This window comes from Vicugna pacos, chromosome X (genome assembly GCF_048564905.1).
Source record: "Vicugna pacos chromosome X, VicPac4, whole genome shotgun sequence".
NCBI lineage: Eukaryota > Metazoa > Chordata > Mammalia > Artiodactyla > Camelidae > Vicugna > Vicugna pacos.
In genome coordinates, this window is record NC_133023.1 from 66,520,458 (window position 1) to 66,664,636 (window position 144,179).

At 35.9% G+C, this 144,179-nt stretch overlaps 1 protein-coding gene across 2 annotated transcripts; it reads left to right on the top strand.

Moving 5' to 3' along the window:
* Positions 1-23,504: 23,504 nt before the first annotated feature.
* On the top strand, positions 23,505-107,037 carry KLHL4 (kelch like family member 4). Of its 2 annotated transcripts, none has more exons than XM_006219462.4 (11): positions 23,505-24,064; positions 72,440-72,607; positions 72,962-73,098; positions 76,007-76,203; positions 78,669-78,881; positions 83,647-83,833; positions 92,593-92,817; positions 94,727-94,889; positions 96,893-97,105; positions 101,527-101,698; positions 103,182-104,626. In XM_006219462.4, exons 1-11 carry the CDS (start codon positions 23,643-23,645, stop codon positions 103,239-103,241), a joined length of 2,157 nt encoding a protein of 718 aa, XP_006219524.1. In that variant the 5' UTR covers positions 23,505-23,642; the 3' UTR covers positions 103,242-104,626. The 2 variants fall into 2 exon arrangements, with proteins under 2 accessions (XP_006219524.1, XP_072811943.1); XM_072955842.1 differs by lacking the exon at positions 103,182-104,626 and adding an exon at positions 106,972-107,037 and having other exon boundaries at positions 23,514-24,064.
* Positions 107,038-144,179: the final 37,142 nt, after the last annotated feature.

Below are 144,179 nucleotides of genomic sequence, written 5' to 3' on the forward strand. Positions count from 1 at the left end.
TAAGACTTCTTTATCCTTTAATGCCCAGACCACCTCCATGCAGATTTCCTGGATGACTTCAGTCCCCAGTAACTTCTCTTTTTAAGGGAAGTCCCCTCTCCCCTTCTACTTCTAGTCTGCACTAAATTACTCAACACATAGTTATATTCTGTCTCTTGTCTTCTCTAATCATTTCTTGTGTGAGTATTGTATTGTATTGTATCACTAACTTTTTTCATGACACTGAGTTGACTAGCCTTGCATTCCAAATTATTATCTCACAACTATATATATAACTATATATATATATATATATATATATATATATATATATATATATCTTTGGAAATTAATTTATGGTGGGTCAGGACCACTTAAATCTTAAGTCATGTAGTTTTGACATTAAGAGCATGGGCACTATCTGGGTTTAAATCTTGGCTCTTCCACATACTTCTTGTGTGAACTTAGGAGTGATTATCCTCTCTGTGCTTTAGTTTCTTCATCTGTAAAAAAGAAATAAAAATAGCACCAACCTTCTGGGTTATTTTTAATTGGAATATTTAACAATTGACTCTAAAGTAATTCTTGTTATGGTTGAATTTGGACCTGCAAATTTATCATTTGCTTTTTTTTTTCTTTTCTCCATCTTTTTTCATCTTTCAGTCTCTACTCCCTTCTTTGGGATTAATTGATTTTTTTTAGAAATTCATTTTAATATGTTTATTAGATTTTTAATTATATTTTTGCATTTTATATCAGTTTATTTAGGCAATATAATATACATTCTTACCTTTTTACCACCTAGTTAGTGTTAATATTGTCACTTCAAGTAAAATGTAAGAACTCTGCAACTATGTATATCAATTTACCAATCCCTTCCTTTGACAGTAATTGTCACATGTCTTACAACTACGTACATTATAAATTTCATAGTAGAATGTTACATACATTTTTGGCTTTACTAGTCATACATAACTTAAAGATACTAAATTTATATTGACCGAGACATTTTTTTTTTGGTAGCACAGTTCCATTAGTCATGAATTCTCTTTATTTTTCTGTAAATGTGTATATCTAACCTTCATTCTGTTAGACTATTTCCTCTAAATACAGACTTCTATGTTGACTTTTCTTTCTTTCAGCATTTTAAAGATGATGCTACACTGTCTTTGGCCTTCATTTTTTTCCCAGTGATAACTCAGTGGTCAGGATTTCCTCTCTCTGTTTCTCTCTCTGTTTTCAGCAAGTTAATTGTGTTATGCCTAAGTGTGATTGTCTTTGTACTTATTCTTCCTAAGATTTGCTGATCTTCTTGAATCTGTAGCTTAACGTCTTTCTTCAAATTTAAGAAATTTTTGACTATTGTTTCTTCAAATATGTTTGTTGTCTCACTCATTCTCTTCTACCCTTCTGGGATTTCATTTACACATATATAAGACATTTTCATATTGCACACATCAATGTAGCTCTTTTAAATTCTTTTTACTCTCTGTTCTGCAGATTGGATACTTCCTAGATTTCTGTCTTCAGATTCTCTCTTTCTTCTGTTATCCTTTTATGCTATTCAGCCAATCCAGAGAATTTTGAATTTCAGATATTGTATGTTTTTTCAGCTCCGTACTTTCTGTTTGATTCTATCTTATGACTCCATTTCTCTGCTGTTCCCCACTTTTATTTTCATCCTTGAATATAGTTTATAGTTTCTGCTTTAAAATTCTTATCTGCTAATGCAAACATTTGGTTCAGGTCTGCGCTGATCTCCATTGGTTGCCTTTTCTCTTGAGTTTTGGTCACACTTGTTTTCTCATGTTTAGTACACTGGACATTGTGATTATACATCTGTATAGATTCTGAATTGTTACATTCTTTCAAAGAGTACCAACTGTTTCCTAATTTTAGTAATCACTTATTTTTGCTAAAATTAAAATTCAAACTCTGTCTCATTTGCAATGGTAAAGATGTTAAATCTTTATTCAGTTCTTTTAGCCTTAGCTGGGCTGCTGGAATCAACCAGCTCACATGCATAGTTCAGCAAAAACTTTGGGTAGGGTTTATACTCAGAATTTGTAGAACCATCTCTGTCCCTCTCTTGATGGAACTTTTCTCCCTTCCTATCCATCTTTTGTGGTTACCCTGAACTATATTCCCTGCTTCTTGAAGACGGTAAAACCATAAGTTTATATCCAAGTGATAGCTACCCTGAAGATGTCTAAGTATGTCTTGCCCTCAGATTCAAATACATGAAAAGAAAAACTTATCCTGTGCTGTTCCCTTTTCCAACTGTAGACTCCTCTCCAGTTTCTGATTGTTTTTTCTCACTCTTTAGCAACCTTAAAGTACTTTTTTAAAAATCTTTTGTCCAGAGTCAGAGCTATTGGAGAATTGGTCAAATAAGAACTATTCTACCATTATTAGAAGTGGAACTACTCCATAGAGTAAATGATAAAATTCTTGGATAGTGTTTAGAAAAGTAATTTGCACAAAGTTAGGTACCAGCAAATGTATGTATTATTAATATTTAAATGTGAAATCAATCTAAGTACTGTCCACATCGTCCAGTAATTATTCTGTCTACCAGGTTCTTGAGTGCAGGTCATGCTTCCAGCATGACAGGTGATAGACTAGCAACTAGAAGAAAAATACATACTTGGTCCAAAATGATTCTTATTAAATGAAAATTTAGAAATATTCTCTCAAGATTTTATTTCATCACACTTAAGCCAAACTGGTAAAACAATTCAGCAATATATTTAATTCATTTTATAGTAGATACTTTGTAAAAGAGATGATTGCTACAACACTTATTTGTGTTTTATTTTTTTCATTAATTTAATTTAGTTTTATAGTAATAAGATGACTTAACATGAGACCTACCCTTTTAACAAATTTTTAAGTGTACAATACATTATTGTTGACTATAGGTACAATGTTGTGCAGCAGATCTCTAGAGCTTATGCAACTTATTTGCCTGAAACTTCATGCCCATTGATTAATAACTCCCCAATTCCCTCTCTCCCTAGTTCCTGGCAAGCATCATTGCATTCTTTGAGTCCATTAATTTGACTATTTTATTGTGTTGTATTTTCTAAGTGGCTTCCTAATGCAGACATAAATCCAGTTATTCTATATTTTAGTGGTAATATTTTCCCCTTAATTTAATAAATTGAACACTTTTTTGTAGATTTAGATGCTATTATTATAAATAATACAGAGATTCTGTATACTCTTTGCTCAGTTTTTCCGTTGGTGCTCTCTTGCAAAACTATAGTGTATCATAACAACCAGGATGTTGTCATGGATACAGACAAGATTTAAAAACAGTTCTTTAACCACATGGAACCCTTGTGATGCCCTTTTATAGCCAAATCCACCCTGCTCTTGTCCTTAACCACTGGCAATCACTAATCCGTTCTCCATATATATAATTTTCTCCTTTCAGTAAACTTATATGAATAAAATCATACAATATGTAACCTTTTGCGAGTGGATTTTTTCAGTCACCATAATTCTTTCAAGATTCTTCCAAGTTGTTATGTGTGTCAATAATTCACTGTCTTAATTGTTGAGTAGCATTCTATGGTTTGAATATACTATGTCTGTTAAAATACATCTGCATTATTTTCAGTTGGGATGTTACAAATAAAGCTGACAAAAACAAAAACAAACAAGCAAACAAAAACAAACGTAAATACAGGACAGAAATAGACTCACAGACAGAGAATACAGACTTGTGGTTACCAGTGGGGTGGAGGGTGGGAAGGGATAGACTGGGATTTCAAAATTGTAGAATAGATAAACAAGATTACACTGTATAGCACAGGGAAATATACACAAAATGTTATGATAACTCACAGAGAAAAAAATGTGACAATGAGTATGTATATGTCCATGAATGACTGAAAAATTGTGCTGAACACTGGAATTTGACACAACATTGTAAAATGATTATAAATCAATAAAAAATGTTTAAAAAAATAAATAAAGCTGCTCTAAACATTTGTGTACAGTTTTTCTGTGAAAAGAAGTTTTATTTTCCCTGAAAAAAATACCCACTATTGCAATTGCTGGGTAGTTGTACTATGGTGGTCACTCATTTAGTTTTATACAGAGCTGTCAAGGCCGTCAGACTTTCTCAGAATGGCTACACCATTTTACATTCTCACCAGCAATATAGGAGTGATCTGCTTTCTCCACATCCTCAACGACACTAGCTACTGTTACAATTTCTTATTTTAGTCATTTTGATAGATGTGTTGTCAGTTCTCATTGTGATATAAATTTGCATTTTCCCAGTGGTTAATGATGCTGAACATCTTTTTCATGTATTTATTTGACACGTTTATATCCATTTTAGTGAAATGTCTGATCATGTCTTTTGCTCATTTTTAATTGGATTTTTTGTCTTTATATTGTTGAGTTCTTCATATATTCTAGGTTCTAATCCTTTATCAGACATGTGGTTTCAAATATTTTCTCTGTAACTTGTCTTTTCATCCTCTTAACGGGTTCTTTCACAGAGCAAAACTGTATAACTTTGACCATGTCCAGTTCATCAGATTTTCCCCTCTTGGATCATGCTTTCGGTGTCAAGTTTACAAACTCTTTGTCTACCACTAAATCCCAAAGACTTTCTCCTATTTTCTTTTTTAAACTTCTGTGGTTCTATGGTTTTTTAAAAATTTAAGTCCATTATTCATTTTGAGTTGCTTTGTGTCTAAGGTGTGAAATTTAGGTCAAGATTCATTTTTTTTTTGACTGTGGTGTCCTGTTTCTCTGGCACTACTTGTTGAAAGGATAATCTTCATTTAATATTTTTTCCAACTTTGTCAAAAATCAGTTGAGAACGTTTTTGTGTGTCTATTTCTGGGTTCTCTGTCTTGTTCCACTGATCTATGTGTAGTTCTCTCTGCCATTATCACACAATCTTAATTATTGTAGCTATATAGAAGGCTTTACTATTAAGTATTTGGTAGTATGATATTTTCTGAAGAGTATTTTAGCTATTGTCCTAGTCTGCGTAGCTGCTATAACAAAATACCACAAACTAGGGGGCTTAAAATACACACATGTACTTATCACAGTTCAGGAGGTTGGGAAGTCCAAGACCAGGTTGCCAGCATTATCAGGTTCTGGTGTCAGCCCTCTTCCTGGCATGCAGATAGCCTCCTTCTTACTATATCCTCACATGGTTAAGAAGAGAGCACACTGATATCTCCTCTTATTCATATAAGGGCAATAATAACATCATACAGAATCCACCTTCCTGACCTCATCTACACCTACTTATCTCCCAAAGGCCTCACTTCTTAATACCATCACATTGGAGATTAGGCTTTAACATATGAATTTGAGGGGACACATTTAGTTCATAAAAGGTATTATAGGGACTGTACCTTTTCTTATAAACTTTAAAAGAAATATGTCTGTGTCTACAAAAGCATATGACTAGTTTGCTAGAGTTTATAAGAATTTTATTAAATCTGTAGTCAGACCTCTGTATCTGTAGGTTCTGTATCCATAGAGTCAACCAAAAGTGAATCAAAAATATTCAACAAAAATTCCAGAAAATTCTGAAAAGCAAAACTTGAATAGGGTGCATGGTAGCAACTACTTACCTAAATTTATATTGTATTTACAACTATCTACACAGCTTTTACATTGTATTAGATATTGTAAGTAACCTAGAGATGATTTAAAGTATACAGGAAGGGGTGTGGCCAAAATGGCACAGTACAAAGACTCTGAGCTTACCTCCTCCCATAGGCACACCAACATTGCAACTATTTATGGAGCAACTATCTAAGAGAAAGACCTGAAGACTAGCAGAAAATATTTTCCACTACTAAAGATATAAAGAAGGAAACACAAGACAGATAAGAGAGGCAGAGACATGGTATAGTCAAGACCCACATTCCTGGGTAGGCAACCTATAAATGGGAAATTAATCACAATTGCAGAGTTTCTTCCCAAGGAGAAAGGGGTCTGAGCTCCACATCAGGCTCCCCAGCCCAGGGATCCTGCACTGTAAAAATGAGTCCCCAGAACACTGGCTTTGAAGGTCAGTGGAGCTTCCACATGGGAGAGCCAGAGGGCTATAGGAAATAGAGACTCCATTCTTAAATAGTAGACGTGAAATCCCACATGTTCTGAGTCCCAAGACAGGCAATAATTCAAAAGGAGCCTGGATCCTAACCATTTGCTTATCTTGGAAAGCCTCCCACAGAGGCAGGAAGCAACTGGGACTTCCCCTGTGGTTATAGACACTGGTGCTGCCATTTTGGGGACCATGTTCTACCACAAGAACACTGGTGCTAGCAAGAGCCCTTTTGGAATCCTCCTTCTAGCCTACTAGCACTAGGGGTTTACCCACCCACCAGTGAACCAGCACTAGCCCCAGGCCCGTGCAGACCATGCAGCCAGCTGTGCCAGGATACAGCCCTGCAGACCAGAGGATCAGCACAGTCACAGGGTACCCCAGGCCCCACAACCAGCAGCATCAGGACCCAGCCCTGCCCACCAGTGGGCCAGCATCCACCTCAAGATGCAGGGCCTGGCAGCCAACCTGGCTTGGGGCCAGACCCATCTACTAGTGCAGCCACAGTAGTTGGCCCTGTAGCAACAAAAGAGCCCATGCAGCTCACATAGGGGGCACCCCTAGAGCATATAACTTTGGTGAGCAGAGGAAAGTGTGTTGCTAGACCCTATAGGACTTTTCCTACATAAGGCCATTTCTCCAAGATCAGGAAATGTAATCAACCTACCTAACACATAGAAATAAACACAGAAATTAGGAAAAATGTGTAGACAGAGGACTATGTTTCAAATGAATGAGCAAGACAAAACCTCAGAAAATGAACTAAATAAAGTGGAAAAGAGCGATCAATCTAATAAAGAGACCTCAGGGACAGCATCAAGCAACCTAACATTCACATTCTAAGAGTGTGTATATGTCCATGAATGACTGAAAAATTGTGCTGAACACTGGAATTTGACACAACACTGTAAAATGATTATGAATCAATAAAAAATGTAAAAAAAAATTTTTTAATTAGAAAAAAAAAAGATAAAAACATTCTAAGGGTGCCAGAGGAGAAGAGAGAGAAAAGGGCAGAGAGTTTATTTGAAAAATAATAGCCGAAAAATTTCATATCCTGGGAAAGAAAAACAGACATCCAGGTCCAAGAAGCATGGGGAGTCTCAAACAACATGAACCCAAAGAGGTCCACAACAAGACACATCATAGTTAAAATAAAAATAAATAAATAAAAATAAAAAGAGAATCTTAAAAGCAACAAGAGAAAAGCAACTAGTTACGTACAAAGACACTCCCATAGGACTGTCAGCTGACTTTTCAGCAGAAACTTTGCAGGCCAGAAAGGAGTGCCATTATATATTCAAAGTAAAGAAAGAAAAAGACCTATAACCAAGCATACTTTACCTGGCAAGGCTATCATTCAGATTTGAAGGAGAGATAAAAAGTTTACAGAAAAGCAAAAACTAAAAGAGGTTAGCACAACTAAACTGGCTTTACAAGTAATGTTAAAAAAAGTTTTCTAATCAGAAAAGAAAAGACTATAACTAGAAATATGAAAGTTATGAAATAAATCTCATTGGGAAAGGCAAAAATATAGTAAAAGTAGTAGATCAACCACTTATAAAACTAGTAGGAAAGTTAAAAGACAAAGCTAGTAAAATTATCTATATTCAATAAGTAGTTAAGGGATACACAAAACAAAAAAAAAAGTGAAATATGGTGGCAAAAACACTAAATGTGGGGAATGGTGTTAAAACATAGGGTTTTTATAATGCTTTCAAACTAAGAGATCATCAACTTAAAATTTTTTTCTATAGATTATTATATATGAAACTCATGGTAACCACAAACCAAAAACCTATAATAGAGACACCACAAAAAAAGAGAAAGGAATCCAACATAACACCAAAGATGGCCATCAAATTAAAAGAGGAAAGAGCAAAAAGAGGAGAAACAAACAAAAAAGTACAAAAACGACCCAACAGCAGTTAACAAAGTGGCAATAAGAATGTACATATCAATAATAATTACTTCAAATTTAAATGAAATAAATGTTCCAACCAAGAGATATACAGTGACTGAATGGATAAAAGAACAAAACCTATATATGTGATACCTACAAGACACTCACTTCACATCTAAAGATACACAGAGACTGAAAGTTAGGGGATATAAAAGCTATTTCATGCAAATTGAAGCAAAAGAAATCTGGAGTAGCAATACTTAGATAAATACACTTTAAAACAAAGACTGTAACAAGAGACAATGGCATTATGTAACAATAAAGGGATCAATCCTATAAGAAGTTATAACAATTGTAAATACATATATATGCACCCCACATACAGATGGCCAACAGACACATGAAAAGATCAGTAATCATCAGGGAAATGCAAATCAGAACCATAATGAGATACCACTTCATGCCTGTCAGAATGGCTATCACCAAAAAGACAACAAATAACAACATGCCTGTTGGAAAGGATATAGAGAAAAGATAATGCACTTACACTGTTGGTGAGTTTGTAATTTGGTGCAGCTTCTGTGGAAAATGGTATGGAAGGTCCTCAAGAAATTAAAAATTGAACTGCCAGATGATCCAGCAACTTCATTTCTGGATATTTACCTGAAGAAAACAAAAACACCCAATTCAAGATATATTCACTCCAGTGTTCATTGCAGAACCATGGCCAAGGTACAGAAATAACCTAAGTGCCCATCAATGGATGAATAGATAAAGAAGATGTGTTATGCATACATACATATATATGCCTACATACAATGGAATATTGCTCACCCATAAAAATGAAATCTTTCCATTTGTGACAAAGTGGGTGGATCTAGAGGGCATTATCCTAAGTGAAATAAGTCAGCCAGTGAAAGATAAATGTAGCATGATCTCACTTAGACGTGGAATCTAACAAATAAAATGAACAAACAAAAATGAAAACAGACTCATAGATACAGAGAACAAACAGATGATTGCAAGAAGGAAGGATATGTGTGGGGTGGATGAATTAGTAGAAGAAAGTTAAGAGGTAGCAGCTTCCAGTTATATAATAAATAAGTCCAGGAGATGTAGTATACAGCATAAGGAATATGTCAGTAATACTGTAATAACTTTGTATGGGGACAGATGGTTATTTGACTTATCATGGTAATCATTTCATAATGTATGCAAATATCAAATAATTATGCAGTACACCTGAAATTAACATAATATTGTACTTCAACTATATTTCAATAAAAATTAATTAATTGAGTCAAATATATGGCAGGATAGGCATAGGTTATATACAAAATACTATGATATTTTATATGAGGGACTTGAACATCCTCGGATGTTGATACCTGTGGGGAGTCCTGGAATCAATTCCCTATGAATACCAAGGGATACATACATTCCCCCACACACACACGTGAATTCTTTCTCCTTAATACAGCTTTGTAGTAAGTCTTCACATTTTACCTTCATTATCTCACTGTGCTGCTTTGTTCTTTCATCCACACTCTCAAATACCCTTCCAGACTACAGACACTGTGCTACCATAAAGGAAAAATCCTGAGTATTATTTTTGTACACACTTTATTGTATATAAGCAAGTTATTCTACTATTCTACTTGCCCTTATGATTTTAAAATTTATCTTCAGGATTGGTTTATCTCTAGTTTGTTTATTTTCCCTTTTGTGTATAGTTTTATTTTATAACTGTATCAAAACTTATTTTTGTTGCCAAATCCATTGGCATTTGGTTTTTGTTCTAGTTTTGTTCTGTTGCAAACAGTTCCACAATGAGCAGTTTGGTACATGTCTTCTCATGCATAGGTATGAGAGATTCTCTTGGTCACACGTTTGGGAGAGGAATCCCTGGGTTATTAACTATGTGTATCTTCAACTTTCTTAAATGTTAGAGAAATGAAATTACTAATCATTTAAATGTAACCCTTATTACATAACCTCACATACTAGTCAATTCTTGGTATGTTAAGGCTTTTTAAATTTGTGCCAATTTGATGGGCATGAAATATGATTTCACTTTTAGTTTTCATTTGCATTTTTACTGATCATACATGATTCTGAGCTTTTCTTCACATTTTGGTGAAACTTTCAGGTTTTCTTCTCTTGCAGGTTGTCTGCTTATATACTTTGCCCTCCTTTCATACTTTTTGGCTAAATTTAATATATTTTTATGAAGGAGTTGCAGACAGTACCAATTTCCCATGTAGGAAACTGTGAGTGTAGGGGTGTGTGTGTGTGTGTGTGTGTACAGACAGCAGTTTTATGAGAACATAGTTTACATACGAAAGCAAAATTTAGTTAAAGGTTTTGGACGTACAGTTTTTTTGTGTGTTTTAAACTAATAGTTTTAAAAATCAAGAGTAAAATGTTAGCTTTCTTATATTTTGTACTGAAAGAGGCTAGCTTTTTTTTTTCTCCTCTCTTCTTGGACAGCACAAATAGTGTGCTTTTCCACATTTCCTTATTACTTTGCTTTGATCATTCTAAACTGACAGGCATGCTTATGAGCTTACTTAGAAGAGATAAATGGCATCATTTGGTGAACTGTTAACTCCAAGAATATTTAATTTACCTTCTTTATAACATAATAGTAACTCCGTTTAACTCTCACAACTCTCAACCACCCTTCCAATCATTCAAATATGTTCTGCCCATACCATTAGCTAGCAATTTACTCAGTATTGAGGGCTATGAATTCTTGTGACTTTTCATGGTATTCCGTAGGACATAGGGATGTGCCTAAAGAAATTTTTTCCAGCAACAAAATCCCCTGAAAAAATGGTTTTATAATGAGAAATTGTATTTTTACCTTGCCTATTACTAGACGACTATAAACACCTTACAGATTAAATTGCTTTTCTTATCTTTACAATATCTTCACAAGCTAGGGAGAGGGCATATTGTTCTTAACTCTCTTTTACAAAAACAGCCTGAGGCACAAGGCAGATTTTATGATTTTGCTCACACAACAGGTAAGTAAGGGAACTGAGACTAGAATCAGCTCAAAGATTTCTTTCTAGATGACTATGTGACTTCCATTTTGTATCTTTATTTAATCCAGGGATGACCTTGAAGCCACATGCTCTGATAAACCTAGGAAATTCTTTACAAGTGGCATTTTGTTCGGAACATTTTGATTATAAGCTAGCTATAAGCCTTTCATGGAGCTCATCATTTCTGTATCACCAAGGAAGCATTAATCAGATTTTAAAGAAATGAAACTGTTCAGTAGAGCTCTTAAATTATTATTAACTTCAATATATACATGATTGTTCAGCCTTGATATTAATTGAGATTTCCAATTGCCTTTGGAAAGCTTCAGGGAAGATTTTAACATTTGTGTACACAGTTTCATCTGTCTTCACAATTCATATTTCCAAGGCAGCTAGAATTGTGGTTTACAGAATCTATGTCTTGTGAATTTCTTCAGCCTGCACCTTGGCATTCTAACAGATATTTAATATAAAAAATGACTCATGAAATGTGCTCTACTGTTGGTGTTTAGGTGAAACATTGTTATATCTAAGCAGCTACCAGGCACAGTTATCCTTAAAACCTCTGACCTTGTAACGATGAGCTCGTCTCCTGTCCTATATAATAATATAATTTAAAACTGTATTAATATTACTCTGAGTCTTGCCTATTATGCCTAGTTCATTTGGATTTCAGTGTAACAATTTTAATCTATGTTCTAATTCTGTATTTCTTTAGAGTGTTGAGAACCTTGGGCTCTCACTAAAAACATTTCTTAAATTTTTTCCTCTTTGTCCCTCCTTTTTCCTCTCCCCTTCACCCTCACAAACATCTCTGTGTGAATTGGTCTACTCATAAGCTTTGAATTATTAACTCTTAGGTTGAAAATTCCCAAATCCTCATCTCCACTCTTGCGTCTTTGTATTGAGCTCCAGATCCAAATTTCTAAAAACTAACTGAACAGATCCATGCCAGTATCTCACTGGGAGATCAGACTCAACCCACATCATTTTGCATCCTTGTCCTCTCACATTCCACCTAAGAAGTTGTTCCTATTTACTCTTGTATTTCCTGTTTCATCATCAGCATCTCAGTTATGATGGGCAGAAATCAAATAATTATTTGTGATTCATGTCTTTATATCATCACCCATCTGTAATTAGTCATCAGATGCTGTTGATTTCTCTATGATTTTCTCCTACTTCCCATTTCCATCATTCTGATTCAGGCTCCTATAATCGCTTATCTATGCTATTGCAGCAGGCTCCTGATTTTCAGTTTCCCTCTCTTTATTCTGTAATCCATCCTTCACACTTTTGCTATATTTATCTTCCTAAAATTCTGATTTTTTTTTTCTGGGCTGTAAATATCTCCCATTACCTAGCAATGCTTTGTTCATAATAAGTAGTTGGTAAATGCTGCCTGAATTGAATAATCTGTGCAATCCTGAATATATGTACTTACTTCTCATAATCCATTGAATACAAGTATCTGCAGAGACGGTGAATATATTTATACCACGAATTTATACTCAGTAATTTTCTGGAGATATTTATAGTTAATTTTTATACTTCAACTGTCAATTCTAAACCAGGTCTTGATAATCAAAATACAGAGTAACTACTTGTGAAAGACATTACCAAAGTGAAGTGGCATATATTAATGTAAATTTCTTTTCTATGTAATGACTGTGGGAATGTACATAATACATATGCATATATGTATAACTATTGTTTTGATTGAATTTCTTAAAGCCAAAATATGTTGCTAAACAGGTAACCGTGATTTTATAGGTTTGACTTGCATGTTCATACAATTGAGTTAGAATTTAGTAGATATTAAACTTCTTTATTTTCTTAAATTTCTAACTACCTGAAATCAATGTGTATGTTTGTGTGTGCTTATATGTTTGCTTATCAGCATATAAATACATCTGTGTGCCTTTGCCAGAGTCTGTGTGCTTATTTGTGTACTTGTGTAGTGATGGGAAAAAAAAAATTCTGTCATTGACCATTTGACATAGAATTTACTGCTTGAAGTTTGTTTTTCTTTTTAAATCTACGGGACATGATTTGGTTCATGTGATGTGTATGTCTGTCTATTTCTCTGTCTATGTTTTTACAAACATACATACACATCACATGAGCCTGCATTGTGGGATTTGTATTTATGAAATATTATTCTGTTCCATACCCAGAAATTTTGGGGGTTTTGTTATGTTGACATTTCTAAATTTTCTTTCAATTTTCTCTCAGTAGCTCTTTTCTCATTTTACAAAATGTTTGGAAAATAAATTTAATTAAAATCCTTGTGGAATTTAGATTTTGACCTTTCATCTGTAACTGTGGACATACTAATACAAACTATTACAGATAATTCAAATTCTGCCTTTGCTTGCTTCAGTTGTATCATGTGTTTTTTCTTCATTTTATATGAGGTATCTGGCATGAGGCTTCTAAAAAGGCTAAAACTAGCCTCCAAAGTAAAAGTCTCTGTTGAAAATAGTACACCACACACACACACACACATACACATACATGCAGAAAAAAAACAAAACCTAAAACACTGTTCTGCCATTGTGTGCTGCTACTTTTTTCTTATCAAAGTTCCTTTCTGAAATTAAGAAACAAACTTGTTTAAAATTGTCCTGGAGAGAGAAGCAAGGTGGCGGAGTAGAAGGACACTTGTAACTCACCCTCTCCCACAAATACACCAAAATTCACATCTACAGACCTACTCAGCCAACCAGACCACCTGCCAAACTCCGACAGAACATCGCCCTCTTCAAAAGACAAAGAAGCCAAAAACCTGGTAGGAGAAAAGGAAAAAAAAAGAAGAAAAGGCAAAACAGTGCGGAACCGATCCTGTGGGGAGGGAGCAGCAGAGGAGGAATAGTGCTCATTCGCTGGATCTCCCCTATCCAACAGAGAGGCCAGTGGGATGGAAAGGGAGCCTCCAAGGCTCAGATCTGTCCCGAGCACCCCTTGATGGACAGAACTGAGTTAAATGGGCACAAAGGGTCCCTGTGACACCCAGCCCGAGAAGTCAGCAGGCAGCTGGGGCTGAGACAGGCCACCCAAGCTGGGCGGAGGACTGCGGTGGCTGCACTGAGGCAGCCCTGGGGGACTGCAGGGTGCTGCATGCCGTGGCTGGGAGGGGCTATGGAGCAGAACCACCTCGGTCCCCCATAAATTGTGAAAAAAGCAAAGCAACACAGTTGATATGCCCTGGGGGGAGGGGCGCCATAGCCTTTGTCTCCTCAGACCTGCACCGCCATTACTGGCGCTTCTCATGAGAAGAGAGGCAGGGCTTAGCAACAGCTGCCATATCCTCCTGTGCACAGCACCTGGGTGGGCGTGGAGCCGAGACCTGAATCTGCACCCAGGGGCTCTGCAACCTCCTAGGCAGGACTGAGACTTACAGCCTGAGGCAGACAGGATCTTTCTGCCTTGGCACCTCAGAGAACTCACACCGCCAAGACAAACAAGGAGCTGAGATTTGGCATGGAGCAGGGGTGGGGCCATTCCATGGTCTTCCCCGAGTCTGCCTTCAGAGCACTGACCCGAGGCAGAGTGGGCAGCTGCACAGAGCAGTGGAGCGTCCAGCACCCGGAGCGGGTGGGCGGCCACCCGCCTTCCTGGCAGGAATGCAGCACCTGACTGTGGTGCTGGGAGGGGGCGCAATCCGTCCACCTGCCTTGCCCCAGCGCAGCATCTGACTGTGGCATCAGGAGGGGGAGTGACCCGCCCGTCCACCACGTAAGAGGTCAGCACCTGACCCAGTGTTGGGAGGGAGCACAATCTGCTAGCCGACAGCCACTGGGAGCAGCACAGACAAGGGCACCAACAGAGGGCCTCTGGACACAGCAAGCTGAGTTCGTGAAACAGGGCGGAGACACAAAGACCTCTTGATAAAATCATTAAGAGCACCCCATCTCCAGGAGAACTAGATAACTGATAGTCCTTAAGCCACAGTGCCAGAGAGCTATGAGCAAGATGAAGAAGCAGAGGAACCACTCCCAATTAAAATATCAAAAGAAATCACCTGAAAGCACAATCAAGGAAATAGACATTGATGGCCTAAGAGATCAAGATGTCAAAAAAGGAGTGATCAAAGTACTGAAGGAACTAAAGGAAATCATGTTTAGAGATATAAAATATGTCAAAAATGAAATAGAAGCTATAAAGAAGAACTGAGTCGACTTAGTAAACTCATTTGCTGAGATGAGAGCTGACCTAAAGGCTGTACAAAGCAGGCTAGATAATGCAGAGGAACGAATAAGTGACCTAGAAGACAGGACAACAGAAAGCACCCAATCAGAACAGCTGAGAGAAAAACAAATAAAAAACAATGAAAAGAATATAAGGGACCTATGGGATAATATAAAGTGTGCCAATCTACACATAATAGGGGTTCCAGAAGGGGAAGAAAGACTAAAGGGGATTGAAAAGGTAGTTGAAGAAATCATGACTGAAAACTTCCCAAACCTAAAGAAGGAATCAGATATCCAAGCACAGGAAGTTCAGAGGGTCCAAAACAGGAAGAACCCAAACAGACCCACACCAAGACATATCCTAATCAAGATGGCCAGAGTCAAGGATAAAGAAATGATCCAAAAGGCAGCAAGAGAAAAACAAAGAGTAAGTTACAAGGGAACCCCCATAAGGCTTTCAGCAGATTTCTCTACACAAACACTACAGGCCAGAAGGGAGTGGCAAGATATATTCAAAGTCCTGAATGAAAAACAGATGCAGCCTAGGATACTCTATCCAGCAAGGCTATCCTTTAGAATAGAAGGAGAGAGAAAGAACTTCACAGACAAGCAAAAAGTAAAAGAAATTAGCAACACTAAACCCATGCTAAAAGAAATATTGATAGGTCTACTCTAAATAGAAAAGAAGCAGGATGCTACAAAAATGAGAAACTCATAACTGGAAAGGAGATAACTGCCATGAATTACAAAAAGAATAAACACAAAATTGTAAAAGAAGACATCTAAATCATTAAGAGTGGGAGAGGGAAGCAAGGAAAGCCACTGTGTAAAACAGTATGGAGATTCCTCAAAAGACTAGGAATAGACTTACTATACGATCCAGGAATCCTGCCCCTGAGCATATATCCAGATGGAACTCTACTTCAAAATGTCACCTGCACCCCAATGTTCATAGCAGCACTATTTACAATAGCCAAGACATGGAAACAGCCTAAATGTCCATCAACAGATGACTGAATGAAGAAGCTGTGGTATATTTATATGATGGAATACAATTCAGCGACAAAAACCGACAACATAATGCCATTTACAGCAACATGGATGGCCCTGGAGAATGTTATTCTAAGTGAAGTAAACCAGAAAGAGAAAGAAAAATACCATATGAGGTCACTTATATGAGGAATCTAAGGGAAAAAAAACATAAATACAAAACAGAAACAGACTCATAGACATAGAATACAAACTTGTGGTTGCCAAGGGGGCAGAGGGTAGAAGGGACAGACTGGGATTTTAAAATGCAGAATAGATAAACAAGATTATACTGTATAGCACAGGGGAATATGTACAAGATTTTGTGGTAGCTCATAGTGGAAAAAAATGTGACAATAAATATATATATATGTTCATGTATAACTGAAAAATTGTGCTGTACACTAGAATTTGACACAACATTTTAAAATAACTATTACTCAATAAAAAATGTAAAAAAAAATAAAATGGTCCTATTTTTTACTTATGATTAAGTATAATGTGTACAATTAGTTTTTTAATGGATTCCATCATGATGGTAAGCAATTTGGGGTAACTTAGATATTCTTTCCTCAATAGTATGTTTGGTAGTCCAGTATTTCTAGATTATATTCTCAATTTTCCATGTCACATGGTCTTGGAAGTGGATCTAAATCATTGTAATATGAAATTTTATGATTTTGATTTGTCTTGGCAAATCATAGTTTCATTTTGTTTCTTTATGACTAAAGGTAGACAATGAATAGGAATGAATACTTGTTATCCTTTTGATAAAAATTAAGCATTTGGAAGTTAGAAGTAAAGGATTTTATTTTACAAGATATTAAAATAGGTTATGACTACATCTAAAAATATGTGTGATATTGAAAATGTATTTATTTATGGTAGCTAACATTGAAATATATCACAATTTCATGTAATAAAAGGCCAGTGTCCATGTTTGTATTTACAATCAGGTTCACATTGCTGAAGGCCATGATGATTTTTAAAAATTCTCTTTTCAAGTAAAATTTTGATTCTCAAGCACTGAAACCACTTCTGTTTAATCCAAAGTCAGTAAAATTTTAAATCATGTTGACAGCCCTATGAAATAAATGATATTCCTTTTTCTCTCATACACTGTTACCTCAGCATACAGATTCTTGTGAGTTCATAGTCATGAAATAAACACATTTTTATATAGTAGGATCCTGTAGGCAGCTAGAGGACTGGAACTAAAATATAAAATGATAGTATGCCTTAAAAGAAAGATTTAGGAATCAGTGACATAGTGATCATAGCTCAAATCTGGGGGTGAATACACTTTATAAGACAGTTAATGTAAATAAGTAAAAGCAGTGATACAAGACTGAAACTTAGGACTTGCTCATTGGCAGATAGCAGGTGAAGGGGAAAGAGTAATGAAAACCAGGGCACAGAGGGTAGGGGAAAGATAGAAATATTAAGAAAGATGAGGGAAGGTAATAGCTCAGTGGTAGAGCGGCATGCTTGGCATGCACAAGGTCCTGGATTCATTCCCCAGTACCTACATTTTTTTAAAAAGCCTTTAAAAAATAAGGAGAAAAGATTTCAAAAGAGATGTGAAAAAAGTGCAAAAGGTAAACTCTCGTGAGCAAGAACAATGGAATCATATTTGCATCCTCAAAGCCTGACATATTAAGCAGTCAGTAAGTTGTTGGATGAATGAATGAATGAATAAAGGCATAAATGAAAAAAAGACCTATAAAGGAAATAAGCAATGAGAAGAAATAGTTGTATTCAACTAGGGACATACCATTGGTTACTTTTTTTTTTTGCCACCTTTTTATGGATAGCATAAAAGAAACGGGAACTGAGATAGGAGATGGCATACCTAGCAATCCAAGATGCAAATAATGCACGTCTTCCCAGAGCAGGGATGCCCTTCCACTGAGTAATTAATCAGGCATTAATTCAGTGTTTGGTGGGGTCCTCAATGCCTATATGCCTATTATCTCCCATGCGCTCTGGCTGCCCTCTCGTGATCCCAGCCAAGCTTTATCCCTAGACTTCAGCTGTCAACCTCCTCCAATTTGAATGTTCCTCAAGACTGCTTCTCAACTTCTTGTTTCTCCATCACTTGTTTGTTGAATGAATGAACAAATGAATAAGAGTTAATCTGTTTGCTCATGATCACAGTACTACCAAGTGACAGAACCCTCTTGTGTCTCTGTTCAGCACTCTGTTACTTACTCAGGGAATAGAGGAGAAACATGAAATATATTTGTCTCCTTTACCCTATTACCTATCTGGATCCAAGTCAATTCTAGCTATTTGCCTGGAAAATTGTCATGTGTATATTCCCACAGATATGTATATACCACTATTTATAGGTGACAACTTAATTACTGTTGATTTGTTAACTCAGCAGTGAGTGATTTTAGCTTCCAGTACAAAATGTTAAAAAGAGAAAATATTTGTACATAGTGATGTACATCTTTAGGCAGTAAACTGAGGCCCTAAATGAATAAAAAATGTTCCAAGTATATGAGTTGTTATGGTGAACAAAGGTGGTACTTGGATTGTGATCAAAGCACAAGTTAATTTTTACCTCTCACTGTTCTTTGAACATTATTTAATGAGAATAATCGTTCTTGTCTTCCAGCTCCCACTGATGAACTTAAAAGACCATTTCTTAGATTGTGGCCAGTGGGCCATCCACAAAGGCAATCACCTAGAGTGATTGTTGAAAAGGCAGATTTCTGTATCCTACCTGAAAACTACTTAATCAGAATCTTCAGTTTTAAGAAGTAATACATGTAAAGTCTTGGTTCACTAAAATCTGAGAACAGTTGCATTGGATGAACAGTTTCAATACAGAGATAGGGACAGCAGTCAAATTTCAGGGGAATGAAGTGGGAGATAAATAGAATTTGTAGAAAGCTACTGTAGAACACCCCTAATTAACTTACCTGTGAAATGGAACAAAAAGGGGATTAAAATCAAGTTATGACCTTTCAAAATTCAGTTAGCTTTCAGCAAATGTTAGCCTTCAGCAAAATGTTGTCTTCATTTTTGCTCCATATAATCCCTACAAAAAGTTTGAAAAACATTGCATAGCCATATATATTACAAAGATCACATTTAAAATATCATACCTTTAAATAGTTGCAAAGGGTGTAATTTCCAACATATTTGTAAATAATGGTATTTCAGAATAGATCTTTTAAATCATCCTTTCAAATGTATCCAATGGAATCTAGATATGGTGGTGATTTGCTACCTCTATCATTCATTTAATAATACATGGGAATACATGGGAATGTCTTTGGCAGCAGACATTTTAAATAGTTTATTTTCACCTTGAACCTATATTTTCATTTCACTTTCCTAAAATAATTATTTCCTAGCATAATATATTTTTGCTTAAAAGTATTTTATTGATTACCTTATAATTCCTGCAACAAAAATACATACATAAATTGAATTTTATTTTTTAAATTTCCTTTGACTCTAAGTATAATTTTTTATTGAAAGAGCATTATAATTATCAGTGTAATAATTAAAACAACATACATGCATATTTGTAAAAGATATTAAACAAATATTAAAATGCTATTGGGAATTCATTGTTAGTACAGACAGATGAGAGTCTACTTTTGTGCTCAGTTCGAGTATCAACAATGGATATTACTTTTTGCTGAAATGAGACAGGTGTTAGCAAAATTTATTTTTGTTTGTTTTTACAGATGTGAGCACTGAAAAAAGTTAGTTCACCTAAATAAGTGGATGTAAATGGAGGCAGTTTTGTTATGGCAATATCATCCAATTCTTTGATCTCCTTTTGCAGGGTCAGGAAATTGACAGGGGCTATGAGTCAGTGTTTTTTAACCTCCTTCAACATTTTATAGTGATTTTGGGTACACTGACTTAGGACAGGATTGGTTTAAAGTCATGTGTTTAGCATCCAAGCTTTCCAAATCAGACATTGCTTTTTGTTTTGCCATAGTCCTGCCTGATGTGGTTTGTGCCAAGTGAATAGTTCCACATCAGGACCACAATAGATTGTTGATGTGCAGCCTTTAATACACAGAAGGGTCTATGACTATGTTATTTTTCTTTAAGTTGTATAATCAGATAATTATAGGAAAGACATAAAACTAAGTATTCCCAAGTACATTTGAATAATGTTAACTTCAAAAGTGTCCTAGTAGCTGGGAAATTTAGTTTTCTGGCCAAGATTTTGTTCAGAATGCAACATCAAGAGAGAATATAGCTGCTAAGTTGCTGCGAGATTTCAACTGGTCTTCAGGCTTGTTTCTACAATATATAATCATTATTTAGAAGAGTGTTTTAGCCCATGATCATTTTTGCAGTTTCATTTTAAAATTCCAGCACTTTTTGAGACAGTAAATTCGTGAGGTAATAAAATCATTTAGAATTTGTCATTCATTCATTCTACATTGATTAAATAGTTACTAGATAACAAGTAGATACTAAGGCAATGGGTAGGAAATGATGAATAAAATATGATTCCTATCCTCACAGATATCTTCTTTATTTTGGTTTGAATATGCATAAATCTTTCCTTTATGATCAGAAATTTAAAAGGAACCCTCATGCTTCATGAAATATTCTTTTGAATTACTTTCCAGAAAATCTATCTACTTTCTTAGTCATTCTACAATTCTGTGTCCGAGATTTAGGAAAATGGCTATAATCTGCATATTTTTAAAAAGCACATTCTCAAAGGAATCATAGAGTATTGTACGATCAATGTTTAGATTTTGACAGGTATTAGTTACAATTCATCTTATTAGAAAAGGCACACAGGGAAATAGGTAATTATATTTGAATCATTAACAAGCTCAGGGAACATATGAGAAGAATAAAGCTGTAATTCCAAGTATCCAAAAAGGTATTATTTAGAACTACTTATTAGATGGCAAATTTAGTAATTCTTCTCTAGCCTACCACATGTTATTTGTACTTCTATTATAATATTTTATTCATTCTGCATGGTATTTACAGTTTGCTTAACTCTATGTCCAACATTGTGTTTTAGGCACTGTGGGGAATACAAAGGCCTAAATCACAGATCTTGACACTAGAAGTTTCCTTGGAATGTTGTCTACCCAGATAACAGTAAGGCAATTCTTGCTTAGTTGCCAGTGTTTACTGTGCCTGGGGCTCATCAGAAGAACTATTTAAGATTTTCTTCAGTTATTTATATGCTAAGTACCAACAACAGACAACACACTCACCAATGAAAGATGATGATAGATGCTAACATTGATGTTTAAGGAGCCTATTGGAAAATAAGTTGGAAAGTTAGAAAAGGGAGTCACCTGTTTGTAACTGGTATAAAAATCAACTATATATCTATCTGTGTATGTTTATTAATTTCTTAGTATTAGAAAAAATAGATAGATAGATAGATAGATAGATAGGTAGATAGATAGATAGATAGATAGATACTGATCTATTATAAGGAATTAGCTTACATGATTATAGAGGTTGACAAGCTCTGTAGTCAGTAAGTTGGAAACCCAGGAGAGCTGATGTTATAGTGCTAGTCCAAAGGCCAGTAGGCTTAAGACCCAGGAAGAGCCAATATTTCAATTTGAGTCTGTGAGGGAAAAAAAAAAATGTCCCATCCTGAAGACAGTCAGGCAGGAGAAATTTCCCTCTTCTTCGAGGAAGGGTAAGCCTTCTGCTTATTTAGGCCTTCAACTGATTAGATGAGGCCCAACCACACTAGGGAGGACAATCTACTTAGTCTATTGATTTAAACTCACCCAAAAATAGTCTCACAGAAATACCCTAAATAATATTTGACCAAATAGCTGGGCACCCTATAGCCTATTCAAGTTGACTCGATTTACCATTACACCTTCAAAAATAAGAAGGGAAAGAGAAAGGTATAACTAGATTTATAGAAAACTGCAGGTAAAATATCTACAAAACTTAGAAAAAGATAATCATTTCATTCTCTATTTCTAAGTTTTTTAAATCCCTTTTAAGTAGACACTCATAAATTTGTTCAGCCTCCCCATGTTATGTAGGAAGAAACCATGTTGCAAAGAAATAAATTGTCTGGTCCAAGATCATGCAGCTCATTAACCATCAAGCCAGAACTAAAATCAAAACCTTATAATTTCTATATTCTTTCTAGGGATACACTGGTACAGTTCCCCCATTATCGTGTGTATGCATAACATGGAAGCTGTAAAGTTCAAACGCAATTTCAAACTGGCATCGGTGACTATGCTCCTGATGCATGACTGCTGTAGAAATATTTACCTCTGTACAAAGTAGTGATTCTGATTCAGATCTCAAAGTACTTTCTGCACAGTTATGACTGAATTATGTGACGATTTGGAGTTACTTCAAAACAAGCCCTTTGCATCCTCTCATAAGGACTTTTGAACAAAGAAAACAGACCTTTAACACTGCCTGTGAAAGTAAAGAACATGATAAGGAAGTGTTTATACAGGCATGTAGCCAGAGTGGACTATTCGTTTTCAAGCTTTGATTCCTAAGAGAAGACATCTCTTCTAACCTAACCAGCTTAGAAAAACACTGCTCTCTTCCTTCAGGTGTAGACTTAAAATACCGTTAATACATCCCCTAGTGGAGTGTGTGTGTGTATGTGTGTGTGTGTGTGTGTGTGTGTGTGTGTGTGTGTGTTTAGTCCTGAGTACCCTACACTTCCTTCTGTTTCTGAAATTGTTCAAGTGTTCAAGCAAATGTTTATGTAAAGACACTCACATTTTCAGATATTTTGTAAAAAATAACTACAAAAGTCCACGAGGGGACTGATGACAAGATGCTTTCCATAATGAACCACCTTCAAAATTTTCATAAGAACCTCAAAATAGATCATAATGAATTCCCTGTTACAAATTCTCCTAGGACAAAGTGCCACATTTTTAGAAGTGGGCTGCCAGGAAACAAAATCTGGCAGGCAGAGGGGGTGGGGTGAGTGGAGGGAATCTAGAAGGAATTGAGTTTCAACACTTTGCTTTTGCTCACTTGCCTGGGTTTAAAAGCGGAAGCTACTGTACTTCAGTGAGGAAGGAGCTGGGTTTGATATTTGCAAGTCCAGGCGGGAGGGCTGCGAGCATGCAAATCTAGCAGCTGGAGTGTGTTGTGGTAGCTGCTTTCCTGTGCTAAGCTGATTTACTTGTTTAAGGTCTGACCTCATCATCCTGTCAGTATGGGTTCCCACCTACACTGTTAGCGGCAGCTCTCTGCATCAGCTGGAAAGCTAGAAGTGTTCACAGTGTACCACAGACAGCGGGGGAGGGGGGCGCAAGAAAGACAGCTCTGGCACTTGTGCTTTTGTTAGTCCTACAGAAGAGGCAGAGAAACAAGAGATAACAAAGGCTGTTTCCTTTCTGTGAGAGAAGGCTTTTGTCTTTCCTCCCGCAACGATGTCAGTGTCTGGCAAGAAAGAGTTTGATGTGAAACAGATCCTAAGGCTACGCTGGAGGTGGTTTAGTCATCCTTCTCAAGGTTCGCCCAACACTGGAAACTGCCTTCAGCAGGAAGGATATGAGCATAGAGGGACCCCGGTTCAGGGCAGGTTGAAGAACCACTCTCGGGACAGAAATGGACTGAAGAAAAGCAACAGTCCTGTCCACCACAACATACTGACACCAGTGCCAGGACCGGCCCCTGCCCATCAAAGAGCCCTTCAGAATTGGCACCCACAAAACCTGATAGAACATCTTCGAGCAAATGAAGATACTCCTAAAGCAGTTCCAGAGAAGACTTTGTTCCAAGAAGCTTGTGAGAAACACTCACAAGATTTGGAGATGATGGCTGATGACAATACAGAAGATTCTACAGCAAGGTAGGAGTTTTCCATCACATAACTGAAAGTCATAGCCTAGGTTAACTTATCCTCTAAAACTCTCATTTAGTGTTGAAATAAAACTCTGAATTTGTAAACAGCCAATCAGGGTCTCCGAGTAACCCCCTCCTCTAAGTATATAAAGGAAAATAGTAATAAAACAGACGTTTTGATAATTAATAGGAAATACGTTTTCGGGTTGTGAGTTTACTTTTCCTGTTCCATTCTGATTCCATTAAGACTTCTGTTTCAGTTCTAAGAGATGTTTATTATAATTGCTAATTTTCTGAAAATATCCTCTGTGGCTTGAATGTTTGAATAGTTGTGATTCTTTGTGAAAGTGTGATGAACCACACAGAACTCTTTCAGACTTTGTCAGTTAGGCCAACTCTGACAAAATAAAAGCTCTGACTGCTCAGCACATCCTTATCTGTTCCTTAGTACACAGCTGCTATATTGACGCTTGATAAATGTTATCTTTACGTGAGAATACGGAACGGCTTCCGTCAGCATTTGAGATTTATTGCAAGTTGTGTTAGTTTCCTAGCTAGTTCGCAATCATGAAACTATTTTGCATAAAGCAGGTAATAAAATCCTGCTTACAGCAGTGAGATCTTAAAGTAGGGAATGGAACATGTTGGCTATTTCAAGACATTAAAATGGAATGTGAAGTGATAATAAAGTATAGTTTAAGTATAGTTTATAAAGTATTTGACTTCATCTTTATTTTCATGTCCACCAGAATTGAGTGGGAGAAAATTATATTCCGTCCTCAAATATTGTCTAATATAACTTCACCTAATAGATCTTTACTTTTTTTTTCTTTTTTCCTTATCAGATTTTATTTCCCCAATATGTTGTAGACACAGTTAATGACCTTGGTAGTGTAATTAAAGTGTAAAAGGGCTATAGAAAAAGAAATATTTTTGAAACTACTTCTTCATTAAGCTATGCTAATTTATTTAGAAATCTGAATATTTGGTATACTGTATCTCTATATAACTATAGAGGAAGACTGGTAAATCTGCTTCTGGATATAAGTTTTTCCAATATATCTATCTGACAGTTCCTTGCTTCCATAAATTCAAAACATAACATCAGTAGAAAAAGCAACATAACAACATTATGGCAAAAGACAAATCAGCTTTGAAAAATGATGCCTTTATAGGAATTCAGTCTTTCTGATGAAATGCAAACATGGGAAGATTTTATAAAATGACTTTAACTATAATAATAGATTGTTTGAGATACAGATGTCTTAAGAAACAAAATGTGTATGTATGAATTTTCCTAAATATTTTTGTGATTACTCCAGAAAATGCTATAAAACTATTGGTACTGAAGATTGTATTTAGCACAAATATAATATACAAGTATAATACAATCTATACTTTTAGATTTCAGATTATCTCTCCTCTCTATGAACAACAATTTTAAAAACCTCCTGAATTTGGAGCTTAATATTAAGCACATTTGACTCTGTTGTAGAGAAGTTTAAGTTATGCACTGTGACTTCCTGACAGAATTCTTTGAGGATCTCTGAATTGATTTTTCCAGCAATGAGAATATATTTACAATAAATTAGTTGCTAAATGAAAAATGCCAGATAAAATGTCAAATATAAAATAGCATCACCAAGTAATATTTTAAAAATATGTTTCTCTATTTTATTCTTGATAGTGTTCATGTTCTAAAACTTGTTCTGTTAAATATCCTATGGTTACAGTAGAAAGTTAATATTTTCTTAAAATAAATATAGGAAGTGGTTTTATAGCTGTGCCAAGGATATTTTAAGCAGAAGAGAAAGGGTAAATTGAGGATCTTATTAATTGAAATATGATGGTTTATTAATCTATCACTACCCATGCTGAATTGTTTCGTCTTGGTTAAGGAGAATTTGAGGAGGAACTTTCTTATGTCCTGCTTCTTTTATGCCTCTCTCCTTCAAGCAGATTGAAGAAGAGGAGGAAAAGATCATGAGAGGCAGGCAGCAATGTGCCATTCCTTCAATAGAACTCTTGTGGTTAAAAAACAAACAAACAAAACTGACAGTGCAGTAGGTGTGGAGAATCATCACACTAGTACAAGGTGGGCTTTGACACTTGAGGCAAAGTAAGGGTCTTTAAACCATCCTGCTTTCTACAAATATTGCAGGGAGTTAATAGAGAATTGGCTAAATTACTAACGTGTAATATAGTTGAATAACCTACAATTATTCCTAAAACAGAAATTAAAGCCAAGATATTAAAGTTATATGAATATGTTGGTTAGGGGATTTAAAAACCCGAATACATTCATATGTAATTGACCGATAAGTAGATACTTCATTTAGGAGCAACTCTGTATCATGATCCCACTGTGAGAATACACATACCAATATGCCTGCCATCAGAGACCTGGACTCAATTATCATTTTCTTTTTGTCCTAATTATCTACTAATTCTGCATCTTTGCTACCCCATAACGACCTTGCTTTATGTCCTTTCTTTTCTTAATTCATCCCTAGAATCCTAAAATTCTGAATATTTTAACAGTGTATTATGATCATGCTCCTTACATGACAGTATTTTGTTATAAGATTATATATACATATGTATATACTGCTCAAAGAGAAATGATCACATAAGTCTCAGGTGTATGTCAAAGTGTTAAACTGCATTTGCTAAGACAAATGCAGTTATTTCCTTGTTCTGCTTGAGAACATTGAATACAATGCTGATGACCTGTGTATGGGCCCAGAACAACAAACGTGTCCCTGTGCAAGATTGGAGGTTCACAGAGCTATTTAGTTTTAAGAAATTGACAGGAATGGGGATCATACTCTCATCTTACCTGTCGATGCTTTTGGTTTTTGCATAACTTATGTATGGTATGTGATTTTGTGTATCTTTGCCAGTGTTGCCCTGTCAGACAAGACTCCAAATTCCCTCTCCACTTGAGTCCTTTCCAATTTTCAAGTGAGATTCACCTAGAAAAAAAGAGCAGCTGTCATTGTATACTGTGATATCCCAAAGAAGGGGGCATTGGATGAATAAGACTTAGAATTCATTAATAACTTATTCCACAAATATTGAGCACCATTTGTGTCAGGCACACTTCTAGATGCTTGAGATAAAACAAGATCAAAACAGAGAACCTGTTTTCATGAAGTGTACATTCTAATGGGAAGAGAAAGGCAATCAAAATAAACCAAAATGTAATACATATGTGGTTGTAATTAGTATGAAGAAAAAAATAATTTGAGGGCAGAGAGTGAAGAAGGGATACTCCTTTAGATAGGGAAGGCCTTTCTGATGAGATAACATTTGAGCAGAGATCTAAATGAAGTGAAGGGGGAAGCCATGAGGATGTCTGACCCAAGAATTGAAAACAAGTGAGAGGTTACTGCTGCTGTACCGCATGGGAGCCCCTAACCTCCACCCATCTTTTTCTATTCAAATCAGTGCCTCTTATCCCCACACAATCCTTTGATTAATGTCCCAAACATCCTTAACTGAACTGGTGAACTCAAAAATATGCCCTGACCTGTTGTTTATTATGGTGACTTTAAGAGCACATGCATGTCCCATGGCCACAGAGGTGACGTTCCAGCCATCCTGTAACCATGGTGCCATTTTGTCCTCTGGGGATCTGGCTATTCAGCCAGCAGACCATATGCCTCATGTACAGAGGCCCTTGTGCCCTTTGTGAAAACAGACACATGACAGTGTATTTGCTTTCTTAACAAAACAGTTCAGATGGGGCCAAATGTATTATGTGTCTCCATCCTCAACACAAATCCATCTGAGATATGGAATACATTTCAGAAGTACTTCTGCGTAAGAAAAATCTTAAATCTTAAACAGTGAAGCTTACTTTAAAATCCTTTCTCATAATGTAAGAAGTAAGGTATGAGGGTTCTGGGAAGACAGAACAACAATTTCAAGAGCTCTGAGATGGGAGTGGGCTTAATATGTTCAAACAAAAGGAAGCTAGTGCAGCTGGAGTACAGTCTTCATCTGGGAGAGCGGTAGGAGATGGTTTCAGAAAGGTAACAACAAGAATACAATATTAAAAATAGTAAGTACCTTTTGTAGACATTTGCTATGTGCCAGGCACTAAATACTCTACGTACATTTTCTCATGTTCCCAAAGAAAATCTTTGAATGTAAAGATAGTGTATGTGTCTACAAATGATATTTCTCAGGGTATTATTTTGTTAGCTATCTGTGGTTGTTATTGCTTATCTTCTAACAAGGCAAAAATATTGTGATTTTCTAAAGTTCAGAGCTAGGCCTGCTTTCCTTAATTGTACACGGCATTATTCAGTAGAAACTGTTACTTCAAAGAATAAGGAACAAACTACAATTTTATTCTTGCCTATAGAAAGTTTAAGGTTAAATCCCTTTGTCTATGGGTTAAAATGTCCCAAACAAAATTAGATAATTTAGTCAATTGCTTTATTAAATTTAGAGCATTTTAACATATAATTTAAACTTAATACAATGATTCTTAACATTTTTAGAGTTGGAACTTCTGTTGGTTGATTTTGAATCCTTGCTACTCACAGCTTCTTTCCTGAGAGTGAGGTACCTTGGTCCTCATGACTCATTCCTAACATGGTGGGATTGCATGTATATTTAAGTTAACATTAATTAAAATATATTTACTATCTGAGAAACTGGAGACCCCTTTGCATCTAGGGATCTGGCAATATGTTACGGCCATGTTTCTTTAAATATTATGAGTAAGCACCTATAGTTGTTATTTCTGATATTTGAAAGACAAGTATCATTTACTTCTGCATTTGGAAATATAAATAAAGAATTTAAAATATATGGTACTATTTGATGTGACTTCAAGAGCAATATATTAATTACATTGACCTGTTATATAGTGCCTAAATGTTCAGCTGCTTAGTACTTTAAAGTCTATTTTTTAAACTTGTATATCTCCTTTCTGACTCCTATATCAGATGTAAGACATCTGCTCCTTAATACTAATCTTTTTTATGTTTTCCCTATGACTTTATAAGTGAAAATAGTTTCAGTGCTATATATATATATATATATGTATACATGCACACATACACACATGCACATATGTAGACACATATGTATACACGTATATGTGTGTATGTATACATATATTTCAGTGTGAAATTCTTATACTTGAAAGAGATAGAAAGCTGAAATCAAAGTGGAGGACTGGGGGACACTGGCTCCTTAATAAAGAAACAAGTCAAAATATAATATTCTGCCAGATGAACCTGGAAGATCTTGTGTTCCCTACAGTAGGAGAATCCTCAAAACAAATAATGATGGGGGGTTATGTCAAAGGGACACAGGAGCCAACCGAAAAAGCTCCCAATGGCCAAAGCATTTTAGCGAACAAACAAAAATATTATAAACCTCAGTAAAAAATAAACTTTCTTAACTTCATATTGATATAAATAAATGATTAAATAAGTAAGTAGGTAGGACATTTAGGCTGTTTCCATGTTTTGGCTATTGTAAATAGTGCTGCTATGAACATTGGGGTGCAGGTGTCTTTTTGAAGTAGGGTCCCTTCTGGATATATGCCCAGGAGTGGGATTCCTGGGTCATATGGTAAGTCTATTCCTAGTCTTTTGAGGAATCTCCATACTGTTTTCCACAGTGGCTGCACCAAACTGCATTCCCACCAGCAGTGTAGGAGGGTTCCCCTTTCTCCACAGCCTCTCCAGCATTTGTCATTTGTGGATTTTTCAATAACTCACAGAGAAAAAAATGTGACAATGACTGTGTATATGTCCATGAATGACTGAAAAATTGTGCTGAACACTGGAATTTGACACAACATTGTAAAATGATTATAAATCAATAAAAAATATTAAAAAAATAAGTAAGTAGGTAAATAAATAAATAAACAAGAGAAAAAAGAAATCTCTTGTGCAGAGGAATTTCAAATAATATACTCCACACTCTGTCCTCAAGGAGGTAGGGCTGAATACTATGCCTTAAGTGTGCACTGTATAAGGCAACTTCTTTCCAAAGAGTGAGTATAGTATAGAAATGTGGTGGGGGAAGTTCACATTTGCAGTGGAGAACTCTGAAGTACCTGAAGGTACTCTCTCAGCCAGGTAATCAAGGTTAACATCGAAACTGCTCCAGTATATACACGCGGTATGATGTGATGAGAATGGCACTTTACTTTACTTCTGTCCTTTACCTCTGCAAAATCCATCATCTCCATCCCAGTCTAATCATGAGAAAAACAGCAGACTAACCAAATAGGGGAACATTTAAAAAAATACCTAGTCTTTAATCCTCGAACTGTCAATACCATCAAAAACGAGAAAAGTCTGAGAAACTGTTGCAACCAAGAGGAGCCTAAGAAGATGTGATGAATAAATGTGATATGGGACAGAAAAATGACCTTAGGTTAAAAATTGAGAAAATCTGAGTAAAGAATGGACTTTAGTTAATAATGATGTATCAAAATTGGTTCATTAATTGTAACAAGTGTGCCATACTAATAATTAATAATAGGGGAAATTAAATGTGGGCATTATAGGGACTCTCTGTACTATTATTATACTATCACAATTTTTCTTTAAAAAGGTACACTATTTTAGCAAGAGCTATCTTAGTAAATAGATTTCAGAAATCAATACTAGAAGACAATCCGGTTGTAAGAGCTGAGTTCTTGTTGTTCTTTTGATGTTGTTGTTCTTGTTTTCATGTTTTTGTCCTTTGGCAACTGATTAGAAGGGTGCCAAATCAAAATCAGTGGGCTGTTACCTGCTTCATCCAAAAATCTTATACATCAGTAACAAGATAATATCCTAAAGGTAAGGACAATATTCTGAAGTTCTAACAACATCTAGAAACTGCAATTTTAAGTCCTATCACCATGATACTGATGGTGGCTGTCATTTGGTGTGGACCAACTTTTAAGGAATGGATACTGATGAAAGGGCATATATTTATTTGGTGCTTTCAAATGAAAACATGGCCTGCCACTTTTTTTTTCTACTTCTTTATATTGCTATCTGTGGTTTATCTCTCAAGAGGTAAACAATGGCTCGTAGAAAACAAGCTTCCTTATATAAAAATCTTTTTTTCCTCCATGCTAAAGTGAAAAGTATAGCCATTGAGTATATTTTATTCATGATTCCATTAAGATTATACTTTCACTAGAGAGAATGGAAAATGTGTATCCCTAGTGGTTATGAAATAAGATTTTTTAAAATAGACTTAAAAAGAGCTATCTAAGAAAAGGTAACTAAAAGTGAGAAAATTGAAATCAAATAGTTTTCATTGTCTGATGTTTTCCCATGAAACTGGTATTATTGAAATTTTATCCAAAAAGCATTACATAAGGTTTTGCTCTGAAAACACTGTAAAATATATATTTTCCAAATCAACATAAAGATATAATACTTAGATATCACTAGCATTTGCACTGGAGGAGAGCAATGCCAATGATCATGTTTATTGAAACTATCAGAAGTGAATCCTTTGTTATTCCTGTTTAATCTTTCTTAGCCTGTTACTGTTAGTCAAAGTGACTTATCTTTTGCATGCTTTCAAATGTCTTTGTGCAGAATAGAAGCCTCTTGCCCTACTCACACCCTGTCTCTCGCTATTGCTTCTTCAGGAGCCATACTAAAAAACACATTACAAATTTTTTCATCAGGTCTTAAACATAAAGTGATTGGTGCTTGGTCATTCCACTGCTAGCTCACTGAATAAAAGCTATCTGTTGAATCTTTTGCCCACCTTTTCCCTGTAAAACTAGATTGCTGTCAGCACAGTAACATTTAGATGTCATTTTTGGCTAATGTTGATTACACGAGCTATATCAATACTAATAAACAACTGCATGTTTGTCTGAAGTCTATTGTAACATTCAACAAGCCAGTTGCTTAACTAAGACATTGGTTTTCATTTGTTTCCTCCATTCAGCAAGTGTAAATTGAACCCTCAACATATTCATTATGTGTTCTTAGGCACTCAAAAGATGAAAAGATAAATAATAGATGATTCCCTCTTGAGACTTAACAATACTGTTGGGGAGATAAAGTGTATTCACTTGAAAGGTTTTATGGCCATGAAACAGAGTACATTGCAAAAACAGTTTAAGTCACTTGGTCATTGAGACCTACAGGCATTCAAAGACAAGAAATAATTCTTCTGACCAGAGCAACCTTGGAATGCTTCATGGAGGAGCATGATTTGAGATGAATCTTAAGGATGGATAGCGTTTTGCTACAGATATGGGGAAGAATGAATTCTAGGTAGGAAGGAAAACAAAGAGTGCCTTCAAAAACACACTGAAGCATGGAAATTTAATGTGTGCTCAAACGGCAGATTTTGGTTTGGGTGAAGTGAATGATATACATTGGAGAATAGTATAAAGTTAAGCAAGAAAGAGAGGTCAGACATAGATTATGGAGAATCTTAAAACAATAAGGGCTGTCTAGACTTTATCTTAGAGGTCCCAGCTTAACATCCAAGAATTTGCTGAAATATTTTGTGTCTGTGAATAATTTTAGGGAGAATTTCCACTTTCCTCAGATTCTCAAACAGTTCCATTTCACGGGAAAAACGAAGTAATGAATGGTAGCAAAGAAAGCATGTTAATAGATATAATACTTTAAGGAACAAAAAATGTCATGAGAAAAAATAGAAAATATAGGACTTGACATGTGCCATATCCATTTAAGACGTTTAGATGTAAAAAAGTATGATAGATTTTATCAAGGTCTAGTTGAATGGGATTCCAGGACTCTAGACAGTTCACTTATACATTTGAATAAGTGATTTTTAATTTTTTTTAAAAAATCGTTTAGCTTTTTATTTTTTATTATGGCAAGAACACTTAACATGAACTCTATCCTCTCAACAAAACTTTAAATACACAATATAGACACTAACTTGTATAGCAGATCTCTAGAACCTCTTCATGTTGTATAACTGAAACTTTATACCCATTGAATAGCAGCTCCCCATTTCTGAGTCCCCCCAGTCCCTGGAAACCACCATTCTACCCTGTTTTGAGTTTAATTATTTTATGTAACTCATATAAGTGAAATAATACAGTTTTTGTCCTATGACTGACTTATTTCACTTAACAAGATGTCCACCAGGGTCATCCATGTTGTTGCATACGGCAAGATTTCTCTCTTCTTTAAGGCAAGTAATAGTCTATTGTATGTGTATACCACATTGTCTTTATGCATTCATCTGTTAATGGACACTGAGGTTATTTCCATGTCTTAGATATTGTGACTAATACTGCAATGAACATGGCAGTGAAGATATGCCCTCAAGAAACTGATTTCAATTGTTTAAAAAAGACATATACATAGAAGTGGGATTGCTGGACCATATAGTAGTTCTATTTGTAATTTTGGGGGGAAGCTCCAAACTGACTTCCACAGCAGCTGCACCTTTTTCATTCCCACCAACGTTGTACAAGGGTACCGATTTCTCCACATCCTCGCGAACACTAATCTCTTGGGATTGTTTCTGTTTTTGTTCTGTTTTTTGATAATAGCCATTCTAACAGGTGTGAGGTGATATCTCATTGTGGGTTTGATTTGTATTTCCTTGATTATTAGTGATGTGGAACACCTTTTTATATACTTATTGTCCATTTGCATGTCTTCTTTGAAGAAATATCTGTTTAAGTTCTTTGTCCATTTTTAAATCAGGTTGTTTGCTGTTGTCTTGTATGAGTCCCTTATATAGTTTGGAAATTAGCCCTTATCAGATAGATGGTTTATAAATATTTTCTTCCATTCCATAGGTTGTCTTTTCACTTTTGATTATTTCCTTTGCCATGCAGATGCTTTTTAGATTGATGTATTTCCATTGGTCTCTTTGTGTTTTTGTTCTCTGTCCTTTGGTGCTATATCCAAGAAGTCATTGCCAAGACCAATGTCTTGAGGCTTTTCCCCTATGTTTTTTGCTAGGAGTTTTAGAGTTTCAGGTCTTATATTAAAATCTGTAATCCATTGTGAGTTGATTTTTGTGTATGGTGTATGACAAGGTCCAATTTCATTATTTTGCATCTAGATATCCAGTTTTCCCAACATTATTGTTGAAAAGGCTATCCTTTTCCCATTGTGCATTCTTGAACTCTTGTTAAAGATTAGTTAACCATATATAGGTGAATTTTTTTCTAGCCTCTTAATTCAGTTCTATTGATCTGTATGTCTGTTTATTCTAGTACCATACTGGTTTTTTTTTCCAGTTATATATTTAACTTATTTAGTTATTTTGTATATATATATTTTTTATTGAAGTATAGTCAGTTTACAGTGTTGTGTCAATTTCTGGTGTACAGCATAATAGTTCAGTCATACATATACATAAATATATTCATTTTTATATTCTTTTTCACCATAAGTTACTACAAGATATTGAATATAGTTTCCTGTGCTATACAGTATAAACTTGTTGTTTGTCTATTTTATATATATTAGTTAGTATCAGTAAATCTTGAACTCCCAATTTATCCCTTCCCACCCCTTTCCCCCCAGTAACCATAAGTTTGTTTTCTATGTCTGTGAGTCCGTTTCTTTTTTGTAAATAAGTTCATTTGTCTTTTTTTTTTCATTCCACATATAAGTAATATCGTATGATATTTTTCTTTCTCTTTCTGGCCATACTGTTTTAATTAGTGTTGCTTTGTAGTATATTTTGAAATCAGAACGTGTGATGCCTCTAGGTTTGTTCTTTCTCAAGATTGCTTTGGCTTTTTGAAGTCTTTTGTAGTTCCTATGAATTTTAGGATTTTTTTCTATTTCTTTAAAAGAGAATTCCATTGGGATTTTGATAGAGATTTTGCTGACTCTGTAGATACCTTTGGGTTTTATGGGCATTTTAACAATAGTAATTTTTTTCAATTCATGATCATAGGATGCCTTTCCGTTTATTTGTGTCTCCTTTAATTTTTTCCATCAATGTTTTGTAATTTTCACTGTACAAGTCTTTCACCTTCTTGGTTAAGTTTATTCTGAAGTGTTTTATTCTTTTTGATACTTTTGTAAGTGGAATTATTTTCTTAATTACCTTTTTAGATAGGGCATTCACAATGTTGTGTTGCTCACTCTCTCTCTATATGTTTCTATGTATGTGTATATTAGTGTAGAAACAGAATGGATTTTTATATGTTGATTTGTATCCTGCAACTTTACTGAATTTGTTGATTTGTTATACCAGGTTTTTTAGGAGTCTTTAGGGTTATCTACATATGAGAGCATGTTGTCTGCAAATACAGGTCGTTTTTCTTCTTCCTTTCTGATTTGGATAACTTTTATTTCTTTTCTTCTTAATTGCTTTGTTTAGAACTTCCAGTATTATGCTGAATGGAGTGGCGACAGTGGGCATCCTTGCCTTGTTCTTGGCCTTAGAAGAAAACATTTACATTCATTTTTTCACCACTGATTATGTTAGCTGTGGGCTTTTCACATATGATCTTTATTATGTTGAAGTAAATTCCATCTATACTTCTAAATACTTAGTTTATTGAGAGAAGCAGTGATGTTTTAAAAGTTTTATTATCTATTATCACATTTCCAAATTTTACTTTAATAAAAAGATGCTTGTATCATCTATAAGCAAGTCATTTGCATTTTCTCAAGAGTCCATGAAATGCTAAATTAATCATAAAAAAGACCAGGCAAATTTTAGGATACTCATATTAAATATACCTACAGTTGTATTAAAGAATATAGTACGTTAACTAGAAAAATACCTCTTTTGACTGAAAAATTAGTTACAAGAAAAATCAGAAAAACCTTGCTGCATTTTATTAGAATAGTTTCATTAATCTTGAGCTTTTATTATTAAATTCTGTATATATGAAGACTATAATATAGACTACATATTGCTTGAAAAAGAAAATGTTATTTTTCAGAACAGTCATAATATTCAGCAGTATTATATTTTTAATGCTAGATAAAGCAGATAGTCTTATAAAACACTTAAAGACATTAAGTCATACTCTTTTCAAAGTCAAAGGTATGAAATGGCAAAATATCTTGGTAAGACAATAAAGATGTTCACTTTCTCTGGGGAAGTAAAGTCCAACTATAAAACCTCTAGGTCAATACAGTTTAAATAACTCTAATCCTGAAGCACTTCGTATTCCTGGTTATTTAAGCAACCAGGATTCTATATTAGAAATTTCACAAGTATAAGCAAAGAATTATCACAGGAGGCAGCCCAGTGTGATAATACCAAACTTCTTAAAGATGTAATTTAGACCTTAAAATCTACTGTTTCCCTCTTGCTAGTGATGAGCCTTTATAATTTCCACCTCCAAAATGTATCAGTAAAAGCCTTTCATGAGGGAAAGTAACTTGAGAGGTTCTTGTTTAGTCACAATGAATGAATTAACTAAAATCAGGGTATAGTCAGAGTGTTGAGAACATTAAAGCCAGATCATTAAACAAAGAGAGATTCAATTAGGAGTTACAGTCAGTTTACCTGGCCAAGGCCCCTAAACTGGAGATCTGAATTCAGGATAAAGATAGCACACACACACACAAACAAGAATTGGAAACCAAGGTTAGAAACTCTACAAGAATATAAAGAAAAGCACCCCTGTTAAATCTCTAAGGTTATGATGGAGTGTAGGAGGCAGATCATTTTCAGAGACACTGGTTGAATGAGCTATTCATGGGGCAATTCTCTTTCCTGATAGTGCAAATAGGATTTTGGACTTCACTGTGCCCAAGAATCATCTGGGGAGCTTGTTAAAAATGTAGTTACTCCGTATCGACCATCAGAGAATTTTTTTTATTAAAGCATAATTGATTTACAGTGTTGTGTTAGTTTCTGGTGTACAGCAAAGTGGTTTCATATATGTATGTGTATGTGTGTGTGTGTGTGTATATACACATATATATATATTCTTTTTCAGAATATATATATTCTTTTTCAGATTCTTTTCCATTATAGTTTATTACAAGATATTGAATATAATTCCCTGTTCTGTATAGGAGGACCTTATGGTTTATCTGTTTTATCTAGGGTAGTTTGTATCTGCTAATCCCAAACTCCTAATATATCCCTCCCCCCCAATTTCCCCTTTGGTACCCAAGTTTTCTATGTCTGTGAGTCTGTTTCTGTTTTGTAAATAAGTTCTTTTGTATGTATTTTTTAGATTCCACATATAAGTGATATCATATGATATTTGTCTTTCTCTGTCTGACATCAGGTTGTATGATAATTTCTAGGTCCATCCATGTTGCTGCAAATGGCATTATTTCACTATTTTTATGGCTGAGTAATATTCCATTGTATAAATATATACCACAACTTCTTTGTCTACTCTTCTGTCACTCCATCAGAGAATTTAACTTACTAGTTTTGAAGTATGATTTAGGAATCTGAACTCTTTTTTTTAGAATAAATATATTTATTCAGTATTATTTGACACAAAGAAATATAGAAAAACTCATATAAACTCACACTGCATGTCTTTTAAGCGACTTTGAATTCAGTTTTTCTTAGATCAGATAATTTTTAAAATTTTTTTATTGAGTAATAGTCATTTTACAATGTTGTGTCAAATTCTACAGTAGAGCACAATTTTTCTGTTATACATGAACATATATATATATTCATTGTCACATTTTTTTTTCACTATGAGCTACCACAAGATCTTATATATATTTCCCTGTGCTATACAGTATAATCTTGTTTATCTATTCTGCATTTTAAAATCCCAGTCTGTCCCTTCCCACCCCCCACCCCCTTGGCAAGCACGTTTGTATTCTATGTCTATGAGTCTGCTTCTGTTTTGTATTTATGTTTTTTTGGTTTTTTCGATTCCTCATATAAGCGATCTCATATGGTATTTTTCTTTCTCTTTCTGGTTTACTTCACTTAGAATGACATTCTCCAGGAACATCCATGTTGCTGCAAATGGCATTATGTTGTCGGTTTTTGTCGCTGAATAGTATTCCATCATATAAATATACCACATCTTCTTTACTCAGTCATCTGTTGATGGACATTTAGGCTGTTTCCATGTCTTGGCTATTGTAAATAGTACTGCTATGAACATTGGGCTGCAGGTGTCATTTTGAAGTAGGGTTTCTTCTAGATATATGCCCTGGAGTGGGATTCCTGGGTCATATAGTAAATCTATTCCTAGTCTTCTGCGGACTCTCCATACTGTTTTACACAGTGGCTTTCCTTGCTTCCCTCTCCCACTCTTAATGATTTAGATGTCTTCTTTTACAATTTTGTGTTTATTCTTTTTGTAATTCATGGCAGTTATCTCCTTTCCAGTTATGAGTTTCTCATTTTTGTAGCATCTTGCTTCTTTTCTATTTAGAGTAGACCTATCAATATTTCTTTTAGCATGAGTTTAGTGTTGCTAATTTCTTTTACTTTTTGCTTGTCTGTGAAGTTCTTTCTCTCTCCTTCTATTCTAAAGGATAGCCCTGCTGGATAGAGTATCCTAGGCTGCATCTGTTTTTCATTCAGGACTTTGAATATATCTTGCCACTCCCTTCTGGCCTGTAGTGTTTGTGTAGAGAAATCAGCTGAGAGCCTTATGGGGGTTCCCTTGTAACTCACTCTTTGTTTTTCTCTTGATGCCTTTAGGATCATTTCTTTATCCTTGACTCTGGCCATCTTGATTAGGATATGTCTTGGTGTGGGTCTATTTGGGTTCTTCCTGTTTTGGACCCTCTGAACTTCCTGTGCTTGAATATCTGATTCCTTCTTTAGGTTTGGGAAGTTTTCAGTCATGATTTCTTCAACTACCTTTTCAATCCCCTTTAGTCTTTCTTCCCCTTCTGGAACCCCTATTATGTGCAGATTGGCACACTTTATATTATCCCATAGGTCCCTTATATTCTTTTCATTGTTTTTTATTTGTTTTTCTCTCAGCTGTTCTGATTGGGTGCTTTCTGTTGTCCTGTCTTCTAGGTCACTTATTCGTTCCTCTGCATTATCTAGCCTGCTTTGTACAGCCTTTAGGTCAGCTCTCATTTCAGCAAATGAGTTTACTAATTCGACTCAGTTCTTCTTTATAGCTTCTATTTCATTTTTGACATATTTTATATCTCTAAACATGATTTCCTTTAGTTCCTTCAGTACTTTGATCACTCCTATTTTGACATCTTAATCTCTTAGGCCATCAATGTCTATTTCCTTGATCGTTCTTTCAGGGGATTTCTCTTGATCTTTTAATTGGGAGTGGTTCCTCTGCTTCTTCATCTTGCTCATAGCTCTCTGGCACTGTGGCTTAAGGAGTATCAGTTATCTAGTTCTCCTGGAGACGGTGTGCTCTTAATGATTTTATCAAGAGGTCTTTGTGTCTTTGCCCTGTTTTGCAAACTCAGCTTGCTGTTTCCAGAGGCCCTCTGTTGGTGCCCTCGTCTGTGCTGCTCCCAGTGGCTGTCGGCTAGCAGATCGCACGCGCCCCCTCCCAACACTGGATCAAGTGCTGAGCTCTTACCCGGTGGGCGGGCAGGTCACTTCCCCTCCCAATGCTGGAGTCAGATGCTGAGCTTGGGTAAGGCAGGTGGGCAGGTCGCGCCCCCTCCGAGCACCGCGGTCAGGTGCTGTGTTCCTGCCAGGAAGGCAGGTGGCCGCCCACCCTCTCCCGGTGCTGGTCGCTCCGCTGCTCTGTGCAGCTGCTCACTCCGCCTCAGGTTGGGCGCTCCAAAGGCTGTCTCAGGGAAGACCACAGAACAGCCCCGTCCCTGCTCCATGCCAAATCTCAGCTCCTTGTTTGTCTTAGTGGCGCGAGTTCCCTGAGGTGCCAGGGCAGAAAGATCCTATCTGCCTTGGGCTGTAAACAAGTCTCAGTCCTGCCTAGGAGGTTGCAGAGCCCCTGGGTGCAGATTCAGGTCTTGGCCCGGCCCCTGGCCGGGTGTTGTGCACTGGAGGAGATGGTGGCTGTGGCTGAGCGCCACCTCTCTTCTCATGAGAAGCACCAGTAATGGCAGCACAGATCTGAGGAGACAAAGGCTATGGCACCCCTCCCCCCAGGGCACACCAGCCGTGTTCCTTTGCTTTTTTCGCAATTTATGGGGGACCGAGGTTTTTCTGCTCTCTATCCCCTCCCAGCACCCTGCAGTCCCCCAGGGCTGCCTCAGTGCAGCCACCCCAGTCCTCTCCCCGGTTCGGGTGGCCTGTTCCAGCCACAGCTGCTGGCTGGTGTCTTGGGCTGAGTGTTGTGGAGACCCTTTGTGCCCAACTAAGTTCTGTTGGTCAAGGGGTGCTTGGGGCAGATCTGAGCCTCGGAGGCTCCCCCTTCATCCCGCTGGCCTCTCCGTTGGAGAGGGGAGACCCAGCAAATGAGCACTATTCCTCCTTTGCCGCTCCCTCCCTGCAGGATCGGTCCCACACTGTCTTGCCTTTTCTTCTTTCTTTTTTCCTACCACATTTTTGGTGTCTTTGTCTTTCAAAGAGGGCGATGTTCTGTCGGAGTTTGACAGGTGCTCTGGTTGGCTGAGTAGGTCTGTAGATGTAAGTTTTGGTGTATTTGTGGGAGGGGGTGAGCTACAAGTGTCCTTCTATTCTGCCATCTTGCTTCTCTAGGAATCTGAAGTTTTAAAGACTTCTGAACCAAACTTTTAAAAAAACTTGGTCAACTACTGCAAGACTAATTGTTTGGATTCCTTCAAGATCTCAATACTTGATATATTGGTAAACATGCAATAAATAAAACACAAAGGCTTTCTATAATGTATAATAGATTATACAGCACAATAAGTGATTATACTTTATGTAAAGAATGTAGATACACTTGAACCTTTAATTCACATTAACAAGTTCTCAGACGTTGACCGAGAAAATGCTTTAAAAAATAGTCAACAGCATTAATTTAGCCTTGCTCTCTTCCACGTGTAATGAGTTTTAAGTTCTCTGAATGGGTGGCAAAGGAGTAAAAAACATAGATCCTACCTTTATGGGTTTCATAATCCAGTTGGAATGGAAAAACACACCCTGGCAGTAAAAGTTTTAAGAGTAATTACAGGGCAGTGACTCAGTTCAGATCTCGTAGTGTTTAATATAGAGGCTACCCAGGAGTCCAAGGATTCCAAGATGGAAGTAGGGTTAATGACTCAAGACATCTTGAAATGCGAACATAGGAAAGTTAATTCAAGAACAGAAACAGATTTCAACCACGTGGAAATTTTTTAAATTATTTTTAATTTTTCAAACTCAGAAACAAAATAACCAATGACAATTTACCATCACTGTGGTCCCTCAACTCTCAGGTGAGTTATTTGAAGAATGGACAATGATTACTAATACAGTGTTGTATATACTATAGATATTTATTGGAAATACTGATTATATTCTGGCACATTGCCTGCAGACCTCCCTTCTCCCCTCAGATCCCCAAACTAATTGGCAGCTCTTTTCGTACTTTCTCCTTACTTTTTTTGGTACTTGAGAGTTGCTCTCTTCACCTTCTGTGTTTTCTTTGCTCTCTGTATGAGCAAATACATTAAAAGTACATAAGTGTAAAAGTGTAATCCAAAACAAAAACAATAAAAAGGAGAAATGGTTTGTCATTCCTTAAGTGAGCTGGAAAATGAGATGAAAAATTAAGCCTTTCTCTACAAATTATGAATCTGATTGAGATAATTAATATGTTAAATTAATTACATTTCAGAAGCATTTGGCTGATCTTAATAACTTGGCTTGCTAACATATAAAGGAAGTTTGACAGCACTTAGCATACATCTTGCTAATGTATCAAGATCAAGATGATTTTTATTTCCATATAAAGCATTGTTCAGAAACTTGAACTTGCCACATACAATCGAAGCAAGCACGTATACTATAATCATTTTCGTAACAACTATATATCTGAAGAAAAAGGAAATTTCTCCTCTGAATTTTTTTCATCCTTTTTCGTGTGACTGAAGTGTCTATAATAATTGCACATTTACATATATCTTAAGATTTTGGTTAAAAATGACGTTTAAATAAATGGACCAGTGTGGGAAAAACCTAAAACATAGAATAACTATAGCTAATCAGTGGCAGAACTGAAACTATAAAGTCGAATTTCTTAACTCCTGAACTTTCACCACACTGTTCTCTCAAAAGCATATTCAACTTCTTCATTCTGATAAAACTGAGTGTCCAATCATCATTATAACTGATGTTAAAAGTGTCTATGTTAAGCTGATTACAGAATTTCTTGGAATTAAATATTTGCAATAATCTTGACTTTTAAATCAGATAACTGCCACATCAAAGATATAAATTAGGACATTTTACAAACCTTTATATCATAAAAATCATTAAATCATCCTGTTCATTCTATGGTTTGCAGAAAATATCTAATAAATTCAATTTAGAAGTAGAAGTTATGCTCTGTAAATTATCTGTCACCTCACAGGGGCTTGTCTATACACTCAGGAGTTCAAGAACAAGGCAAGGAGTGTCTGTGGTCAAGGAATAATCTACTCTTTTGGCTTCTACACATTAGTAGTCTGGGTAATCAAAAACTGAATGGGGTCATATTTATGCTGTTACTATTAAGTAGATCAGTTTTGCAACTTTATTCAACATGAGGAGGTAATTCAAGTACCACAGACAATTTCTCTGAAAGCTGACCAACAAATATACTAAAACAATTTTGGTCCTATTCTCTTATTTTCCTGTCAGCAGTATAAAACTGGTGATAAATATATCCATGTAAAACCTTTAAGGTCACTTTTCAAGTTATCCTGTAATTTTTTTCTTCTTCAAACCCAATTGTCAAATTGACATAGGAGTATTAAAATTTCCCTTTTTACCCTCTAAATAATTTAGTTTTCTGTTGACAGCTATACAACTAGTAAGGGTCTGTCCATTGTAGTTTTTTTTTACTGTTGTGTTGAAAGAAGCTTACAGAAACAAATGGATAAAAGTTGCTAGTTGTCCTCAAAGTTCTAGGCCATTAAAATGAGAAGAAAATACTGGTAAACCATGAAAATTCATGAAACATCTTGTATTGTTTCCAGTCAAACTCAAATAATAGATATTTCCCCTTTCATAAAGTTATTTCCTTTTGTCCTTTCCAGCATAGCATAGATTTTTACAGGTGCATGAGAATTCTAGTCATTATTTAGCTAAAACATCAATCTGCCAAAAAATGTGGAAAAGGCCCATGTGGAGGATTGCAAAATTAGTGCGTAATGTTTCATTGTCTCATTTTGAATGAATAAAATGATGGACCTTCTAATGTTCTGTTAAAATTGCATTGGTAGTTGATTGTCATTCATAAATAGCTTGCTCATCACATACTTTTTTCAAGGGAGGGGGAGGTAATTAGGTTTGTTTGTTTGTTTGTTTGTTTTTAGAGGAGGTACGAGGGATTGAAACCAGGACCTTATGCATGCATTCTACCACTTGAGCTATACCCTCCCCGCCACACACTTTAAAAACATAATATAAAGGTGTTTGCAAAAATTAGAATTTAAGCATGTCCATCTGTTTTTTTAATTTTACACTAAATCGCATTTATTAATTAAAAGTAAATAGAAACATAACTGTTTTTGTTTGTTGAATGATGATTGCTTAATTCTGAAAGTGTAAGAAGCACTTAATGAGCTAATGGACTATTAAGCGTTTTTAATGATTAAGCCATTTTTCATCTTTAGTATTTTTAAGGCTTTCCTTATTTTTTACTGATGTATGCAGTACCATTAGTGAAGCACACTGAAGGCTACAAAGCACAGGATACATGAAATGGTTTATTAATAGTAGTGAGAACAGTATACATTGTGATATCATAGCACACTCTATTTATTGAATTCAAGCCTGATATTTAATTTATTTGATTTGTAAAATATCTTTATGTTGAGAAACATCTTAATCACTCATCTGTACTATCACTGTATTATGGTGCTATTTCCTAGAAGGCATGATTTGACACTTGTGTGCAAGCAAAAGAAATAAAACTCATTATTTCTGATACAATAATATCTCTTCTCCTTCCTACTTCCATCACCCTAAAAAGAGGAATGTCTCTTGAATTTATAATAGCAGTGCTCCAACCAATAAGAGAGCCATTAAGGTCAAGGTCACACCTACACTGCTGAAAAATAATCAAGTTAATGTGTGGGTAAACAAGTAAACTGAAGATTTCTAGATACTTTCAGAGCCATTTTGCTTTAGTTGATACGTGGGAACCAAGAGATCTTAACTTGGTGCAAGTTGTCCTCTAAAAACTCATCTCTTTGACCACGTCAAGAAGATGTAATAAAACACAAGAAAATTTTTCTTTATAACATTAATTTGAATTCTAAAGAATGTTTTCTCCAATGATTTTAATTTTTATATTTTAAATGATTTTCTAGTTTTTCATCTTAAGTGGAAATTCAGGAATGACTCTGTGACCTTCATCTCAGAGGTCCCATAATAGCATTCAACCTACACACACACACACACACACACACACACACACAAACACACACACTTCCTAGAAAAGGTCAAGCTTTCAAAAACTATGCCCTCTTCTCAAGAAATATGATTTCTTTTACTCATGAAATGCTTAAATGATTTAACTAGTTTCCATATCATGCATACCCTTCAGATTTTACTTAAGCATTTTTAAAACTTCTTCTATACTTATTCAGTTATTTCTGTCAATACCTATAATATCAGTCTTCTCATTATTGGAAACTAAGAGCACATGGCCAGAAAAGGGGAAACACAGCTAACTTTCATAATTATTTGGTTCCTATAATTAATTAAAGTATTCCAAGAATTGAATAGGAGACTACCTGAGATCAGTTATTTGATATTTCATTAAGAAATGTTTATTGGGGCATTCATTTAACTGTAAGTCCATCCAGTGTGCTGGAAAGTCCCAACCCCAAATAATAATGTAGGAAATAGAAGATTAAGAGTCTTACTACAGATCTCAGTTCCATGCTAGGTATAGGCAATATCTAAGCTCTTGTAGTTTTCCAGTGTCTGAACTTTTCTCTGTCTTCTTTTCTTCTTTCTTTTCTTCTTTTTTACTATTTTGTTTCCTTTTCTAAGAGAGATACACAGGAGTAGGAATTAATGTATGGAGGGAAATCTCTGATGTAGTTTGCTTCAAAGAAGTGACTCCAGGGTGTTACAGAAGTCAACATGAATTAGAAGGAGATTCGAATCTGAGCCCCAAAGATGTTCTGGCTGACTATATCATAAGGTCAGAGTTGCATCAGGAACAAACTATGTCAAAAAGATCATTTTTACATTACTGGGTATGAACTGTGAGGATTGTTTATATTTATTTCTGGAAATGTCTATATTCATCCCACTAATGTTTGCTAGGTATGATTATTTAAGTAGCAGAGCAAAAGCATAAGTTAAGGCGATAGAATTGGCCTTAAAAAAAAGTGGCAATTTTTGGAGGACTATTACTATAATTAGAACATCTAATTAAAAAAGAAAATGATTTTTAGAAGTTTCTACTTAGTAAATTCTACTCATACTTGATCACCTTGGGAATTCAAAATCTGAACTCATTTTATTTTATTTCTTTAAGGAAGATATTTATTCTGTGAAAGCTTGCTAGAGTCCCATGGTGAAATATAAGGGAAATCCCCAAATTCTGCCACAGTATATCGTGAGCTTTTCAGTGTGAGCCTCACCTAGTTCTACATCATTCTCCCTCATTCCTTTGCCTGTCTCTTCTTAAATTACAAAGAGTTACATGAGAAAACTTGGAAAGAGGAGAGACAACACCACAGACCTAATCTTGTGTTTGAATTGCTTCTCTTGCTGGACATTATTGCCCAAACCTTTGACTTTCCCAGATTTCATTAAAGAGCATAGACTCCTTAAGTACTAAAACAAAGTAAGTCATATGAGATGTTCATTTTACTTTCCTATTTTATGAATAATTATGGCTGAAATATACATTAACATTTGAGAAGACAGTAGTGCACAGTAGATACAGAACTCATCATTTTTGTGACATTAGAAAATTCAGAAAGAACCAAGAATATACAGGTTATATTCTACATATCATATATTCAGTATAATATACAGTATATATATATATTCATATATTCTTAGTAATGATAAACTCTGAGTCATTTTTGGTTTTGACTGTTATCATCCTGGTTTTTCTGTAATCTTCTACGGAGAGCTTCTCATCATTATCCAGTATCTGCTGCATTTAATAGAGGATAATAAGGAGGACATACACTATTTTTTTCTCAATTAAAACTTTTTGCCATCAATTCTATTTAAACATAAAATGTGCTCTTTTTTTTTTTCCCCCAGTGTTTCTAGTGCCCTTTACGTCTCCTGCCTATCTGGAAAGCAGCTTGATCTCTTCTGCTAAAACATCATATTCATGGCAGTTTCTTTATCTCTGTTTTGTTTGATGTATCTGATTTTTATGCTCAATGATTTTGTCTGGGATTCAGCAATACTAAACACCCATTTTGATGATTTTTTACATAATTTACCATTTCTCTACAAAACATATAAAATAATATGCCATTATAAAAAAATATACCTAGTTGCTTTTCCGAGTGAGCTGTGACTGAAAAGCAGCAACGTAAATTTGCCAATATTAGTTTCTTGAATCAATATCTATGAATTTTAAGCAGACATTACTGAAAGGTCAAACCTGAGCTTGTACATAATAATACTCTCTTGCTGCGGTGCCAAATGCAAGCCAGTTTTCCTCCTGTCTCTTGATCTGCTCTATGCTGTTGGCTGCAAACATAGAATAATTGTTAATTGTTATAGACAGCAGACAAAGTGTGACTTTGTAGTTTATGGTTTGTTCTCACTAGAATCTTTATTTTTGTAGTCTTCTGCAATTTGTATTCAATTTGCTGAAAATATCAGGCCTCACTTATTTTCTAAAACTAATGGGAATGAAAAAGCATGCAGATGAAATGACTAATATGCTGAAGGAAAAATTAATTAATTGTGATGAGCAATGAAATTTAGTTTATGCTAACAAAGCTAAAATGCCCATTGTTTTCTACAAACAAAAAAAAAGCCATTTATGGCCTCACACCCAACCCAACTGTGTTTGTGTCCTGGGAAATTTTCCTCCCATACCATCTATCAAAAGCATGATATGGTGCACTTTGGAGTCAAAGTGTAAGTCATTGTTAATTTATGAATCCCTTCATTTAATTTCTCCTTTGAGGAGATTTCCACATATCTTCATAATCTAGTCAATTATAAACATCCTTTCCACTTTTACTAAAGTGGTTATCTGGAATGGTAATGTTTAGCAAGTAACATTTTCTAGTAACCCAAGTAGTGGATGGAGTTAAAGAATTTAAAGATCCACTTTAATAGATCATTGTGCTAATTGTGGTAGAATCAGACTAACAAAATATAGCACATAAAGTAATACAAACTTTGATGTCTTTGTTGATGTTCTAGAAACACACTGTGGACATGAATGCAATGAATGCTTTAGAACAAGGATAGGTAAACTTTTTCTGTAAAGGAACAGAGAGTAAATATTTGACGGTTTTGCAGGCCATTCAGTCTTTGTTTCAACTGCTCGTTTTAGCTCAAAAGCAGCCTTAGATAACATGTAAATGAATGCACGTGACAGTGTTCCAGTTGAGACCATAATCAGGAACTTTATTGTTGACTTTAGAATTGTATATAATTTTCTTGTGTCCTTTTGATTCTGTTAACCAGTAAAAAATGTAAATTCCATTTTTAGCTCATAAACCATACAAAACAGATGGTTGGCTGGATTTGGCCCATGGGCCATAGTTTGTCAACTGTTGTTCTAGAAACACTTTGTGAGACATGAAGAGAATGTTTTCCACAACAGACAACCGTGGAAATTCTGTCATGTTGACAGCCTTAGCTGAGACCCTTTGAGACTTGGACCTTCCCACTAGCTAAGTCTTGCTTATTTTTCAGAAGTGTTTTGATTTCACACTCTATTTAGATTCAGTTTTATATGTCAAGATGCTCCCACTACTCTTAAAGAAGCTAAAATGATTGCACATTTTTTTATGCTGATAGAAAACAGTTCATGAAAGTCAAGAAAGTATTACTGTAAATTCCTCTAAAGTCTGGAAAACAAAAATCACACAAAAGTAAAAATCCCCCCCAACTACTACTTCATTCATATATCAATAAACATTTAGAATGCATAATATATCCAAAGTACCTTGACAGAGGTAATTAATTAATATGTGAGGTGATAGATATGTTAATCAGACGGGAGAAATCCTTTCACAATGTGTATGTATATCCATCATAATGTGCACTTTAATATCTCACAATTTTATTTGTCAGTTATACTTCAATAAAGCTGAAAAAAGGAATGGTACATATATTTAATGATTTAGCATATTCTGTGCATTTTAGCATACATTTTAATATGCTGTAATCTAACACAATATAGCTGAAAGTCCCTAGTGTGTAACTTTATAACGCTATTGCAAAATGTTAAGTTCCCTAATTAAGAAGATAACATTTAAAAAACTTTTCATTTCATATGAGGAGTCAATCAATATCATACTTAAAGGCCAATCATTTATTGTTTTCTCCTGAACTAGATTTATTGTTTTGTTATTTTAATGAAAATACACTCTTAAATATATGAGCTTTCTTTTCAAACTGTAGTGTTGAACTAATTGATATCTAATATTTGGTGTATATTATATATTATATATGTATATATATTATATGTGTGTGTACTATATATGTATATATATTTATATATTTTAATATATTTTTTATATGTATATATACATATATATAAAATAAATGATTCAGGATTCTGCCTTTAACCCAAAGCTTTCCCTGACCACTCCAGCCCACAGTGATCTCTTCCTCCTCTGAAATTACACAATATGCTATATGCAGCTTACCTTCTTCAACTTTTCCTCCTTATATCACATGTTTTTCCAGGCTCCTGCCTATCTTAGATACTCTCTTCTGGATATTTTTCAATTTCAATATACTTCATTTAAAGGATGGTAACTATAATTAGACCTAAAAAGGCAAATGTAATCTGACCAATGAGAGTCCAGTAGGTCTGCTATTACCCATATCCTGCCCCCAACCCTGTATCAGGAAACTTCTAGTAGAGTATCCAAAGACTGTAGTAGCCTATTTCGTCAGCCATGTTACACTATTGGTTTTTTTTTTTTTTTGCTTTTATTTATTTATTTTTTTTTACATTTTTTTTACATTTTTTATTGATTCATAATCATTTTACAGTGTTGTGTCAAATTCCAGTGTTCAGCACAATTTTTCAGTCATTCATGGATATATACACACTCATTGTCACATTTTTTTCTCTGTGATTTATCATAACATTTTGTGTATATTTCCCTGTGCTATACAGTGTAATCTTGTTTATCTATTCTACAATTTTGAAATCCCAGTCTATCCCTTCCCACCCTCTACCCCCACTCCCCCCCGGTAACCACAAGTCTGTATTCTCTGTCCATGAGTCTATTTCTGTCCTGTATTTATGCTTTCTTTTTGTTTGTTTGTTTGTTTTTGTTTTTTAGATTCCACATATGAGCGATCTCATATGGTATTTTTCTTTCTCTTTCTGGCTTACTTCACTTAGAATGACATTCTCTAGGAGCATCCATGTTGCTGCAAATGGCATTATGTTGTCGGTTTTTATGGCTGAGTAGTATTCCATTGTATAAATATACCACCTCTTCTTTATCCAGTCACCTGTTGGTGGACATTTAGGTTGTTTCCATGTTTTGGCTATTGTAAATATTGCTGCTATGAACATTGGGGTGCAGGTGTCGTCCTGAAGTAGATTTCCTTCTGGATACCAGCCCAGGAGTGGGATTCCTGGGTCATATGGTAAGTCTATTCCTAGTCTTTTGAGGAATCTCCACACTCTTTTCCATAGTGGCTGCACCAAACTGCATTCCCACCAGCAGTGTAGGAGGGTTCCCCTTTCTCCACAGCCTCTCCAGCATTTGTCATTTTTGGATTTTTGAATGACAGCCATTCTGACTGGTGTGAGGTGATACCTCATTGTAGTTTTGATTTGCATTTCTCTGATAATTAGTGATATTGAGCATTTTTTCATGTGCTTTTTGATAATTTGTATGTCTTCCTTGGAGAGTTGCTTGTTTAGATCTTCTGCCCATTTTTGGATTGGGTTGTTTATTTTTTTCTTATTGAGTCGTATGAGTTGCTTATATATTTTGGAGATCAAGCCTTTGTCGGTTTCACTTGCAAATATTTTCTCCCATTCCGTAGGTTTTCTTCTTGTTTTATTTCTGGTTTCTTTGCTCTGTGGAAGCTTGTAAGTTTCATTAGGTCCCATTTGTTTGTTCTTGCTTTTATTTCTTCTAGGAGAAAATTTTTGAAATGTATGTCAGATAATGTTTTGCCTATGTTTTCCTCTAGGAGGTTTACTGTATCTTGTCTTATGTTTAAGTCTTTAATCCATTTTGAGTTGATTTTTGTATATGGTGTAAGGGTGTGTTCTAGCTTCATTGTTTTACATGCTGCTGTCCAGTTTTCCCAACACCATTTGCTGAAGAGACTGTCTTTATCCCATTGTATATTCTTGCCTCCTTTGTCGAAGATGAGTTGACCAAAAGTTTGTGGGTTCATTTCTGGGCTCTCTGTTCTGTTTCATTGGTCTATATGTCTGTTTTAGTACCAATACCATGCTGTCTTGATGACTATAGCTCTATAGTATTGTCTGAAGTCTGGGAGAGTTATTCCTCCAGCCTCTTTCTTTCTCTTCAGTAATGCTTTAGCAATTCTAGGTCTTTGATGGTTCCATATAAATTTGATTATGATTTGTTCTAGTTCTGTGAAATATGTCCTGGGTAATTGGATAGGGATTGCATTAAATCTGTAGATTGCCTTGGGCAGTGTGACCATTTTAACAATATTGATTCTTCCAATCCAAGAGCATGGAATATCTTTCCATTTTTTAAAGTCTTCTTTAATTTCCTTCATCAATGGTTTATAGTTTTCTGTGTATAATTCTTTCGCCTCCTTGGTTAGATTTATTCCCAGATATTTTATTACTTTGGGTGCTATTTTAAAGGGGATTGTTTCTTTAATTTCTTTTTCTGTTGGTTTATCGTTAGTGTAAAGAAAGGCAACTGATTTTTGAACATTAATTTTGTAACCTGCTACCTTGCTGAATTCTTCGATCAGCTCTAGTAGCTTTTGTGTGGACCTTTTAGGGTTTTCTATATATAGTAACATGTCGTCAGCATATAATGACACTTTTACCTCTTCTTTTCCAATTTGGATCCCTTTTATTTCTTTCTCTTGCCTGATTGCTGTGGCTAGGACTTCCAGGACTATATTGAATAGGAGTGGTGATAGTGGGCATCCTTGTCTTGTCCCAGATTTTAGTGGGAAGCTTTTGAGTTTTTCACCATTGAGAACTATGCTGGCTATAGGTTTGTCATATATAGCTTTTATTATGTTGAGATATGTTCCCTCTATACCCACTTTGGTGAGAGTTTTTATCATAAATGGGTGTTGAATTTTATCAACTGCTTTTTCTGCATCGATTGAGATGATCATGTGGTTTTTGTCCTTTCTCTTGTTGATGTGATGTATTACATTGATTGATTTGCGTATGTTGAACCAGCCTTGTGTCCCTGGGATGAACCCCACTTGGTCATGATGAATAATCTTTTTTATGTGTTGTTGGATTCTATTTGCTAAAATTTTGGTGAGGATTTTGGCGTCCATGTTCATCAGTGATATTGGCCTGTAATTCTCTTTTTTTGTAGTGTCTTTGCCTGGTTTTGGTATCAGGGTGATGGTGGCTTCATAGAATGAGTTTGGGAGTATTCCCTCCTTTTCAATCGTCTGGAAGAGTTTGAGAAGGACTGATATGAGTTCTTCTTTGTATGTTTGGTAGAATTCCCCGGTGAAGCCGTCCGGTCCTGGACTTTTATTTGTAGGGAGGTTTTTAATTGCTATTTCTATTTCCTTTCTAGTGATCGGATTGTTCAAGTGTTCAGTTTCTTCTTGATTCAGTTTTGGTGGACAGTATGTTTCCAGAAACTTGTCCATCTCCTCTAGGTTATCCAGTTGGTTCCATAGAGTTTTTCATAATATTCTCGTATGATATTCTGTATTTCTATTTTGTTTGTTGTAATTTCTCCATTTTCCTTTCTTATTTTGCTAATTTGAGCTCTCTCTTTTTTCTTCTTTGTGAGTTTGGCTAGAGGTTTGTCGATTTTATTTACTTTTTCAAAAAACCAGCTTTTGGTTTGGTTGATTTTTTCTATGGTCTTGTTAATCTCTATTGTATTTAATTCCTCTGTGATCTTTATTATTTCCTTCCTTCTGCTGCTTTTTGGGGCTTTCTGTTCTTCTTTTTCTAATTGATTCAGGTGGTGGGTTAACTTGTTTATTTGAGATTGTTCTTCTTTTTTGAGGAAGGCCTGTATCGCTATCAACTTCCCTCTTAGCACTGCCTTTGCTGTGTCCCATAGGTTTTGAGTGGTTGTGCTTTCATTATCATTTGTCTCAAGGTATTTTTTAATTTCAGCTTTGATTTCCTCATTGATCCATTGTTTTTTCAATAACATATTGTTTAATCTCCATGCTTTTCTTTTTTTCTCCTTTGTTTCTCTGTTGTTGATTTCCAGTTTCATGGCATTGTGGCCAGTAAAGAAGCTTGAGATAATTTCTATCTTCTTAAATTTGTTGAGGTTTCTTTTGTGTCCAAGTACATGATCGATCCTGGAAAATGTACCATGTGCACTTGAAAAGAATGTATATTCTATTTTTGGGGGGTGTAAAGCTCTGAAAATATCCACCAAATCTAGTTTTTCTATTGTAGTATTTAATTTCTCTGTTGCCTTGTTTATTTTCTGTCTGGAAGATCTGTCTAGTGATGTTAATGCAGTGTTAAAATCTCCCACTATGATTGTATTCCCATCAATATCCCCCTTTATCTCTGTTAGTAATTCTTGTATGTACTTAGGTGCTCCTATATTGGGTGCATATATATTAACGAGTGTAATATCTTCATCTTGTATCACTCCTTTAATCATTATAAAATGTCCTTCTTTATCTTTCTTTATGGCCTTTGTTTTAAAGTCTATTTTGTGTGAAATCAGTACTGCAACACCTGCTTTTTTGGCTTTTCCATTTGCATGGAATATCCTTTTCCATCCTTTCATTCTCAATCTATATGTGTCCTTCTCCCTAAAGTGGGTCTCTTGTATGCAGCATATTGAAGGTTCTTGCTTTACTATCCAGTCTGCCACCCTATGTCTTTTGACTGGAGCATTTAGTTCATTAACATTTACAGTAATTAACGATAGATGTGTGTTTATTGCCATTTTGAACTTATCTTTGCAGTTGAATTGGTATATCCTCTTTGTTCCTTTCTTCTTCCTTTTGTGGTTTGGTAATTTTCCTTTGTATTATCATGGATTTTATTTAATTTTTGTGACTCCCTTGTAAATTTTTGACTTGTGGTTACCCTTTTTTGTAAATCTATTAACCTATACCCGTTTTTAACAAACTGATAATAACATGATCTCAAACCCATCCTACTATTAAAAAAATTTTAAAAAGAAAGAAAAAAAATTCTATATTTCCCTGCCTCCCTCTCCCACTCTCGGTGATTTGTATGTCTTCTTTTATAATTTTGTGTTTTCTTTATTTGTAATTCATGAGTTATCACCTTTCCAGTTGTACATTTCTCATTTCTGTAGCGTCCTGCTGCTTTTCTATTTAGATTAGCCCTTTCAATATTTCTTTGAGCAGGGGTTTAGTGTTGCTAAACCTCTGCAGCTTTTTTTTTGTCTGTGAAACTCTTTATTTCTCCTTCTGTCCTAAAGGATAGCCTTGCTGGATAAAGTATCCTAGGCTGCATCATTTTTTCATTCAGGGCTTTGAATATATCTTGCCACTCCCTTCTGGCCTGTAGTGTTTGTGTAGAGAAATCAGCTGAGAGCCTTATGGGGGTTCCCTTGTAATTCACTCTTTGCTTTTCTCTTGCTGCCTTTAGAATCATTTCTTTATCCTTGACTTTGGCCATCTTGATTATGATGTGTCTTGGTGTGGGTCTATTTGGGTTCTTCCTGTTTGGGACCCTCTGAGCTTTCTGTACTTGTATATCTGATTCCTTCTGTAAGTTTGGGAAGTTTTCAGTCATGATTTCTTCAAAAACCTTTTCAATCCCCTTTGATCCTTCTTCCCCTTCTGGGACCCCTATTATGCAAAGATTGGGACGCTTTATATTATCCCATAGGTCCCTTATGCTATTATCATTATTTTTTATTTGCTTATCTTGTAGTTCTTCTGAATGGGTGCTTTCTGTTGCCCTGTCTTCTAGATCACTAATTCGTTCCTCTGCATTAACTAGTTGGCTTTGCACAGCTGTTAGATCATTCCTCATCTCTGTCAATGAGTTTTCCCATTTTGCTTGGCTCTTCTTTATAGCTTCAATTTCATTTTTGACATATTTTATTTCTCTAAGCATTTTCTCTTTTAATTCCTTCAGCAATTTGATCACTCCTTTTTTGAAATCTTGATCTAGTAGGCTATCGATATCTATTTCATTGATCTTTCTTTCAGGGGATTCCTCTTGTTCTCTTAATTGGGAAAGGTTTCTCTGCTTCTTCATCTTGCTCATACCTCTCTGGCACTGTGATTTATGGAGTATCAGTTGTCTATTTTGGATCTTAAGGATTTTATCTATCTAATGCCTATTTAGGAATAGAACTTAGGAAAAAAAAGAAAAAAGAAAAAAGAAAAAAAGAGAAAAAAATAGAGAGAGAAAGATTTTTAAAAGAAGGGAGAAAGAGGGTTTGAAAACAGTGTATAATGAATAATAGAAGAGCGGGTTGAAGCAGAGTATTAATCGGGTGGAGACGTCCTTTTAAAACCTTTAAAAAAAAGGGGGGGGTGGGGAGATGAATATATGTGTTTGAAGCCTGTGTCTAATCAATAACAGGACATCAAAACCCAAGAGAAATAGAAATGAATTAAGATTTAAAAATTAACAGAGTAATTGAAAATAGAACAGGTAAAAACAGATTAAAAAAACAAAAACAAAGAACAAACAAACAAAAACAAACAAACAAAAAAAGGGGGTTGTCGGTGTTCTCTTGGAGTCTGTGTGCTTTTAATGTGAAGTCCTTCTATCTTCGTCCTGTTTTGGAAGCTCAGCTTGTTTTCATAGGCCCTCCGTTGGCGCCCTCTTCTCTGCTGCTCCCAGCACCTGTTGGCAAGCAGATCGCGCCTCCTCCTAACACAGGGTCAGATGCAGCTCTCCTCTGCTGCGGGCGGGTGGGTCACTGCCCCTCCGGATGCCGCAGTCAGCTGTTGCAGACCGGCCAGGCAGGAGGGCGGGTCGTGCCCCCTCCCAGCACCACGGTCAGGGGCTGTGTTCCTGCCGGACAGGCGGGGGCCGCTCTCCCCCTGCCTGCGCCACCGGTAGCTCCGCTGCTCTGTGCTGCTGCGCGCTCTGCACCGGCACTCCGCCCTGGCCGGCGCTCCGCGCTGGTCGCGCTCCGCGGGTGGGCTCGGGGAAGACCAAGGGGCAGCCTCGTCCCTGCTCCGAGCCAAGACCCAGCTGCTTGTTTGTCTTTGTGGAGCAAGTTCTCTGGGGGACCAGAATGGAAGGATCCTATCTGCCCCGGGCTGTAGGCCCATCTCAGTCTGGCCCTTGAGGCTGCTAAGCCCTTCGGTGCGGATGCAGGTTTCGCCTCTGACCCCGCCTGGGTGCTAAGCGCTGGAGAATATGGCGGCTGTGCCTGGGCCCCGCCTCTCTTCCCCCGAAAAGTTTCCACGGGTTTTCAGAGATGGGGGTATGCACCCTTCCCCCGAGAGCACATCAACCTTGCTGTTTTATGGAGGGCCCAGGTTGTTCTGTCCTGTACACCCACAGGCATGGCGCCCAGCCCCTTGCGTTCCCCCGGGGCTGCCTCCGTGCAGCCACCCCCGTCCTCCGCCAGGCTTGTGCAGCCTGGCCCTGCCCACCGCTGCCGGCCCGCGTCTCAGGCTGGGTGTCGGGGGGACGCTCTGTGCCCGTTTAACTTAGTTCTGTCAGACAAGGGCTGCTCTGTACAGATCTGAGCCTCGGAGGCTCCCCCTCCGTCCCGCTGGCCTCTCAATTGGAGAGGGGAGACCCAGCGAGCAAGCGCCCGTCCTCCTTTGCCGCTCCCTCCCCGCGGGACCCGTCCAGCGCTGCTTTGCCTTTTGTTCTTTCTTTTTTCCTTTTCTCCTACCAGATTTTTGGTGTCTGTATCTTTTGAAGAGGGCGATGATCTGTTGGAGTTCCGCAGGTGCTCTGGTTGGCTGAGTGGGTCTGTAGATGTGGGTCTTGGTGTATTTGTGGGAGAGGGTGACTTACAAGCATCCTTCTACTCTGCCATCTTGCCCGGAAGTCTTAAATGAGTTATTTGACATGGGAACAGTACTTGTCACATAGCAACTGATCCTTCAGTGTTAGCTATGATATTGACACTGTAGCTAGAATTCATTCCAGAACATAAAGATTGCCTTAACAAAAGGAATTGAAAATCTTATACGTGCTCTTCACCTTTCTATGAATAGGCAGAATAATAATATCAAAATTTGTCTAAGCCTGCTTATATTTCAAGGTGGCACAGGTGTTAGCACAGACCTTTTTGTTATAAAACCTATTCAAAGATGCCATGACAGTTTCAAGCTTAACTTTTATCAATCCTTATTCATCTTGAGTTTCTTCTCAATATTCACAAAGTTAGTTTAACTGAAATTCAGTGAAAAAAATTAATTACGGTAAGTTTTAGGCATACAGAATACATGTGGAGAGGGGCTAAGATGATGGTTACTTCAAGGCAACAGTATTCATTTTTGGTTCATTTTTGTTTTAATGGATGTAGAAAGATAGGAAAAGACTAGGCTATATACATTGTTTCTTGAGAATCTGACCATAAGACTGTCTAAAGAAAGTGGTGGGCTGTTCACATGTGCTATAGTGCATGATACATCAGCACTTGTACATAGTAGGCTCTCGATAAATATTGACTGAATTAAATGAATCAGCATTTTACATATTATTTTCCACAAGGACTGAGAAAGTACCATCTTCCCATCATCTGATATTTGGTATAGAGGAATCATTCCATAGACAAGCTCATTAATTTTATAATGCTTTTCCTGTGTAGAAAAGTCTGTTCATTCAAATTTGGTTCCTTTTCACTCATTAGTCTTAGGTGATAGGGCATTATAGCAATGGGATTCTGATTCTGTTTTGAAAAAAAAATGGTTTTAAATGCATATGACCAAGTAGGAATATTTATTCAATATATATTCAAGAATTATTTGTAATGAGTATATCAAAACCCAAACTGTTCTTTGTTTATGAGGGTTATATTTTTGGTTTGTAAATAATTGTTTCTCATATATCTTAAAACTGTGTCTTCTCTTGAAATGGTATGTCTTTCCCTTTGGCTTGATAACTTGGTAACAGTATTACTCTTTTCAACAGTATTAGTCTATCATTTGTTTGAAGTATTACAAGTTCTAAATTTGTGAAGTCCAAATTAAGAAGTTTGACAGGACAAAAAATGTAAAAAAAAAAAAAGAAGTTTGACAGCACAATTAAAATAGTTAATGTGAATATAGAAAATATTGATAATTTAACATTCCATTTAGTAAAAACAGATGGTGATATATCCACGAATTAACCATGAATAAGTTAATTATGTAAAGGAATCCAATAATTTAGTGGAAAGAAGAGCATAGTTTTATTTTCTACTTCCTTAAATTTTGGCTCATTTAATATTTGCAAAATAATTAGAAAGGGGATAATTTACTAATCTAGGGAAAAGACAGGAGTGATAAAATCATATTAACAAAAAATAGATGTCATTTTAAAGATTGTTGAAACTCTGAACTTAGCTTTAACCCAATGAAATGAGGAAAGACAAAATTAAAATTTCTGGTATTATGGAAATGTGAGAAAATATACAATCCTAACAAAATAGATTCTGATACTTTAATTTTGATATTCTTTTCATCCAAAGACTAGTAAAATGCTACATCCTTCTGTACTTCCATGTTGACTAGTAGGGGGCCTTGAAATATTTTATGCATCGTAAAGATGGGAAACTGAAACCTCTGAAAAATGTGTGTATGGTAGAATATTTTATAACCTTGTATAGGAACCAGAAATAATAACCATCTTGTAGCTAAATCATGGGAAATAAGACTCAGACATATTTGGTCATTATGTTTTTAGGTGGCTTCATTTGCTCTATGGATTATTACATTTTGGATAATAATTTATAATATGATATGGTATGTAATGTTTTATTGTGACATTTTTCTTTTCCATTGGTTCCTTCTGAATACATGTTCAGTCTTTTAACTCTGTGCCTTGTCTTTCCATAAATCTCTGCCCACTTCATCCTCCTGTCTGCATGTATTGCTGGCTCTTTCCTTTCTGAGGCTATCATTTCATTTGTCGTCCTGAAGTCCCTAATGACTGACTGGATTCTGACATATTGCCTTACCTAGATATCTAGGGGCCAAATTCATAAGTTCTATGAAAGGGGAAACAAAAAACAAACAAATAAAAATTTCCCAGATACAGTCAACTCAGTCTCAAAAATATATTTTCCTTTTTTAAATTTAAATTTAATCAAGCTTTGAGAATTGAATAATCTGTTACTTTGTTTTTCAAAAACTTATGTGCCATGTCTGAGACATTTATCTTTTAATTCTATTCACACAACATCGTTCTGAAAAATACCAGTGTGTTCTTTCTATAATCACAGATCCTGAATATTTTAAACATCTGAAGTAAACATGTAATCAGATGCACTGATCCTATGAATGATTTAGAAATATGAAAAATGTAAGTAGCAAACAAAACAGTGATGTGATTCTCAGAGAATGCTGAACATGGCTTTAGAGGATTGTACTGTGCTGCTTTGAACAGAGCATTCTTAGATCACTGAGAGGGTGCAATTATTTCAGTTCATCATTTCTACATCTCTCACTACCTCATCCGCAGCTCTACTTTGGGTTTGGTGATAGCATCACCCTCTGAAAAAAGAATCAAGAATACAGTGTGTAGCCTGAGTATTCAAATAAAGCATATATGCAAATTGCAATAAAGCCACACAACTCTTATCAGATTAATATGAAACCCATTATCCTGCTTTTCTTTCTTCTTGTAGTTCCTGTTTTCCAAGTATGCTACAAATCAAAGATTTGATACAAGAGTCTAAAAAATATAAATCAAAATCAACACATTTCATTATCAATCTGGAAATATTATTTCAAAAAGAAATACCATTGTCTCCTTTCAACTATGTCCTCTGAAATCTGGTAGTGAAGAAAATAGTTTTCCTTTTAAAATATCCATAGATACGATTTTTTTAGAGGACAATAAATGACATAGCTTCAAGCACCCTCTCTTCCTGAAGCAAGTTCTAAAAGTAAAGACTCTAAAATGCTAAAATGAGTAGGTCAGCCCAGGAAATTAATGCAGTTCTCAAATGACTTCTAAGCTAAGCAATCCCCAGATCCCTTGTCTTCCTACCTTAAAATATCTTGAGTTAAAAATGTGATTTCCAGGTCACTAACTTATAATCCTTACATTTTATCATATAATAAGTGATTTCAGGTTTCAAAAGTTACAATTGTTGAAATTATAGTTCAGAAATTATAGAACTGCTGTCTTGACAAATTTATGTTTTCTAAGATTTTCTTTAGAATAAATATATACTTTATCTGTACCAACTGTTTAGAAGACAATACGAAGATTCTAACATTCCCTAAATTAAACGTGCAATGTAATGTAAGTACTTACATGACCTTGCAGAATACTAGAAAGAAATGAATCATAGGATCGGACAGATCTTGGGTTGATATGAAACCTAACTCTCCATTTGCTAGCTCCATAATATTAGGCAATTTTAAAATCTTTCTGGGCTTGAGTTTCCATATCTGAAAAATAGAGATAAAATTTAATTTACAGACTGTGAATATTAAATGGGTTAATATGTAAGAAAAGGCCTAGCATATTGCCAGGCTAATAACTGACACTCAATATTTTATGATTATGATTATTATTACTATTATATTGGTAACGTATGAAGATGTGTAAGTATTCCTTTTCTGATTAGTGAAGACCAAAATAAAAGACTGTTTAAAGACTGTTTTATATTTACTTGGGAACTTGTGCCATAGTTAAAATTATAAAATACATAGTTGATTAAAATATGAATTTCGATTTATTGCTGTTCAAATTGTGTCTCCTACTTCGTAGCAACTCTGAAGGGAAATAGTTCATAACAGGTACCGCATAAGGTAGGTGTCAGTTCGGTCAGCTCCCACTTCAGCCTCATGAAGTTTTTGTTGTTATTTTTACAAAAAGCCTTTTGGATCTAAAAGAGCAAAAATTCTTTTTATCAATAAATTTTTTCACTTGGTTAGCATATTAACATTTATTTTACTCAGCTTGAAGAATGCGTATTTGGAAGACATTCGAACATTACCCGCAGTAAATATAGTACCATGATACTCAACCTCTCCCTATTACAAAGTTAATTATAGGTCATTTAGGCATGTAAAACAGATAGAACATGTTTAACTGTATTTTAGAACGAAGAGAGAAAGGTCATAAGTACAAGAAAAGCAATTATTTAAGAGCTAACATGTTTCTATAACTACTATCATTAAAAATTCACAATCAGTAGTTTTCTTTACTTTGTCCCATGGATTATTTGTTTCATTTAATTTTATTTCAATACTAAGAAAGACAACAGCAAAATCAAATAGCATTTGGAGTATAGGGTACCCAGGTAATAACACTTCAGTTTCCAGCATTCTCTTGAGAAGTTCTTTTAAAATATATTCTTCCATCTTTATACTGATATGCAAAGCCTTAGTTTTGTATTCTACATATGTATCTTTAATATAGTCTCTAATTTTCATTTGGGATATAGATGAGGGTATACATTTTTCCTTTTATTCGAGATCTAGGACTTGATCTTGACATTGACTTAAAATACTTGGTAGCATCCTTTCACTAAGGTAAGTAGAACTGTGATTGTGTATCTGCACACACATAAATTCAGACAATTTTTGTAAGACAACTTTAAGTCTATACCAAGAAAGCTTGGGAAAGGAGGGTGCTAATGAGTGTGTGTGTGTGTGTGTGTGTGTATCTATATCTATATCTATATCTATATCTATCTATCTATCTATCTATAACAAGTAGCCTTCCTTGATGTTACCAAAAAAGAAAAAAAATACTTGCACTCCTGGCAGATTTATAAACATATTGGAAACAAATATAGCTCTTCACATTTGAAATACTTCAGTACATTCTATTTTCAGCTCTAACAGCTTTTCTGCTTATGTTAAATGAAATACTTGATAGACTTCAAGACTCAATACATTATGGGAAATATGGAAAATATGCCATAATTACAATAACTTATCCAAAAAGAATCTTCTACCAGCATGTACCAATACTTAGTGAGTGATTTGGCTGCACTATTTGCAAATGATTATACCAGATTTCATAACTTATTATTCAGCATTCTATAATTGGTCATTTCTTATTAGTAGCTTAGATTTTTTATTTTGAATAGAAGTATATTCATAGATAATATAAAAATCTTGGGTAGAATTACAAATGTAATTCCTATAAGAAAAAAATATATTTTCTAGAATAAGGTTGTTCATGATATAATATGTTTTTATATTTTAAAAAATAAGCCTTATTAAAATAATTCTATCCTTAATGCAGAAAGTAGAAGGCTGTATTTAACATAAATCACTCACGAATTTTGTGAATCTTATAAAGCAAGTGAACAACAGTAATGTTACTGTGTCCAACCTCATACTGTTCATTACATAACAGTCCAATAAATTGAGAAACAAGGTATTGAAGCAATGAACAGCAACTTGATTTGGAAAGCCAGCAAACCATGAAGATGGTGGACTAGTGTCCCAAAGAACTATCTTTCCTGAGTTAGAATTTAGGCTTCTTTTATACTGAAAAGAGAGGAGGTGTGGCTATTTGTTGCAAACTTCTTGCTGCCAGAATCCTTTGTTCTTATAGCTGTCCATGTAGGTCAGGTCAAGATGTACCAACAAACCTCCAACAAGACAAATGTTGTTCTCTGTTCTGCAATTTTTTTCTCTATGAATGAAAAGTGCTATATCTTTAAAGGTCAAGCCTGAGAGGCAGAACCTTGATAATGGCATATCATGTATATTTCAGGTTTGTTCTTCTATGTCATAGTAACATTATAACAAAATACTATCAACAGTCTTTAAAAAAACATTTAAAAATAAATAAGCAAACATTTTAATACCATATTAAAAACTGGTTAGGTGACTGTCTACTTCTCTTTGCCTTACCCACTGTTCCCATTGGAAACTCCAAAAGTTTAGCAACTGCTACATAAGTCTTTCAGCAGCCTCCAATAAACTTAACACATCAATCTTCACATCTAAGGGACTGTCATTTATGTATAGATTGTATGAATGTCTCATCATTTTGGTTTATAAACCTCTTTTCAGATACTTCTTACCCTGCATGATGTAAAAAACAACAACAACAACAACAAAAAAGCATGAGATTCCCTTCAGTTAAATAACTTTTCTCCAAATAAAACACAACAAATGAAAAAGATCACCAACTTCTCTTAACCCTGCTGCTGTTTAAAGCACAATTTTGTATTATTCTCTTTCTTGTCCTTGCTATAGCTCATTTAGTCTGTGATTGTTACTTGCTGCTTTTACTTTCGTTTCACATGTAATCTGTGTACCCCAGTGAAGTTAGTCACATGCTGATGCTGAGCATGCTGTACACTTTTCTGCTGCCAAGCATCTCGCTCAGAATTGCCATTATTTCACTCAGGGAAGACCTTCAAAAGCGGTCTCACTGCAGCCAAATGCTAACTACTTTCACTCTCCTTGCTTCTTTGTCAAGTCATTATCAGCTGTAATCTAGAACTACCCATCAGACTAAGTCATTCTGAACAAGTCCTTCCTATTGACTCAGTTCCTGACCCCAGATTTCCTTTTTCTCACTTTTCATTGCCCATACCAGGTCTGGTAAATGGCCTGTGATTTTCCTGGTGTTTAACCTCTGCTCCTAGTGTACTTTTTACTTTGCTGCTTCTACATGACTTCTCACATATAAGAGAAACTTAGCTGGAAAAAATAATAGCAGTTACCACACTTAAGCTTTTGTTCACCTTGTTCTCTGTTCCTCAAATGCCTTTCTAACTCTTTTCTGCTCATCCAAGCCATGTCCATCCTTCAAGGCTAAGTTCACGTGTATTCCTTCTGTATCCTTCTAAAGATATCCTGTGTTTTTTCTGTTGCTTTTGTTGCCAGAGAAGAGGTTCTTGTCTCATGCAGGAAAGAATTCAAGAGCAAGCCATAGTAAAGTGAAAGTGTGTTTATTCAGGGAGATAGACGCGCCATAGACAGAGTGTGAGCCATCTCAGAAGGCAAGAGAGGCTGCCCCAGAGCATGGAGTTGTCTAGGAAAGTGAGAGTGCCTGCAAGATTTGGGGATGGTTATTTTATGGGCGGGGTAATTTCATATGCTAACAAGTAGGAAGATTATCCCAACTGGTTTAGGGAAGGGGCAGGGATTTCCAGGAATTGGGCCCCACCCACTTTTTGGTCTTTTATGGCCAGCCTAGGAACTGTGAAGCTGCCTGTGGGTGTGTCATTTAGCATGCTAATACATTACAATGAGCCTGTAATGAGGCTCAAGGTCTAGTGGAAGTTGAATCTTCTGCCATCTTGATTCTAACCAGTTTATGTCCTGTCTTCAATTGCTGTGTCATTCTTTTAATGGCTGTGCCCTGCCCCCTTCCCTCCTGTCTCACTTTCCCAGCCCTGAATGGTCATTATGATGATGAGAGGATAATAATGACAGTAGTGGCAATGCTGGTGCTGCTGGTGACTACAATATCTAGTATTTCATGAGTATTTCCTGTTGTATTAAAAAAAAAAAAACCTCTTTGGAGTTGGCACTGTTTTACAGATGAGAGGAGTTGAACATTAGGGAAGATTACAAAATTTCTTAAAATCACTTAATTAAGTGAACTGAAAGTAAGCATTTATCTCAGTAAAAAGCCTAAGTTCTTAATGACTATGCCACACTATCTCTTCTCAAATTTTATTAATTTTTACAATACAATTAATGCAATATTTAATAATAGGTTTTTGACATCTCTTATGATTTTGTCATTTATTATTATTAAATACACACAGCTGTTTTCAGCAAGTGCTTATAAGCTAATGGAAAAAAATTACCTGACCTTATCATATTTAAGTTTATATATAGCTTACATCAGTTTGCTAGGACTGCCATAATAAAATACCACAGACTTGATTACTTGAACAACATAAATGTGTTTTCTCACAATTCTGGAACCTAGAAATCCAAGATGAAATAAATTTTAGAGTCCAAGATGAAAGTGATTTCAACATTGATGCCATCATAATTTATTACAGTTAAATGCCAACAAAAATTTAAAATATATTATCCTAAATATTAATAACAGATAAGCCTTTATAGATGGCAAAATGTTTTGTATTTAATGAAAATATTGTGGGCTCTTGCTTCATATTATCCATATATAATATTTCCTTCCAAATAACAATTTCAGTCATTTACAACAGATAATATCTTAAAATATAATCACATGTGATATATTAAAATACTTATTTCACACAAATAACATATAGGGTTAGAATGTTGGCTTAATTTATGCTACCAGAATCAAAATATTAGCTGCATGACTATAAGGTTTTCAATACGTACCACAGCTATCTGAGCAAGAAAAATCTTTAAGTTTGTGATTTGCTTTTTGAGATTTAATTCATCCACTTCCAAGACTCCACAAATGTAGTAAAGTTCAAACCACAATAGCATTAAAAATGTGCATATTTTTCCTGAGTGCCTTCTATTTTCCAGGAGAAGCACATGAATGAAGCTTTAGCAGCTTTCCAAAAGAGAGTCAGTACAGAAATGTTATTTAAGTAATAAGGTTGTCCTGTGGATTTAAGAAAGCAGTTTTTCATACAGTCAAGCATTGCCATTTATAAAAAAAAATTTTTTTCTGTGCAGTTTTATATTCCCTCAGTAAGAAGATCTTTTCTATAATGAATTTGGGGAAGTTAAGCAGCACCATTAGAAGAAGGCTAAGTTTCCATTTAATCTCCATGGCTAACTTGAAAAAAGGAACTGACAAAAGAAAAACAGGAAGAAAAATTATGAAGCTATTTGAGATATGCCTAAGTATTAAGTTATGCACTCTGTGTTAACACCACCTGGTTCTGTGCCTTTACACTTGAACTATGGTAAAAGGCAAATTCTCTAAAATAACTGCATTCAGATTTTCAACTTCAAACTTGGGAGGCTTCTGCGAGGCTCTCCAAGAATGTCTTTACAAAGTATCTATTGTTTAGTTTTTAAGTTATATTTCTAAGTAGTCTTCCAAAGTGGCCTTCCAAATTAACAACACCCTCAACAATTTTTAAGATAATGCCTTTCCTTCTTTCTCAAAGTAAAATTGTTACAAAATAGTTTTGCAGCAGAAGCAATCTCAAAGGTCTATTTTTCTGATATCTGTTTTACTGCTACTCAGAAAAACATTGGAAACTCAAATATTCTCCTTAAAATTAAATATAATCAGGAAGCAGTAGCTTCTGTGATGTTAGCACAGTGGTGGATTAAAAAGCTCCAGACCCTTTTCCTCCATGGAAACATCAAGTAAACAACTACAGATTGATTTTAAAAGCTTTGTGGGAGCTCTGGAAACAAACCAAGGATATGCAGCAAACAAGCAAATGCTTAATCAAGGAAAAGTCACATTCAAATCAGTAGGAAATTTCATGGCATTTATGTTTGCTCTGGTAGCAAGGTGGCATGGCATAATTAGAAGAAGGCAACTAATTTCTTGATTTCCTCCTCAAGGCACAAGGAATGAGTGGAACTTGCATGCAACATTCTGGCATATCTGTAGGCTACCCAAAAAACTGATTTCAGTATTGCCTAACTTACTGCTCAGATGAGAATAACAGCATGGTTTGGATTTCAGGTTGGAAGCCACAGAAAGCTGTGGAAGGCACCACAGCACATGAAAGTTGCAGAAGGACTACAGAACCATGGACACTTGGAGCAAGGAATTATAAGCAAAGAAATAAAACAGAATATCTAAGGCCCCACAAAGAAGCAGGAGTGAGATTCAGAGAAATTAAGACATATATAAGCAGCTGTATATTTGAGACAGTGGGGTAAAAACCATACATGTAAGTCCACAAAAATGCATTCTCAGAAAAGACCTGAAAAGACCTGAAAAGACCTCAACCTTCATGCTGGGCTAGTTAGTGAAAGACTTCCCCACACAGAGCCATTGTACATACATATGAACATAATGGCAATTTTAAGTCCTTCCTTATCAGTAATTACTTTAAATATAAGGGGATTAAACTCTTCAATCAAAAGATATGGATTGACAGAATAGATTTTTTTTAAAAGGATCAGACGATATGCTGTCTAAAGAAACTCACTTCAGATTAAGGACATTCCAGGATGGAGAAAGATAGTTCATGCAAATAGCAACCAAAAGAGAGCAAGGCTAGCCATATTATATCAAACAAAATCGACTCTAAGTACAAAAGATTAAGGAGTTTATACTGATAAAAGGGTCAATTAACCAATAAGATACAATAATTATAAAAACAGAAGCAACAGATATTAGGGCTTCTAAATATATGAAGCAAACATTGACAGAATTGAAGGGAGAATTAGATGTACCTACAAAAATATTAGGAGAATTCAATACACCAATATCAATAACCCATAGAACAACCAGACACAGGTTCAGTATGGAAATAGAGAACTTCAGCAACACTATAGAATAATTGGACCTAACAGACATATAAGGAACAATCCATCAAACAATAGAAAAATATAGATTTTTCTCAAGTGCACACAGAATATTATCAAGGTTAGACCATATCTTAAGCTGCAAAATGTCTTAGTTATTTTAAAGATTGAAATCATATAAAATATCCTTCCTGAGCACAATGGCATGAAAATAGCTGTCAAGAGTGGAAGAACAATTAGAAAACCCACAAATATGTGGAAATTACAACATACTTTTGCTTTAACTTAAATAAGCCTTTTATTGTGATTTTGGTTGAGATCCTAGGATAAGCACTTTTTATTGCAGTATAGTTGATTTACAGTATTATATTAGTTTCAGATGTACAACATAGTGATTCAAAATTTTTATAGATTATGCTCCATTTATAGTTATTATAAAATATTGACTGTATTCACTGTGCTGTAAAATATATCTTTATAGCTTATTTATACAGTATACTCTTAAACAATCATTAGGGCAAAACGAGATACAGAGGTAATTAGAAAATATCTTGAGCCAATGAAAATGAAATCTTAAAATACTAAAACTTGCTGTATGTATCAAAAGCAGTGCTGAGATGGTAATTTATAGCTATAGATGCTTACAGTAAAAAAGAAAAAGGATGTCAAATCAAAAATCTAAATTCATTCCTTAATTAAGAAAAAAACCAAACTAAACCTAAATAGAAGGAAAGGATTAAGAAATATTAGCGCAGAAATAAAATCAAGGATTAAAAAGTGAAGTAAACCAATGAAATCAAGAATTGGTTCTTTGAAAGCATCAACAAAATTGGCAAACCTTTAGCTGCATTGACTAAGAAGAAAAGAGAGAAGACTAAGTAACTAAAATCAGAAATAATAAAAATTATTGCTATGAACAACTGTATGCCAGCTTTTGGATAACCAAATGAAGTGGACACATTCCTAGAAACATACTACCTGATAAGAATGAATCATGAAAGAATAGAAAATATGAACTGACTCGTAAATAGTAAAAGTGATTGAATTAGTAATCAAAAGACCTCAACAAAGAAGAGCCCTTGACCAACATGGCTTCACTGATGAATTCTATCAAATATTTGAAGAAGAATTAATACTTATCCTCCTCAAACGCTCCTGAAATATTGAAGAGGAAGGAGTACTTTCAGACTCATTCCACAAGGCCACCATTACCCTGATTCCTAAAGCCAGACAAAGACACTATAAGAAAATTAATTTGCAGACCAATATTTCTTATGAATGTAGATGCAAAGAATCTTAAACAGAATACTAGCAAACAGAATGCAATAGCACATTAAATGGACTATATACCATGATAAAGTGGGATTTATTCCTTTAATGTGAAGTTGGTTCAACATGTGAAAATTAATCAAAGTAATATCCCACATTAACATATTAGGTTAGTATATACACATATACTCCCTTTCTCTGTCAGCTGAGAGAACCTAGAAGCAATGATACCCAGTAATGATGAGTATATATAGTGTTCAGATCTTGATTTCTAATACAGTTCTTCAGTAAAAGGAATTAAGGCTCCCTGGAGAAATGGCTGATTCCGCACTAGATGAGCCTAGGGCCCCTTCTTATGTCAGAAAGTAAGGAAGTGCTAAAAATGACCCCACAATGACTGGGTATGGCAGAGGGACATAGGAGCCAACTGCAAGAGCTTCCAATGACCAAAGCTGGAACAAGTTAAGCAACAAAATTAATAAGATAGTATAGGATTCTAAGCCAAAGTATAAAAGAAATTCCCATGAGTTTATACTTGTATAAAAAATAATTGGATAGGTAGGTAGATAATTCAGAAAAGACATATATCCCATGCCATAGAATTCCAAATAATTTATGTGTCCTACCCTCCAAGAGATAGACTGTAATGTCTCACTCCTTCCTTAAGTGTAGGGTGTACATAGTGACTTCCTTCCAAAGAGAACAAGATGGAAAGGAGGCAAAAAGAATACCTTTACAGTGAAGAAACTTAAAAACACTACATTAGCCAGGTGATCAATGTTAACATCAACAGTAATGTGATGAGAATGGCATTTTACCTCTGTGGTCTTCCTCCTGAAAAGTTGTAACTCCTGCCTACTTATAAGAAAAATGTAGACAAATCTCAGTTGAGGGACATTCCATAAAATACCTGATCAGTACTCCTCAATGTTTTCAGCATCATCAAAAATAAGGAAAGTCTGAGAAACTGTCACAGCCAAGAAGGGCCTAAGGAAATATGTTACTTGGATGACATTTTGGGATAGTAAAAGGACCTTAAGTAAAAAGGGAAGAAATCTGAATACAGTATGAACTTTAGACAATAATAATATATCAATATCTGTTTATTAATTGTTTAAAATGTACCATACTAATATAAGATGTTAATAAAAGGGGAAACTGAGTGTGGGCATATGATAACTTTCTGTTATCAACTCAATTTTTCTGTAAATCTAAAACTGTTCTAAAAAGTAAAGTTTAAAAATCCCACCATTTTTTATATGGTAAAATTTCATTTAAAGTAAAAGTTCTTTGAAATGATAGCCCAAATTTCACTCCTCACTCTCAGAACTCAATACATTTACTCATTTCACCACAGAAAAAAAAAGTGTAGTGTAATATTTAGTCACTGAAATTTGGCTTGAATATTAAATCAGCAATTACATGTTAACTGTGTGCAAAGTATTTTATTACGTGCATTCTTACAAAAAATTTAAACATAGTCCCTACTTTCAAAGGCTTAAAAAGTTAATTGTAGGCCACTCTTCCTTCTGAGTGAGACAGACTGCACTCTGTCTATAGAGTGTGTATCTACTTTTATTTTGAACTAAGCACCCAACCCCCACACCTCGTGGCCTTTCTCTTGCCTTCAGAGACAGCCTGCACTCCGTCTATGGAGTATGTATCTCTCTGAAAAAATCTACTCTTATTAAAAAAAAAAGTTGTACATTTAAGAGATAAACCAGTTTCTCAAACTTGCACCAATGACATTTTGGGCTGAATAATTCTTTATTGTAGGATGTTTACTAGCAACTCTTGTCTCTACCAACTTGATGCCAGTAGCACCCTTTCCTAGTTGTAACAACTAAAAACGTCCTCTTACTTGTGTAACCAAACATAAAGAATTCTCAAATCTTCTGTAATCTTACAACTTCTCTAAAGATAGAGCCTATTAATTAAAGAAATAGCAGTTTGAGACCAAAACAATATCTTTAAAATAATTATGGAAATCACTACATCTTGGTAGTTAGGACTAGCTTAGCATAAGACTTAACATTTGTACAGAGATTGTATATACATTATCTCATGTAATCATCTGAAGAGTCCCATGACATAAGCATTATCGTTAGCAGCATTGGTATTAGTATTATTTCCATACCTATTTTGGAGGAAAAGATTAATGCTTAGAAAGATAAAGTGGCTTACTCAAGATCACTCAGCCTGTAAATACAAGGGCAGGAACTTAATCCAGGTATTTTGATGCTCTTTTCATTCCACCATGCTGCCTCCATGTCATAATCTGTAGTTATCATACAATAAAGAAGAAGGAAGAACATTCTCTAATGCAATGGCTTCCATTGTAACATCTGATCTGGCATTACAGTATCTAAAATGGAAGCAAGAGAATTATAACTTATGAGCTCTGGAAACTTATTAAGATCAGGCTAAGTGTCAGTAGTTTAGTTTAATTGTTATTGTTTTGCTTGTTTATTTTATTAAACTCTGCTTTTTAATGATCAAGAGTAGACTAATATTTTTATATCTTTATATGAATATGTCAGTTATATTTTGGATGCTATAATTTGATCTACCCATATCTCTTTAAGTACTAATTTCTTATTTCTTGATGACACACAAGATAGAGTTGCCTCTGTCTTTTGAAACCTAACAAAATTAGGATTGGTTCATTTTGATAGGATTTTTAGATTCTAAAAATCTGCATTTTAATTATAGAAAACACTGCAGATCTAATAAATGTACTATGCCCAGGTAGATATATAGCAAACTAGCCACTAATTAAAGACTTTTTTTGTCCTTAACCAAATTAGGCTGAAGAAAATTCACAGAATAAAATTATTTCCTGGCAAGAACTTTCCAAAATATATTCCTCCTTTAGAATATGTCCCTCTTCAGTACATGGTGGAATATACATGAAGACAGCTAAGATAATTGAACATTTAATGTTTGATTGACTCAATGGGAATCAAACCATTTGAGCAGAGGAAAGATTAGGATAAGTGAGTTTAGTGAAACCTGAATGCTTTCCAGTCTATGGTGCCAAGGGATTTTTCTTTTCCAAAACAAACAAGCACATTTTGTAGCAGACAATTTTAAAGGATATTCATACCATGTTACTCTGATTATCTATACAATATTGTGACTGAATGTTCCAAAGAAACTTTAAAGGTTAAGAAGATTAGGAGACTAATCATTCATTTGAATTGTAATTCAGACAAAAAGAGAGTAACATCCCCCTGGACCACTTGTCTTCAAATAAATGGGCTAAATGGAAGGTCAGGGAACCTAAAACTAATCCTACCTGGTGGTTGGGAAATGATGCCTGGAAGCAAGAAAGGCAACAAGCAAAGTATTTAAGTGTGTTCATCCAACCATCACATTTTTAAGCTTTTACTGATTGTAAACCTCTCTGTGCTTGTGTTAGTATTTAAATTCCACCATTGTATGATGTTGAAAAGACATGTTGACAGCTTTCATTATTGCACATTCAACAGTCAAAGGATACAAATACCCAGTTAGAAGATGACTGAGTTCTGGGGATCTAATGTATGGCATGGTGGGGACTATGGTTAACAATACTGTATTGTTTGGTTGAAAGTTGAGAGAGTAGATCTTAAGTATTCTCATCAAACACACAAACACACACACAAAATGGTGACTATGTGAGGTGATGGATGTCTTAACAAACTTTATTGTGGTAATCATTTCACAATATATATGTGTAATATATACGTGTATCATATAAGTACGTTGTACACCTCAAACTTACACAATGTAATATGTCAGTTGTATCTCAATAAAGCTGGAAAATGAAAAAAAGATGGAAATATGTATATTTTCTGGATAAGAATACCATAGTGTAAATAATGTTATAGAACTGTCAGGCTTGAGATTCTTCGAGGAATATTTCTGATGTATAAGGAATACTCCACAGAAAAGCTTCAGAACAGAATCAGATTTGAAAAATATTTCGAATCATGCATTTCATGCCTAATGATGTAATTATGATGTCAATAAAAATCAAAAGAAAGAGGCTTGTAAGTTTATGTTTGTGTATGTAACAACTACCACTAGCCCTACAGATGAACCATACATAGTTACCTTCATGATTAAATTCCAGATATAAGTACTAACCGGGACACTTCACTTTAATGGAGGTTAAGGAGCAATAATAACAAAATATTTAAGATCAGAGGGCAAATTTTATATTTACTTTAATTCAATATATTTCCTTTAGAAGTTGATATGCCTAAATTTCCACTGGACATTTGCACATTCACTAGGAGAAAAAACTATATTCTTACACTCATCCCCCTTTCAGATTAGATACACAACAGCCTGAAGAAATGAATGTCAGCAGGTCTGAGGAGCAGTTCCATGCTGTAAACCATGCAGAACAAACTCTCCATAAAATGGAGAACTACCTGAAAAAGAAACAACTGTGTGATGTACTACTCATCGCTGGACACCTCCGAATCCCAGCCCATCGGTAAGTATCCTTATGCAGACAGATCATTTGTTGAGTATAGCACTGATTACAAATTAGAGCACTGAGAGAAATAGGTTTTTATTTTTTTTATATTGAAAAACACTATCCTATATGATCCATTTCCCTGTGTGATATATAGAAGAGTCAAACTTAAGAGAAATTGATGAAGAAAAACAGCACAAATTCTCTAAAGAAACTCAAATTACTTAATTTACCTTTCTAATTTCACTACACATGACTGAACTGTGAAAGATTTATGCAGAAAACCAGTGTCACAAACTTACTGACTGCATTTCATGCTTTTCAATGAGATTATGGACTGATTTCAGTTCCTGCGAAACATTTCTATTCCAGGTTGGTTCTCAGTGCAGTGTCTGATTATTTTGCTGCCATGTTTACTAATGATGTGCTTGAAGCCAAACAAGAAGAGGTCCGGATGGAAGGAGTCGATCCTAATGCACTTAATTCCTTGGTTCAGTATGCTTACACAGGTAAGTGCTTAGCATGTATTACCTAATTCAATCTTCACAATAACCCTACATTATATAACCCACATTATTATTATTCTGACTTTACAAGTGAGAAAATTGAAGCATAGACCAGTTAAATAAGTTTCCTAAGGTAGTAAGTAGCAGAATCAGTATTTAAATTCACTGGTATAGAAGAGGAAGAGGTAAATAATATTCTAGAAAAAGTTTGGCCATGAGAAAACAGCTATTTCAACACAAAACACAAGAACATGTCTAGCTTTCTCTCTCTTGAACGGTGCGGGTACATTCTCATTTGTAAAAATGAGAACAGAAGTGGGGTTTTCTAACTCTTATTTATTTATTTCAACTTTATTGAGGAATAGCTGACAAATATAATTATATATATTTAAATATTTAAATATATGACTTGATTTCATATATACATATATGTATATGTGTGTATATAATATATATTCTACTATATATACATATATAATATACATGTATATTATATATATTACATGTATATAATACATATATATAGTGGAATGGTTACCAAGATCAAGATAATTAATGCATACATCATCTCATATAGTTAACTTTTTTTTTTAGTGAGTACACTCTCAGCAACTTTCAGGTATACAACACCCAATACTGTATTATTAACTGTAGTCACCATGCTGTACTTCATATCCTCAGAACTTATTCTTGTAAGTGATAGTTTGTACCTTTGACCTACATTTCCCCATCTTCCCTTTCCCACCCCTATTCCTCATACAAGTGATACCATACAGTATTTGTCTTTCTCTGGCTGACTTATTTAACTTAGCTTAATGCCTTCCAGGTTCACCCACGTTGTCACAAATGGCAGGATTTCCATCTTTCTCAGGGTTGAATATGTGTGTGTGTGTGTGTGTGTGTGTATCTCACATTTTCTTTATTTGTTCATCTCTCAGGACATTTAGGTTGTTTCCATATCTTGTGAATAATCCTGTAGCAAACATGGGAGTGCATCTATCTCTTTAAGAACCTGATTTCATTTCCTTTGGAGTGGGCTTGCTGTATCACATGGTAGTTCTTTTTTTTTTTTATTTTTTCAGGAACCTCCATGTTGTCTTCCCTAATGGCTGAACCAACTTACATTTTCACCAACAGCGCTTTCTCCAAAGCCTCACCAACACTAGCTATCTCTTCTCTTTTTGATAATAACCACCCTAACAGGTGTGAGGTGATATCTCATTGTGGTTTTGATTTGCATTTCCCTGATAATGAGTGATGCTGAGCACCTTTTCATGTACCTGTTGGTCATTTGTATGTCTTCCTTGGAGAATTGCTTGTTTAGGTCTTTTGCCCAGTTTTGGATTGGATTGTTTGCTTTTGTGCTACTGAGTTGTATGAGTCCTTTATATATATTTGGATATAACCCCTCATCATATATACAGTTTGCAGATATTTTCTCTCGTTCTTTAGGTTGCCTTCTCAATTTATTTTTTGTTTCCTTTGCTGTGGAGAAGCTCATCAGTTTGATGTAGTCCCACTTGTTTATTTTAGCATTTGTTCCCTGTGCAACTTACCCATGAAATCATTGCTGAGACTAATTTAATAATTTCTTTTATTAATTTTATGGTTTCATTCATTGTGAAATGAATATTATTCTTAATAGTGAGGCCAAATTTCAATGTTTATAGCAGGTGAATTTTTAGATCTGAATCTGAGAATAGTCCATACTTCTCTGAGTTTCATCAGATACAGGCAGGGCTCTCCCTTCAAAATCCAGTATAAGAAACAGCACAAGAAAGTCCACTGATGGACTGGACCCCTTTACAACACATTGTAGAGGTTGAACCAAATACAAAGCAGCTCACAGTATGTATTATTCTTTGTTTAAATGGTTATTCAATTATATAGAATCCACATTAAGGTATTTTACGAAGCAAAATTATAAAAGAATAATTTATAGTTTATTTAATCCATATGAAATATCATTCTTTATAACTTCCCTATAACAAAGCTAAAACAAAAATATAGGAATATAACTTATAAAAGTAACTTACATTTGCGGGAGATGTTATAGCTCAGGGATAGAGAGCCTGCCCAGCATGCACGAGGTCTTGGGTTCAATCCCCAGTACCTCCGGAGATTAAAAAATAAATGAATAAAACCTAATTACCTCCCCCTGAAAAATAAAAAAGTAACTTACATTTGCAATAATTCATCAATAATTTTTGCTCCAGAAATAATACAGCTATATTAATGAAAGAAACAACTTAAACTGCTCTGATCTTGGTTTTTAAAAATTCTTTACAGGTATTTTTAAACAGAGTCTGTTTTTATACCTAGGAAAATCATCATATAAGCAATCCTTTATCTGAGGACTCTTGGCAATGTTTTATCTCTTTTGAGACAGTGCCGGGCGTTAATTCCACGCATAATATTTGGGAAAAGTCATCCTTATCAGCTAATAAATGAAGATACAAAAAAAATGGACATATAAACTCAATATTCTTATTTACAAGATGCTTTTTCCACACAAATTACAGTTACCTGTACAGCCCATTGTTTGATCCTTATGCAATATGACATAATGCTCCTTGAGTCATGATGTAGACAGTGTTTTATATAAGATTTAGACGCAGGTCTAAGAGGATAAAGAAACAAGAAGTTGCCATTCTTTGCAGTGGTGGTATTCACTGTTCACATGTTGCAGTTGTTTTTGATAATCTGGTCTGGCTCCTTTCAGCCATCTTATTAGTGTTTGTACAGGCTCCATTTCATATATTTACCTCAAAAGGTACTCCCTGAGTAGTTACTGGACACTGGAAAAAAATAGCCCTATTAATGGGAGAAACAGAAAAATTCAACTATCTAGCCTCTGTTTGTCTTACATTATGGAACATATAATCATTCTTTACTTTTTCAAACCATCTAGGTGTCCTGCAACTGAAGGAGGATACTATTGAAAATTTGCTGGCTGCGGCTTGTCTCCTGCAGTTGACTCAAGTCATTGAAGTCTGCTCCAATTTTCTCATAAAGCAGCTCCACCCTTCAAACTGCTTAGGGATTCGATCATTTGGAGATGCCCAGGGCTGTACAGAGCTCCTGAGTGTGGCACATAAGTACACAATGGTAAAGCCAATTACTTCATACTAATTTGTAGTTATAAAATAAGTATATATATATAATATATATAAATAATGTTTTAATACAATATCTAAATTATTGATATGTTTACTGATGTGTGTGTGTGTGTATGTGTATTGTGTGTGTATAAAACCTTTCCAAGGTAAAGATCATAATGTTGAGGTAAAATTAAGCAATATAAATTTATATACTTTTCAAATAACTTGCACATGATAGGTATTAGATTAAACTATTTGTTTGGTTGAGCTGTACTCAAGCAAGTTTCACATTTTTGAAGCTAAAAAGATTGAATTAAATCTCAAAGCTTGGAGAAATAAAAATAGTGCCAAAAATCAAACTATACAAGTACATGTTTCGAGTAGAATGCACAGTATTAAGAAAATATAATTTCCCTAATGTTTTTGTACCATTAGAACTTTACTTTGTAAAATTGTACAAATATTGTTTCTAATGAAAGTTAAATATCATTCAGTAAATAAAAAACTAATATTAATGGATCATATTAACTGGAAGAGCTTCATAACTATCAAAATTAGTAAATCAGACAGTTCTATTGAATTGAATTTTTATTTTTTAATGAAACATGTATTTTGATTAAAAAACAATTTGCAGTTCAATCTTTTAACTTAAATAACTTAAAATCCTCTCAATTCTATTAGTAATTATAATAAATTAAATGAACATGTTCATATGTGATAATTCTTTAAAAGTGTCATGGGATAAGACTATATTTAGTCAAGTGACAGTGATATGAAATATTGTCTGTAGGGAGGCAAGGAAAAATACAGGATATTAAATAAATCCTTACCATTCCTGCTAATAATTCCCTTATGCAAAGAAGAAAATGAACTTGTTAACCTCTGAAGCAGAGAACAACACTAGATGTAGCTTTCTGTGAAACCCAATCAAAAGATAATATTTCAAACTAAGCAAATAGCTACATTTATTTAATATTCAAATATAAAAAGCAAGTACATAAAAGTGAACAATAGAATCACAACTAAAAAACAGCAATCAAATTAACATTACAGTTTTAGAATTGAGATATATATAATTAAAGAGTATTTTCTGGAGTTTTATACAAATCTTAAAAAGTTTAAATTTGTAATGTATGAATCCTCTAAATATTTCTTGTAAAACTTCCCTCCTCTTCTTCCCAACCCTGATCATTGTTCAAAATTTGAAGTTTCAAACATATTCCTGAAACACCCCCCATTATGTGGAAAATCACTTTATAATGGATTGGCATTTTAACATATGTCATTTAATTATGCTATTTATATTCCTATGTCCTAAATATAGATACCATATAATCTATAGGAACAGCAGTTCAAAGGTTAATCCTACCGCAAAGGCAAAACATGAAAACTTCCTGTTAAATTACTTAAATTCTTGAACTCAGTATCAACAGTTTCCTGTCTGGTATCTTACTCTTGCAGACAAAACATATTCTGATAAACAGCTTGAATTATTTTTGTTGCTCAAAATGAACCTGTCTTCCTTTTCCTATTATGTGACTGAAACTGAGTGTTAAAACAGGATGTGCATAAAAATGCAGTACTGTTGTCTCCTTTATTCCTTCTTCTTTAGTTATTTTAGTACCTATTATAAAGGCAGTAAAATATGTAAAGATCTTGCCATAATGCTTGTGTACTACTGCACTGATAATATACAATGTAAATAATTTTAATGTCTAAGAATAATGCTAAACTCTAAGGATTTAACTGCAGTCATTTGAATCATAGATTGAGTAAAACAGATTGCCCTCCTTAATGTGAATGAGCCTCATCCAGGAATACCCTCACAGACACACCCAGAGTAATGTTTGGCCAAAATCTGAACACTCCATAGCCCAGTCAAATTGACACATAAAGTTAACCACCACAATCATACAAGCAGTAGCTTGCATTGATGAAACATTCAGCAAATATGTTATATTCATTTATTACACTTTATAACAACGTAAGTATGGATTTTAAAAAAATGAATACCAAACCAAGGGCACTAAAGAAGCCTTTTTGGAAGGCACTAGAAGAAAGGGTTTACCTTGAAATTAGGAGCAAAATAATTCCAAAACAAGATAATTTAAAATTAATCTTTAAGCTTAACTAAATATTTCTCTAAAGTGCTGAATACTGCAGTGCATACATAGATAATTTAAACTGTTCTATGACCCACATTAGCCATTGAGTAGGGAGTAGCTTTTACGATTTTAAACATAGTTTTACTCCCTTTTTTAACACATAGGTTTACACACGATTTTACTCCCTCAGTTTCAGAAGGCTCCCCCATTGCCCTGTCACGGGCAGCAACAGCACCTATTTGTTATCAATGCATATATCCGTCTTGCTGGCTTTATCTGCAGTTTAACAAGGGGAAATACTTCAATAAGTGTACTTTGTTAAGAACTTTCTAAAGTACAGTTTCAATAGAAGACCTTTCTCTTCTAGGAGCACTTCATCGAGGTAATAAAGAACCAAGAATTCCTCTTGCTTCCAGCAAATGAAATTTCAAAACTTTTGTGCAGTGATGACATTAATGTGCCTGATGAAGAGACAATTTTCCACGCTCTCATGCAGTGGGTGGGGCATGATGTGCAGGCGAGGCAAGGAGACCTCGCAATGCTGCTTTCCTACATCAGACTGCCGTTACTTCCACCGCAGGTATGGAAATTCACCCAGGTTATGCAAATCATAGTTCTAAACTACCACTAGGCATTAATCCAGTCCTCATTTATTTTATTCAGAGTGTGTCTGGTACAGTATTTGTTTCACAGAAGGACATATACAGCCTTCAATTAACAATACTAATGATGAAGAGAGAAGGAAAATGGTTTTTTAAAAAAACCTATAGATAATCCCTAAATTTCCATATACTCGTTAGTTTCAATTTCCTCTCTCACCAAACAGCACTTGAAACAAGCAGAAGACTAGGCTCTTTTTCTTTTCCTGACACCTTCTAGGCAAGGTGATAATCATTACAATAGCATAACAGAGTAGTCATCCTACAGTAGTCTCTAGAAAAGAGTTAGATTCTGGATAATACCTACTAATATGAGTGATTAGCTGCTGTGATTGAAAATATATTACAATAGTTTCAGATGCACTAGAGCGTCATTATAATGGCATCCTCAGCGTGCATTAAGGATTATACTAAAAATGATTCTTAAAACAAATACTCTTGTCAATGGACATTAGGTTGCTTCCATGTCTTGGCTATTGTAAATAGAGCTGCTGTGAACATCAGAATGCATGTATCTTTTTGAATTAGGGTTTTTGATTTTTCCAGAAATATACCCAGGAGTGGGATCGCTGGACCATATGATAACACTATTTTTAGTTTTTTAAGCAACTTCCATACTGTACTCCATGGTGGTGACACCAATTTACATTCCCATCAACAGTGTAGGAGGGTTCCCTTTTCTCCACATTATCTCCAGCAATTATTACTTATAGACTTTTTGATGATGGCCATTCTGGCTGATGTGAGGTGATACCTCATTGTAGTTTTCTTTAATAATTAGTGATGTTGAGCATCTTTTCATTTGTCTATTGGTAATCTGTATGTCTTCTTTAGAGAAATATCTATTTAGGTCTTCTGCCCATTTTTTATTGGATTTTTTGATATTAAGTTGTATGAGCTATTTATATATTTTTGATATTAACCCCTTGTTGGTCACATCATTTGCAAATATTTTCTCCAATTCCATAGGTTTTCTTTTCATTTTGTTTATAGTTTCCTTTGCTGTGCAACACCTTATAAGTTTAATTAGGTCTCATTTGTTTATTTTTGCTTTTGTTTCCTTTGTCTTAGGAGACAAATCCAAAAAAATTCTATTTATTTCAAAGAGTGTTCTATCTATGTTTTTTTCCTAGTATTTTTATGATTTGGGGTCTTAGGTTTAGGTCTTTAATCCATTTTAAGTTTATTCTTGATTATGGTGTGAGAAAACATTCTAATTTCACTTTTTTACATGCAGCTGTCCAGTTTTCCCATCCCCACTTATTGAAGAGACTGTCTTTCTTTTCTGCATTGTATATTCTTGCCTCCTTTGTCGTAGATTAATTGACCATACATGCATGGGTTTATTTCTGGGTTTCTGTCCTGTTCCATTGATCTATGTGTCTATTTTAGTGCCAGTACCATTCTTTCTGGGAACCTCTGTAACATGAATGTTAGTAAATCCGATGTTGCCCCAGAGTTCTCTTAAACTGGCTTCATTTCTTTTCATTTTTCCTTTTTCCTTTTCAGCTTTAGTCATTTCCACTACTCTGTCTTCCAGCTTGCTGATCCATTCCTCTGCATCATTTAGTCTACTGTTGATTCTTTCTAGTGCATTTTTCATTTCAGTTTTATATGTCTCATCTCTGGTGGTTCTTTATATTTTCTAACTCTTTGTTAAAAACTTCTAAATTCGTGCTCTGTGCATCCATTCTCCTCCCGAGTTCTCTGATCATCTTTATGATCATTACTCTGAATTCTTACTTGGGTAGATTGCCTCTCTCCATGTCACATAGTTCTCCTGGGGTTTTATCTTGTTCCTTTGTGTGGAACATATTCCTCTGCCACCTCATTTTGTCCAAGTTGCTATTTGTATTTTTATGTATGTGGTAGGTTAGTTATGTTTCTCAACCTTGGAGAAGTAGCCTTCTGTAGGAGACGTCCTTTGTGTTTCAGCCGTGCACTCCCCTCTAGTCACCCAAGCCATGATCTCGGGAGTCCCCTAAGAAGGCTGTGTGGGTCTTTCTGTTGTGGTGGGCTGACTGTGTGGATGGTCTGGTAGGCTTGGTTGGCCCCTAGTCTGGTTGGTTGCCAGGTCCTGCCTTGTGTGAATGCTTCTGGCTACTGTTTAGCAGGGCCTGGTCATGGGTGCTGGTTGCGGAACCCTAGGTGGCCCTGGGGCTAGTTCTGGCTCCCTGGTGGATAAAGTCAGGGTTCTGAAGGCTCTGGGGCTGTTGCCCACCCACTAGCAGGTGAAGCCAGATCCTGGAGTTAGTGCCGGACTACTGGCAGGCAGAGCTGGTTCAGGGCCCAGGGGTGCCAGAGCTTATTTCAGATTGTTTGTTAGGGGTTGCGGGGAGGGGGTTTTGCCTGCAGGATCCTAGTTTTCTTGCTTCTGGTGTCTGCCACCTGGTGGGTGAGGCTGGTCTAGAGACTAATATAGGCTTCCTGGAGGAAAGGGCCGATGCTTGCCCACTGGTGGTGGAGCTGAGTCTTGGCCTTCTGATGGGCAGGACCATATCTAGCGGTGTGTCTAGAGGCAGTTGTGGGCTCCGGAAGTCTTTAGGCAGCCAGTCTGCTGATGGGTGGGGCTGTGTCCCTGACCAGTTAGTTGCTGGCCCTGATGCATCCCAGCACTGGTGCCTACAGGCTGTTGGGCTAGGGCAGGGCTGGGTCCTGAGGCTAATAAGCTAGAAGGAGGATTTCAAAATGGTGATTTCCAGCACCAGTGTCTGCATGGTAGAATGAGCTCCCCAAAATGGCTGCCATCAGTGTCTGTGTCCCCAGAGTGAGCTCCAATTGCCTACTGCCTCTCCTGGTGACTCTCCAGGATCAGCAGGTGGGTCTGACCCAGGCTGCTTGCAAATTACTGCTTCTGCCCTGGGCCGCAGAGCATGTAAGGTTTTGTATGTGCCCTCTAAGTGTGAGGTCTCTATTTCCCATAACCCTCTGGGTCTCCTGAATGTATGCCCTGCTGGCTTTCAGAGCCAAACGTCCTGGGGTCTTATCTTCCTAGTGCAGGACCCCTGGGCCATTGCAGGGCTTAGACCTCTCACTCCTTGGGGAGAGCCTCTGTAGTTGTAATTATTCTACTGTTTATGGGTCGCCCACCCTGGGTTATGGGTTTTGACCATACTGCAACTCCACCCCCTCCTACCCATCTTATAGTGGTTCCTTCTTTATATCTTTAGTTGTAGATCTTTTCTGGTAGGTTCTGGTCTTTTTCATCAATAGTTCCTCTGTAAATAGTGTAATTTTTGTGTGCCTGGGATGGGAGATGAGTTCAGGGTCTTTCTACTGTGCCATATTTGGAACTCTCAGTACATATTTACTCTAAAGCCTCGGGGCTTGTTTGAAACTCAGTGTCTCGGGCCCCCACCATAGACCTACTGAAATAATTTATGGAGTTGAGGCCAAGGAATCTGTGTTTTAACAAGTTTTCCAGATGATTCTTAGATATGCAAAAATGTGAGATGCACTGGTATAAAGAATCAGAGGCCCATAACTTTATACTGCTTTAAGTCTATATGACATTCTGTCAGCAGAAGGCTTAGTTTGGACTTTTCTTACTTTATTGGAATGACAGGAAATTTCCAGCCTAAACACACAACCAGTGAACTTTGGCCTCCCACTCCTGAGTACACTTCATGTCTAGAATGTAGACCATGTGAAATTTCCTGATGATGGTAGTGGTGGATAAAAGTGATCTTAAACAAATATTCTGGAAATGAAATATATAAAGAGAATGGTGATAAATGTCTGAAGAATATTTTTGAAAGAAAAAATTATATAGCCTATTTTTCAAACCTATTTACAGCAGCATATGCATTAAGGAAATGCTTGGGGTCTCACCAGCCAAGTCAAAACAGTGATCCATCAGAGACAACAGGTGGGATTAGAATGGATCTGGGTTAACCAGTGCAGAACAGAAACTTCAGGGACGTTTTATAGAGTGAGATTAGCACTTCCATTCCAACAACCTGCTTGTCATTCTCCCAATGTCCTATGATAGTGTGGATCCAAAACTCCAAGGAACCAATCTAAATGATCCTTGGAAAAATTCTGAAACCAACTCTTAACTTCTCCTCAACTCATCTCAGGAAAAAAAAAAAACTTTACTTAGTTTTCATCCCATTCAGTTAGGGTCGCAGTTTCTGCCAGGCAATAATGGTTAGAAAGGATTGATCTCATATACGATTGCTGATGAACTTTACCCACGTATACACACACGTGTACAGAAAAGCACCTGCTTTGTGCTGTGATTTGATTAGAAAGATGCAGCCCCCTGTGAGTAATATTATTTTATTTTAACCGATCATGTTTATGCCACCTTCTCTCAATCCATCTCTAGCTACATGCAGTAGGGCGGGAGATGCCTGCTTTGTGTAAACACAGCCATTCTCTTTGCTTTCAGTAACACATTTTATGAGTGCTTTTTCAGTTTCACTCCTTGAGGTTGTATGTACATATTCAAAGATGAATAGCATGTCAAATAAATGTGCATAGATAAATAGCTACCCCCAGGAGGCTTTTAATCATTCTTAAATCCTAAGTGAACATAAAGATATGTTACTGAGTAACTTAAAATATGAAATAATGACACACATTTGAATTAGCTTGAGTTTTCTCCAAAGTTATATAAATGAAAATGTGTTATTTCTAACGGTTTGCTCATCACTTCATACACCCTGCATTATTACTTTTCAGTTACTGGCAGATCTTGAAAACAGCTCCATGTTTACTGGTGATCTTGAGTGTCAGAAGCTCCTGATGGAAGCTATGAAGTATCATCTCTTACCTGAGAGAAGACCCATGATGCAAAGCCCTCGGACTAAGCCTAGAAAATCAACTGTGGGAGCACTTTATGCTGTGGGAGGCATGGATGCTATGAAAGGTAACAGGAACGAATGAATTAATTTAGAAAGCATTATTTAAAAAAGAAAATACATTCTCAACACCCTCCAAATTATGTGGGTGGTATTGAAGCCATATTTAAATGTATATATCTAAAGCTAATTTTTATAAACAAGGCACTTTATGTGATTTTCTGACCTTTTTTTCCTTACCTTATGGAATGTAGCCCTTTCATTAGTGTTGGCTAAACTCTTAATAGGTACTTTTATTTTATGACAGTGATTTTTATTTATTTATATATTTTTTGCCGTCTAGGATAGATTTCTTTTTTATTGAAGTATAGTTGATTTACAGTATTTTATTAGTTTCAGGTATACAGCATAGTGATTCAGTATTTTTGCAGATTATACTCCCTTATAGGTTATTATAAGGTAATGGCTATAATTCCTTCTGCTACAATATATCCTTGTTGCTTATCTATTTTATACATAGTAGTTTTCATCTGTTAATCCCATACCCCTAATTTGCCCCTCCCCTCTTCCCTCTCCCCTTTGGTAACCACAAGTTTGTTTTCTGTATCTGAGTCTGTTTCTGTTTTGCATATACATTCATTTATATTGTTTTTTAGATTCTACATATAAATAATATCAGACAATATTTGTATTTCTCTGTCTGGTTTATTTCACTAGGCATAATATTCTCTAGGTCCATCCATGTTGCTGCAAATGGCAGGATTTCTTTTTTATGGCTGAGTAATATTCCATTGCATATATACCACATCTTCTTTATCCATTTGTCTGTTGACGGGCACTCAGGTTGCTTCCATGTCCTGGCTATTGTATATTGTGCTGCTATGAATATTAGGGTGCATATATCTTTTCAAATTAGTGTTTTCACTATTTCAGGATATATACCCAGGGATGGAATTGCTGGATCATATGGTAGTTCTAGTTTTAATTTTTTGAGGAACCTCCATACTGTTTTCCACAGTGGCTGCACCAATTTACATTCCCATGAACAGTGTATGAGGATTTCCTCCATATCCTCTCCAACATTTGCTGTGGACTTCTTAATGATGGCCATTCTGACAGTTGTGAATCTGTCTCCTAAGGCAAAACTAATAAAAGCAAAATACACAAATAAGACCCAATTAAACTTAATTTTTTTGCACAGAAAAGGAAACCATTGTCAAAATGAAAAGACAACCTATAGAATGGGAGAAAGTATTTGCAAATGATCTCACTGACAAGGGATTATCTCATTGTGGTTTTGATTTGCCTTTCTCTAATAATTAGCAATGGTAAGTATCTTTTAAGACTGTTAGCCATCTGTATATCTTTAGAAAAATGTCTCTTCAGGTCTTTTTGATTGGGCTGTTTTTTTTTTTTTTGGTATTGAGTAGTATGAGTTATTTATTTATTTTGGATATTAATCCCTTGTCAGTGACATCATTTGCAATATTTTCTCCCATTGCATAGGCTGTCTTTTCATTGTGCTAATGGTTTCCTTTGCTGTGCAAAAGATTTTAAGTTTAATTGGGTCTTATTTGTTTATTTTGCTTTTATTTGTTTTGCCTTAGGAGACAGCTTCAGAAAAATATTGCCACAATGTATGACCAAGAGTGTTCTGCCTATGTTCTCTTCTAAGAACTTACTTAGGTCTTACATTTAGGTCTTTACACCATTCAGTTTATTTTTGTATATGGTGTTAGAGAATGTTCTAATTTCATTCTTTTACATGTAGCTGTTCAGTTTTCCCAGCACTACTTATTGAAGAGACTGTCTTTTCTCCATTGTATATTCTTGCCTGCTTTGTTGTAGATTAATGGACCATAGGTGTGTGGGTTTATTTCCTGGCTTTCTACTCTGTTTCACTGATCTGTGTGTCTGTTTTTGTGCCAGTACCATAGTGTTTTGAGGACTGTGCCTTTGTAGTATATTCTGAAGTCTGGGAAGGTGATACCTCCAGCTTTGTTCTTTTTTCTCAAGATTGCTTTGATATTTTGGGGTCTTTTGTGGTTCCTATGGCAACAATTTTTAAATTTGAATATTCACTTTGCAACATAAGATCTTTCCAGGGAAAACTTTTTAATCAAATGGAAAACCATTTATCATGCATGCAAGAGATGAGGATCCTCCAAATTTATTTTTTGACAAAAATAGAAGAGTGGCTTCTAACTTCTTGCTGTCAACTTCCTGATAGATGTTCAGTGACCAGTTACAAAGAATTTTACAGTGTTGATAACAAGATTAGTGGTTCAAACCTAAAATAAAGTAATGATTTTATACAGGAATTTTATCAAAAGGAATAGGGAAAAATTTCTGAAGCCATTATCTCTACCCTGAACCCTTCTTAGACCTTATTTTTCTATAGCACTGTCATTTTACACTTGATTTCTCATTCTGTAGACCCATGTTGCCAAAACAGTGAGGGAAGTGGTGGTGGTGGTGGTTATTATTATTGTTGTTGTTGTTGTTGTTATTATTATTATCACAATATCCAGTGGAATGGAAGGGAGACATACAACATTACTTAAAAGTTACTTAAATAGTCCTTTTTATAGTTCCTCACAATTGTACCCCTCCAATTGGGCTGCTTCTGCTTCATCAAGTCATCTATTCACATTTTATGATCAAATAGTAAGCATAGCAAGAATTTTACTTCTCATGCATTTTGCACTTTTTGAAAGGAAAAAAAAATACACTTCTGTAAAACTAAACTGTCCAGGTCTGCTTCATCACAAAAGATTCGATTCCCCAAATCCTGTCAGTTTTCCACCCATTCTGCATGATTCCACATTGAACATCCAAAATGAGGTTACACAATAGCATTGCCATAGAGGAAACTGCATAGTTAACTCAGTTCTCTCAAGAACTTTCATCTCATCCTTCCTGGTGACCTTAAGCCTGTCCCAATATTTTTATAACAGAATTATTTTCACTGCAACTCAGAGCAGAAGAGCTATATGTTTGCTCAAAAGAAACTCTGCCTATTTAAAATTAGTTCATAAAACTAAGTGTAATTTAGTTTTGAAGGCTTAGTGTGGTTTCTCTAAGAAGCTACACCCTAACTATATACTCTATTCTTAGGTTGCATGGCATTAAATTTTTATGAGCTTAATTTTCATCAGTTTCTTAAATTCAAGAAGCAATTCAGTAAAAGTATGTGTGCTTCATAAACAAGTGCATATGCATAATGTTATTTAATCAAAAAACCAAAAAGTTAAATTTTCTGTGATCCTTTCTCAAAAGGATTTTTTTCTTAGGATGGTATAATTTTCAGAACTTTGTTGTGGATGATTTTTTTCTGGTACTGTTGAATGATACTACATTTAGCTTCAAATGACTAAAAAAAAATCTAGCTATGTGACCAGAATGTTTCTCTAAAATTTGCTAGAAGTATATTTACAAATATAGCTTACATTTGAACATAATGTTCTGCTTCAATTGACTTTAATTCTCGTCAATAAAAACAATTGTGTAACTCCAAAAAAAAAAAAAACAGTGAGGGAAGGATTTCCCAGTCTATCCCTTCCAACCCCCCGCCCTCTTGGCAACCACAAGTTTGTATTCTATGTCTATGAGTCTGTTTCTGTTTTGTATTTATGTTTTGTTTGTTTGGTTTTTTTTAGATTCCACATATGAGCGATATCACATGGCATTTTTCTTTCTCTTTCTGGCTTACTTCACTTAGAATGACATTCTCCAGGAGCATCCACGTTGCTGCAAATGGTGTTAGGTTGTCGGTTTTTATGGCTGAGTAGTATTCCATTGTATAAATATACCACCTCTTCTTTATCCAGTCATCCGTTGATGGACATTTAGGCTGTTTCCATGTCTTGGCTATTGTAAATAGTGCTGCTATGAGGATTTTGTAATTGAGAGTTGTCTATGTAGGAAATAAAATCAACCCACTTAAAATTTGTCAGATCATACACAGAAATGTCATTTGACACCTTGTAGAAAGTGATGCAAAAGCAAAGTTCTGTGCTTCTGGAAACCGTTTCCTTTTGTATGTGTAATTAGAAACTGGAAAACCATATAGGATGTGTGTCAATTAACCATAAACCTATACAATGAGAACTTGCAAGTGCAGTTATTTCCAAAGTATTAGAGTAACGTCACAATTAGTATTCTTCAGAAAATACGTCCATATTCCCATTGTATTCCTTCTTTAAATGAAATCATCAGCTTTGTTAGAATCATCTAGTGTTTTTATAATGAGATAAATTTCTTTATTGCTATTTTAAAAATCTCTACATATAAATCGCAGGTCTATATAGTATTATTATATAAATCATGGAACAAACCCATGCCTTACTCAGCCTTCTACCACCCAACTGTTAAGAATGTCTGCGTTCTCTTCCTAAGTTACCCATATTATAGTGTCTTTGTAATGCTGAGCAAGCTCAAGTTCAACTTTTTCTTTTTTAGGCTCTACCAATCACTGAATAAACAGTTCATTAACTGTCTTAAAAAAATAACAAATACAATGAGACCTTATAATTAATTTCAAGTCTAGCAACTTGATATTTTATTGAGTTTTGTTCAATAGAGTGAATATTAACAACATTTTTAAAGGTGTCTTTGATATTTGATATTTAAATTAAAAGGGCACTAAGTACAAAATGTAAGCACAGTTTTCCTTAGTTTCTATTAAAAAGGGCTTAGCCTGCAAAACGAGAAATGGACAACTTTGTGTTTGTTTTTTGTGTTTGTTTACTACTTTTGTTATTTTTTTAGGCTCCTGTTTTTTAAGTTAACATTATACAAATGAATGTATTACACAAGATGGTTATAAGTATCTACAACTCCTTATCAGTTTCTAAAAATGAGTGAAATTTTAGCCTATAGTCCCTTGTCTCTGTTACCACAGTTTGATATAGAAGGAAGTCAAGGCATCATTTTGAGATTTTTGGAGTACCTAGTGTACGGAAATATAAAAGATTCTATGGGAAGTTGCAGACAACTACAATACTAGTAAAAACTATTCCTGATCCTTGATTGGCATTTTGCATACATCATTTCTAATTTTCACAGTGGTGCTACAAGATAGATTTTATTACCCCAATTTTGCAGATGAGGAAACTAAGGCTTTTAAGGTTAGACAGCCAAGCCAAGGACAAATATCTAGGAAGAGCGGAGACAGAATTCTTACTCAAATTTTATGTTCCTTTTTGCTATACTGCAACTATTTTAGAAGAAAGAGCAGCAACAAGAAACAAGAAATTGACCCCTGTCTTTGAGGGTCCTAGAATCTATTGAAAAACCAGAGTGAGCACTTAGGAACAAAAAAGGAAAGGAAAAAAACTGAATAAATCAGTATTACATTTAAAAACATACCAGTTTAAATTCTTACACAAAACTATTAAAAATTTCTATATACATGCCTTTTCTTTCAGTGTGTTGTTTCATTTATCTCTTTTTAAAGATGCTTTCTGAACTTTCACCTTTTGATGTTTAGGAAATACAGTACTTCCTCAGTCTTTAATTTCCTTTCTGACTCATACAATTAACTTGGAATTAGTTGCTAAATATAGATAGCACATAAGTGGCTGAGGTTAAATTATAACTCTCACTGTGTTTATTAAAAGACTCACAGAAAGTTGTAAGCATGATCACAGAGTCAAAATTTTCAAATGGTCAAATGGTAAACTTTGGGCTTTTGTGCATACAAGATATTCAGTAACTTTTCATTTATTAAAAACAATGAATTCTGACAGACAGTATGGCAGGCGACAAATGAAAGGCTAATATAGTGGGGGTTTTTTTAGATCGTTTTAAAAATAGATGGAGGAAATCACTAAATCAGATATATTCACAACTGCAGGAACTACTGTGTTCCCAACAATACTACAAAGTTTGGTTGGTTTTGTTCCCTCTTGAATAGATCATAAATGAAGGTTGAATAGAAGCTTTGAAATGAAATAAACAATATTTGCAATGTTTTAAAGCAGAAGGCTGATTTACACAGAAAACTTATAAAGTGAATCCTAAGGAGAGAGATTAGTAAAAACAAAAATCTCATTTAAGGTTTCCCATCAAATATAGTTTCCAGTACACTTGATCTTAGCCAAAAGGCTAAGAAGCAATAATAATAAGCCAACTAAAGGATTTACGTCTTGATTAGTTGGAGCAATTGTGGAGGTAGGCAAATGGACTAAAGAAATCTTCAGAATTCAAAATATAGAACTACCAGTCATATATGTTCATAATGCAAATAAGATATGTGGGGTAAGTTTATCATATTTTATATTTTATCTAGTGCCTAGGAAAATTAACTTACATTAAGCAGACTTCTACATCTTTTTCAATGTAAATCTTCTATATTACAGCTAATTAATGTAACTTTGTACGATTTCCTAATTACCTCACCATTAACTCGTCCATAATCTCAATAATTAGTGCAGCCTAGCCTTCATTTCCTAATCTAAATTGGCTCTTGAGGTAAATTCCAGTAATGAAAAGAGTTTAAAATAAAAAGTTAAAATAAGAAGTAGTAGGTAGGAAGACAGATTTGGGAAGATTGGAGTGAGGAAGTAGAAAGATGAAAACAGAGAAAACTGACTGCTTGACAGAGTGAAAGTAGGTGTGAATTTGTTTGTGGATATTCCAGTTTTAACACGACTATCCAGAGACATTTATTGTATAAAAGATGCTGTGCTAGGTGGTATTATTTGACCTCTCAGCAATAAATGTGGTCAACAGAGCAATTGCTGTTCTGTAGGTCAGCATTCAGCCAAATCTACATTATTAGTGAAAGATGCAGGGATTAAAGAGAAGGAACAAATGAGTGCCTGTGTATTCACAAGTTTTTTTTTGTAAAAACTCTTGAGACATAAATACTTACAGTGCACTAGTTACCAGAAAAGATTTAAAATTAGAGAAAAGATACAAACCCTGTTTCCACCAATACAATATAAATAGAAAAACTTTGAGAAGCAGCCATAGATATAATATACACTATGCTTAAATTTTGACTTGATATGTCCCCAGACTCTAGCCTTATAATTGGCCAGTGAATAGGCTTCAGATGTTAACTATATTTTCATCATACCTAATGGATTATATTTTCTCCAGAAATCTCACAGTGTAAGAACAATTGAAAAGTGTTTTTGCTTATTCCTATAGTTGGCTTTGTGCAACTGGGTTGAAATTCCCTAAACCTGTCACAAGCTATCTTAGGTACACTCTATGTGTGAATAATATTTCTTTCATTTCCCACTTTGGTTATTAGTCAGAAACTTTCTTGTGCAGAATCAACTTTTATTAAAAAAAATAGCAGCTAATGTCAATGATTGGTAAAAAGCATTGCCTAGAGAGATAATAATTTATTATGAAGTAGTAACAATTTACTTTGGCAGTAGTGACAGTTTACTATGATAGTAAATTTGATATTTCAGTAATTGAGTAGAAAATGAACTTTCATTCATACATAAAGAAGGTAATAGCTCAGAATTATGTTCTTAATTATAATAAATAAATAAATATAAATAATAAATAATTATATTCTTGTTTTTTTTACATTTTTTATTGATTCATAATCATTTTACAGTGTTGTGTCAAATTCCAGTGTTCAGCACAATTTTTCAGTCATTCATGGACATATACACACTCATTGTCACATTTTTTTCTCTGTGATTTATCATAACATTTTGTGTATATTTCCCTGTGCTATACAGTGTAATCTTGTTTATCTATTCTACAATTTTGAAATCCCAGTCTATCCCTTCCCACCCTCTACCCCCCTCGTAACAATATTGTTAAAATGGTCACACTGCCCAAGGCAATCTACAGATTTAATGCAATCCCTATCCAATTACCCAGGACATATTTCACAGAACTAGAACAAATCATAATCAAATTTATATGGAACCATCAAAGACCTAGAATTGCTAAAGCATTACTGAAGAGAAAGAAAGAGGCTGGAGGAATAACTCTCCCAGACTTCAGACAATACTATAGAGCTACAGTCATCAAGACAGCATGGTATTGGTACCAAAACAGACATATAGACCAATGAAACAGAACAGAGAGCCCAGAAATGAACCCACAAACTTTTGGTCAACTCATCTTCGACAAAGGAGGCAAGAATATACAATGGAATAAAGACAGTCTCTTCAGCAAATGGTGTTGGGAAAACTGGACAGCAGCATGTAAAACAATGAAGCTAGAACACACCCTTACACCATATACAAAAATCAACTCAAAATGGATTAAAGACTTAAACATAAGACAAGATACAATAAACCTCCTAGAGGAAAACATAGGCAAAACATTATCTGACATACATTTCAAAAATTTTCTCCTAGAAGAAATAAAAGCAAGAATAAATAATTATATTCTTAATAATAATCCTTTGTGTTACCATCATGGGACATTATATGAATAAACACCAAAGGACCATTTAAAAGGAGTTTTCATTTCTGTTCCTTTAGCCATTTGTATTTTAAATCAACACACACGCAGGTAATTTTTGGTTGTAAAATACGGTGTTTGACACCTGTGTTAGTACTGCCAGTAGCGTATTATAGCCAAATAAGCCGTTATAAGCAGATATGTCATGTATGTTAAATGAACTATTTTATTCTGATTCTTCCATTTGGATTCGAGGGTGGTGAAATATTACCCTTCCCTTGCCTCCCAGGTTGGAGAATCATCTGGGCTATTTACTTTAACTTGAGCTGCAATCACTGAGTCTATGCTATAAATTACAGGTAAATAAATATTATGTGAATGATGCCAATTAAGAAATTTTTACACAAGCAGTTTTAACCATTGTTCAACATCTCTTTAACAGGTACCACTACAATCGAAAAATATGATCTAAGGACCAATAGCTGGCTACATATAGGCACCATGAGTGGCCGCAGGCTTCAGTTTGGAGTCGCAGTTATTGATAATAAACTGTACGTTGTGGGAGGAAGAGATGGTTTAAAAACTTTGAATACTGTGGAATGCTTTAATCCAGTTGGCAAAATCTGGACGGTGATGCCTCCCATGTCAACACATAGACACGGCTTAGGTAAGGGCTTAATGTTACATAGTTTCTGAAGAATGTACAGTTAGCAGAGCATTCTAAAAATTAAATTCAGCTGCACGTCATTGGGATTTAGTCAAACCCTTAGTCAAAATGTCTCCAGAATGCTTAAGCAAATGGTAAAAGCCTATGAAAGTTAGTTCTTGTTTCAGATGTCATACATGTTGTAATCCTGCCTCACTTCCATTGGTATTTTAAAGGGGTCCCATTTCAGGAAGGATTAAAACTTTTAGAAGGAATACGTGATTGAGGAACATAAAACTACAACAGGGTGTTTCCTTCTCAGCTCAATTTAGAGAAAAGAACACTTGATGATGGAGAGACATTGTGTTTCTAGTTTCCAATGTCCCTTCCCATAAGAGGCAAATCTATATTTAGGCAAAAGCCTTAGGATGCAGTCCAAGGCAGGGATATTTAGAAAAACTTTGGTTGAGGGCAGCTCTGAGTTATACTTAAGGCAGAGGTTCCTAAGAAGTTTAAGAAGGAATGGATACTTCTGGTACAGTGGGAAACTTTGATTCTTCTGAATATTTGTCAGGGTACATGTTTCTTTATGCTAGACTCTGTATGTTTCAATATCATAGAGTTTGTTTTTTTAAGAACTGACTTTTACACAGCTAAAATGTAAGACTAGTATTGTTTGCCCAAAATATCTTATAAATTGCCCATGTCAAATGATATACTATATCATTATTCATCTCAGTTCTGTCAGTGTGATTCCTAGATGTTGCTTAGAAAACATATCTTACAGAGAAATCAGGGCAAGTTTTTAAAAATCTAATTAATATTACTAAAGAGATAAAAGAGGTGATGAGACTATACCACTGAGATGCGGACTGAAATGGAAAAGACGGTCATGGGGGTGAGGGGTGCCTATTAACGTGAATTCCCAGAGCAGATGAGAAACAGTTGAAAAGAGGCTATTCATGGTATCTAATAGGACAAATTTCTAACTAAACCTCAAAAATCCCTGTCTATTTAGTTATCTTATGGGAGTCTTTTTTATCCCTATAATAAAAATCAGGAATTATTATCACACAGTTAGTCTATAATTATAAGATTTATCTAAGGTTCAGTATCATCTCTCATTTATCCCTTACATTCAAAAACTGCCATTGAGATTATGCCAGAAGAAAATCAGTTTCCCTCTATTATGAATGCTGAGGAATGGTGTGTTCCACTGCCTCCTTTGACTTCAGTATTACAACAATGATACCCTTCCATCATAAAGTAACTATGCCTGAACATTTCCTAGGGCTAAAAGACCATGTTAAGTTTCCTATCAAGATCAGTACATTATTCATGTATGCAAAAAACCATTTAAGAAAGAAAATCAAAATTTTAAGAAGTCAGTTCCTTGCAACATGAAACAATATTGCAAAAGACCTGTATGCTGAAAACTGTAAGACACTGATGAAGTAAATTGAAGACTACATAAACAAATGGAAAGATATACCATGTTCTTGGACTAGAAGAATCAATATTGTTAAAATGCCCATGCTTCCCAAGGCAATTTACAGATTCAGTGCAGTCCCTATTAAGTTACCAACGACATTCTTCACAGAGCTGGAACAAAAAATGTTAAAATTTGTATGGAAACACAAAAGACCTCGAATAGCCAAAACAATCTTGAAAAAGAAGAATGGGGATGGGGGCATCACGGTCCCTGGCTTCAGACTATACTACAAAGCTACAGTAATCAAAACAGTATGGTACTGTCACAAAAACAGACACATAGATCAATTGAACAGGATAGAAAGTCCAGAAATAAACCCATGCGTGTATGGTCAATTAATTTATAACAAAAGAGGCAAGAATATACAATGGAGAAACAACATTCATTATGTGTGGCATACCTACCTAGGGGAGCCCTTATGCTATTTTTATCCTTTAGGTGTAGCCACACTTGAAGGACCAATGTATGCTGTTGGTGGTCATGATGGATGGAGTTATCTAAATACTGTAGAAAGATGGGATCCTGAGGGACGTCAGTGGAATTATGTGGCCAGTATGTCAACTCCTAGAAGCACAGTTGGTGTTGTTGCATTAAACAACAAGTGAGTAAATCCAAACGTGTATGTTTTTTGATCCCATTTTATGTGGTACAGCCCTTCAGTGATGTGATCCATCAATCAAGAAGCATTCCCAGGGGCCAGGACATCCTAGTTATCAATAGTAAAAGGCCTTCATTGGAACTGTCCCTTCATTGTGATGGAAAACACTTGTCTAAAAGGAACATTTAATTATTCTGTGGTCCCTTGCTACTCCAGTGTAGTCCTGGGACCAGCAGTATCAGCATTACCTGAGATCTATTTAGAAATGTTGAATCCTAGCCCCACCCTAGACTGCCTGAATCAGAACAGGCATTTTAACAAGATCCTCAAGTGATTTGTATGCACGTTAAATTGGAGAAGCACTTTTTGTAGGCAAACCAGTTACAATTTCACCCTCCAATTTTACCTTCTTTTTCTTATATTATGACTTATTCCTCACTTAACAAAACTTGGTCTGTCTTTGTAATAGGGCAAGTCTTTGTGTTCTTTACCACTCACTCTCCTGAGTGTTCTAGAATTACAACTAGTCCCATCTTTCTGAATCTTTCCCTCCTTCTGAGCATTTGCCTATGAGAGAAGCTAATATATTGAAACCTGGTGATGTTAGAGGTTTCTACGAGTTTGAATTGTTCTTCTTTTAGGTAATTATGTGCTTTCTGACAAGGGACCTTTGGAATCAATGACCAGCATATAAGAGGGACTTGACTGATGAAATTTCAGACACCAGGATGAATCAGTGGCAGGAGACAGCCTTGTGTGTCTGTACTGACTATGCACAAAGCCTATGTCTCATCATATAATCAATTGGGCTTAGTAGAAATTTCATCAGAGATGCTTTTTAGCCCCTTGTGTCTTAGAGCTTAAAATACTCATAAATCTGATTATATCTGGCCTATCCTGAATGATATTAGGTGACTCAGTAATTTCCTACCTACTGCAGAACAGACTGAAATCACTGAATTTGGCTAATTCAGGTGTTTTTTTTAATTTACTTATTTAATTGAAGTATAGTTGATTAACAATGTTGTGTTAGGTTCTGATGTACAGCATAGTGATTCATATGTAAATCTAGATTTGTAGATATCTATCTATCTATATATTCCTTTTCATACTGAGTGAAATAAGCCAGAAAGAGAAAGATAAATACCATATGATATCACTTATATGTGGAATCTTAAAAAATGACACAAGTGAACTTATTTACAAAATAGAAACAGACTCACAGATATGAAAAACAAACTTAAGGTTACCAGGGAAGAAAGTGGGTAGGGATAAATTGGAAGTTCAGGATTGACTAATTTAGTTTTGTTTTGCTGACTTGCTATTGTTCACAACTGAGCATGAAGGGCTGTCAGAGACATATGGTTTAATAAATGTTTATCTTCTTTATTGATGCAGGATTAAATTTAAGTTGGATTAAAAATACTGCTCATCAAAAGAATTGGCATTTTAAAGTTTACAGGAGAAATGTCATAGCCAATATATTTTCCCAGGGAAAAAAAATCTGGTTTCTAGGTTTTACCTTATTCCCTTAGTTGTTTATTAAATTAATGTCTTCTTAGTTACAAATATTTTTTATGCTAAATAAAGTAGTTCATATAAACAACAGGGATCCTAATGCTAGGCAGTTGAACCTAGCTAAAATTGTATGATTGCTGGACTTGGTTTTGGGAAATATTCTACCTTTTTAAAATTTGCCAGCTTGATTGAGGTATAATTGATAAATACTAACAACACTTTTGATATCTGCCTCCTTTCTCTGTACTTCATTTCCCATGGTATCTTTTAATCTATTATGTCAAAATAATTTTCACAAAAATGATGAAGCGGGGAGGTTTGGGGTAGGGTAGATCTTAAAAAGTGCTTTCAGGTAGATACTCACTCACAAATTCAGGCCATCCACTGCAAAGTACTATGGGCGTAGAATATGTAGTTTGGAACTTGTGCAAGGTTTCACTTTCATTCTGTACACAAATATACACATACTTCTTTTTTTTTTTTTTGAGGCTATATGCTATTGGTGGACGTGATGGAAGTTCCTGCCTCAAATCAATGGAATACTTTGACCCACACACTAACAAGTGGAGTCTGTGTGCTCCAATGTCCAAAAGACGTGGAGGTGTGGGAGTTGCAACGTACAATGGATTCTTATATGTTGTTGGGGGTCATGATGCCCCTGCTTCTAACCATTGCTCCAGGCTTTCTGACTGCGTGGAACGGTAAAATATTTCCATTTACTTATATATGTGTTTATTTCGTGGGTTTTTTTTTCAGAAATGAGGATTTTTAGATTACCAGAAAGTAGTCTTCCAAATAAGCATTAATCTTTTCAGAGGACTAATCCTTTGTAAAATCATACACTTACTCCTAGGCTCAAAATATTTTTAAGAAATCCTCCTTATGCTTTTCAGATTCATCGTAAGAAATGTATAAAAAGAATATGTTGTTTTACTGCTTGATAGTCACCCTATAAAATGAGACAAAAGAGATGTAAGAAATAATAAACTTTATTCCAAGCTGTATCACTCAACCTATTCACCAGCTCAAATCAAAACTTTACTGTTTGGAAAACCAAATCAATCCTCAAAGGATGAGGGTTTACTACCACCCAAAGAGAGATATTAATAATGTTCTGAACAATGACTCTATTACATTAAGTATTTAATTTCCCAAAGGTAACTTCTTTGAATGGGAGACATTCATTTGGATGAACCAAGTGCAATATGTTTTTAAAATAAGTCAATCATATAACTATAGTTTTATACCATTCACATTCCCTTTCAAGATAGAATATATATATATATATGCAAACATACTAGTTGAATAATATTAACCTAAATCCAATTGTCAAATTTACAATCAGTAGGATTATGAGAATTTATAAGACAGAGATCAATATGGGATGGTGTCCTCAAGGGAAATTCATGAAGTAGGTAGAATTTGTACTTTGTAAGCATACAAAAGAATGAAGGGAACTTCACTTCTACAAAAAAGCACAACCAAAATCAGGGAAGTAAAAGAGAAAGCTTTATGGATATGAGCAGAGACTTTAGGTTGAAATATAATTTGGAAGAGCAATTCAGAACACAATTTAAGTACCAGACTGTTTGACAGCCCAAAATGTCAAGGTGCAAACCTTTGGATTTTATCTTGTAGGCAAAAGGATAATTAAATTGGGGGAAGTGGAATGCCACAAAGAAAGTAATTTGGGGGAAACTGATACAACAGTAATATATGGGATAGAATGTAGGCAGAAGAGACTAAAGGAAGGAATATGAATATTGTTATTTTTCTTCTGAGAAGCAGAACTGATAATGCTAATATTGTGTTTCTTACAGGGAATACTTGATATATGGTAGGTTTTTTTTTTAAGTTAATCTTAAGTGACCAGCTCCATGCTACTCAGTGTATATCTGGAATGCTTCGCCTGAAGATGGTTCTTAAGAGAGGCAAACAAATTTTAACATTATGCAAAATATAAAGTCAATTACTGCCTCAAATGTAAAATATATTATAGCCAAATATAAGTGACACTGAGATTATCTATACTAGTTCTCCTCATAGTTAGTAAAGTAATAGTTGATCTCCTCTTCATTATGCTAGATTATTTTTTAGTGTGGCAAAATACACATAACATAAAATTGATCATTTAACCATTTTTAAGTGCACAGTTCAGTGGCATTAAGTACATTCACATTGTTGTGAAAGCATCACCATAATCTGTCTCCAAAACTCTTTTCATCTCCTCAAACTGAAACTCCATATCATTAAACAATAAATCCCCATTCGTCCCTCACCTCAGTCACCGGCAGCCACCATTTTACATTCTGTTTCTATGAATTCCACAATTCTAGATGCCTGCGGAGTGCTCACCATGAAATTAGCCTTACAATGGTTTGAAGTGCCTCTATCAGTTTAAATAGGCATTTACACACACAACTAGGAAAATATAAACTCAGTTCTTATTTTTGATACAGAAAAGTTCATAATGCAGACTACAAAATTAAATATTTGCAAAAGTAGCCTAATATTGAAATGCTTAACCTTATTTACTGATATAATTACATTTCCAGATATACTGTTTTTTAATCTGGTTTTTAATTTAAAAAAATTTAAATGGGGAAAAAAGTACTTTGCACATATCAAAAATGTATAGTATACTATTTAGAAGCACCGGATTTGGAGTCAGATAGATCTGAGTTCAAATCCCAGGTCTATCATTTACAAGTTATTTGACCTTGACGCAGTTACTTTACATCTCTAACCATCAATTTCCTCATGTGAAAAATGGAAATAATTATAGTATCAACTTCACAGGGTACAATATAATAAATGTTAATGCACTTAGCACATTGCCTGGCACAGATTAAGTACTCAGTGGAAATCAGTTGCTGGTATTATGTTTGTATTATTGTTGTAATCAGTATTATTGTTATTACTGTCATTATCCCCTTATTGGCATTTTCCTTGAAAAGATCTTGAGAAAATGATGCTAAAGTATAATTTTCAAACAATTATGACTTTTATACAAATATAAGATTAACATGTGTCAGATTTTATATGATTCATTAATTAATGAGATAACCCATATGATGTTAAAACTGCGTCAAAGAATCTTTGAAGAAAAGACATAAAGACAATTAGGAACGCTGAAAAAAATTAATAGATGCAAAGGTAGTTAATATCCTATAAGGAATAAAATGTAATATTTGGGAGCCCTCATTTGGGGTTGGAAATTAATCTGTCTCTCTTAGGCAAATTTTTTTACTGTTATGTATAAGAATCACAGTTTTCTACAACTTAATTCTACACCAAGAGTTGTAAAATAGCCTTGTCAGTAGATAGTCAGTCAAAGACGCACCCTCCATGGAATCAGATAATCCTCATTTCCATGTCTTAGACAATAGACCTGACACTATTTTCTACTAAAACAATGTTGGCCTATCCAGTATCTTAGTCATCTCATCCCATTATTTAAGATAATCATTTAAATTGAAGGCTCTGAAGCCACCACATAAGCTTATGTTGACTGGGTCAGGAATTACTATTTCTATAATTTTGATGAGAAAATTAAGGCAAAGAAGTCAAGCAAATTCTCTGTAATTACTCTTAAGTAGAGGAATAAGGCCATGACTAATTTTCTTTACTTCAAGCTCCATTTTATTCCCACTAGAATATAAATACTTACATCCAAAGTAAAGAGCGATAGAAAAGTAAAAGAGAAACAAAAGGAAACGGGATGCTATTTTAAGTTGAAAGTGAAGTAGTGGCTAACTTTTTCTTCAATAGCTGCTTCTGTGTGTCTTTACAGACAGTAACCATAGTGCCAATTTTTTTTCTTCAAAAGATTCAACATTCCCCAAACATCTCTTGTTAATCAAGCAGTATCCAGACAATATTAATATTAGCCAGATTTTTAAGTATTAATTATCATGCACGTGCAGAAAGATCTTGGGTTTTGGATGCAAATCTGTAAGGGAATCCTTCTGTGAGCCCTGGTTCACCATTCATATACGTGTGTACTCTGTTACCTGAGTGCAGCATCAGTTAACAATAGCAATTGTGTTGACGATTCAGCTCAGCTAAAGCATGCAGCTGTGTATTTTCTGGTTCTGGGTTTATTAGAATTTAAGGTGATATGCTACATAACACTCAATATGGATATTGAGGGTATCTTAATTATTGCTGATTTCAGATATTATTAAAAATATTACTGGATATGAGATCAAGTTGAAATAGAAGCTGGGATCAGGTAATTTAGAATATGATTAAAGAGATAAAAACAGAAGTAAGACGAGTAATAGAAATATAAGGAAATTAGTAGACAGCCATAAAATAAGTGGTTTTCATTGGGATTTATAAATAGGCCAATATAAAATCAGAGACATTTCCACGGATAATTCTAAGAGTTTTCTTTTATTGTTCACTTCTTTTAGATTTTAGTATTATGTATTTTTAAATGGGCTTCAAATTTTAGGAAAGAATTCCTGGAGAAGATTTTAATTAATATTAGCTACTGAATTCTTTTTCATTTTGCTTACAGAAAAGATTTGGTGATAAGGAATTAACTTCAAATTAAAACGGAAAAAAATTACCAGGCTCCTGAGAAGACAAGTAGGAACTCTCAAATGAGAAAAAGAATAAAACTGTAGTCATCATAACCACAAATAGTATTAAAACCGGGGTACTACATCCCATTAGAACAAAAAGGCAATTATATTCAGATTTACTTAAAATGTGAGCTGTCATATAAGCAAGATCAGGCAGCTGATGTATAACTTTGATAAACAAAGAATAAAAGAAAAACAAAAGCCATCCAACCAGCACATTAAATGAGAGGGGGCATTTTTCACAAAATGTTAAGATGCCAATATATGAAATTTCCTCATAATCTGAGTACTGATCAAAGAAATGCATGGTATTTTTGAAAGGAAGTACATTTTCCCTGTGCTTTGAGTGACCTCTGGTGGCTGAAGAGAATTCTGTTATGCAGTTATCCTTAACATTTATAAGTCAGACTACATTTGCTATGTGTAAGGTGTCTTTAATGTGTTAGATAAGTGTACATTATTAATGTTTATTATTTTAAATGTTAATACCATTGGAATTCCCTCTGAATTGTCTTCCTAAACCTCTTCAGGTATGATCCAAAAATTGATTCATGGTCAACGGTGGCACCTCTGAGTGTTCCTCGAGATGCTGTTGCTGTATGTCCGCTCGGAGACAAACTCTATGTGGTTGGAGGATATGATGGACATACTTATTTGAACACTGTTGAGTCATATGATGCACAGAAAGATGAATGGAAAGAGGTAATCTCAGTTAAAGTATTCAAATTGGTATTTTTCAAGATAAGTATCCCGATTGACGTATTTTAAGTTTTAGTTAAAAAATTAAAATATATGTTTGGAATTAATCCCATTCTTTTCCTCTCCAGGGACTAACCAAATCCTTTTAGTGAACTTTATAGCATGTGCTTTATTTATGCTCTAGAGAATTTTCATTGATTGAGCATTAGCAGGATCTATCAGTGCTTATATAAAAAGGGGGACAGGACAGTCTCTTAACTTCATGGGCTCATTCCTTTTACAGAAGAGTTCATCAGATTCAATAATCCAAGAGCTTTATTCTCTGGCCAACTTTCTATAATGTCCTTATCCACAAATGTCTGCCCCTTCTTGTTAGCTGGTGCCCAGGAGGAAAATCAGTCAGGCTCCTCCTTACAGATATTCTACAGAGTGCAACACTCCTAACTACAGATCAGTCATTCAAGGGATTTAATGCACAGGAAGGGACTGGAATTAGACCCTTCTAAGAGTGCTGGGCATCTAACAGAAGAAATTCTGTGGAGGGTACAAGAAGGGGCACTGAACGGACACCTTGAGGATGCTAAAGGCAAATTTGATGCTTCTGATGGTTTTTGCAGTGATAGCTCTAGAGTTATTCCAAAATATCTAATGGTGTTTTGTTAATTAAATGATGGATTAATAAAATATGAAGTATGATTAACTTCACTATTTCCATAAACAGGTGAACCTTGTATTTGGTATCTAACGTCACTTTTCCTTATACGAACTTTATGCTCTTCTGATGCTACATAGTAAGCTGGTTACTATTCTAAATAAGTATCTGTTAATATAATGACACCTGATAATGGGTTTCTATCTCTTTCCTCCGACAATATGATTCATCAAGACCCTTGAGAAACACTCAAATTCTTCCATGTAGGCAGCTCCTCAATTTACAATGGTTAGGACCAGCTAGAAATGGAAGAAAACAGTTAGCAAACAAGGCTGTAGGTCAAATACAGTAATCAAAATCTTTGTCTAACCTTGTGTAATTTACTTTTCTGAAAAATTCTAGACCAGTGTCTAAGAGACCTAGATTCTATCCAGGCTTTTCACTGTTTCATTGTGTGACCTTGGAAAGGGTGAAAGAGAATTAACAGATAATGGAATTATGACTACTATATGCCAAATTATTTTTATTCATTATCTTGCTTACGCCTAACAAAAACCTTGAATGATGAGTATTATTAGCTGTACTTTTTCAAGTGAGAAGATTACCAGAGAGGTGAAACTTACTTAGCCAAGATCAACTGCTCCTCAGGTCTCCATCATTTTAAAGACGTGTTCTTTCCATGCTGGATTGTTATCTGGGCTGTCTTTCCCCTTATCTTTATGCAAGGTGTAGGTTGGACCAGGATAGCTAAGGACTTTTGCAACTCCAGTATATTATGCCAAAGACAGAATTCATTCAAATAGCATTTCTTTCCTTGCTTTTGTTTCCTGTTAGGAAGTTCCTGTTAACATTGGAAGAGCTGGTGCATGTGTTGTGGTGGTCAAGCTACCATAAAGCTCTCTTTATCAGAGGGAAAGAAACTGGATAATTTCAAGAGCTGGAATAGGAAGAAGAAACCTGTTCTTTCCTTCCATTAGTAATCAAACATGAAAATTCTCGTGCCATTTTCATATGTAGTTATAAATGCTTTCACTTGTGAAGCCAAAGCAAGTTTTCAAACATTAATTACATGTAGGTGTTAAGTGTATATGTTGTTGTAGCTGATAATATAAATGGAAATTCACTAGTCTAGGTTTAGCCTCATTACTTTAAAATGTTAAAATGTTTAAGGGAAATTGATAGTGGCCAAAGTATAAAAGGTTATAAAAGCAATGCTCATTTTAAGTTAAGAGTCTGCTAAAAACATTTCCTATTTCAAAAAAATAGGTACTCTATCAACATAACTAATATAAAAGAGACCATTTAAGTTTAAACTGTAAGTTTTGATTTTCAGTAAGACATCATTCTCTAATTCAAACAATATCCCAAATAGCTAAATAATACCTCAGCTTTACCAAGAGGCAAGCTTTTATTGTGGTGAGGCTAAAAAGAAAACTCACTGACATAATTTGTTATGCTGATCACAGTATGTTAAAATTTTCACAGACTTACACTCTTTTACAGTACTACCTTCCAAAGCACACATATAGATTTGGTATTCCTTAACATGTTGTCTTGTTAGATTTGTTACCAGGATAATAATTATTATAATTTCATATACACAATCTATACAATAAAATGGTGAATATTTATCATATTGATACAAACTGTGACCTCAGCTTTAGAGTGTCAGGGCCTCATTTGTACAGAAAGTAATATTCTACTCAGACATTTCTGTGAACCCGTTAAACACCTTCCATTAAGTTAAACAGGTTTTCCAAAGCAAACCAATTTTTAAACTGCAGTAAAAATTGAGATGTTCTACAGTATTAATACATGGAAACACCAAAATGTTCAACATCCATAGTTAATTCTATAATTGTTTTTTATGTACCAATACATACTTTTCTGTTAACTTTGTAATCATCCAGTAGAGAACGTTAAGGATATATGAGCTACAAAACTTTTTAAATTAAAAAAACAACAAAAAAGGCTAGCTGGGTAGCATTTTACCTTTAAATTCTTACTTCCATTTATCCAATTATAAGAATATCTAAGATGAACTATTGAGAAAACTTCTTTATGAAAGTACCTTTTCAAGTAAATTACAATTTTAGAATTTCTGCAATATGTTCTTTTAAATGGGCTTTGTATTGTCGTATGTAAAGCCAACAGATAAAATCCAAAGAGATACTCATAAAATGTACTATTACCCTTTAAGTTTTAAAAAAGAGCAACATAAGTTGTACAAAGATATTTGTACTTTGACAAACCAAATTTAAATAAAATCTATTTCCTCTGGTTATAAAGAATGTGGCTTTTGATTATGTTAATCAATTGCAGCCTGAATTGACTTTTTGTTTATTATTTTCAATAGCTAAAATATTTAAATACAAAAAAATAAAATTCTCCTGCTTCATTTCTAATCCCTGCCATTGTCTTTAATTCTAAATAAAGGGCTACAGACATCTTCAGTTGTCAGTGTAGAGATGGAGATACAGAGATGCTGTAAAAACATAAAGACACACACACACAGAGTTCTGTTGGATCTTTAAATTCATACCTTATCCAAATCAATGCAGAAGCAGAGTTACTTAAACCTTTAGCCCCAGAGCTCAACTTAGCCTGTCAAGTTAAATCAGAGTGTGAGCCAGTGGGAAAAAGAAAGATCAAAGGACCGAACACAGCCCAGCTTACCAATGCTCCAGTCACAGGTAGATGGCACCAATAGGGAGATCGTGTCCAGAGTCACGCCTGGTCAGACAAGCAGAGAGAGAATACTACCTTCTTGATGGTCCAGCTGGCCTTGCTTCATTTTGATCAGGTACTGACTCGTAGGGGAGGTATGGATATGTTGCTCAGGGCTGCCGCTGCAGAGCTGCATTTGAGGGTCATCCTCTGCAAGCCACAAAAACTAGAAACAGGTGGGACTACATCAAACTAAAAAGTCTCTGTACAGTAAAAGAAACCATCAACAAAATGAAAAGACAACCTATGGAATGGGAGAAAATATTTGCAAACTATATATCTAATAAGGGGGTAAAATCCAGCATATATCAAGAACTTATATGACTCAGTAGCAAAAAACAAATAAGCCCATTTAAAAATGGGCAAAGAACCTGAATAGACATATTTCCAAAGGAAATACACTAAAGGCCAACAGGTACATAAAAAGATGCTCAACATTACTAGTCATTAGGGGAATGTAAATTAAAACCACCATGAGATGGAACCTCATGCCTATTAGGATGGCTATCATCAAAAAGACAAGAGAGAACAAATATTGGGGAAGATGTGGAGAAAAGGGAACCTTAGTGGAGTTGTAAACTGGTACAGCCACTAAAGAAAACCGTTTGGCAGTTCCTTAAAAAATTAAAAGCAGAATTGCCATATGATCCTGCAATACCACTTCTGGGACTATTTCCAAAGGAAATGAAAACAGTAATTTGAAAACATATCTGCACCCCCATGTTCATAGCAGTGTTATTTACAATAGCCAAGATGTGGAAACAAAGTAAGTGTCCATTGATGTATGAATGGATAAAGAGGCTTTGAGATATATAGATCTCAAAATGGAATAATTGGCCATAAAAATGAGGAAATCTTACCTTTTATAATAACATGGATGGATCTTGAGGGCATTATACTAAGTGCAATAAGTCAGAAAAAGACAAATGCTGTATAATCTCACATACATGGAATCTAAAAAGAGAGAAACCAGACTCAGAAAAAGAGCTCAGTAATGTAGTACTAAGGGTGGAGGGTTGGGGAAGGGAAAATTGGAGGAAGGTGGTCAAAAGGTACGATTTGTGCAGTGAACATAACTCAGTGGTAGAGCACATTCTTAGCATGCATGAGGCCCTGGGTTCAATCCCCATTACCTCTATTAAAAAACAAAAAAAACAAAAAAGGTATAATTTTCCAGTTATAAGACAAATTAGTAGTAAAGACATAATGTACAACATGATGATTACAGTTAACACTTTTTTATGTATATAGGAAAGTTGTTGAGAGACTAAATCTTCAGAGTTCTCATCATAAGAAGACATTTTTTTCTTCTTTCTTTTCTCTTTCTTATATCAATATAAAATGATGGATTTAGCAGAGCCTATTGCAATAATCATTTCACAATATATGTAATCAAGCCATCATGCTATATGCCTTAAACTTATACAGTGATGTATTTATTATTTCTCACTAAAAATGGAACAAAACTGTGTTTGCGCCACCATGGCCTAGCTGGGCTGCCAAAATCTGAGCAGATCTGAGCAGTCAGAATGGAGAGCTGCAGAGGCTCAGGGTACTAAAACATATACTGCACATGCCTCAGCCAAATCTAGTCCAGAAAAGGAATTACGGGTCAGGCCCCTGGCTACAATGGCATAGTGCTGATGACGATGTATCAAGCTGATTTAAACTAACAAGGATAATACAGGGAGTTATTAACTTACACATTTTTTTCAATAAGTGTCAGGGCTGACACATTTAGACATGACATACTTAGACTGGAAAGAAAATATTGGTTCTGGAGTTTTCTGTCATCACTGTGACCTTGCTGCCAGGGTCCCCCACCCTGAAGCCCTCGGCCTGTATTAGGATGACTCTCCAGACAACACCATCAGCTACTTTCCCTGTATTTCCACAGGGCGTGCAGGACCTTCTAAACACCTTCTATATCACACCAGAGCTGAAGGAGACTCTGGAACACTAAACTCAGTTCCCCTCTCTGCCTAACTATGCCAACCACCAACTCGACTCAGCAGCCCTGTTTTGATATGGAAGGAATGTCGAAGGGAAGTCTCCCATAGTCCCAAATGGGATGTAGAACAAAAATTCCTCTGATTTCAGATTCTTCTTTAAGCTCTGTAAGGGGACTCCTACCCCAAAATCTTATTCCAAGAAAAGAAAAAAGATCATAAAACAGGGACAAGTTTTCCAGTTACTTTTCCTCTTTGTAATGGACTTTTTAAATATCATGTCCCCCTTGCTAGAGATGCTGAGCCCCAACCTGAATAATGGAAGGAATATCCCCTCTCTGGTCTGTGGACAATACCACGTAAACTTCCTATTTCATCAACCTGCCTTTCCAGGTGTCAAAGGAAACTTAACAAAAATTGTTATAGTTGTTTTTTCCTCTTTTGACAATACTTGTTTTTCATGATTACTGCTTACTAGAGACTAGGAAAAATTCCTATTCTACATGCTAAAAGTTAATGTTGATAGCCTCTTTTTTTTTGCATTCCTGTTATAATCCTAATTCCCTCCCTTACACAGACACACAAACGCACATACATTCAGAGCAGACACAAACAATGGGGGAAATGGGCATAGTTAGCAAAATACGGGGAATCTCATACACAAGTAAATGTTGAAAGGTAAACATACATTAATAATCTTCAAAAATAGTATCCCTGTGTCACACACATTGATTAAGGATCTACTGTGCCTTAGGCCCTAGTGATATATACATAAGTTACTGCTAAGTTTATGAAATCTCTACCAAATGCAGATCTATATAATTTAGATTCTATTCCAAGTGATGGAGAATCAGAATTTGATGGCATCTCCTCTACAAAGGCCAGCTGAAGTATCCAAGCTCACATTGCATCTAAGGTCATGGAGACCCTCATATAAATAGCCCAATTCCATAAGCTGAATTCAGTGTCTATCTGAGTGGTTAAATAATCTTCTCTGGATCATAACTAATTAGACTTTGCCAGAATTGGAACACATAGAGGTTCTGGCCATTGGAGAACAACTAGTCTTATTTAACGATAAGCCTGAAAAGACAAAATCAGAAGCTCTTTGAGGAGAGTGATGATGTCAGCAAAATGGCGGCATAGGAATCTCTGCCTTTTCTATGTTCCTCTTCCTCCTCCTCCTCCCCCAATATCAATTTGAACAATTATTCATGCATGAAAATACCTTCACACGAGCAAATATTCTAGGTGAGGGAATCACAGCACCTGAATGAAGCACAGAAATAAGAAAGGATACACTGAGGAAGGTAAGAGATTCACACTACATCATTGCCCCTCCCCTAAGCCAAGGCAGGCCAGCATGGAGAGATACCTTCCCCACGAGAGGAGGGTAATATGAGGGCCCAACTTTACCAGAGACCCCAGAGAGGTCCTATCCCAGTACCAGGCCAACTCCCACAGCTCTAGATGGCTCCCTGCAGGCTCCTGCAAACCCAGGCCCCCTACTCATCCTGGTATTTGTTGGCACCAGTGGCCACAGGCACCTCCAGCAGCCCCAAATAGGGCATCCTTGGCACCAGGCTCCCAGCGGACTCCCATGAATACAGACCCCAGATCACCTCAGTGCCCGCGTACTGCCCCGGCCTCAGGCAGCTCGCACAGCCCCGGGCAGCTTCCATGACAGGACTCCTGGAGTGCTCCCAGGCACCAAGGCCCCTGCCTACCTCCTCACTTGTGAACTCCAACAGCCCCACATGGACCCCATGGCACCAGGCTACCTGAAGGCTCCCAGGAACCCAGGCCCCCATCTCAACCTGGTGCTTACCAGATTCCGTAGCCCCAGGGGACATCTTTGGCATAAAGTTCCTGGTGAGCTCCTGTTAACCTGGACCCAGGTTCACTCTGGCACCTGCCAACTCCAGCATCTCAAGCAGCTTCCATGACAGGGCTCTGGGTGGCTACCACAAATCCAGGCTTCCAGCTCACCCTAGCACCTGCCTATGCCAGTGGCCCCAGGCACCTCTCACATTTCTAGGTTGCTTCCATGGTAGGGTCCACTGGGCTCCCAGGAACCAAGGCCCCCTGTGTCACCCAGGATCTGACAGCTCTGGTGGCTCTAAGCTGTACCTGTGGCCCCTGGCGGCTCCTGTGAGTCCAGGCTCCCAGCTGACTCCCCTGGCACCAGTTTCCAGACAAGCTCCTATGAATGCAGACTCCCAGCTTACCCCAGCACCAGCCTGCTCCCATGGCACCAGATATCAATCGGGCTCCAGCAGTTTTCCCAGTACATACCAGCACTGACCGGCTCCTGCTGCCCTGGATGGCTCTTGTGGCCTCAGGTTCCCAACCAATGCCTGTGGCACAAGTTCCAAGGGGGATCCAGTAAGGCCTGGTGACAAGCTGATTATCCAGTCCTAGGCTTTCACAACCCACTCCAGCACCATGGCACCCAAGGACTCCAGCAAGGTGGAGGAAACACTCCCAGACTCATTGTATGAGACCAGCATTACCCTGATACTAAAGGCAGATAAAAACACCACAGGAAAAGAAAAGTATAGGCCAAAGTCTCTAATAAATATATATGCAAAAAAAAAATCAGTGCTCTATAATAGATAAAACAAACATAGAACCAAAGGGAGAAATACACAGTTCTTTGGCAATAATAATAAGAGACATCAATACCTCACTTTCAATAATGCATAGAACAACTAGACAAAAGATCAATAAGTATACAGAAGGCCTGAACAATATTATAGACCATTTGGACCTAACAGATTTATAAGGAATATTCCAACCAACAATAGTAGGATTCCTATTTTTCTCAAGTGCTCATGGAACATTCTCCAGGATAGACCAAATGTTAAGCCATTAAACAAGTAGTAATAAATTTAATAAAGTTTAACATCATACAAACCATCTTTTCCTAGCACAATGGAACGAAACAAGAAATCAATGACAGAATGAAAATTAGGAAATTCACAAATATATGGAAATTAAGCAATATACACTTAGACAATCAATGGGTCAAAGAAGAAACCACAAGGGAAACCAGAAAATACATACTGATTAATGAAAGTGAAAACACAACACACCCAAGCTTATGGGATAGAGAGAAAGTAGTGCTAAGAGAGAAATTTGTATCTGTAAACACTTACATTAAAAAAGAGAGAAAGATCTCAACTAAACAACCTAACTTTAGACACTTAGGAACTAGAAAAAAAAGAAAGAACAAACTAAACCCAAGGCCAGGAAAAATAAGGTAATAATACAGATTAGAGCAGAGATAAAATAGAGAACTGCAAAACAATAGAGAAAATAAAGAAAATTAAAAGTTGGTTCTTCAAAAATTTCAAAAAAATTAGCAAATCTTTTTACCAAAATGTAATTTTCCTAGGCAGTTCTCTGTTTTTCTTATTTCTCAAAGACATTCTGTATCTGTCTGTAACTCCCTTTCCTCTAAGGATTTAAGATTTGACAGTCCCAAAGTCAGAAAGAATTTCAAGCTATAACTGCTTTCCCACCTGCCACATATTTCACCTAAGCAAAGAAAGTCAAGTTGCTTTACTATCTTAGGAGAAGGGAAAGAGGGAAATAGAATGAGAAATACATAAGTTAATAACCCAAAATACTACCAAATGACACTAATATCTGTTCTCACTTGGGAACAATAGAACCTTTTCTGATTGCATCAGTGCATTTTTGTATGATTCATGTGGGCCTAGGCAAAATTAGTATAGAATATATAACTTAACTAAATTACATGAAAACCTATAATGCTCCACTGATACATAAAAAACAGCTTTTGTAGCTGGAAGTGGAAGGAAGTTTTTCACTTGGAGGACATGCGCTGGGCTGTAAGGAAGAGGGCAGATGGGTTAAAAAGGTAGTATTCCAAACTCGGCATTTTGGATGATTCCATCTTCTGAATGGTTGTGTTCCCCCAAAATTCATGTGTCAAAATTGTAATACCCAACGTGATGGTATTGGAATGCGAGGCCTTTGACAGTTTGTTAGGGCATGAGGGCAGAATCCCCGAGAATGAGATTAATGATCTTATACAAGAGAAGCCAGAGAGCTCTGTTGTGTCCTTCTGCCATGTGAGAATACAAGAAGTCTGTGGCCTAAAAGAGAGCCCCCATCAGACCGTGCTAGTTCCCTGATCTCAGACTTCCCCAACTTCAAAACTGTGAGGAATAAATTTCTATCCCTTATAAGCTACCAGTTTGCGGTATTTTGTTATGGCAGCCTGAATGAAGCACCCCCAAAGGATAGATGGGGTTTGACTCACTGTGGTTACAGGGATGAGGGTTGAAAGTTTAGAGGAAAAAAATCAAAGGAGACTTTGGGATACACTGGACACAACTGAGATATTTCAGAACCAGATATAAAGGATGGCTCAGAGCTGCAGGCAGGGGCTAGGGGTGGAGATACCATTTAGTCTGACACTGCCACAGCAGGAGCAAATTTAGGAATATTGAGATGCCCATCCTTGGCACACAATGATAGGTGGTCTTAGAAGTGGCAACACTGAGGTTCAAAGACAAGCGGAAACTAAAGAAGAGGGATCAGTGTGGAGAGGAATGCCACCTGGTGTCTGTAACTAAGATGCTGGTTTGGGAGTACACGTGAGGTCCTCTTTGAGGATTCAGAAACAAACTGATACAGGGAAATAAGGGAGTTGGTACTTTAGTCATGTGGATGGGGGCCCAAGCCATTGTAGTTTCGAGATAGGAAAGAAGGGGGCAGGGCACAGACATTAAAGGAATGGCACAGCAGTTAGCACCAAGATGGCAGAAAAGTCAACTCCCAGTAGACCCTGAGGCCCAGTATGGTGGGAGATTTGACCTCCAGAAGACCTTAAGCTTCATTATACACATTGTAATATTAATATATTACATGCTATATATAATATATATATGTATGATAAATGGTGCTCCCACAGGTACCAAGACAGTTATGAGGCTGACCATAAAAGGTCAAAAAGTAGGTGGTGGCCTACTTATTGGTAATCCCAGCCCATTCCTCAAAGTAGTTGGAATACTTTTCCCACTTGTTAGCACAGGAAATTACCGAGCCCAGAAAAACTAACTTTCTCACACTTGGTGGCTCCTCTCACTTCTGAGTGAGACAGCTTGCACTCAGTCTAGGGAGTATGTATCTACTTTTACTTTAAACTAAGCAGTCAACCCCTCATGGCCTTTTCTCTTGCCTTCTGAGACTTGGGCACTCTGTCTATGGAGTGTACATCTCTGAATAAATCTTTTACTCAACTATGGCTCGCTCTTGAATTCTTTCCTGTAGGAAGCCAAGGACCCTCACTCACTTGATAGGGTGTGTCCCAGGGACTTGCCTAGGACCTGGGACGTGGCCATCCTCTTGTGCCCCATTTTCCTGTATCAGTTTGAAAATTAGAAGTTAATATGAGGAGACTGACATCAGTAAGATGGCAGACTAGGAAGCTCTGTTAGCACAGGCAGATAGCTAGATATGAGCAGAGAAAGGAGGACACAGGCCAAATGGCAGGAATTGGGCAGAAAGGAGGGGCACAGGCCAAATGCAGGAAACCACACATCATGTAAGCACCAGGTGTCCCTGGGCAGAGAAAGAAAAGCTGTAACCTTTGGGCTGATAAGTGGTCATACCTTTTTGGGTGATGAGTGGCCTGGAGGCCGACAAAGAAAGGTGGGAGAAGGCAGGAATCTCCACTGTCAGAATATAACCGTTTGCTCATTATGCCCTCATTACAATAAAATTAGCCTTGTAGATCAGAAGTACCCATCACGCACCAATCCCATGGCACTTCCAATCCAGACTAAACAGGGACAAAAATCCCTCCTCCCTTTGGGAAGGGGGAGTTGGGATGAAAATCAGGGAATATGACCCCAAACTCTTCCCTCCCCAATGAATATTCTGTCCATGCATTTTTACAGCCTATGTAACTAACTTGCCAAAGAAACTCAGGGCAGCTGCTCACCTGAGCCTGCCGGCTCTCCCCTTGAGAGTGTATTATCCATCCTTTAATAAATCCTCACTTTACTTTTTTTAACCATTATGTTTTGTCTCTGAATTCTTTCTGGGACGGAACAAGAACTGGAATACCGGCTACATAGACCAGCAACAGTTTCGGTATCAGGTTGGATGCCAATAAAAGCAATGGGTGGGGGCCTCAATGCCTGAGAGCTGCAAAGGAACTGCGGATATGTGGGTGCCTGGGGCATGGAATTACAGGGAGAGGAATACAATGGAACATCTAAGGTTCTGAGAAGAAGGAGAGGTGAGACTCCTAAGGAAATTAAAGACACTTAAAAAGTCCTGTATTTGGGGAAATTAGAAAAAAAAAAAGCATTCACATATACTTACAGAAGATGCATCTTCAGAAAAGTCCTGAGAGAATCTTAAACCTTCAGATTGGGCTGATTGGTGAAGATGTTCCCCTGCACAGAGCCAGTCTGTTAAGACTGGGAAAGGTGAATGTTTTTTCAAATACTCAATTTTTAACAAAACATGGGTACCGTTTTACCATTTCCATTCAACACAGTACTACAAGTCCTAGTTGGAGCAATTAGACAAGAAATAAAAAGCATTTAAATTGAAAAGGAGGAAATAAAATAATCTCTGTTCACATAAAATATGAACTTATATGTAGACAACTTAAAGATTACCAAAAAAACTATTAGAATTAATAAACATTTAGCAAAGTTGCAGGATACAAAATCAACATGCACAAATCAATTGCATTTCTACACACTAATAATTTACAATGCAAAAAATTTAAGAATTTCTTTGAGACCCCCACCAGATGCTTTTGTTGGCCTCAATCTTGACACCCAAACTATATCATTAGTCTTGTCAATGACCTGAGTTAGGCAAGACAAACCACTCCCTTGGGAAGAGTAAAACTATCACTATGTATAGATGATATATGATATTATATATAGAAAACCATAAAGCACCCACCTAAAAACTATTAGAATAAATGAATTCAGTACAGCTTCAGAATATAAGATTAATATACAGAAATCTGTTGCATTTCTAAACAATGAACTATAAGAAAGAGAAAGCAAAAAACAAAAATCCCATGTAAAATTGCATCAAAAAGAGTAAAATACCTAGGAATACACTTAACCAACAGTTAAGAAAACTATACTGTGAAAACATAAAACACTGATGAAGGGATTTGAAAATGATACAAAGAAATGGAAAGATATTCTGTGTTCTTGAATTAGAAAAATTAATATTGTTAAAATGTCCGTATTACCCAAAGCAATCTACAGATTCAAAGTGATCCCTACCAAATTCTCATGACATTTTTCACAGAACTAGAACAAATAATCCTAAAATTTGTATGTGTCAACTAAAAAAAATGTACAGTCTAAAAGTTGAGTATTATGCTTTACTCGAGGACATTACTGAAGATAACAGCCAGGAAGGCAGTCTTTCAGAGAGCTCTGAGGGACTGTTCCAAAGAGGTAAGGACTAAGACAGGATATATAGAAATTGTTGCTGGAAAAAAAATGTAGTTGAACACCAAAGATTACCGCTAATCATGAAAAAAACAGACATCTCAAGGTAATGATTTTAATGCCTTTTTAAAATATGGGAACATGCAAGAGTCTTGGCTTATTGAAATTATCTCTTTCATATGAACCTTAACTATCTAGGGCTAGTATCATGTTTTTATCCATCCTGAATTTCCCTCAGGGTGTACCATTGGGAAAGGCTGCAGTGGCTGATGGCTGCAACATTTGTTGTTTACCAGATTGGCAGGCAACATTCTTTGTTTACTGAAATGGCAAGCAACATTCTTTTGTCCACATATGGAATCACTTGAAAGACCCCAAGTAGCCAAGGCAATCTTGAGAAAAAAAAACAAAGTTGGAAAGTATCATACCCTCTGATTTCAGACTCTATACAAAGCTACAGTCACCAAAACAGCATGGTAGTGGCACAAAAACAGACACGTAGATCAATGGAAAGAACAGAGAGCCCAGAAATGAAGCCATACTTCTATGTTCAATTAGTCTATGACAAAGGAGGCTAAAATGTACAAAGGTGAAAAGACAGTCTCTTCAATAAGTGGTGCTGGAAAACTGGACAGCTACATGTAAAAGAATGAGATTTCTGCATTACCACATACCATATACAAAAATAAACTCAAAGTGGATTAAAGATCTATTTTTTTAATTTTATTTTTTATTGATGTATAGTTGATTTACAAGGTTTCAGGTGTACAGCAAAGTGATTCAGTTATAATATACATACATATATTTATACATGTATTTTCAGATTCTTTTCCATTATAGCTCATTATAAGATATTGAATATAGGTCCCTGTGCTATGTAGCGGGTCCTTGCTGTTTATCTATTTTATATATAGCAGTTTGTATCTGTTAATCACAAACTTCTAATTTATCCCTCCCCTGGTAACCATAATTTGTTTTCTATGTCTGTGTGTCTATTTCTGTTTTGTGAATCATTTGTATTATTTTTTTAGATTTCACATTTAAGTGATGTCATATGATGTTGGTCTTTGTCTGACTCATTTTACTTAATATGGTAATCTCTAGGTCCATCCATGTTGCTGCAAATGGCATTATTTCATTCTTTTTTATGGCTGAGTATTTCATTTTATAGATATAAAAGATGTGGGATATATATACAATGGATTAAAGATCTAAATGTAAGAACTTTGGGGCTAGAATCTGAGTTGAACAAAAAATGAGACCTGATTAAATTTGAATTTCAGATAAACAATTTAAAATGATTTTTTAACATTTTTTATTGATTTATAATCATTTTACAATGTTGTGTCAAATTCCAGTGTAGAGCACAATTTTTCAGTTATACATGAACATATATATATTCATTGTCATATTCCTCTGTGAGCTACAATAAGATCTTGTGTATATTTCCCTGTGCTTTACAGTATAATCTTGTTTATCTATTCTACAATTTTAAAATCCCGTCTATCCCTTCCCACCCTCCACCCTCTTGGGAACAACAAGTTTGTATTCTATCTCTATGAGTCTGTTTCTGTTTTGTATTTATGTTTGTTTTTTTGTTTTTGTTTTTTTTTACTTTTCCAAATAATATTTTCTTTATTTTTTTCCAATGAAAGTAACTTTATAAAAATATATTTTTAAAAGACAGAATGCAATGTCTTAACAGTTGTTGAGTTTTTATCACTCAATATATTTAATTAGGATGATTACTTGGCCAAAACAATGGATAGAAGATATAATCATAATGTCACATCTAGATTAAGTGGCTTTATTTATATTTTTTTACATTTTTTATTGATTCATAATCATTTTACAGTGTTGTGTCAAATTCCAGTGTTCAGCACAATTTTTCAGTCATTCATGGACATATACACACTCATTGTCACATTTTTTTCTCTGTGATTTATCATAACATTTTGTGTATATTTCCCTGTGCTATACAGTGTAATCTTGTTTCTCTATTCTACAATTTTGAAATCCCAGTCTATCCCTTCCCACCCTCTACCCCACCCCCCCGGTAACCACAAGTCTGTATTCTCTGTCCATGAGTCTATTTCTGTCCTGTATTAATGCTTTGTTTTTGTTTGTTTGTTTGTTTTTGTTTTTTAGATTCCACATATGAGCGATCTCATATGGTATTTTTCTTTCTCTTTCTGGCTTACTTCACTTAGAATGACATTCTCTAGGAGCATCCATGTTGCTGCAAATGGCATTATGTTGTCGGTTTTTATGGCTGAGTAGTATTCCATTGTATAAATATACCACCTCTTCTTTATCCAGTCACCTGTTGATGGACATTTAGGCTGTTTCCATGTTTTGGCTATTGTAAATAGTGCTGCTATGAACATTGGGGTGCAGGTGTCATCCTGAAGTAGATTTCCTTCTGGGTACAAGCCCAGGAGTGGGATTCCTGGGTCATATGGTAAGTCTATTCCTAGTCTTTTGAGGAATCTCCACACTGTTTTCCATAGTGGCTGCACCAAACTGCATTCCCACCAGCAGTGTAGGAGGGTTCCCCTTTCTCCACAGCCTCTCCAGCATTTGTCATTTTTCGATTTTTGAATGACAGCCATTCTGACTGGTGTGAGGTGATACCTCATTGTAGTTTTGATTTGCATTTCTCTGATAATTAGTGATATTGAACATTTTTTCATGTGCCTATTGATCATTTGTATGTCTTCCTTGGAGAGTTGCTTGTTTAGGTCTTCTGCCCATTTTTGGATTGGGTTGTTTATGTTTTTCTTATTAAGTCGTATGAGCTGCTTATACATTTTGGAGATCAAGCCTTTGTCGGTTTCACTTGCAAAAATTTTCTCCCATTCCCTAGCTTGTCTTCTTGTTTTACTTCTGGTTTCCTTTGCTCTGCAGAAGCTTGTAAGTTTCATTAGGTCCCATTTGTTTGTTCTTGCTTTTATTTCTTCTAGGAGAAAATTTTTGAAATGTATGTCAGATAATGTTTTGCCTATGTTTTCCTCTAGGAGGTTTATTGTATCTTGTCTTATGTTTAAGTCTTTAATCCATTTTGAGTTGATTTTTGTATATGGTGTAAGGGTGTGTTCTAGCTTCATTGTTTTACATGCTGCTGTCCAGTTTTCCCAACACCATTTGCTGAAGAGACTGTCTTTATCCCATTGTATATTCTTGCCTCCTTTGTCGAAGATGAGTTGACCAAAAGTTTGTGGGTTCATTTCTGGGCTCTCTATTCTGTTCCATTGGTCTATATGTCTGTTTTGGTACCAATACCATGCTGTCTTGATGACTGTAGCTCTATAGTATTGTCTGAAGTCTGGGAGAGTTATTCCTCCAGCCTCTTTCTTTCTCTTCAGTAATGCTTTAGCAATTCTAGGTCTTTGATGGTTCCATATAAATTTGATTATGATTTGTTCTAGTTCTGTGAAATATGTCCTGGGTAATTTGATAGGGATTGCATTAAATCTGTAGATTGCCTTGGGCAGTGTGATCATTTTAACAATATTGATTATTCCAATCCAAGAGCATGGAATATCTTTCCATTTTTTAAAGTCTTCTTTAATTTCCTTCATCAATGGTTTATAGTTTTCTGTGTATAATTCTTTCGCCTCCTTGGTTAGATTTATTCCCAGATATTTTATTACTTTGGGTGCTATTTTAAAGGGGATTGTTTCTTTACTTTCTTTTTCTGTTGACTTATCGTTAGTGTAAAGAAAGGCAACTGATTTTTGAACATTAATTTTGTAACCTGCTACCTTGCTGAATTCTTCGATCAGCTCTAGTAGCTTTTGTGTGGACCTTTTAGGGTTTTCTATATATAGTAACATGTCGTCAGCATATAATGACACTTTTACCTCTTCTTTTCCAGTTTGGATCCCTTTTATTTCTTTCTCTTGCCTGATTGCTGTGGCTAGGACTTCCAGGACTATATTGAATAGGAGTGGTGATAGTGGGCATCCTTGTCTTGTCCCAGATTTTAGTGGGAAGCTTTTGAGTTTTTCACCGTTGAGAACTATGCTGGCTGTAGGTTTGTCATATATACCTTTTATTATGTTGAGATATGTTCCCTCTATACCCACTTTGGCGAGAGTTTTTATCATAAATGGGTGTTGAATTTTATCAAATGCTTTTTCTGCATCGATTGAGATGATCATGTGGTTTTTGTCCTTTCTCTTGTTGATGTGATGTATTACATTGATTGATTTGCGTATGTTGAACCAGCCTTGTGTCCCTGGGATGAAACCCACTTGGTCATGATGTATAATCTTTTTTATGTGTTGTTGGATTCTATTTGCTAAAATTTTGGTGAGGATTTTGGCGTCCATGTTCATCAATGATATTAGCCTATAATTCTCTTTTTTGGTAGTGTCTTTGCCTGGTTTTGGTATCAGGGTGATGGTGGCTTCATAGAATGAGTTTGGGAGTATTACCTCCTTTTCAATCGTCTGGAAGAGTTTGAGAAGCACTGGTATGAGTTCTTCTTTGTATGTTTGGTAGAATTCCCCGGTGAAGCCGTCCGGTCCTGGACTTTTATTTGTAGGGAGGTTTTTAATTGCTATTTCTATTTCCTTTCTAGTGATCAGATTGTTCAAGTGTTCAGTTTCTTCTTGATTCAGTTTTGGTGGACAGTATGTTTCCAGAAACTTGTCCATCTCCTCTAGGTTATCCAGTTTGGTTCCATATAGTTTTTCATAATATTCTCGTATGATATTCTGTATTTCTATTTTGTTTGTTGTAATTTCTCCAATTTCCTTTCTTATTTTGCTAATTTGTGCTCTCTCTTTTTTCTTCTTTGTGAGTTTGGCCAGAGGTTTGTCGATTTTATTTACTTTTTCAAAAAACCAGCTTTTGGTTTGGTTGATTTTTTCTATGGTCTTGTTAATCTCTATTGTATTTAATTCCTCTCTGATCTTTATTATTTCCTTCCTTCTGCTGCTTTTTGGGGCTTTTTGTTCTTCTTTTTCTAATTGATTCAGGTGGTGGGTTAACTTGTTTATTTGAGATTGTTCTTCTTTTTTGAGGAAGGCCTGCATCGCTGTAAACTTCCCTCTTAGCACTGCCTTTGCTGTGTCCCATAGGTTTTGAGTGGTTGTGCTTTCATTATCATTTGTCTCAAGGTATTTTTTAATTTCAGCTTTGATTTCCTCATTGATCCATTGTTTTTTCAATAACATACTGTTTAATCCCCATGCTTTTCTTTTTTTCTCCTTTGTTTCTCTGTTGTTGATTTCCAGTTTCATGGCATTGTGGTCAGTAAAGAAGCTTGAGATAATTTCTATCTTCTTAAATTTGTTGAGGTTTCTTTTGTGTCCAAGTACATGATCGATCCTGGAAAATGTTCCATGTGCACTTGAAAAGAATGTATATTCTATTTTTGGGGGGTGTAAAGCTCTGAAAATATCCACCAAATTTAGTTTTTCTATTGTAGTATTTAATTTCTCTGTTGCCTTGTTTATTTTCTGTCTGGAAGATCTGTCTAGTGATGTTAATGCAGTGTTAAAATCTCCCACTATGATTGTATTCCCATCAATATCCCCCTTTATCTCTGTTAGTAATTCTTGTATGTACTTAGGTGCTCCTATATTGGGTGCATATATATTAATGAGTGTAATATCTTCATCTTGTATCACTCCTTTAATCATTATAAAATGTCCTTCTTTATCTTTCTTTATGGCCTTTGTTTTAAAGTCTATTTTGTGTGAAATCAGTACTGCAACACCTGCTTTTTTGGCTTTTCCATTTGCATGGAATATCCTTTTCCATCCTTTCATTCTCAATCTATATGTGTCCTTCTCCCTAAAGTGGGTCTCTTGTATGCAGCATATTGAAGGTTCTTGCTTTATTATTCACTCTGCCACTCTATGTCTTTTGACTGGAGCATTTAGTCCATTAACATTTACAGTAATTAATGATAGATGTGTGTTTATTGCCATTTTGAACTTATCTTTGCAGTTGAATTGGTATATCCTCTTTGTTCCTTTCTTCTTCCTTTTGTGGTTTGGTAATTTTCCTTTGTATCATGGATTTTATTTAATTTTTGTGACTCCCTTGTAAATTTTTGACTTGTGGTTACCCTTTTTTGTAAATCTATTAACCTATACCCGTTTTTATTAAACTGATAACATGATCTCAAACCCATCCTACTGTTAAAAAATTTAAAAAAGAAAGAAAAAAAATTCTATATTTCCCTGCCTCCCTCTCCCACTCTCAGTGATTTGTATGTCTTCTTTTATTATTTTGTGTTTTCTTTATTTGTAATTCATGAGTTATCACCTTTCCAGTTGTGAGTTTCTCATTTCTGTAGCATCCTGCTGCTTTTCTATTTAGAATAGCCCTTTCAATATTTCTTTTAGCAGAGGTTTAGTGTTGCTAAACTCCTGCAGCTTATTTTTGTCTGTGAAACTCTTTATTTCTCCTTCTATCCTAAAGGATAGCCTTGCTGGATAAAGTATCCTAGGCTGCATCTTGTTTTCATTCAGGGCTTTGAATATATCTTGCCACTCCCTTCTGGCCTGTAGTGTTTGTGTAGAGAAATCAGCTGAGAGCCTTATGGGGGTTCCCTTGTAGTTCACTCTTTGCTTTTCTCTTGCTGCCTTTAGAATCATTTCTTTATCCTTGACTCTGGCCATCTTGATTATGATATGTCTTGGTGTGGGTCTATTTGGGTTCTTCCTGTTTGGGACCCTCTGAGCTTCCTATACTTGGATATCTGATTCCTTCTTTAAGTTTGGGAAGTTTTCAGTCATGATTTCTTCAAAAACCTTTTCAATCCACTTTGATCCTTCTTCCCCTTCTGGGACGCCTATTATGCAAAGATTGGGACGCTTTATATTATCCCATAGGTCCCTTATGCTATTATCATTATTTTTTATTTGCTTATCTTGTAGTTCTTCTGAATGGGTACTTTCTGTTGCCCTGTCTTCTAGATCACTAATTCGTTCCTCTGCATTATCTAGTCGGCTTTGCACAGCTGTTAGATCATTCCTCATCTCTGTCAATGAGTTTTCCCATTTTGCTTGGCTCTTCTTTATAGTTTCAATTTCATTTTTGACATATTTTATTTCTCTAAGCACTATCTCTTTTAATTCCTTCAGCAATTTGATCACTCCTTTTTTGAAATCTTGATCTAGTAGGCTATCGATATCTATTTCATTGAGCTTTCTTTCAGGGGATTCCTCTTGTTCTTTTAATTGGGAAAGGTTTCTCTGCTTCTTCATCTTGCTCATACCTCTCTGGCACTGTGATTTATGGAGTATCAGTTGTCTATTTTGGATCTTAAGGATTTTATCTATCTAATGCCTATTTAGGAATAGAACTTAGGAAAAAAAAATAAGAGAGACAGAGAAAGATTTTTAAAAGAAGGGAGAAAGAGGGTTTGAAAACAGTGTATAATGAATAATAGAAGAGCGGGTTGAAGCAGAGTATTAATCGGGTGGAGACGTCCTTTTAAAACCTTTAAAAAAAAGGGGGTGGTGGGGAGATGAATATATGTGTTTGAAGCCTGTGTCTAATCAATAACAGGACATCAAAACCCAAGAGAAATAGAAATGAATTAAGAAGTAAAAATTAACAGAGTAATTGAAAATAGAACAGGTAAAAACAGATTAAAAAAACAAAAACAAAAACAAAAAACAAAAAAAACAAAAACAAACAAACAAACAAAAAAAGGGGGTTGTCGGTGTTCTCCTGGAGTCTGTGTGCTTTTAATGTGAAGTCCTTCTGTCTTCGTCCTGTTTTGGAAGCTCAGCTTGTTTTCATAGGCCCTCCGTCGGCGCCCTCTTCTGTGCTGCTCCCAGCACCTGTTGGCAAGCAGATCGCGCCTCCTCCTAACACGGGGTCAGATGCAGCTCTCCTCTGCTGCGGGCGGGCGGGTCACTGCCCCTCCGGATGCCGCAGTCAGATGTTGCAGACTGGCCAGGCAGGAGGGCTGGTCGTGCCCCCTCCCAGCACCACGGTCAGGGGCTGTGTTCCTGCCCGACAAGCGGGGGCCGCTCTCCCCCTGCCTGCGCCACCGGTAGCTCCGCTGCTCTGTGCTGCTGCGAGCTCTGCGCAGGCGGTCCGCCCTGGTCGGCGCTCCGCCCTGGTCGCGCTCCGCAGGTGGGCTCAGGGAAGACCAAGGGGCAGCCTCGTCCCTGCTCCGAGCCAAGACCCAGCTGCTTGTTTGTCTTTGTGGAGCAAGTTCTCTGGGGGACCAGAATGGAAGGATCCTATCTGCCCCGGGCTGTAGGCCCATCTCAGTCTGGCCCTTGAGGCTGCTAAGCCCTTCGGTGCGGATGCAGGTTTCGCCTCTGACCCCGCCTGGGTGCTCAGCGCCGGAGAATATGGCGGCTCTGCCTGGGCCCCGCCCCTCTTCCCCTGAAAAGTTTCCGTGGGTTTTCAGAGATGGGGGTATGCACCTTTCCCCCGAGAGCACATCCACCTTGCTGTTTTATGGAGGGCCCAGGTTGTTCTGTCCTGTACACCCACAGGCACGGCGCCCAGCCCCTTGCGTTCCCCCGGGGCTGCCTCCGTGCAGCCGCCCCCATCCTCCGCCCGGCTTGTGCAGCCTGGCCCTGCCCGCCGCTGCCGGCCCGCATCTGAGGCTGGGTGTCGGGGGGACGCTCTGTGCCCGTTTAACTTAGTTCTGTCAGACAAGGGCTTCTCTGTACAGATCTGAGCCTCGGAGGCTCCCCCTCCGTCCCGCTGGCCTCTCAATTGGAGAGGGGAGACCCAGCGAGCGAGCGCCAGTCCTCCTTTGCCGCTCCCTCCCCGCGGGACCCGTCCCGCGCTGCTTTGCCTTTTGTTCTTTTTTCCTTTTCTCCTCTTTTGGCGTCTTTATCTTTTGAAGAGGGCGATGATCTGTTGGAGTTCCACAGGTGCTCTGGTTGGCTGAGTGGGTCTGTAGATGTGGGTCTTGGTGTATTTGTGGGAGAGGGTGACCTACAAGCGTCCTTCTACTCCGCCATCTTGCCCGGAAGTCTCTGTTTTTGTTTTTTAAGATTCCACATATGAGCGATCTCATATGGTATTTTTCTTTCTCTTTCCGGCTTACTTCACTTAGAATGACATTCTCCAGGAGAATCCATGTTACTGCAAATGGCATTATGTTGTCGGTTTTTATGGCTGAGTAGTATTCCATTGTATAAATATACCACCTCTTCTTTATCCAGTCACCTGTTGATGGACATTTAGGTTGTTTCCATGTTTTGGCTATTGTAAATAGTCCTGCTATGAACATTGGGGTGCAGGTGTCGTCCTGAAGTAGATTTCCTTCTGGGTACAAGCCCAGGAGTGGGATTCCTGGGTCATATGGTAAGTCTATTCCTAGTCTTTTGAGGAATCTCCACACTGTTTTCCACAGTGGCTGCACCAAACTGCATTCCCACCAGCAGTGTAGGAGGGTTCCCCTTTCTCCACAGCCTCTCCAGCATTTGTCATTTGTGGATGTTTGAATGACGGCCATTGTGACTTGTGTGAGGTGATACCTCATTGCAGTTTTGGTTTGCATTTCTCTGATAATTAGTGATATTGAACATTTTTTCATGTGCCTATTGATCATTTGTATGTCTTCCTTGGAGAATTGCTTGTTCAGGTCTCGTGTCCATCTTTGGATTGGGTTGTTTGGTTGTTTCTTATGAAGTCGTATGAGCTGCTTATATATTCTGGAGATCAAGCCTTTGTCGGTTTCATTTGCAAAGGTTTTCTCCCATCCCGTAGGTTTTGTTTTTGTTTTACTTATGGTTTCCTTTGCTGTGCAGAAACTTGTAAGTTTCATTAGGTACCATTTGTTTATTCTTGCTTTTATTTCTTCTAGGAGAAAATTTTTGAGATGTATGTGAGGTAATGTTTTGCCTATATTTTCCTCTAGGAGGTTTTGAAAACATTTTTAATATAATTGTATCCCAAGTACTGCATAGAACATACTTACACTAAAATATTATTTGTTTATCTGAAATAGAAATTTAACTGGTAACCCATATCTTTATTTACTAAATCTCACAATTCTAGCTAGAGTGTAAATGTCCCCAAAGGCATCTATAGAGTAGTACATGGCCTACGGAGCGTGGGGAATAAGCTTACTGTGACAGGGTCAGAAACTTAGAGGCTTTGTCAAGCATTCTGTGTGTAGATTTATGGTCAGCTCTATGTGATCTAATATCCTGCACCTCTTCTACATTGTTTGATAAACATCTGTGAAGTATATCCCAGTTTGGCAGGGGGTTCCATGAAAGATAGCAAAGCAATGTTTAAAAGAACACATTTAAGTGGAACTAAATCCTATCCCTGCATGCCAGCATGGTGGTGGCAGCATTTATCACCTAAGTGAGATAATGAAAAGAGAAATACAAAATAAAACTTGCACAGAGTGTGACAGACTGAAGACTGGTCAAGCATCTTTGCCAAACCTAGGAATTCTCCTTCCAGGTGTAATTCAGAGAAATGTTTCTATTGCTAGAGTGAAGAAGGTTGTTTTCTCATAAGGCTGAGAGACTGGCTGCTTGGCCTCAGTGCATCATGCTGAGGAGGCAAACTTGGGCCATGCAAAGCAGATAAACCATAGAACAGCATCTATGGAGGGATTCCAACAAGTTATACAGCCGCCGAATTTGAGGAAATTTCTCTCCCAAGTTCTGAAATATCAAGAAGCAAAGGTGTAGAGATAAAGCCAGTTGATGAGCCACATTACAAATTTCAGGAGAGGAGGAACAAGACAGGATTGAAATCAGAATTGATTTTCTGGGATCAGCTATCAGGGGAGAGGGAACATGAAAGGAAAATCACACAGGGCTAATGACTCCAGGTTCTATAACCCCCAGAAGCCTGGGCTTCTGTGCTTTCCTGAATAGGAGAATGAACAACTGGTACTGAACCATTTCTCTTTTTTAAAGACAAACAGAAATCAGTTTGTTTTCTCCACGTGTACATTATCTATTTAGACAAGTAAGGATTTTCAAGTTTTGAAAAATGTCCACTCTTTTAGTGTTGTCATTTCTGGGTCAGATGAGTCACTGCTGTGTGAGTCTCATTAAATTTTATTGGTCATCATCCCCAGTGATGGATGAAACATAACATTTCATGTTACACAGTTGTGTAGTAATAGGGGTCAAAAAGTACTCTCAGGACAAAAAGCTATTCTCCCTAATCAGGAGAGTTTTGAGAGATGCTTCAGTGAAGAAATGAAACAAATTTAAAGAAGAAAACACTGACTAGCACATAATTAGGAGTTAAGAATTTAACTATCAAGATTAACAGTGTAAGTCTGTCATTTATACATATGTGAACCTCTGGAATATTGGGGAAAATTTGCCCTGAAACAAGCCCCTTTCCACGTTGTATGAATCACACAGTCTAAAGTTGTTCAATGTTAAAAAGGAGTACTCTTTTGGTCACATCAGCTTCCCTTCTGGCTTTTTGTCTTTGGTTGCGTTGGAACTTAGCCATGCTCATTCATATACATACAACAGTAGAACGGCAGAGTTAGGTAGATGCAACAGAGACTGTATATGGTCCACAAAGTCAAAAATATTTAGTTTTGCCTTTATAGAAAGAGTTGATTGACATCTTGGCTATGTCTTGAGAGAGGTTTTTCTAGATTCCTCTATCCCTCCTTTAACATATGAAAGGACAATTCCAGATGAATCCACACTTAAGAGTTTTCCTATACTGTAAAAAATACCATTTCTGAGTTTCTGGGTCTACATGTAAGGAGCCTAGAAGTCACCATTCCATCCTAAGAATAAAAGACTGAAATATTGACAACTCTTCTAGGATTCATAACAGAGGAGAGGACACAGGAAAAGAGTTGTCGTCAAGCTTGGAGAGAGAGGTGAATACAGGGAGTCACAGCTTACCAGAGCAGAGAATGTACAACTGGAATAATAAGAAAAGAGAGAAAACTGAGTCATATAAAATGCTCAATTAAAACCACAAAAGGCAGAAAATAGTGAAAGATAAAAATAGAAACAAACAACAAGGGCAACAAATAGAGAATAGTATCAAATATGGTAGATGTTAATCCAGCTACATTGATAATCATTTCAAATCATTTCTAAATATAACAATTAAAAGACAGAGTCTATCGAAAAACAAAACCCAACTAAGATCCAACTATATGTTGTACATAAGAAATGCATTTTAAATATACAGACTCATATAAATTAAAAGTAAATAGATGGAGAGAAATAGACTATGCTAAAACTAATCAAAAGAAAGCCAGAGTAGCTAAATTAATTTTATGCAGAGCATTCCTGACAGCAAGGAAATTTATTAGGAGTAAATACGGCCATTACATAATGATGATTACAAATAATAAAGAGATCAATTCTCTAAGACATAACAATCCTTAAGCTATATGCAGATATGGCAATGGCTTTTTATCTATAATAGCTAAGATGCAATCCATGGAAGAAATAATTGATAAGCTGGAGTTTATTAAAATTTAAAACTTCTCATCTCTGAAAGACAACATCAAGAGAAGACAATTCACAGAATGGGAGAAAATATTCAGAAGAGACACATCTAATAGAGTGTTATCTAAAGTATAAAAAGAACACTTAAAACACAGTATTAAGAAAACAAAATCCCAATTAAAAAATCAGCCCAAGACCTTAACAGAAACTTCACCCAAGAAGAAGATACGTATGAGAAATAAGCATATGAAAAACACAGGTCATCAGGGAAATGCAAATGAAAACAATCGGGGTTTCGAGGTGTGGGGTTAGGTGCTTAGTTTAAAGTAAAAATAGATACACACTCCATAGGCAGAGTGCAGGCGGTCTGTCTGGTGGGGTAGCGAGAGTCTGTGAGGTGCTGTGTTGTTGGCTTTTATGGACTTGGTAAATTCATATGCTAACAAGTGGGAGGATTATTCCAACTACTTTGGGGAAGGGGCGGGGATTCCCAGGAACTGGACCACCACCCTCCTTTTGACCTTTTATGCTCAGCTTTGGAACTGTCATGGCACCTGTGGGAGTGCCATTTCCCCTGTTAATATATTACAGTGTGTATAATGAAGCTCAAGGTCTACTGGAGGTCAAATCTCCTGCCATCTTGGGACTCAAGGTCTACCAGGAGTTGACTTTTCCGCCATTCTGGTGCTAACTGCTGTGTCATTCGTGCCCCGCCCCCTTCCCTCCTGTCTCAGAACTACTCTGTATGATACTATAATGCTGGATACATGTCATTATATATTTGTATAAACCCACTGAATGTACACCACCAAGAGCGAAGCCTAATGTAAACTATGGACCTTGAGTGACTATGAGGTATTAGTGTAAGTTCACCAGTTTTAACAAATGTACCACTGTGGTGGGTCATGGTGATAAGGGGGAGGCTATGCATGTGTTGGGGCAAAAGGGTATATGGAAAATCTTTGTACCTTTCTCTCCGTGTTGCTGAGAATCTAAAACTACCTTAAAAATGAAGTCTTAAAAAAAAGTCTTTTTACGACACTGCAATCTTAAAGCCTACTGCTCAATAGAGGACATGATTTAGGGAAATAGGAAAAAAAAAAAAAAACCCAAACCCATCCTTTTTCTAGTCACCTGGAATACTGCAAAAGAAAAGGAAGAAATAAGGTAAACTTATGAGTTTGTCGGTCTCCTTTTTTTCTCTACAGGTATTGGGAGACAAGATTGAAAAGCTGGGGATAAAAGTATGTCCTTGTCTTTTTAAGAAGTTAAGCTGCAAATAGTTTCTGCTGCTGTTTACAAAACAGGCTTTTACAGATCTTTAGTTCTAAGGGGAAAGGATAACAGATAACCTTGCTAAACAGTAAATAACTCATTCACTGAAGTCATTTATGCTGTGACTAGAATTTTTTTTTTAAATATCCAATTGTTTTTACCTTTTAAAAATCAGTTGACTGATGACAATGGTGACACTGTCGGCCCACAATCATACGGTTATTATTCGTATTATTTTCAGTTGACCACTGGCACAACTGTTGAATGAATAGAGAACCCGGACTAGTTAAGTGACTGTGAAGGGATGTATTTACTATGTACAACCTGTGGTTTCACTGGTGCTCATTCAGGACTAGCAAAAGGACAACAGACCAGGCTTGAGATATATTTGATGAGATCAAACTTACCCTTTAAGCAATTAGAAAACAAAGTGTTTTGTAGGTAGGGGATCAGCAAACACACAATATTTTCAGAGGCCAGGTAGTTAACATAAATGTGTGACTTAGACTGTGTATAAACAAAATTAAACCACGAACACGGGGATTTAGAATATAAGCTCCCCTGAAAGTATTCAAATTCAACTTAAAATAAGGTGTTTGTAAGCCAAACAAAACAATGTTGTAGCCAGATTCGACCTTCATTGACTGTTTGCTGTCAAAGTATGAAGGGAAATACAAAAAAGAGAGCTCTTCTGGCTACTCAGGGCTTCAAAATACATCTGTTTCTTAAGAGTCATCACAGCCCATGATTTGCAAAGCCCTTAGCTTTGCAGGCCTGGGGACTTGATTCTTTCTGGTTACCTGTGTTGACCAATTTTTATGACTGAATCATATACATCATTCTCACAATAAAATAAATCAGGATGTCATTGTACTTAGTGTCAACACAGAATATACACTTGCAGTGGCCCAAACTATCCAAGGCATCAATTCTTCAACCAATGTATTTGGGAAGCTAAATTAATCAGCATAGCAAAAGAATGATTGCTTTTGAGGGCTATGTCACCCAAGCTGTGGACCAGCCTGATTAATAATTATTAATAATTATTGCCCATAAGTAAGGGTAGCCTTTAATAGCTGAGCTACTTTTGCCTACCAGCTAGTGTCTCCTCCATGGACTTTACATTTATGGTTAATGACTATTTAGCTCCCTTTTTTATAGCTCCATACATTTCAGTGAGTATTTGCTATCCATACTGCCAGTAGAGCATAAAATAAAGATAAAGAATTTAGTTATATATTTATGTATTACATATGTATATATGTGTTCATAGCTATTCACTTTATATATAATTTTGTATGCATGTTTTTCATTTAAATACATTTCATTATTAATTACATTGTCTTGAAGATATCTTCTAATCACTTTGATTAGTCTTAAACCATCTCACTCCCCTCAGTAATACATTAGATTATGATAACAATTAGAGATGGCAAACCCCACAGCTATGTGTCAGACTGGCTGGAGGGAAACATGCCTGTGGAGAACAGAAGATGTGCTCCTACATGAGTGTAAAGGGAGGGGGCTAAGGTCATTTAAGAGGCACTAAAGGAGAGTGCGTATAGCTCAGTGTAGGGCACATGCTTAGCATGCATGAGGTCCTGGCCTCAATCCCCAGTACCTTCAGTAAAAAAAAAAAAAACACACACACACACACACACACACACACAAATAAAATAAAATTTTTTAAAAAGAGGGTCTAGAGAAAATGATGGCTACCAAAGTGCAGCTGATGAGTCTTAGGAATTTCAGGGTGCATCTGTGGTGCTTTGATTGACAATTTTATACTCCTGAGCCAATGAAATCTGGCAGAATCAGCAATGCACAGCCCATTAGGGGAACTCATCAGATTCCCTCTTCCCACCCACATCACCATTCCCACTGTTCTCATCTAAATTATCCAACTCTGACCTCTAGTTCCTGTTCTAGCACCAGTACCAGGCTTCAAGTTCCCAATTCCCAGTTTGAGTAGTAGCAACCACCTTTTCCCCTGCAGACAACTGTTACACTGGGACTCAATACGCCTAGGGGTGAAGCTTGAGGCCTCCCTGATTCCAACCAGCCCATCATTGCACAGTTTCTCCACCAAGTCCATTGCTCAACACACAATATTGACCCACGTGAATGAAATACATAAAAGATGAGGAAAAATAAATGCACCTGTGTCTTTTGTTTCCCCCCAGATTCAAGTTTTGCTTTAGATTGGTTTTTCTCAAAAGAGGATTCAAGAATCACCTGCATTAGAATCACTTAAGCTGTCTGCTTAAAGTATATACTCCTGGGCTGCACATCAGGCTTACTGTATCAAAGTATGTGAGGAGTGGGGTCCAGAAATCTGTATTGCACACCAGGAATCCAGGTGATGCTGACAAATACGAAAGTTGAGAAAAACTGATTTTGTCACATCGTCTGTAATTTCAGATTTTCTCAGTAGATGGTAGTATCTAACCATTTTTCTCTGTATTTGCATCATCATATTAACAGTTTGCTATCAGTACCAAGAAGTGGCAAATTCCGTCTCTCCATCTTCTCACTATTTGCTGCAATTACACTTTCTTAGTCCCACACATGCTATTTTCTCAAGGGACATAGACACATAAAATATGAAATGGAGATGTTGTCTAAAGTTAGGAGAATAGGTAACTAGATCAGGGGTTGGCAAACGTTTTCTATAAAGGGCCAAATAGCAAATATTTTAGGTTGAACTGGCCATATTTTTTCTGTAGCAACTCCAAATGCTGTAGCATGAAAACAGCATAAACGCTATATAAATGAATGTGTGAGGCTTTGTTCCAATAAAACTATGCATAGACACTGAAATTGCAATTTCAAGTAATTTTTACATATTACAAAATAGTTTTCTTTTGATTGTCTTTCAACTTCTTAAGTAAAAAAAAATAATAATAATTCTTAGCTCATGGGCTATAAAAAACAGAGAGTGGCCTGCTGCCTGTGAGCTGTACTTTATGGATCTCAGATCTAGACATGTGTATTTGTTCAAACTGAAGGCATGGCAGTTAAGAGCTTGGGTTCTTGAAGTCAGGCAATCTGGGTGCAAATGCTGGCTTTGGAAAGTTTCTTAACAATTCCAAGCCTTAATTTCTTTATGTGTAAAATGAGAATTATAACAGTAAAGGCTGCTTAAGATTATTGTGAGGATACTAGGAATTGATTTTGTGAAAAGACCTTGGAAGCATGCTGAACATATGGAAAACAGCCAATAAGTGATAACAATTGTTACACACTAAGTCCCGTCCTACGTGTTTCCAACACATCTCATTTCAGCTTTGAATGTATGAATCTTTGTGCCTCCTTAAAGGATAAGGAAACTGAAGCTCTGAGAAATAGATGATTTGCACAATGTTACATAGCTAGTAAGTGGGAGGGCCTATGTTTGGAGTGAGACTCGTTTGTCTCACTTCTGAGTTCATGCTTTTGCCACTATGCTGATTTCCCCCTTGAGTTCGTTTGTGCTATGCTATGGATAAAGGCTAGAACTTTACATAGTTTATAAAAGTGCTAAAATTTCTGTCTTAAAGAATTACTGAGATTCACAATCAACATCCTATTATGCGCATTTATACAAAATAGCTTGTAAAATTCAAAAACATATGATTGTCTTCTTGTTAGTTTTATGTACCAACTCAGTTACGCTGTGTGTGGTACCTAGTTATTCAAATGCTAATCTAAGCATTCCTGTGTAGGTATCTTGTATACGAGGTCAACATTTTCAATCAGTTAAGTTTAAGAAAGGGAGATTACAATCAATGATGTGGACAGACATCATCCAATCATTTCAAAGACCTTAGGATAAAAAGTGAGGTTCCCCTAAGAAGAAATTCTGCCTCAAGACTGCAACATCCCATTCTACCTGAGAGTTTCTAGCCAGCCTTACAAACTTTGGACGTGCCAGTCCTCATAATCAAAGTAAGCCAAATCCTTGAAATAAATCTCTACTGGTTCTGTTTCTCTGGAGAGGTCTGACTAATACAGACGGACAGTTTTGACACACACACACACACACACACACACACACACACATTTGTACTCGTAACCAGGATTTCCCAGGTTGTACATTGTAACCAGGATCTCTCTTTTGGGGGCCAAATTTAAGTGACAGTAACAGTCACAAAACAAGATGTTTCTGATTTTGCTCTCTCACTCTACAGCAGCATTTCTCAATTGGGAGCAATTTTTCCATACTCAAGGATATCTGGCAATGTCTGAGGACACTTCTGTTTGTCACAGCTGATAGGTACAACTAGCAGCAAGTAGGCAGAAATCAGGGGTGCTACTAAACATTCTACACTACACAGGACATCCCCCCACAACAAAGAACTACACATCCCCAAAGGTCACAGTGCTACAGTTAAGAAACCCTGTTCTGCAGGAATATAGTCCATTTCAACATCTTCTCAAATAGCTATTAGAGTCTCCAAGTGGGAACAGAAAGGAACTGTTTCTGACACTGTCTTCTGTTTCTTCATTCTCCCACTTTCCTTGTTGCTGCTGATGTTCAGAGTAGCAACTGTATCATCAGTGTCCAAGAATTACCCCACATTGGTGTTGGGGTTTGCTCAAGGTAGAGATGCTGTTACTAATGCCCAACTGGTATCTGGGATGAGGATCCGATGCCTAATATATAGAGTCCTGGTGTCAGTTTTGAGGACATCATCTCTCATTGCTGCTGAAACTGTTGGAAACACTGCTGCCACTACCAGGGCCTTCAGGACTCTCACCATCCCTACTTTTCTCATTTTTTAGCTGCTGTTTTATCACAGTCTTCTCCTCCTGAGACTCAGGAAACATCCTGAGTGACATTCACCATGCTGTACTCAGAGTTACTTTTTACTTTGAACGGGCCCATTTTCCTAGAACCAGGTTAAGTTCCTTCACTATGCTTTCGTTAGAATGCAATCTCTCCCCAGAGTATTTATTCTACATCTGTCATTCTTATTCATAATGGACATATACCATCAACTCTCTAAATAAGCTAAGATGTACTTGAACTTTAAGGTAAAGCCACTTTTTGCTCAGATGAGGATTCTCTGCTACATAAATTATTTCATTCAACTATTATCCATCTGTTTATGGAGCACTGCTCATATATTCAAAAAAGTTATTGCATATCTAGCATGTGCTAGGTAATATTCTGAGAAAATGAGGAGACAGCAATGGCAAAACAAGGTAAGGTCTTTGATCCCATGGAGCTCACATTCTAGTTGGAAAAGACATTCTTTAAAAGTAAATAAATAAAATAATTTCAGAAAGCCATGATTACCCTGAAAAAAACTCCAAATTGTATAATGTGACTTGTTATGGAGAAAGGAGTCTTTGGATGGGGGGAGGGGGTGGGTCAAGGGAGGCCTCTCTGAGGACTTAATATTTAACCTGACACCTGAAGGATGCAAAATAGCTAGAGAAAACAAAATTTGAGCAGAGACAATTAGTAGAACAAGAAAGAGAGAGAAAAAAAAAGCCCCTATGACTGGAAGATGGTAAGCAAGGGAGAGTATGCTACAAGATGAAATCAGAATTCGACAGGCTTCAGATCATATAGATCCTAGTAAATTCCAAGCACAGTGCTATGTCCTGGGGTAGTGTGGCAAGCCAAATATGTTACATACCTATCAGCATAGTTAAGAAGATGTATCTTGATAAAAAACCAAATTTCTTCTACAGAGCACAGGGAACTATATTCAATACCTTGTAGTAACCTATAATGAAAAAGAATATGAAAACATATATAATATGTATGTGTATATATATAACTGAAACATTATGTTGTACACCAGAAATTGATACATTGTAAGCTAACTATATTTCGATTTAAAAAAATAAGATATATTTTAATCAACACTGACACAAATAAATACACAATTGCAAAATATAGTAAGTACAATGCAGGAAATTACCTAATGTTATGGGAGTACATAAGTGTGCAACCTGATCTGATCAAAGGAAAAGCTACCTTGCAGTTGATAAGCTGGGATCTCAAGAAGGCATAGTTGATAAGCAAAGACTAAGGGAAAGACTGGCACTATGTGGACAAAATAATTTGCTAGCTTTTCCCACTTCGTACAGGTAGTGAGGCAAGGAACAGATCCTCTTTTCACGAACTAAGGTTATTTTCCTCCTTTCACTTGGATACACAAAATAAGTAACTTTGAATTAAGAAGAAACAATTACTTGGAGAGTAAAAGTACACTTTAGTTAACCATTAAATCATTAAGCGCAAAAGGCCTGACTCCAAGTTTTCAGTGGCTATTGATTTCTCACTCTATGCAGCCGCTATGGCATGACTTGGAAGAGAAAGTCACACTTAGATCAGGTAAGGTGGGACCAAAGGAAGCTGAGCAGCAAACCACTGCTGCAGTCTCCCACGGAAGGTCATGTCCATGTGTTGATGGAGGGCTATTTCTGGAGAGGCACAGTGTCATGTGCTCTGGAAATGTCACTTGTCTGGCATCATGAAAATTTTCACCAATCAGTCTACCAACTTGGAGTAAAGGAATTGTTCTTTGTGAGGAAAAAGAAAAGGGGCAACAATATTAAATCAGGAAGATTCATGTGTATAAACCAAAAGATAATTTTATAACACATTAATGTGTGCATATGTCAGCAAAATGTCAGCTGCAATTAACAGAACAATTGAGGAAATGACCTAAACAGGAACTTTAGATGTATCACATAAAAAGAAACCTAGAGATAGGTAATATTTGGATATCACTCGAGTTGGTCCAGACACGTCTGGGTTGTGATAGTCTTCGAAATATTTCTCACTCTGAATTTCTAAACACTTTATAATTTCCTGACATTAGTACTGATGTTTACAAATGTGCAAAGCATATATCTTTATCATCACCACCTGTCATTGTTAATACTTGTTTCAGAAATAAGACAAACATTATCCTGTTATCAGACACTGCAGATCCTGAGAAGTTAGGAAGAACTTTGAAAAACTAAATGATATTTTCTCTAAAGTTGACCTAAGCAGTACTTCTATAGACAGTCAAAAGTTGATTGCTCTCAGGTACAGATTAAAGTCAAAGAAGATAAACATTTTCAAAGTTATAAACATAGTTTTATGATTTTGCTGATGTCATTTGATTTTCAAAGGCTAACATAGTTGACACTGGAAAAATCAAGGAAAAAAAGCCTTTGAGATTCATAAAATGCATAAATGGAAATGGAACATTTTCTACCAGTAGCATGAAGACAATCCAAATAGATTACTGTAACAACATATGCACTGGAATTGAAACAAAATCCTTCTGGAAGACTCAACTGAAATAGGAGAAATACAATGTATACAGATGTAATGTATAATGTTTAAAGTTTCCATGTTTTATAGCTTAGGCTCAAACAGTCAAGTAAAGATCACAAATAGTAATTTGGTGACTAAGGGGTTTACCATAGCCTCTTCATACAATATAATGGGGAGGGGAATTATGCTGTTCTCGTTTTTCTATTGTCTTTGCAGTTGAAATGATTTATGAGACCCTAAATAGGCTTCTAGAACCTGGAACTTTTCTAAAGGTGGCAGCAGGAGAAGTAACAGGAATTCTCATTTTATATAAAGAAATACGTATTCAACACTGAGGACAAGGGGCTGTGGCAGGCTGTAGAGCAAACAACTCAAAAAAGTGGTCCATGGATAGGTCCAGTCTGGTTTAGTCTTTTTCTCAGATTTTTCTTTTTTAATACAACATTATTATTCATAGTTAGATTAAAATAGGCTTGGAGGTTTTTTTAACTGCCATTTTGAACTTCCAGCTTCCGCCATTGTCTTGTCCAGTAGTGTATGAGAAGCATGTGCAGTGAATACTTACTTTACCATTGGGGTAAATTTGAAGGACCTCAGACACAGAATTATTAATATCTCCCTTTTAAAGACAACATGAAGAATTCCTACAGATAAAAGATAGGATACTTGGACATAAGCAGCTAGGAACTGCTAACTCCTTCTCTACTTAAGTGGTGGTACTCAGGTCTACCAGATGTACAAAACCACCAGGCTGCCAAGTGCGGAGGTTCATGGGAAATGTGAAAAACCAAGGGCTAGGGGGCCATGGAATATGTGTCAGACAAGGCTGAACAGTTGTACCACAGAGCTAGTCTCTAGATTTTGTTGTAGCACAGCACTCATGCTAGAGTGGTTTACCATTTATTGTGTGGTCTACAACTATTTATTAACTCCATTATTTTGCAGAACATTTTTTTCTAATAAGCACATTCACTCATCAATAAACTTTAAAAAGTATATTTAATGAAAAATAATACAATTTTGTTCCTCAAGAAGTTGATGGTAAATGTGCAACTTGCACAAAATGTGCTGTTCATGTAGATCAAATGATTCTTATTTGAAATTAATTTAACTCATATTTGGTTCTAGCCTTCCATATGCATAAACAAAAAGTAAAGTGATAACTTAATAAGCTGGTTCTATTACCAGAAGAATTTCAGTTACATGAGGGCAATTTTAGATCAATGACATCAAATACTTCAAATAGAAAATGTTGTTTTTAACAATGGTTTGATTTTTTTCTATCCAACACAAAATCAACATAAAGTATTTGAAAGTTTATTCTGCAGAGGTGCAATATTTGAGATTACTGAGAAAGCTATTTTAAATTCAGTTTAAAAATTCAACCTGGAGATAAAATGATTTTATAGTCGTCATATAAATCCAAATATTATTGGAGCAAAAACATCACAAAATATTTTCCTTATTAAATTTAGGAACCTCTGGAGAAATTTGGGATTATCTGTGGAACACAAATCATTCATAACTACATCCTAAAATGCCTTAATAGTCTACCAATCAATGGAGAAAATATAGTTGTCAATATTTATATGGACAGAGACTAATTGATAGAATTGTAAATTTGGGGGTGAAGGTGGTGTTGAATCCAAAAGTATTTCCCTTTTGTATGCAATAACCTGCTATCTTTCCTTGCTGCCCATCATAAATTAGAATTTATAAGTGTTTAAGCCTTTGAGTAACTATTTCGTAAATTAACCTGTACAAATGCAGTTAATTACTTTTTGTAAATGGTTCTTAAAATTTTGAGTTGAATTTTTATCAAAATCAGTTGGAACTCTTTAATGTACAACAAATGAAACACTACACAAATTTGGCTTTGCAAGCTTTTAATGAATCACAATGACTGAAAACAAAGCTTGAAAACAGAAAGACACTGAAATTTATTATTATAGAAAAAAGGGTAGGACTGAATTAAATGACGAGAGCTCAAACTCCATAAAAGTTTTAATTTTGAAAATCTATAACTGAACTTAGGAATATCTTCTTGTATAATTTTTTTGATGGCATGTCTATTTTCATTGGATAAATCCATATTTAGCACTAGAATGAAATAAAATAAAGGATATGATTTTGCAGCACCTAAATTTGATGAAATGTTCAAAATGTTCATAAAAAGAGAACTTTTGGATGAATTTTATCTTGTAAAAAATATTTGTTGAAGACAGATACTCTGAATAGAAGCAAAAATAATATATTTAGGCTAAAACAAACACACATTTCAATACAAACAAAAGAATTGGGAATACACTCCTTTTAGCAGAATTTTCTATGAGTTTCCCAGGTACCTCATGAGTTATAGACAGTATTTTCTTGATTAAAACAATCATGGTCTGGAGAGAAGAATCAACTGACAGTATGAAAAATGTCAAATTTATCAACCATAAAATGTAACTTTGAAAAACATTTCAGGGAAAAGATGATATTTTAAAATATATTTTCTCCCCCAAAATGGCATAATATGACAGACAGATATGGCTAAGACTCCGATTAAAATACATGAGTTAACAAGAATAAATGTTCTGTATATGTTATTTTTCAATGCTCAGGTAAATTACATAATTTTTTAAATGTTGCTTTAATGTATACAGATATGTGCTATTTTACTTCTAAAATAATTTCACTTTTGAGAATAGTTTTTGAATAAAACTATTTCATAGGTTACCAACATAGTAAAGCCGATTTGTCATAATTTTAATTATTTTGGCACTCTCTTTCACTTTCTAAAGTGCTACAGTTTGGATTGTATATTATAAATCTGATAGTCTCTCTATCCTTTGACCTGTATATCAAACTCACCTAAGTGCTTATTTAAAAAATGCAGATTCTGAAAATGGAATGAGACCCTTTTAGAGTGGCCAGGAATCTGAATTTTTAACACCTTTGGTGATTATTAAACACTCAATTTTAAAAGTGCTTTAGTAATGAGGTCCTAGTTCTATGTTCAAATAACTCATAAACTGAGGAAAAAAAACCCAGAAGCTCAGTGGGGATAGCACTTGAGAAATAGTCTAGCACTTTGGCAGCTGGTAGAGAAAAGAAAGTGACGTTATTTATTATAATATAGGCAGTGTATTTCTAATAAGAAATAACTTAATTTTCTTCTTCTTATAAAAGCAATTCATTTTCATCATAGAAATATTAGAAAATACAAACAAGTAAGAGGAAAATAAACATCCATACTATCTCCGTATGAAGAAAACTATTGTTGAAACCTTGACCAATTTTATTTTCAAGTCTTTTACTGTGGAAAGTCCCCTAAATTACACTACTTACTGAGTTTTTTTTTAATTGCACTGGCTTCTTTTTTGTTTGTTTGGTATTTTGGGGGGAGGCGGTAATTAGGTTTATTTTTTATTTTAATAGAAGTACTGTACTGAGGATTGAACCCAGGACCTTGTGCATGCTAAGCATACATTCTACCACTAAGCTACGCTCTCCCCCACTACTCATTGAATTTAATTTCAAATGTGATTGTTTTCAACACAATAGGTCTAGTGTAGCCGTACAAAGAGGAAAGTGTGTGCATGTGAATACAATGGCTATCTTGCTGGTTGAATATTATAAGGGTCAATGGCTTGTGCTGCAGAGTTTGACTGTTTGGGTTGAAATTCTGGCTCTATCACTTCCCTGCTGTGTGACCTTAGAAAGTTGCTAAAGCCCTCTGTGTTTCAGTTTGCTTAGCTGTGAGTGGAAGTTAGTAACAGTATCTTCTTCACATTGTTGTTCCAACCATTAAATACAATCATACACCAAAAGCACCTGGCATATTGTGAGTACTTAGAAAATGGTAGCTATTATGATTTTGAGCTTTGTGATTACATAAATATCACCTATCTTAGCTCTGTGAAAGAGAGGACTCAATGTTCTTTGAAGATTAACTTCTATATCTCTTTCTCGGGAGGTCTATTAACTCTCAGCGCCAGTAGTGAAGATTTGACAAATTCTAAATTTCTTCCATATAAGTAATTTTTCTGTTTATTTTTATTTCTTTCTTTAAGTGATATTTCCTACTAACTTCCCAGGAACAGACTTCATCTTGGCATTTAATATCACAACCAACGTCATCACCCTTACCAGTTAATTTTCTGTTAACGGCCTCCTGCACAAGGCACCAGCACACACACATACACACACAGACAACAGATAGAGAAAAGGACCTTTTTTTTCTTACTTAGCATTCATTAAGGCAGTAATCACAGGTTAAGAAGAAGTAGGATATTTACTTAGCCTCATATTGGTGGAAGTCTTCAGAATTGGACTGTCTTACACTGAAAAAAACCAGAAAATGCATGTAATCAGTTCATTGGCAAATTAGTATGTCTTCATCAATTTACATGGCCCCGGCATTTTATTTTTCAAATTATATTTAGGCATACTATGACACATTTAGGGTTGAAGCCAGAATTTTCTTTAAATCACATGAGTGTGGATATGTATGTGTTTGTGTAGCTTTTAAATAAAAGACTGCCAATCTTACAGTTCCTAAGCCCTCTTGCTCTAATAAAAAATATCATCAGTCATTTAAAAATATTATGACAATGTTACCCCAAAAGAAAAGGGAAAAAGACCCCAGTTCTTGTCATACCCAAAATATAAGATTACAAACAGGAGATGGAGTATTGTGTAGTGAAAGGTTTTAAAGGATTTACTTAGGAAAAGAAACGTACACCTCCAAGAATGGAAGGCAGGCTACTCCTAGGGAGAAAAAAGCAGTGGTCTTAGCCCTTTCTCTTATACCCTTGCTTAGAGGTGGTCTTTTGACTGATTGACAGCTTTTGTCCCTGGAATGCTTAGTCATGTTTGTCCCCTTTGCACATGTCCTTACCCATGGTGTACACAGGAAAACCCATGGGGGTGCCTAAACCGCAATGCTAATTATAATACAATGAACACTGTGTTATGTTCAGTTAAGTCCTTCTCGTTACTGAGCAGTTGCAGCTGTTGGGTTCTAACTGGTCTCTTGCTGGCACTCATTTAGAGGAAGTAAAGCCCCTTTATGCTGGAGGGGGGCATAACTCCACTTTCCGGACCATCCTCCATCTCCTCCACCTATCTGCCCAGTGCCCCTACTTATCTAACTACCTAACAACATTATTTGTGGTAGTTTTTTAATAGTTCATACATAGATTTTAGACTTCCTTTCAAATACGTCATTGCTTCTAATGTTAGTTTTGTCAAGTTAAAAAAAAAATCCAGAATTAGGTAAGGAAGGACTTTATTCAAAAGGATTATTACCACACGGGGAGGTCACTATTGCAGTAGGGAGAATGTTGCAACCATGAGATCCAGAAGCCTTTCAAAGGTAAGATAGAAAGAAATTTTCTTTTACTAATAGAGATAAAGCTAGAAAAAAAAGGGGGGGGGAAGGGGCAGTGGGGTGAGTTGGTGGCTTAAGCGACAGTTGAGCAGGGCATGTTTTTCCTTGTAGTCAGCCAACTCTCTGGAGGAGCTATTAAAGAGGGACCATTCTACATTCTGACGCTGCTCAGGCTGAGGATGGGTTAAAGTTCAGGGACCTGGGGGAAGCAGATACGAAAGTTGGGTCAAGCTAAGTTAGTGGTTATTTCATCCAGATTGGTCAGTGGGAACAGTTTAGCAAATTGTTTATAAGGCAAAGCATAGGAATTTGGAAGGTCACTATGGAGCCTTCAAAGGTAAACCAGGGGGTCATCTACCAGTCTTATCTAAATTATATGGAGAAGTGTGGTTTTTTGCAGTTAGCTCTTTCCTGAAACACAAAAGGGTGGTTCAGGGGAGGGGTCCTTAAGTCACTGTTTTCCAGAACACAGGGCTCAGGTAAAGCTTAACACTGTTAGCTAGTATATTAAGAACATTTTCCTTTGTACCTACCTAATGCCCAGAGGGTACAGTCACATTTACCAACAATATCTCTTCTCTTACAAAGCACTTAGATCTATGAATCCCTCTCCTTATATGTGGTTAGTGGGGTGGGGGAGTGGGGAGAATCACACTTGGCCAACGGGGTTTACATAGAACAGTGCTTTTCAGTGTGCTGGAATTTTCATTTCTGTACAAGCTCCTGGGTTGGTTTGTTTGTTCATTTGTTTTCTTTTCCTAACGTTTTGTTTCATTTGGTTAGGTTTGGTTTTTGTGGATGAAACATGTCACCTGCCATATCAGTAAACAAAGGATGTTGCGGCCATCAAGCCAGCAGCCAGTGCAGCCGCCCCCAGTTGAGCACTGTGAGGGGATTCAAGATGGAGAAAAACAGGATACTAGCCTTAGATAGGTAAGGTGCGTATCAAAGGAATGATTTCAATAGCTCAGACTCTTGTATCTTTCCACATATAGAAAAGCGCTGAATTCATTAACTAGAGATGTCTGGTTTTCTTTCATTAACAGTCATCTTATGATGTTCCAATTACCTGGTTTTTGTTGCAAAACTACTACGCATCCTGGCTCCTCCCTTACCCCTCTGGTGCAGTCTCTCAGAGCAATCTGAGAGGCTGTCTTCTGGGCATAAGTCCTCAGAAAATTTGCTGGATAAAACATAATTCTCAACTTTTAGGTTGTGTATTTTTTTCAGTCAATAGTTTTTATTTAATTTTTAATATAATGTCTAAGTATCAAAATATATTATGAACATACTTAAATATCAAATAGTACTGAAAGGTTTTTCAGGAAATTACAGTAGCCCCTTGCTGCAACTCTTCCTAGCTCTGACCTCTGGAGGCAAATACTTTTCATTCTTGTAGCTGTTTCATCTGATGGCAATGTTCATATTTCTAAACAATGTACATAGAGAAAAAAACCTTTCCTTGGTTCATTAATTTTAAACATTTTTCAGGTAATCTCTAATGACCGCCTATTGTAATTGATAAAGATTTAGCTATCTTGTACCTCCTCCTTTCCCTTCCCAACTTCCTCTCTTCCCCTCCTCCCAAAATATGTGTATCACTATATTCCTTAAATCATCAATCAGCATGTTCATAATTATTACTATATAACTATTCACTGAATAGCCAAGTCTTATCATCAAATACATTTATTTACATTTTTCATTATCTTCAGGTTATTATGTGCCTCGTTTGTTCTTTTGCATAATTTTCCAGATGCTCTTAATTCTTTCTAGATACACCATCATATTATCTACCATAGCATCTGCTCTACACTGAATTTAATTTTCCTGGATACCTGTCTCCTGGAACCTCCATCATTCTGCTCTAATCTGGACAGACTGCTCTGCAGGTCTGCCATACAGTTGCTACCCTGAGATTAATCTTCATAGTTCTCTTGAATAAGACTGATTTGTCCTTACACCCAGGACTGACATTTATCTGGTATACATCTGTATGGCAAAGTAGCCAGCCTTTCTCTTGATTGTTTGAGAATCCATTCCCAAGAGTCAGTGTCTGGGGGAGGGTATAGCTCAAGTGGTAGAGCGCATGCTTAGCATGCACGAGGTCCTAGGTTCAATCCCAGTACTTCCATTAAACAAACAAACAAACAAACAAATCTAATTACCCCCCAAAACCCCCAAAAAGATAAAAATAAAAATAATTAAACTACAAAAAAGAAAAGAGAAAAAAGGAGTCAGTGTCATGTAATATTGGCTTTTTAAATATTTTTAACGTCATACCTTAAGGAACTCAGTGTCTTGTTCTTTCTTACTGTATATCCCTGTATTGCTGGAAAATCATGTTCTTTTGATAGATTTCCTAAGGACCTCCCTAAATCCCACTCTTTGTTTCCACTATAAATGCTTTCTCCAGGTTCTGAACTTTTCTGGGGTTCTGTGCTGACATATTAGTTCTTTTTTTTTTTAATTTTACAACAATTTGTCATTTTAACCTATTGTATGCTGATAATCATCATTATCTTTGTCTTTGGTGATTTGTACAGTTTTCATTTATTTAACTTTAATGATTAAGATGTGACTGTAATGCAAAAAGCTGTTACAACATAAATGATAATAATATTGACCTCAACTTAGAAGGAAAAAATGGTAAAATTATCCTGTAGATTCTTGCCTTAAAAAGCCCTTTGCCTTTCAAGCTGATTTTTCCATTATGGGTTCAAGCCAAATAAAATTACTAATAATAATCTTCCTGCACCAAATTTTGTCATCAAGTTAAGTCCTCTGCATAGAAATTTCTTTTTAAACATCAAATATTTTAACAGAATTGGAAATAACTTAGATCAAATCTCAGGTTAAAACCAGTTACAGATTGTCTGGAAGGCATTATCTATTACACAGACAGGGAAAATATTTCAGAAACTTTACATCTCAATGCTTGGTATATGACCTAGAAAAATATAGCTTCAGGAAGACTTCTAAGGTTTCAGAGAGTAAAGAGCACAGCTCTAGTAAAAGCAAATCTAAAAATATTGTCAGTACAATACACGGAATATAATTCTACTTACTGAATTAGATGTTAGAAAAACTTTAAAATGAAGATGGATTATCACATTCAGTAGTGGAATATATTACTTACAGCTATTTGTACTTGTTTCTAGTTTCTTATTTTGTTTATTCCTCCTAACAGAGCCTTATGTAGACCTGTCTCATTTTCATGTTTCTTTTCTCCCTAATTTGGCTAATCAGCTTCTAAAGAGAAGTAGAATCCTCTTAGACCCAAGGAAAACTTTCTTTCCCAACTCATCCTCCTTGCTACCAAAAAATACCAGCACAACTCTTAACAAAAACTCAAATCTTAATACAATTCCCA

Bases quoted from the DNA above. Each gene is read 5' to 3' on its own strand.
- KLHL4 (XM_072955842.1), top strand. From the start codon at position 23,643: ATGTCAGTGTCTGGCAAGAAAGAGTTTGATGTGAAACAGATCCTAAGG. The intron at 72,608-72,961 runs GTAAGTATCCTT...TTTCTATTCCAG, and splicing joins CTCCGAATCCCAGCCCATCG to GTTGGTTCTCAGTGCAGTGT. The intron at 78,882-83,646 runs GTATGGAAATTC...ATTACTTTTCAG, and splicing joins TGCCGTTACTTCCACCGCAG to TTACTGGCAGATCTTGAAAA.